This window comes from Pseudophryne corroboree, chromosome 1 (genome assembly GCF_028390025.1).
Source record: "Pseudophryne corroboree isolate aPseCor3 chromosome 1, aPseCor3.hap2, whole genome shotgun sequence".
NCBI lineage: Eukaryota > Metazoa > Chordata > Amphibia > Anura > Myobatrachidae > Pseudophryne > Pseudophryne corroboree.
Genome location: NC_086444.1, coordinates 1,146,982,134 through 1,147,098,640, shown reverse-complemented (window position 1 = coordinate 1,147,098,640; position 116,507 = coordinate 1,146,982,134). Strand labels below are relative to the sequence as shown.

At 47.9% G+C, this 116,507-nt stretch overlaps 1 protein-coding gene across 1 annotated transcript; it reads right to left on the bottom strand.

The window, feature by feature from the left end:
- Positions 1-2,148: 2,148 nt before the first annotated feature.
- Positions 2,149-44,219, bottom strand: NOP14 (NOP14 nucleolar protein). Its single transcript, XM_063924388.1, has 18 exons — positions 43,868-44,219; positions 40,595-40,729; positions 29,619-29,760; positions 28,493-28,635; positions 27,273-27,407; positions 24,605-24,727; positions 23,442-23,567; positions 22,668-22,977; positions 21,729-21,859; positions 21,436-21,521; positions 19,540-19,675; positions 19,126-19,227; positions 7,470-7,623; positions 4,561-4,720; positions 4,049-4,196; positions 3,671-3,792; positions 2,751-2,906; positions 2,149-2,635 (listed from the first exon to the last, which is right to left on the bottom strand). Exons 1-18 carry the CDS (start codon positions 44,042-44,044, stop codon positions 2,533-2,535), a joined length of 2,589 nt encoding a protein of 862 aa, XP_063780458.1. The 5' UTR covers positions 44,045-44,219; the 3' UTR covers positions 2,149-2,532.
- Between the last annotated feature and the right edge of the window lie 72,288 nt (positions 44,220-116,507).

Genomic DNA, 116,507 nt, shown 5'->3' with positions numbered 1-116,507 from the left:
TTGTGCCCACCAGTGCATAAATATGTAATGTGATTATAGTGGTTTTCTCAGTTTTATTGATATAGAAATAGGTTTGAATCGAAAACAGAAGGTTTCACCAAAAGCAGTGAGGATAGAGGGGACTATAGGGGGAATATGGACGTGGACCCAATTGCACCCACGTAATAAGCTGTAATATTGCAGATGCATGGGTGCTGCCACCAGAAGTGCATGCACCAGGCTTCGGTTAGGGCAGGAATTTACACCCATATTTCTAACCATTTGCTTTGCTGGGAAATACACCTTTTCCACCAAGCATCGAGGCTAAATATAGTATTAATGGCACTATACTGGAAACTACTGAGGAGGAAAGGGATCTAGGAGTCACTATTTCAGATGACTTAAAGGCAGGTAAGCAATGTAACAGAGCAATGAGGAAGGCTAGTCAGATGCTTGGCTGCATTGGGAGAGGAATCAGCAGCAGAAAGAAAGAAGTAATAATGTCACTGTATTGGTCATTGGTACGACCTCATCTAGAATACGGTGTTCAATTCTGGAGGCCATATCTTCAAAAGAATATTAATACATTAGAAACTGTACAAAGAAGGGGAACTAAAATAGTACATGGCCTACATCACAAAACATACCCAGAAAGACTAAGAAATCTCAATATGTATAGTTTGGAGCAGAGAAGGGAAAGGGGGGACATGATAGAAACTTTCACATATACCAAGGGTTTTAAAGTCCAGGAGGGAAACATTCTCCAAATGAAGAGAAGCAATGGGACACGAGGACATGCACTGAGACTGGAGGGGGGGAGGTTCAGGGGAAATTTGCGGAGAAATTACTTCACAGAAAGGGTAGTGGACAAGTGGAATAGCCTCCCATCAGAGGTGGTAGAGGCTAAGACAGTAGAGCAATCTAAACATGCATGGGAAAGGATATCCTTACAAAGAAATAAAGATCAAACAAGGTTAGAGACAAAAACTATAAAAAAAAAAAAAAGGGGGCAGACTAGATGGGCCAAGTGGTTCTTATCTGCCGTCAAATTCTATGTTTTTATGATGCAATGCTCAGCTGCATACATATCTGCCATATATGATAACTGCAACGTCACTAGTTTTCCTGTACACTTCTATGGGAAAAGCAAGCAATGCATTTGGCTGCAATGTGCCTTCTGGAATTACACACAGTGACCACCCCGTTTAATGGAATTGCCTCATCTCTCTTGGCATTATACATTATTAAAAATTGTTATTTATAAGAGAAAACTTCGTCTGATCACAAGCCCTTATACACCACACATGCTGCCAGTAATACTGTCAGAACTGTGTAATTACCTTTAATAATATTTGGCTTTTTCTTAGCAAATATCATGGACATATTTACATGTCAGCAAATTACCACAATTTATTTTAAAATTCTTTATTAACTCCTATTATATCATTTAAGTTGGATACATAATAGAGAGCTTAATCGTCCTGCATCAGCTGTACCTGAGCCTTGTAGTATTACTCTGTGCTGCTGGGGGACCCTGCTCATTCTGCTATGTAACTCATTCCGTGTCATCGAACAGCAATACAACCAGATTCTTCTAAGCCCCTCCGACGGTGCCAGCTCCTGCCGCCACCAATAAGAAACTGCCGGATCCCGGTGAGGGGGCGGGGTATAGGGGACAGGACACCCGAGGGCTGCTGGGTAATTAAAAGTAACCCATTGGTGCCCAGAAACCGCTTATCCAACCTATATCCAGAATGATTACTCCTGTGCCCCCTAGTGGACGATTAAGAAAGGCTTAATATACATCCCCCCCCCCCCCCCCAGAATGATTACTCCTGTGCCCCCTAGTGGATGATTATGAAAGGCTTAATATACACCCCCCCCCAAATGATTACTCCTGTGCCCCCTAGTGGACGATTAAGAAAGGCTTAATATAAATCCCCCCCATCCTTTTGACACATGTGGACAGTTCAATGCTATGGACAAGATCAGGGCACCAATCTTCTGAAATGTTCTGTTGCTGTGGACATTCCAATGGATATGGTTATTCATAATGGACAGGAACACCATCTAACCGTAGACCACAGGTTATAACGCACATAAAAATTGATAAATACTAACATTATATTCCAGCCAATACATTATTATAGATTATAAACTGTGCCACAATTCTTCACAAGAAAAGTCAGTCATTTTAATAAGTTCCGCAAAAAGTGGAAACCTCGTATTTTCTGCGTGTTACGCACCACATTACAAACCAGCTGTTATATGAAGCCCCTTCTCCGCAGGAAGAGCCCCTGGTGTATACAATGGGTATAAACGCCGTTTCCCAGGCTGCACTGTCCCATTATACAACACATTTCCAGGTATCTAATGACCCCACTAAAAATATTAAAAAGAGTTTGAAAAACCATTACAATAATTGTTCCCATAAAATGGAAAGAAAATCATAAACTGCCCACAGACCGGGGCAGACAGCAGATAAACCAGTCTGTCACAGGCTGGCATCATAGAGAAGGTCTTCTCCATAACCCTGGCCATGTACAGTCCTCGCTACTTCCACTTAATTTTGCTCCTCTTCATGGCCTTCCATTCACCCTCCTGCGCTGACAGACTATTGAACAGGTCCTTCACTTTCCTCTTCCTCTCCACGTCCCTGGGGATTAGAATGAAGAAGTCCATTTTAGAATGTGGAAAGGAGAGATGCCCAGTCATGGCATGGTTGGGCAGAACACAGACAAACATGAAGCCAACATCCAAGTAGCACTCACCTCTCCATGTTTTCGGAGAGTTTCACTCTAGCCAGGAACTGGTTGTCTTTGCGTATTTCCCGAACGGCCCCCTTAAACTCCCGCTTGTGTTTGTGAATCAGTTTCTTCCTCTCTCGCTCCACTCTGTTACATCCCTGCTTCTTGCCGAACTCCAGCCTGCCATGGGGGGGGGGGGGGGGGGGGAAGAGTGGTGAGAAACAGCACAGGCAGAGTGGCAAATACATGTCTCCACAGTGGCTCATTAGAAGGGCAAGTATAGAAATGAACAGTACTTGCATACTGGTAGAACATCTGGATTAAGGCCCAAATGTTATAGGCTTCCGGGTTTGCTGGGCCAGGCACGATTCCAACGATACTGGCGCCATGTTTAAAGCGGCATTTAGTTTTAAGGCAAACCTGGTTGTTTTGGTCTTAAAATTGTCACTTCAAATTTAGGGCCTATAACACTGGAATAGCGCCATGACCAACAAATCAGAGCCTATTACATTTGGGCCTATGGGGTCTACTTACTAAGCCTTGGAGACTGAAAGTGGCAAAAGGCGGGATAATTGCTGACCCAGCAAAATATATTGACTCACCTGTGCAGACCACATCACCTGCTGCGTGTATTTGAGGACTGGAGTTGGGAACCACTGTTCTAGAGCATGTTAGTATCTAACGAAATAATAGGCTGCAATCTAGAGGCCCCAGTGACATCACTGCTACCCAGGGAACCGATAGGCTGCAGTCTAGTGGCCCCAGTGACATCACTGCTACCCATGAAACTGATAGGATGTATTCATATGAACTTCAAGCACAAAGGGGCATAATCATGAATAGTCCTTACTGTTGGTAAAAAAAAAAAAACACGCAAATACTTTATTCTCTAGAATGACATTTAAAGACGCCTATTCTTAATTGACATACAGTAGCGTACTCACACGGGCATAACTTTGGGGGTGAACATTTTCATTGCGACTGGCATCTGTTTCTCAAACATAAGAGGTGTGTAGGGTTTCTTGCTGTATTTCTCAATTTCGTCCAGTATATTGTCACACAAATCCTGATATGACAGAAGAAAAAGGTCCGTTCAACACAAAGTATACATGGCACTATCAGTTCTAGGAAAAGCTAGACTGCGGCTAAGAGAGCTTATGCTAACCAGCTATAGAAGACAAGTGACAAATACCATTAGAATATAAACACCACAAAGGTGGGACGTTACAGAACTTTTAACCAGGCATGTTAGATTTACTAAAGTCCTACTGAACATTATTAAAGGTTCCGTGAGTTTCGGCTGAAGTAGAAAAACTCTTTACCTGGATTCCCTGAGGATAGGCGACTCGCGGTAGATGCTCACGGATAAGCTTTGCGATAGGATTAAATGTCTCTTGGAAAGCTGGCATAGATTTATACATGTCCACACATCTCCTTACCAGGTCCAAACTCACCGCCACACACGTCAGCCTATGGGTGACCAACAGCCCACAGATCAATACAATAAAAACATAATAAAAATAACAGCCAAAGCTAAAACCAGCCACACAAACTCTCAGAACATGGGAATCTTCTAAAGTACCGCATATTTGGACTAACTCTTGACAAAGCCCGGTAGAAGTAAGGAAGGGTTCACCGGAAAAATGGACTGGGGTGGAAGAGAATCATTGAACTGTTAATGAATGTTGGCTGGTGACTTAGGTGAGCATCTACATGAGAACATTACTGTGGCATTATATGAAGGACAAGTATCTGGGATTCTTCAAACTGGGAGAACACAGCAACAAGGGCCAGGATCGACTGTTCTTCCAGAATAACCAGGAGAGATACTCACTTAAAATGACTGATCTCCGTTTTGCTCTTGGTGCTCAGGCCACTTATTGCCGTCAGTGGCAGGCTGGTCTTCACCCAGGACTCTACACCAGCTGTACTCTCCAGCAACAGTAGTTCGGAAGATTTCCCATGGAGTTTAAATGGAGGAACAATAACGTAACCTGTCGAGATAAATAAGCATACTCAACTAGAAGCAATGTGTACGGGGGAAGATGTATGACAACTGGTGCACAGATAACAGGTGCTGTAACTAATGACAACAAGTTATCAGTCATTGCTAATAAAAGTGAATCTTACTGGCTGCTTTGGGTTACCATTTTTTTTGCCTGTACCAGATTCCACAGACTCACTACATAGTGTTCCCAACTGTATTCTCAGTCTGCCAGTACCGCCATTTATACGTTGTTTCAGAATACACGTTTCATAAACATACATGTAGATTCCTTGAAATGGATTATCCAAGTCATAAACAGCCCAATATATCCAATCAGTAACTTCATGTAAAGATTAAGGGGGAATCTAATTACAGGCGAAGTTCTCGCGTCTGCGAATTAGCAAGGCAACAGCCGCACTTTACGGCACACTGAACTCGCATAAAACCGCTCACACCCACAGAGGGCCGAGAGATGCACCCTTTGCCCGCATTTAGATTCCCCCTGAGCGATGTACAGAATAATTACTGTAGAGAGCATGGCAGAGGTAGGAGGGAATATAATGACACAAAATCTGAATGATTGGTTAGTACTTTCTATCTGTTCATGATTTGATAGTAAAGTATAAACCAGGGAAACTGGTCAATTATTGTGTAATTAAACCGTATATCAGGAACCGGAGTGGTCTGGTAACACTGCTAATGATCTATGTAAACAGGAACTGGAAACCAACATTTTGAAAGGAAAAGGAAAAATAACATATATATATATATATATATATATATATTAAAAAAAGAATTAGAGGTTAATACAATAGGTTTCCACAAAAGTCATTAAACATCCACATAACTGGTGAATCTCTACTGAACGCTGATAAAACATAGGATGAGAAACAAGGGGGAGATGTATCGAGCATTGGAGAGAGATAAAGTGAAGTAGCCCAAAGCAACAAATCAGCTACTAATGTCATTTATTTAACAGTTAAAAGCTTATTGGTTACATTGGCAACTTCTCTACTTTATCTCTCCCAGAGGCTTGATATATCTTCCCCAAAGTGAGTGGAAGACGGCATAATTGCAGTTCCATGAGAAATACCATGTACTTTTTATATAACCTTAACCAAAACCTAACCCCAATGTCGACATTATCAGTTGTGAATGTTGACATTCTATCCATGCATGTTAATGACATACCTTCCCATTATCTCTAAAAGATCATATATATGCTATATACAGGGGATGCGGTTATGTGATGGCCGGTAGGGATAACACCCGGTGGAAAGGCCGACAGTCGGCATGCCCCATAGAGTGGGAATAGAACCTGTCGCAAGTGCAACGAGTCCGCAAGGGGATTCGTTGTGCTCCCTCTGGCGGAAATCTAAACACCGGGATCCCGGCGTCGGAATGGTGACCGGCGGTATCCCAACCACCGGTCACCCATACCCAACCCGTATACAGTACTCTAGCACTTGAAATACACTATAATTGCAGGGCTGTCTTTATTAAATGGAAACAAATGTCACAACAAGCCAGGAAATTACTCGCATCACACTAATAAGCGGTTGCCCCCATGAGCTGGCAGTCTATCACAATGCAACATTTGGATCTAATCTGATTGGCTGATGCAGCAGGCTCCTAGGATAGCAGAGAGCCAGGGACCAAGGTGTAGGAGCCGGACTATTATTCATCATTTCACTTACATGTATTCCTTACTACAGCAGCTGGACAGGGTTGGATATGACAAACGAGCAGAGTTTATGTTGTTATATGTGAAGCATACAGAGAATATATTCATTAAAAAAAAAAAAGAATTTAATAACTGTAAAAAGCTTTCCCAGACGAGCCAGCCAGATGGGCGCAGTCCTGTTTATGACGAGCACGGAGTGAAAGAGAAAATGGTGTTTATTGTTCCAAGCAGTGACATGAACGCGTATAGCAGAATGTGAACACATAATAACATAATACAGCTAATGGCTATGAGAAATGAAAGCTTTATATAAACATGTAAAATGTCTATGAACATTGTGCAGCTGGTTGCTGGGTCCAGGGCGATCTAGAACAAGATAAGTGCCTGACAAATATAAATGTTTATAGGCCACAATACACTCACTCACACACACACACATGATCTGCGACCAACATTAATGTAAACAGAAAGGACCACAAATGCGGCACAGAATTATTATTGTTAAACTGCATGCGGTTATTCCAGCTAAGCAAGATTCTCCTGTGTGTTAGAAGGAAACTGGTCACATACACACAGCTGGGGGAAGTCCCGTGCCCTGGACTTGAACCTTAGTTTTAGGAACCAACCAGATGAGGACACCTGGACGTTGGTTGGTGGGCCCATATTTCATGGCCAAATATTATGCAAAGCCCCTTGATTTTGCTCTATTTAGATTGCAGAGTTTATTATAATTATTCTGATTAGCAGTGCTCGGTACTATACAGTGTGCACCTGCATTTTCTTTCTCTACAGCTGTAAAGAAGAGATCAAATTCATGATTCTTCCTATGACATGTGAAGTAACCTTCTGCAAATTGTTTATTATAAATTTGGTTAATACATTTTTATTGCCATTTTGCATTTATTCATAAACATTTTACCTAAATGCTTTGTCTTTGAAATTATACAGGTGGCTATAATATTTAATTCAATTATATTCAATTAGACGCCGCTAGTTTCATAGAGGTAAACATGTCGGTACACATTCACAATACACAATTAGCCTGCAAATGTGAATACAGGAGGGTACATACCCACGGAGGCTTGGCGTGGGGTTGCCAAGTTAAGGATTCCCAGGAGGAAGTTTATCAACTCTGGTATAAACCTCCGAGACAGAGACACGTACTCCAGGAACATGCAGCAGATAAACAGGCCAGCAGCAACATCTTCTAGCGACGACACAGGACACTGAAACAGAGAAGCCTTGTTACTGCATAGAAATGCAGGTGCCAGGCATGAGAATGTACTGACCACAGACAATAAAAGGGATTTTTGACTTACACTATATGTAAAATCGTTTTTTCCGAGTCCATGGGGAACACTGGAGACCATAGGTATTGTGGAGCTGCAGGAGTCCTGGGAACCAAAGAATTTGCTTCTTTTTGGAAGTAGCATAGGCTCCTCCTCCCCTATACCCCGTCCCCAACCCAGGGAAGATAGTTATACTTGACAAGCCCAGGGACCAGGAAACGGAGAAGAGCGGCACAAAAACTGCAGTGGAACTGGGTGCAGGAACTATGAAACCCCCATCCGGCTAGTGGCATGAGCGTGGGCATCCAGTGTCCCCTATGAACCCAGGAAAACAGGATTTTGGCACTTACCGATAAATCCCTTTCTCCGATTCCACAGGGGACACTGGAGCGCAGTTACAATGGGGAAATAGTAAGCAGTAACTGGGAGCTGGCACTTTAAAACTCAAACACTGTGGCTAGCTCCTCCCCTACTATGCCCCCCCTCCAAGCCAGTCTACGTAAAACTGTGCCCGAGGCGAGCTGGAATAAATTAACGTTAAAGTAGAGGAGGTTAACGCCGCCATGTAAACCAGGATAACACGAAACAAACCTGGAACCTAACCTAACCAAAGGTTAACCTGAACCAAACAAGCAGTCACAGAGTGATCTGCAAACAGTTAAGCGAAAAAAGGAGGAAACATCGCTGGGTGGGCGTCCAGTGGCCCCTGTGGAATCGGAGAAAGGGATTTATCGGTAAGTACCAAAATCCTGATTTCTCCTTCATCCACTAGGGGACACTGGAGCGCAGTTACAATGGGGACGTCCCAGAGCTCCCAAGACGGGTGGGAGAGCGATGAGAGTCCTGTAAAAACGCTCGGCCAAACTGCGTATGCAGAGGCCCCAAAAGTGTCAAATCTGTAGAATTTGACAAACGTATGCCAGCCCGACCAAGTAGCCGCCCGACATAAAGTAGTCATGGAGACCCCACGAGCAGCCGCCCACGTAGGCCCCACAGAGCGCGTAGAGTGCGCTGAAATTGACGACGGAGGTTCCAGAGAAGCTGCCAAATAAGCTTGTCTGATTGTCAGCCGGATCCATCGTGACAAAGTCTGCTTAGAAGCCGGCCAACCACGGCGGGCAGCATCGTAAAGAACAAATAAAGAGTCGGACTTCTGAATAACCGAAGTCCTATCCACATAGATCTTGAGCGCCCTGACAACGTCCAATGATCTCAAATCCGGAGAGTCCACGGAGAGGGCTGGAACCACAAGAGGCTGATTGATGTGAAAATCGGATACCACCTTAGGTAGAAAAGACATGCGAGTACGGTGCTCGGCCCTATCAGCATGAAACACCAGGTAAGGAGGTCGACAAGAAAGAGCCCCAAGTTCCGACACCCGTCTGGCTGAAGCGAGAGCCAGGAGAAGAACCACCTTCCAGGTGAGATATTTCATCTCCACTGACTCCAGAGGCTCAAACAACGAGGATTGCAGAAAAGAGAAGACCAGATTGAGGTCCCATGGTGCTGTCGGAGGGCGAAAGGGAGGCTGTATTCGTAGAACCCCCCTGAAAGAAAGTCTGAACTTCCGGCAGCAAGGCTAACTTTTTCTGGAAGAAAACCGAAAGAGCAGAGACCTCCACCTTTAGTGAACCTAGTCTTAAGCCTGCTGAGAAACCCGCCTGCAAAAAACTGAGAAGGCGGGCTAAGCGAAAAACCGAAGGAGAAACCACTCGACGTTCACACCAGGCCACATAGGCCTTCCAAATGTGGTAGTAGTGAGAAGAAGTGACTGACTTTCTATCCCGAAGCATAGTAGGTATAACCGTACGAGGAATCCCCTTCCTTTTCAAGATGGCCTTCTCAACAGCCACGCCGTCAAACGTAGCCTGCGTAAGTCTGGATAAAAAAAAGGACCCTGTTGCAGTAGATCGTCCCTTAGTGGCAGGGGCCAAGGCTCGGCTACCGACAACAGGTGTAGGGCGGAGTACCAAGCCTTGTGCGGCCAATCTGGAGCCACCAGGAGGACCAGAGCGTTTTCTCTTGATGCGCTGCAGAACCTGAGGCAACAGTGGGAAAGGAGGAAAGAGGTAAACGAACCAGAAATTCCAAGGAGCCGCGAGGGCATCCACGCCCGCCGCCGCCGGGTCCCTCGTTCGAGAGTAATAAAGAGGCAGCTGATGGTTCAGGCAGGACGCCATGAGGTCGATCTGTGGTTTTCCCCACCGGCGGACCAACTGCCAAAACACCTGGGGATGGAGTGACCACTCTCCCGGGTGCATGTCCTGTCGGCTGAGATAATCGGCTTACCGGAATGAATATCGCCGAGAAGGACAGAGCATACTCCTCCGCCCAGAGAAGTATGTTGGTGACCTCCCTCATCGCCGCACGGCTGCGAGTGCCGCCCTGACGGTTGATGTACGCTACCTGTCTGGCGTTGTCGGACTGAACTCTGACCGCGCAGCAGGTGATGCGCCTGAAGTAGGGTGTTGTATACTGCCCGTAGTTCGAGAATGTTTATGGGGAGAGTGGATTCGTGGGTCGACCAGCGCCCCTGAAACCGATGTTCGAGGGTCACTGCCCCCCCAAGCCTCGCAGACTTGCGTCCGTGGTGAGGAGAGTCCAATCCCACACTCCGAACCACCTTCCTTCCAACAGATGTGCCGACTGGAGCCACTAGAGAAGCGACGACCGTGCCTTTGGAGATAGCGTCACCCGCTGATGAAGGAACAGATGAGATCCTGACCACTGATGTAGAAGACACAGCTGAAACGGTCGAGAGTGGAAGCGACCGTACGGGAGAGCTTCGAACGCCGCTACCATCTTTCCCAGAAGGCGAATGCACAGATACACTGACACCCGGCGGTGTCGAAGTACCGATCTTACCAGCGTCTGCAGAGACAGGATCTTGTCCTGAGGAAGGAAAACCCTCTGACGGACCGTGTCGAGAATCATCCCCAAAAACAGCAACCATTGTGAGGGGCATAAGTGAGACTTCGGGAAGTTCAGGATCCACCCGTGCTGAAACAGAAGGTCCTGCGTCATCCGGATATTCTGAAGTAACAGGTCTGCCGAGCTTGCCTTTATTAGCAGATCGTCCAGATAGGGAACAATCGTCACACCCTGCTTCCGAAGTAGGGCCATCATGACCTTTGTGAACAATCTGGGAGCAGAAGAGACCGAACAGAAGGGCCTGGAACTGGAAATGAGCGGCCTGTATCGCGAACCGAAGAAAAGCCTGATGAGGAGGCCAAATGGGAACATGTAAGTATGCATCCTTGATGTCTAAGGACGCCAGAAACTCGTTTTGCTCCAGCCCCGCAATAACAGACTGGAGGGACTCCATCTTGAACTTGAATACCCTCAAATATGGTTTGAGATCCTTCAAGCTCAAGATTGGCCTGACCGAGCCGTCCGGCTTCGGTACGAGAAACAGGCTTGAGTAATAGCCCTGTTTCCGATGATGAGAGGGAACAGGGATCAGTACCTTTACGGTTAGAAGCTTCTGGACCGCTGCCTGTAAGGCAACTCCTCTGTTGTCGGAAACTGGTAAACCGGTGGTAAAAAAACGCTGGGGCGGTCGGGTCTGAAAATCGAGCTTGTAACCGCAAGTGATGAGATCCCTGACCCAAGCATCTGGACAGGACTGTACCCAGACTTTCCTGAAGTCCCACAGATGAGCGCCCACCCTGTGGTCTACCAGGTGGGAGTGAAGCCCGTCATGCGGTGGTAGTGGTGGAGGATTTAACCTCTGACTGGGTTGAGGCTGTGGAACCTCTGCCTCTGCGTCTACCCCTATGGCCACGGGAGGCGGAAGCTCCTCCCCTGGCCTGGCTTCGAAACCTGGAAGGGGCACGAAAGGATCGAAAGGAGGGACCCCTATATGGCCTGCGAGGGGCTGGATAAGCAGAAGGAAGATAAGTCGACTTACCTCCGGTGGCCTGAGAAATCCAGGCATCCAGACCCTTACTGAACATGACCTCTCCCATAAAGGGCAACGCTTCTGCTGCCCTTTTGGATTCCGTATCCGCCTGCCGCTGCCAGAGAGCTCTGCGGGCCGAAATTGCTAAAGCGGAAATCCTAGCTCCGAGAATACAGATGTCCTTGGAAGCCTCGCAAAGATAAAGGGCTGATTCACGGATGTGTTCCGCCAACTGTATCAGTTGATCCGCCGGCAAATCGTCCCGAATTCCAGAGGACAATTGCTTCGCCCAAGCTTCCATCGCCTTGTTGACCCAACAACCTACCTGCGCCGGGCGATGTAATACTCCCGCCGCCGAGTAAATAGTCTTCAAGGTGGATTCCAACTTCCTATCTGACGCCTCCTTAAGCGAAGTCGCTCCAGGAACCAGCAGAACCGTCTTTTTGGACAGATGAGACACCGAAGGATCCACAATCGGAGAGGTCTCATAACGCGTCCTGCTATCTGCGGGAAAAGGATAGGAAGACAACATTTTTCGTGGTACCTAAAATTTCGCGTCTGGATGCTTCCAGGCTGTCGTTATAAGCGCATCCAGCTCCTCCAAAACTGGAAAAGTCACCGGCAAGCATTGGTTGGTGCCAAACCTTGAAGGCCGTAAAGCGTCCTGCTCCATCTCCTCCACCTGAAATACTGAGCGAATTGCAGTAATAAGAGCCTCTATACCCTGAGCTACTGGTTCAGAGTCCTCGTACACCTGATCGTTATCAGTATCCTGTACATCTACCCCCGCCTCATCTAACTGAGGCATATCATCGTCAGAATCCTGCAACACGGAGGCTAGCAATCTCTTTTTAGAAGCCTGTGTGGGGGAGGGGGGGGGGGGGGCGACTAAAGCACGGGGCTTGGGAAGGGATTACTGCCCTGGAGAGCCTTTTGACTGATTTCTCAAGGGAAATAGCCCATGCTGGTTCTGGCTCCGGTACCGGGACACGCTGTCGGAAACGGGCCGCCTCTCTGTCTTCCCTAGAGGCCTTCAGTTCCCCAGTCAACAGGGACATAACCTCTGTGAGCTGTGATGTCAATGCAGGGGTGCTCTGGGGTTCTGATGAGGGCTGGGCAGATGGTTCTGACCCACCATCCTCACATAAATGAAGACTCTGTTTTTGTGTTGCCTTGCAGCCTTTGCCTGCCATAGCAGCACCAAGCTGTCACCCTCCCCCCCCCACACACACACACAGCAATAGGCAGAATGGGAGGGAGGGGTGAGAGCAGGGAGAAGCGCAGCCACAGCAGCCCTAGGTATCCTGCACGCTACTGTGCAGTGTCAGGCAGCTATAATAAGTGTAGGTGCCCCCAGTGCCCCCTGTCCCCACTGTAACGCTCTCACTGTGCCGAAGGACAACGATCTGCTTCCCCTTCCCGCGCTGCAGCCTTGGGAAATGGCCACCAGCGGGCGCTGAGCCCGGCAGAGCAGAGCGGGACTAAGCTCTGCCCCCCTCCCTAAAGGCGCCAGATATAAACCTGCTGTGCGCCTCCAGCGCGATCCCCGTGCCATCTCTGTGAGCCGCGCTGAGCGGGGATCCGTGCGAGGGGAGCGAGCCGCGGCCGCCGGGACCAGCGCTAAGCGCGGGGGGAGTGGGGAGTGTGAGCTGCGGCCGCCGGAACCAGCCCTAAGTGCGGGTGGAGCGGGAGAGCCGGGGCATTCAAATAAATCAAAGTACATAATAAAAGTACAGTTAATGTAAGATTGCAGTACATAGCCACTTGAAATCCACAACTCACCCCTTTATTCACCGCCTTGGTGGAGCGGACACGACACGCGCCGCACGCAGCGGTGTCCGGCCGCATATACTCACTGCTGCCCGCTGCCGGAATCTTCTGCCGACGGAGCGGCCCCGACACGCGCTGCACGCAACGGTGTCCGGCCAGCTCCGGAGAGCTCAGTGTCTCCTTCAGCCGGGGCCCATCCCAAGCCGCACGCAGCTGCGATGGGACCCCGCCGGCAGCTCCCGCGGTGCAGACTGGCAGTGGCAGAGCTGCCAGTCTGTGAGTGTAAGAATGAAAAAGAAAAGGAAAAAAAAAATTCTTCAGAGAAAACCCAAGAGTGATCAGCTCCCTCGGGCACAAAACAAAGACTGGCTTGGAGGGGGGACATAGTAGGGGAGGAGCTAGCCACAGTGTTTGAGTTTTAAAGTGCCAGCTCCCAGTTACTGCCTACTATTTCCCCCATTGTAACTGCGCTCCAGTGTCCCCTAGTGGATGAAGGAGAAAAAGGATTTTACAGGTAAGAAAAAAAATACCCTTTTTTTCCTTTCGTCAATGGGGACACTGGAGACCATGGGAGAGAACACTCCTGTGCTGTGTGGAGGACCAGATGCACAAAAGTTGCTTCGGCAGAGGTGAAGGCGTCAAAAGCTGTAGAATTTACGTAATCAACGTGTGGCCGCCTTATAGAGCTTCTCCGCAGAGGTCCCATGGCGAAGTGCCCAAGAGGTTCCCACAGACCTAGTGGAATGAGCCTTCACCGAGATCAGGACTGGTCGATTTGCCAAAAGAGAGGCATATAAATAGTAAGGCGCAACCAGCAGGCCAAAGTCTGTTTAGAAGCCATACAGAGACACTGACTGGAATCATAACAATGAATCAAACTTGCGAATGTCTCTGTTTTTACAAAAATAGAGAGCCCAGACCACGTCAAGAGTGAGCAGAGATGGACCAGAATCTGAAGCCAAAAGAGAAGGTACCACAATTTCTTGATTGATATGGAAACTTGACACTACTTTAGGCAAAAAGTCCAGATGGGTATGTTGGAAAGCACAGTCAAGGTGAAAAATGAGGAAACCCTGCGTGCTGACAAACAAAACAGCTAAGAAGAATTTTTTTTTTTCCATATTAGCCAACACAGATCTATGTAGGTCAACGGTTCAAAGGGGGATTCCTGAAGAGCCCTTAACACCAAGGTCAGGTCCCATGGGGCAACGGTGGGAATAAGAGGCGGCAGAATGTGTAGGACCCCCTGCAAAAAGGTTTGAACCGCCGGCAAATGGGCCACCTTGTGCTGGAATAGGATCAAAAGGGCAAACACCTGCACCTTAAGGAAGCAAGGCGAAGGCCTAGATCCAAGCTAGCCTGGAAGAAAGCCAAAATTCTGGAAAGGTGAAAAATCAAGAGATCCCTGCCATTAGCAGAATACCACTCAAAATAGATCCACTTAACACGGTAATATATCCCCTTGGAAGAAGGCTTCCCAGCAAAGAGCATGGTCCGGATAACCGAATCAGAGAACCCTCTGGCCAAAGAGAAAGGCAACACATGGGGGCGATGGACAGGCTGTACAGGGCCAGTCTGGCGCAACCACAATGGTCGTGACGCCCTCCAGCTTCAACCTGCGAAGGACCCGTCGATGGAAGTCGATGTTCGGACAACCCCAGCGGCGAATCTGTATCTGGACCTACTTGGGGTGAAGACACCATTTCCCTGAGAGTACAGTATGTCTTGCATGCTGAGAGAATCCGCCTCCCAATTCTGGACTGCGGAATGTACGAATGTACAACTACGACAGGGATGGAAGGAAGCGCTCTGCCCACCGGAGGACAATGCTGACTTTCAGCATGGGGGCTTGACTTTTGGTACCTTCCTGGTAGTTGATATAGGCGACTGTGGTCGTGTTGTCTACCTGCACCTTGTGCTGAAGGGCAGGGCTTGATAAAACATGTAGTAAACCACCCAAAGCTCAAGGAAGTTGATCGCTAGACTTGGTTCCCGATCTGACCACCACCCCTGGATGATGTGATTTACAGCTGCAGAGACTGGCATCCAGGTGAGAGGACTGGAGCCACCACAACAGAGAGTGACGCACATCCCAGGACAAAACCATCGTCTGAGATTTGAGATAGAGGGAAAACAGTTCCACCATGATGAAGGTGGAGACTCACTTGCTCAAAACCTGCATACATAAGTGAATCGAGGCTGTGCACTGGTGGTGGAACGATCGGATCAGGAACTGGAGGAAGTCATGACCATCGTGATCCCACAAGGTGCGTAGAAAGTCCAAAACATAAAGCCCGGAACAGGAAATGTTCCTTCTGTACTGCCCGAAGGAACCTCTAATGATCCTCCCAAGCAGGAATATGCAAGCAACCATCCTGGATATCCAAGGCGGTCATAAAATCACCTGGTTCAGTGGTCTGCACAATGGAGCATAACGATTCCTTCCTGAACCTGGGAACCCTGAGGAACAGATTGACAGTTTTCAGGCTCACGATGGGACAGAAGGAACAATCCAGTTTTTGAACGAGAAGCAGGTTGGAATAAAACCCTGTTGCACTCTGGGTACGGGGAATCGGGACTATCATGTTGGAGGATGGAAGGCTCGTGATGAAAACCCTGAGGTGGCTGCTTTGCCGATGCTGACTGGTAAACCAGTGGAAAAGAACTGGAGGGTGTTCCAGGAAAGTTAAGGAATACTCCAGGGACATGATGCCCCTTACCAAGCATCAGAAGTTGTTTCCAGCTACGCGTCAGCGAAGAGCAAGAGACGGCCGCCCACACTGGAGGTCCGAGGTGAGCCGTCCAGACATGCCACAGGCTGGCTGGCTGGTTTAGGAGCCTGGCAGAGACCTCATCAAGCCTGGTGTCCTTTGGACTTTTAGAGGAAGAGCCCTGAGATCTAGAGGAAGGCTGACCACTAGACAAAAAGAGCAAAAGGAGAACCCTTTGGTTTTGGGAACTGACAAAGGAACGAAGGCAGTCTTAGAAGCCGCTACGGTGGCAATGATTTTATCCATTTCCGGTTCAAAAAGAACCTCAGCAGAGAAGGGTAGGAGCCTCCAGTGCCTTATTGGACTCACTGTCCACCTGCATGATGCGAAGCCATAGTGCCCGTTTGGCTGCTACAGACGAAGCACAAACCTCAGAGGAGAGGATGCCATGGATAGGAAGTTGGACCTAAGACTACACAAGCAAAGCCCATCTTCCAGAGAATCAGTCCAGTGACCTAGAGCTTTGGGTACTCGGGCCGCCCCTGAATTAGCAAAAACTGACTTTAGGGAATTTTCCAACTCCTTGTCTGTGGGTTCCTTGAGGAAGGCCACATTTGGAATAGGAAGCGTGGTTAAGCTAACCAAGCATTAAATGGGCGCATCCACCAGGGGAGGAGAGTCCCACTTTTTCCTGTCCACTGGAAGGAGAGGATAACAGGTTGATATCAGTTTTGACCCTAGGAATTACTTGTTTGTATGAGACCAGGCCTCTGCCAGGAGAACCTCCAGCTGAGCAGAGGGAGGGAAACCCAGAGACTCTTTCTTTCTCTTTCGAAGAGGGGCTTTTCAGAAGCTGGCAAGACACTGGAAATCCTGTGTACTGGGCTTGACAACTTTTTCTAAAATCTAGGTGCCAGGATGAAAGTGTAGGAGCCAGACCACTGTTGTCATCCAACCCACCCCACACACGCAAAAAAACCCTGAGAAAACAGCTACATTACTGAGCAGCTCCCCCCCCCCCCCCCCCCAGGCCACACAACTAAGGGGGCCCCATAGGCAAACCAGGCCTCCCAAGCAATCCTCCCGGGCAAACACTCCCCCTCCCACCCACCCCCCAATCACACCCTGTGGCCAAATCAGTACCCCCTCCGAAGCCGCAATCCCCAGCCACGCATAGGCACGGATATCGTATAGCCATATGCAGCTGAAGTTTGGAGACGGCAGAGCGTGGGCCAGGACAGACAGGTACAGCAGTCAGCACAGGCAGGGATGGACATTCAGCACATGCATTACTGTGCATGAAATAGCCACTGCAATACAGGTACTCCCATGAATCTCCGCTTGGGTAGCTGGGGCTGAAGAGGATTTGCTTCCTCCCTCCCTTATCTGGAATCTAGGAAAGAAAATTTAGGGGCCATTACTACCTGGCCCCTGGGATTTGTCGAGCCCTGCCTTGGTCATTAATGCAGAGCAAACTACTTTTATCAGAGCATCAATGTTGACCTAGGCCAAGCAATCATCCTGAGCTGAGTAAGAGTTAACATCCGATGTCTGTGAGCACTCATCCTCTAGATCTGAGGAGTTGTCGATGACTATGACTGAGATTCATAGCCTGAATGGAGGCGTGAAATGATCCCACCTGGAGGGCTTGCTCTTAGCTGAAGGCTCTAGCATGTGTTGTAGAAAGCTAGACACTTCAACCAGACCCTGGATTGGGACAAACCCTGAACCCAGGCTTGTTCTGAGAGAAGTGGTTGTGGTTCCATGAGTGGGCTGAGCAGTGGCCAGCTGAAGTTACCCAGTAGCCGCTGCCAATGGCAGAGCAGGCCAGCAGGCTCCTAGCTGAGAAGCCAGCTCCTGCATGGCCAGTGACAGGGAGTTTGCCCACGCAGGCTCTTGTGAGGGAACTACCTCAGGGCGTGACTCCCACAAAGCATGGATCACAAAGACCAGTGTATTCCTGTGTAAAACAAAAAGTTTTCCTTACAGGTTTTGCAAGTGAATGTGCGCCGCACAGGAGCACCCCTCTCTTGTGAAGCCTTTGCAGAGGTTCTCTTGGTACACATAGTACCATTGTATAACAAATATGCACAGACCCACATGAAGTGGTTGTGTGGGGGCAAGAGCACTGAATACTGAGACCACAAATAAAAGAATAAGTGGCAGTGTGATAGCAAGTTACTGGAAGGCCACAAGCACAGTGCAGCAACTACTAATAACCAAATAAGTAGGCACATAACAAAAACAACACACTGCAAAGATGGACTTACATGTATATAACAATAGGCAGTGAGTATAAAAAAACAAAAACAAACAACTGCTTGCTATCTTCTGCTGTTTGGTAAAATGTGCAGTAAGTAACCCTTATTACAGTTAGGTAAGATCAGACAAAGCAGCAGTAGTGAAAGCAACAACTGGCACACAAACACACAATTGAAGTGCTCAGAAATAGAGAACAGGCACAACATCCAACACCTATAGGCGAGGAAAGGGATAGGCGGCAACCTGGCACCACACAAGTGAGGTGTAGGGGAGGCAGAAGTCTCTCCACCCCTCCCCCTCTCTCTCCCCTCCCCTCCCCTCCCCCCCCCCCCCCTCCAGTGCAGGGAGCTGCTTACCTTTCCCCGAGTCTGGACACAACTGCTACAGGAGGTGGCCGGTGACACTGACCTGCTCGCCAGAGTGCCGTAATAGGGTGACTGAGTAGTCAGCGACAGCCCAGAGCAGAGTGAAAATAAAATAATAAAGAGAAAAATTCATGCTGCTTTAGGCAGCCTCATAAAACATGCCCAGCTCCTTGGCACCAAAGAAAACAAAATGGCTTCCCTGAACTGCTGCTTCCAAACAGAAGTTAACTCTTGGTGCCCAGGACTCCTGCAGCTCCATTATATCCATGGTCTCCAGTGTCCCCTATTAACGAAAGAAAAACCTTTCTATTACACTCCTCCCCTGTGCAATTAGAATACGTTCACAATGCAACGATACAGGAAGCAGGACAGTGCAACAGCAAGCAAGCGCAAAACAAAAGAGAAATGAAAGCGGATGGTGGACTCTTACCTTCGTCAGTAACTGGCTCATCACAGTTACGGCTGGGGTGACGACTGGGTGCCAGAAATCAGAGGTGGGGAATAAAATGGCTGTAATCTTGAAGTACAGGAGCTAAAACAGGACAACTGGGAATCACCATTACTGCCATTCAAACCATGTGGAACTCTAGCTGTACAGATTCACAAGTTAAAAGTCGAACCTCATAAAGGAGCCTAGAGAAAAAGTGAAGGCAGCCATTTTGTGGTCTTGTCTCAGCCTATATCCTAGTGAGTCAATAGGCTGCACAATCATGAATATTGTTCCACAAAATGTCCGCTTCCATTGTGAGTAGGTCACTGGTGCACTTTAGTAACTAAACACTGTTCACTAACGTCAAGTAGATCTACCCAAAACTGTGACAGCAAGAGCGTCTCAGATACGCACCACATGTAATGCTGGATAGGCGGTACGGCCTTTGGATTCAACCATCTCATCCAAGGTACGAGCAATGTCCTGCAAAGCATCCCGCACACATTTAGCTGCAGCTTCCGGAAACATTTGACACAAGTTGTACAGGGGGCTGATGTAGGAAACGAAAAAAAAAAGGAGGGATAATATTAACAGAGAAACATAGCAAGTTCTATTAGAACACAAATGGCAACACTTATTCAGCCTTTTCTCTCAAACCTAAAAGCTTACTTGTCTGTATAAACATTTTGGACATTTATTAGAACTGAAGATAACTCAGTTTGTTTTTAGATTGTTCCTGAGGGACCGGTAACCATGCACGTCCTCCATATCTTCTCTACCTAACATCTCACATCTATCCACTATCCAACCTCCCCACAACTGGTTGTGTGTGCAATTTGCTGAACCAGTGTCCATTAATCTTATCCTACACAACTATCATGTCCCTGAGTTAGGCAGAATTCCTGCCTGACAGGGCATTTGGTTGAAATTGCATCCATTCATTTTTATTCTGCCTGCTTGTAATAGTCATTATGTGGTCTTATACAGCCCTGTCTCTCGCCTCCAGTGTGATGTTACTGTAATGCTTCGATTTCTGCTCCGCACCTATGCTATGGCTAGCTGTCACATATTACACTCACACTGTTATTCTGATATGTTTTCATGATCACCCGTCACGGCGCTGCAGAAACTTTGTGGCGCTTTATAAATGAGAGATAATAAAATATTTAGTGCAACAACCAGATTACAGATATCAATTTACAGTGAGAAATTCAGATATCTGTGTTTGTACCAAACCGCAAATCCGTTACAGACAGAGACTATACAGTACTCAGACGGGTTCGGTATGGCATTCTGGCGGTTACATGACTGCCATCAGCAACCAGACATTGAAGATCCTGGGTAGGGTATTTTTACCCTGCCCCGTCCCCTACCCTCTGGGGGTAGCTACTAGAGCTAACCCCCTCTAGTTCCTAAACCTAACCCCCCACCCCCAACTCTAACTGCATTCCACTCAAACAAGGTATCCAGTTTAATTTTTTTTTTTTAAATCCCCCCTAAAATCATGCACTTGTACCTTATATATCACTCTATTGTCTCCTATTCAATTGTAAGCATTTGGCGTTTATGCAGACAGGGAGTTTGTGTGTTTTCCCCACATGCTCGGGCTTCCTCTCACAGCCCAGAAACATCTGTAGGTTTATTGACTTCTCTGAACCGTGTCTTTGTGTGGTAGGGACTACAGACTGTAAGATACACTGCAGCAAGGCGGGGGAATACTCACGCAGTAAAGGGATGCGCAATATACTGGCGCAACGCGGAAGGTAGTAAAAATTAAATAAAAACCAACTACTTGGGCATTTTTTTAGATTTTTTAGAAAGGACACAACTGATGAATGACAGCCTGGGTCAGTGGTTCTCAAACTGTGCGCCGTGGCACCCTGGGATGCCGCGGGACACTTGCAGGGGTGCCTCAGGTTGGTGATCCAGGATCAATTCAAACTATTTATTGTCAATGTAATAAGCAAACCTAGTGATTGTGGCTACCAATCATAAAATATGTGGACAAACAGAAGCAAATCGTGTTCCTCGCCACATAATTGAACCTAAGGATGACATATAAACATAATTTACTTAAGTTAATATTTTTATTCTAAACTTCTCAACAAGAAACTTTTGGCCTAGGGGTGCCGTGAAAAAAAATTCTGATAATCTAGGGTGCTGTGATTCAAAAAAGTTTGGGAACCACTGGTCTGGGTGGATCACAGCAGATTCTGGAGAATCAATGCTATAAAGTTCTGGTGCTGGGAGGTGGAAATGATCCCTGCTGTAGGGCGTCACAGAGGATTAAACTTTAGACAGACTACTTACATGATCATCTTGTCAACAGTGCACAGATCAGGTGTTTCCTGGCCAGCCAAGTCCATGATATAATCCAGAAGAAAACCAAAGAGTTTCTGCAAAATGATCCAAGTCATAACAAGTTCTTTGTGATCACAACAGGATTACAATGCGTCAATAAAACACAAATATCTGGCAGTGCAAAAGGTGGGGGTAGAGTTTCTACACTCCGATAATTTAAAGACAGCCAGAGTACTGGCCTCACCACATACTTGATCATTCCCTGGAACACAACAGGTCACATGGATGAGCAAATCTCTCACCTGTAGTTTGGTCTTGTTCCCCTCAGCCAGACTCGGGTGGTTACACTTCTGAATCCTCTCCAGGATGACGAGCTGCTCCTCAGCAGACTTCCCACTCAGCAGAGACTGAAAACTCTCATACGACTCCGGGGCTGACAGCAAAACATATAAAACGTAAAGACTGAAAGATGGGACTATGGCTCCCAATAACTGCACACACAGACATGACGAGGAGGAGGACTGGACAGGCAGATTTCTCATAGAGTGATGGCCCTTGTTAGAAACATTATTGGTTTGGTCTTAAACTTGGCTAAGAAAATCTAGTTAAATAGCACAATGCATCTTTGTTTGGATGTCAATTGAGCTGTAAGGTCAGGTAGCGGAATTATACCATACAACAGGCAGAAAGTGATCACTGCAGGCAGGAACACACATTCCAAAAACTATAAAAACACTGAAAACTTTGGGAACACCTCCATCTTTTGGTTATAGCCGTCCAATCTATTAATTCAGCAGGGCCTTGTCACGTGGGACTCCCAACCAATACCTGATGATCATGGTTGGACTGGACGGGCAACGGATGGAAACAAGGAAGTGAAAGAAGCATTGGATAGGACAGTTACCATTTAATGCATATGGCCTACTTTAGAAGGCACTATCCCCTAAAACAGACTGACGACATTTGCCTAGATCCATCAGATCAGTCATCGTTTTACACAATTACTGTCGTGGTGCACCAAGCAATGTAACTAAAGATATCAATTTAAAGATCCTGAGCCTTAGCCACCATCATCTGCATGGATGGACTCTTATGTCAAGGATAAGTGGTGACATTCACCAAAAATAAGTCACAAAATGGTCACGGGAAAGCTACAGACAATATATTTTCCCTGTGGTACCGCTGTAGGCTGCCAAGCCAGTTTCTCTATTGCAGTTTTATATACCGTAATAGGGACTCACCATCAAATGTGAATGGAAGCTGGGAAGTAGATTCCTTGGCTTCCTTTTGTTTGCCCTGGTTTTTCTTCTTTTTAGTTTTTACTTGCACCTCTTCATCCTCTTCCTCGCTACCTGCATTAGACTCCAGGTCAGAGTAATTGTCCGATGCGTTACTTTCTTCTGAGCCTTCCTCCTCACTATCGCCATCTTCCTCTTCTGAGGCATCACTGTCACCATCCACTGCATCAGTACCCTCATCGCCATCTTCATCCTCACCGCCAACTTTCTCTTCCCCTTTGTCTTCTGACTCTGGAAGGTTCATCTTACCGTCCTATTGGTGTAAACAAGATTCACTACATCAATGGTTCCGTTACAGGAGATGTTCTGCCATACGGTGCTAAAACAGGATTTTTGTACATAAAAGTAAAATCCATGGGAGACACGGGAGGTACGCTGGGGTAGTCAGTGGGTTATGTGGAGCCTGGCCCTTTAAATCTGAACAGGCTCCTCCCCCGTTTATAAGTAGAATGTTAACATGGATGTCAAAATCAGAAAGATAAAGCCACCCAGTCTCTGGGACACTACCAGACAGTTGACTTAGAATAACTAGTAATACTGTATATTTCAAAAAGCACAGAGAATAAAATACTATATTATAAAAAGTTTTTAAATATCTAAAATCATTTATATTTAAGATGGGGTGGAATGATTATGTTCTCTGGAATTTCAATCAGTGGGGAAAGTCATGTAATCAATCTTATTACGTTTCTTTAGCACAATACACATATACGCTACCTTATAGGACAGCATCAGGCGATCGTCATTATCCAGTACGAATCCATCCATTAAATCATCGGCAGAGATGTGTTTGGGCTTCTTCTTCGTCTTGTTCTCCCCTCGCATGCGCCGGAGCCGCTCAGCCTGTAATAACATCACTGATATAGGCAGCTGGCACTAAACCTTCCTACTCATCGCTCGTACAGACTGGGTTCTAGCAGAACAGAGTATTTTACAGTTTATCAATATGGTGGACGGATGAACTTACCTTACAGCCAATTTCAGCCTTTCTATCTCAGTTTGCAGCACTCTGTGCTGTTGGGGGACCCTGCTCTTTCTGCTATATATACATTTAGTCTGTGGATGTCCGCTGCCTCTATTACACTACCAGTCACGCACACAGGGGGTCAATCCGAGTTGTTCGCTCGTTGTTTTTTTCTCGCAACGGAGCGATTAGTCGCTAATGCGCATGCGCAATGTCCGCAGTGCGACTGCACCAAGTAAATTTGCTATGCAGTTAGGTATTTTACTCACGGCATTACGAGGTTTTTTCTTCGTACTGGAGATCGGAGTGTGATTGACAGGAAGTGGGTGTTTCTGGGCGGAAACTGGCAGTTTTATGGGTGTGTGCGAAAAAACGCTACCGTTTCTGGGAAAAACGCGGGAGTGGCTGGCGAAACGGAGGAGTGTCTGGGCGAACGCTTGGTGTGTTTGTCACGTCAAACCAGGAACGACAAGCACTAAACTGATCGCACTGGAAGAGTAAGTCTCGAGCTACTCAGAAACTGCACAGAGAAGTCTTTTCGCAATATTGCAAATCTTTCGTTCGCAATTTTGAGAAGCTAAGATTCACTCCCAGTAGGCGGCGGCTTAGCGTGTGCAATGCTGCTAAAAGCAGCTTGCGAGCGAACAACTCGGAATGAGGGCCACAGAGCGGCCCGCACTAACATTACTACATAAGTGGACAGGTCACTGAACTCACTATGCATTTCCTGAAATACTCTGTTATACTGTGAACATTCCTATAATCTGAATGGCTATACGTTGATCTATACCTATCCACAAAAATCTAAGCATCTTGGATGATCAGGAAGTGAAGATGAAATGCAACAAGCGATACTAAATGCCCCCCACATGCATCACTCACACCTTAGTTGTCTCCTCGTAGCACAGTGTTGTACCTCTTGTTTCTGCAGTCGCTCCTGTTCTTCCTTCGCAATCTCCTCTTCAGATTTCATACGGTCCGAAGGCTGAGCCTTCATCTCAAAGCCAAGCTCACGGACTATCTTGTCGTAATCATTGGGCTAGTGAACAATGAAAAAAAAAAAAAAAAAAGCGATGAGAAAAGCAATATATAAAACACATACAGAAGGCACAGAGCTATAAAAGCAGACTGCTAAATGATTTCCACATTGTGTTATTGAGCCCAGTATAAAGCATTGCTGATTGGGCCATAATGGGGAGCCGATGTGTTTCATAAGAGACATTTAAGAGAAGCAATATCAGTTTCTTAGCATGTTCCCATCAGGATCCATTTACTTGTTTGTGTATTTATAAAGCTTTATTATGAAGTTACGCATTATCCTGGAGACACTACTAGTTTGTTTAGGCTGGAGTGCTGTGCTGGCTAAGGAGTCTGAATCCAACGATGCTATTCTTAGTACTACACATAATGCACCACTAGAGGGAGCTGGGCACCACTCCATAATCACTGTGCTGGAGAATAACGCATGCAATCTAGTTTATAAAACTAATCTAATAAAAAGAGTAACCGACAATAGCAATAATTGGTGCTCAGGGCCATATAGTAGAAACAAGAGGTTTAACTGCGAATATTCAAGAAGTTTATGTTCATGGGGGAGGTATATCAAAGCTTGGAGAGAAATAAAGTGGAGAAAGATTAAGTACCAATAAATCAGCTTCTGTCATTTTTTTCAAACAGTCTGTATAGTGACAGATGCGGATTGGCTAGATTTTCTCTCTCCAAGCTTTGATACATTCCCCCAAAAGTCCCAATATAAACAGCATATCAGTCACAGCAGAATGGGACACCCTATGCATATCCTCTGCTCTAAGAGGAAGACTGTAGCATAGAAGTCACATGGTATAGCGGGGTATAAAACCCTGCAGCTCCAAAATAGGAAACATATACACTGCTCAAAAAAATAAAGGGAACACTAAAATAACACATCCTAGATCTGAATGAATGAAATATTCTTATTAAATACTTTGTTCTTTACATAGTTGAATGTGCTGACAACAAAATCAAACAAAAATTATCAATGGAAATCAAATTTATTAACCCATGGAGGTCTGGATTTGGAGTCACACTCAAAATTAAAGTGGAAAAACACACTACAGGCTGATCCAACTTTGATGTAATGTCCTTAAAACAAGTCAAAATGAGGCTCAGTAGTGTGTGTGGCCTCCACGTGCCTGTATGACTTCCCTACAATGCCTGAGCATGCTCCTGATGAGCTGGCGGATGGTCTCCTTAGGGATCTCCTCCCAGACCTGGACTAAAGCATCCGCCAACTCCTGGACAGTCTGTGGTGCAACGTGGCATTGGTGGATGGAGCGAGACATGATGTCCCAGATGTGCTCAATTGGATTTAGGTCTGGGGAACGGGTGGGCCAGTCCATAGCATCAATGCCTTCGTCTTGCAGGAACTGCTGACACACTCCAGCCACATGAGGTCTAGCATCGTCTTGCATTAGGAGGAACCCAGGGCCAACCGCACCAGCATATGGTCTCACAAGGGGTCTGAGGATCTCATCTCGGAACCTAATGGCAGTCAGGCTTCCTCTGGCGAGCACATGGAGGGCTGTGCGGCCCCTCAAAGAAATGCGACCCCACACCATTACTGACCCACTGCCAAACCGGTCATGCTGGAGGATGTTGCAGGCCGCAGAACGTTCTCCTTGGCGTCTCCAGACTCTGTCACATGTGCTCAGTGAGAACCTGCTTTCATCTGTGAAGAGCACAGGGCGCCTTTGGCGAAATTTGCCAATCTTGGTGTTCTCTGGCAAATGCCAAACGTCCTGCACGGTGTTGGGCTGTAAGCACAACCCCCACCTGTGGACGTCGAGACCTCATACCACCCTCATGGAGTCTGTTTCTGATCGTTTGAGTAGACACATGCACATTTGTGGCTTGCTGGGGGTCATTTTGCAGGGCTCTGGCAGTGCTCCTCCTGTTCCTCCTTGCACAAAGGCAGAGGTAGCGGTCCTGCTGCTGGGTTGCTGCCCTCCTACGGCCTCCTCCATGTCTCCTGATGTACTGGCCTGTCTTCTGGTAGCGCCTCCATGCTCTGGACACTACGCTGACAGACACAGCAAACCTTCTTGCCACAGCTCGCATTGATGTGCCATCCTGGATGAGCTGCACTACCTGAGCCACTTGTGTGGGTTGTAGACTCCGTCTCATGCTACCACTAGAGTGAAAGCACCGCCAGCTTCCAAAAGTGACCAAAACATCAGCCAGAAAGCATAGGAGCTGAGAAGTGGTCTGTGGTCACCACCTGCAGAACAACTCCTTTATTGGGGGTGTCTTGCTAATTGCCTATAATTTCCACCTGTTGTCTATTCCATTTGCACAACAGCATGTGAAATTGATTGTCAATCAGTGTTGCTTCCTAAGTGGACAGTTTGATTTCACAGAAGTGTGATTGACTTGGAGTTACATTGTGTTGTTTAAGTGTTCCCTTTATTTTTTTGAGCAGTGTATAATATTAAGAAGAAAAGGTTGTCAGCAGGTCCTAAGTCTTAGAAAAACCATTGAGAAGGACTATTCCATTTATATTCTGTCAAAGAATAATTAATAAATCAAAATCCCAGGACACCTCTTACCTTTGGTAACTCAGCCTCCACCTTCCTCTCAGATTTAGGCCTCTTGTGAGAAAGTAGCTCCTGTATTGCCTTCCAGTCGCTGTCAAGCTTTTCCGTTAACTCCAGCGTCTTTTCTCTTTGACTCTGCCGTTCCCTCTTATTAGAAGGAGTAAAATAAATAATTAATTAGTATTCTACGGTCCCTTCTTCTCCCGTGAGCAAATAGCTAGCCTGGTCAACCTATTATACTACTCGTACAGCCCATCGTCACGCTCTGAACTAGAAAGCTTGTGACATCCTTCTACAGGTGGGTACACACTAGGCGACGTGCTCTATGAGCGACGTCGCCTAGTGTTTCCCTAACCTGGCAGGGGCGGTCGGCGTTATGATGACCATATCGCTTAGTGACGTTATGCAGCCTCCAGGCCGTGCAGGCAGCTCTTGGATGACAGTGCATATTGAGCTGCCTCCACGGCCAACAGCGAGGGCCATTAACGACCCGCGGGGCCGCGCATCGCTGGTCGGTGGCGTCATACCCATTAGCCGAGAAAATGAGCGACGTTGCTCATGAAGGGAGAAAGAGTGACGTCATTCATTTTCTCGGCAAGTGTGTATGCACCTTATGTCCCCACTGCTTTTCCGGCTACTGCTTCTGATGGTCAACCGGGTTTTCAAGGATGACTCTTGTATTTGCTCCCTTCTCTACTCTTACTGAACAATTTTTATACCCCCCATGGGTTTATGGATAAGAGTCTTAAGGGCATGTGCATACTCGTAGATTGGTTGAATATTTTAGAGCTTATATTTATCATCACTTATTTTTCTTTCTTTTTCTCCCCTCTACTGTTTACTTAAATGATATTTCAGATCAGATGTTAATATGCCATTGTCTTTTTGTATGTTTGCACTGCTTGTAAGATCTGTAATGGAAAACTCTTTTTTTCCCATCTCTTCAATAAAAAAAACTTCAGTTAATAAAAATACAATAATAAATAATAACAATAATTATTATTATTATTAGATGATGGGAGAGGTGGACTGACCCCTGTTCTCCTCCAGCCGCACCAGTATGTGTTATACTGGAAATGGGAAGACTAGACAGTCACCAGTCTTGCATGGAGTTCATGGATTGACTTCTCTAAAGCTGCCCCTTAACATCTATAACCGTTCTCCAACCAAGTGCAACTATTTACCTTTCACTGGACCATAAAATAAGAAATCTAACCATTAACATTACGAACCTTCTCCAGCTTGGATTTTGCAATCAGCTCATCTATCAGCTCTTTTCGTGTTTTTGGCTTCTCGGATTCCTCGTCTTTTTGGTCAGATGGAGCCTTCTTCCTGAGGAGCCCGCCACCCCCGAAATGTGCAGACGTTAACTCGGCTGCAAGAAAAAGAAAAGAAAACTAAAAAACTGCCTAAGATGCTCAGCGCAATGTTTTAAGGACTTGATGCTATTTTTGGCAGAGAATAAAAACCAAAAAACAATCCCGAAACAATAAATAATAAAAGATGTGTGGGATGGCAGAAAATCAGCAAGATTAACATTTGCTTATTTGTACTATTTGTTCATTTTCTGGTCAGTAGAGAAAACAACACAATCCATACAAAAAGCACATGAGATGCGCAATCAGCGATACAACACCATCACATCTGTAAAACACATTCACAGACAGAATGAGAGCGAGCAATAACAAACAGCAGCCAAATAATTGCTATCAGCCTGTACCTGCATTGGATCAATAAAAAGCTGAAGGGTGATTGGCTGACAACAAATGAGCAGTTTGTAAAATAACCACAAACACTGAACTTCACCTAGTATGATGTTAAACATACTTTAGGGGAAAGTCACAACCTTCTTATATCCCACAACCTCCTGCCCTACAGGGGCGTGATTCACTGGAGCTATTCAATTACAGTCCGCTGTAAATCAGTGACTAGCGCTGAAAGCACACTTAGAACAGATTTGCACTCACACAGCCTCCTGAGGTGTATACACGTTAATTAGTACTTCCGGGGCAAGTGGAAATGTTACTTCGGACAGTATTTGCAGAGCTACGGGTACCCAGGAGCTATGGCTTTACATGAAAAATCACTGAATAGCTCAGAGCATGGAGGCCAGGAGCTAAAACCATGCATTAAGTCCGGCTGCTAATTGGATCGCCCCCACAAAATTACTCTTTTTGGAGTACATTTTCCTTCTTTGTAACAGACCATTTTAACCACTTTCTCAAAGGTTCCCCAAAATACATATAGATCAAATCTCACAAAAAGTAACCCAATAACTGTATTTCCTAACTTTTAATGAGCCCACAGCGAATATCCAACATACAGACCTTGCATAGCTGCGCTAATATCACCACTCACCTGACAAAGCACCACGTTCCTCCGTATCACTATCACTGTCCACGGCATCATTCAGCCTCTCCAGTGCAGCCAGGGACTGTCCGTAATGAGTCAATTCCTCCTCTTCATTCAAGTTGTATACGGCTTTCTTACCAACATTTCTCTAGAAAATCACATGAATGATTAAAGTGGAACAAAGTGCTTTCATTAAACGGTCCAAAGCGCCATGCAAGAGAATTTTTATTCGGGTCAAGAGGATCAGTCATTTGAATTAATATAGATAGTGCTAAAAATAAAATACCTCTTCTCTAGGCGACTAACCAATCAGAGCTCCCCATAAGAAAATGTAGGTTCTAGGGTGACTGTCGACTTGCATATCGCTCTAGCATCAGTCCTGGGTGACTGTCTTATTATGTAACAGTCTTACCGCCTTTTTAATGCATACGACTTAAAAAAAAAAAAAAAAAACAAAACATACTGTAATTTCTAACGCTGGTACCAGTAGTGGATTTCATGAACAAGATAAGAAACTACGGATGTGGGATGGGCTCTCAGAGAAATGTGTTAGCTGGCAGTGAGCAACTTTTGAAAAAAGGCCAGAGTATTCGCTCTTTTTTACTCAGAAAAAAATAGGAATTTAATACCTACCGTTAATTCCCTTTCTCCTAGTCCGTAATGGATACTGGGGAAATGTACTTTAGTACCATGGGGTATAGATCGGGTCCACTGGAGCCTGGCACTTTAAAACCTTTAGTGTGTGTATATGTGTGTGCTGGCTCCTCCCCTCTATACCCAAATATAACAAGAGAGATGTAACTTGCTCCCAGCAGCAGCTTTGTACTAGGCTCTTTAGGACCACCACTCATAGAAACACATATAACACAATAAATAGAGTAGTCCACAAGCGCTACTGTTTGTAAACTTGTCACAAATTCACACAAACTTTCTCCGTGTTCAATAGGTAATTTCCTCCCTAAGGTTTGCACCTCTGGACTGACCTCCTCTCAGTGGGGAAGACGCGTATAAAGGTTTCTTTTTACACCCTCCTCAATTGGTCTACTGCCCGTGGACACTCTTTCCCTCAGTGGGGGCGCTCACCTTGAAACAACTCCCTATATGCCTTGAAAGGTTTCTTTTCCTTTAACCTTAATCGTCATACAGCATATTCTATTGACATCATTGGAGACCACCCTCTCCCTTAAAGAAGACACTCACCTTATATCAAGGCCCTATATGCCTTGAAAGGTTTCTTTCATCAACGTTTTTCTCAGCCACCTGCTATATGGATCTCACGTTTCCTCTCATTGTGGTTAATTTCCATAAAGAGGTCGGCAGATAACAGAAGTCCATCCAAAAACAGTTATCAAGCAGATTTATTCCAAAACGGATATAGAACAATCCATTAAAAAACGAATTTTAAAATTCCACATTACAAAACAAAAACATGACCCCTATTAGGCAGCCTCGGGTAGTCCTCTTATATCCCCCTAGGAAACGATGGGGGGGGAAAAAATTCCTCCCAATAAAAAGGAAAAAATAAAAAAATTCATCCCAATTATAATCCCTAATATAGGGCAATACCAATGAGAACTACCTTATCCCCTCTATGCCCCTCCTACCAGACTCCGTCTAGGAAAACTGTGCCCGATGAGACAACATACCATGAGAGAAGGAATGAGGCAACAAGCCAACACACAACCATAACCAAAAGGAGGGCGCAAACCAGAACAGAGGATAGCAACACCAACCTAACCAGGATAGCACAGCTATCCCAACTGCATAACGGGACCGCAACGGCGGACCAACCAAATACTTACTCAAGTAAGCAGGAATCGAAGCACTGAGGCGGGCGCCCAGTATCCACTACGGACTACAAGAAAAGCAATTACCGGTACGTATTAAATTCCTATTTTCTCTAACGTCCTGGTGGATACTGGGGAATTGTACTTTAGTACCATGAGGAAGTCCCAAAGCTCCCAAATGGGTGGGAGAGTGCTGAGACCCCTGTAAAACCACCTGACCAAACAAACACCTGGCTAAGGTGTCGAATCGATAGAATTTCACAAAAAAGTGTTCAAACCAGACCAAGTAGCAGCTCGGCACAACTGCAAAGCAGACACACCCCGGGCAGCAGCCCAGGAAGAGCCCACAGTCCTCGTCGAGTGGGCCTCAATAGACGTCGGTAAAGGCAGAGCCACCGAAGTATAGGCCTGTTGAATGGTCAACCTGAGCCAATGAGCAATGGATTGCTTGGAAGCTGGACGACCAATCTTGGTGGCATCATAAAGGACAAACAGCTAATCAAATTTCCCATGAGGAGCCGTCCTCTTGATATAAATCTTCAGAGCCCTCACTACAACAAAGGACTCTGGCCCAATGGAAGCGTCAGACAACACCGGAACCACAATGGGTTGATAAACATGAAAAGCTGAAACCACTTTTGGCAAAAACTGAGGACGGGTCCTGAGTTCCGCCCTGTCTTCATGAAAAACCAAATAAGGGCTCTTACAGGATAACGCCCCCAATTCAGAGACACATCTTGCAGATGCCAATGCTAATAACATTACCGTTTTCCAGGTGAGAAATTTTAACTCCACCCTATGTAAGGGTTCAACTTCAAACCAGTCCGACTGAAGAAAAGTCAGCACTACATTGAGATCCCACGGAGAACTGGGAGGTACGAAGGGCGGTTGCATATGAAGAACTCCTTTTAGGAAAGTTTGTACTTCCGGCAACATGGCAAGCTGTTTCTGCAAGAAAAGAGAGAGTGCCGAAATTTGGACTTTGATGGAGCCTAAACGTAGGCCCATAGCCACTCTCGCTTGCAGGAAAAGTAGAAAATTCCACAGGAGGCACCCTTATACTTTCACACCAGGAAACATACTTTTTCTAGATACGATGATAATGTTTTGACGTCACTATCTACCTGGCTTAGACCATGGTGGAAATAACCCGTGAGGGAAGACTTTTTCTTGCTAGAATCTCCCTCTCAACTTCCAAGCCATCAAACGTAGCCGCTGTAAGTCTGGATAGACGAACGGACCTTGTTGAAGAAGATCCTTTTGGAGCGGTAGAGGCCAGGGATCCTCCAGTTAGGAGGTCCAAGTACCACGCCACTCGAGGCCAATTAGAATTGCTTTAACGCTTTCCCTTCTTAGTCTTTTCAGAACCCTTGGGATTAGCGGTAGAGGAGGGAACTGGTACGTCCATGGCGTCGTCATCGCGTTCACTGCTACAGCCTGCGGATCCCTCGCTCTGGAACAGTAACGGCATAGCTTCTTGTTGAGATGAGAAGCCATGAGATCTATCTGCGGACAGCCACACCGGTGAATTAACTGTTGAAACAGCTGGGATGTAGGCCCCATTCCCCCGGATGGAAGTCGTGTCTGCTGAGGAAGTCTGCTTCCCAGTTGTCCACTCCTGGAATGAATATGGCTGATATGGCCCTTGCGTTGGCCTCCAACCAGAGGAGGATTTTTTACACTTTTTTGCATCGCTGCTCTGCTTCGTTCCCCATTGCCAGTTTATGTACGCCACCGCCATGGCGTTGTCCGATTGAACCTGGATTGCCCGATCCCTCAGGAGATGGAAAGCTTGCAGAAGGGCATTCTAAATTGCCCTGAGTTCCAGGACGTTTATCGGCAGAGTAGATTCCTGACGACAATATCCCCTGGAACTGGGCCCCTTGGGTCACAGCCCCCAAACCCTGGAAGCTGGCATCCGTTGTCAGTAGAATCCATGATTGGATATTGAAATTCCTGCCTTCTACCAGACCAGGAACTTGTAGCCACCATAATAGAGAAATCTGTGCTTTAGGAGATAAGGTCACTTTCTGATGCATGTGAAGGTGAGACCCCGACCATTTGTCCAGCAGATCCAGCTGAAATGGCCGGGCATTAAATCTGCCGTATTGGATTTCCTCGTAAGCAGCAACCATCTTTCCCAGCAAATGTATGCAAAGATGTATGGACACCTTGCGAGGACGGAGCACTGAACGGATAGACAAGGCCTTGTCCATCGGAAGAAACACCTTTTGAGACAATGTATCCAGTATCATTCCAAGGAATTGGAAACGTTGGGTCGGTTCTAGGTGAGATTTCTGGAAGTTTAGGATCCACCCATGATCCATAAGCAGGCAAGTCATCAGATCGATGCTGTGCAATAGACGCTCCCTGGACAAAGCCTTTATCAGGAGATCGTCCAAGTAGGGGGCTACGTTGACTCCCATCCTACGCAGTTGGGCATCATCTCATCTATTGCAATAGTCCGACACAAACAGCAGAATATCATCCGCGTATAGAGCAATTTTGTCCGTGGTGGGGCCCACCCGGAACCCCCCCACCCGCAAGTCAGAACGCACCAGGCACGCTAAGGGCTCCACTGCCAGAGCAAAAAGGATAGGGGATAGTGGGCAGCCCTGCCTAGTACCCCTGGCTAGAGGAAATGCAGAGGAAATTAATCCATTTATCGAGACCCTGGCTGATGGGGTGTAGTATAGCAGCTTAACCCACTGTATAAAGCGTGGTCCAATACCGAAGCGGGCCATAGACTCCCACAAGAACGCCCACTCCACTGAATCAAAAGCTTTAGCAGCGTCAAGAGACACTACAACAGAAGTGTCGGCGTCCCCGCGAGGGCCCTGTAAGTGCGTGAACAATCGCCTAAGGTTAGTTAGAGTGGACCGCCCCGGCACGAAAGCGGTCTGATCTGGGTGGATAATTTGGGTAATTACAGAGTTTAGTCTAAGTGCCAAGATCTTAACATCAGTTGAAAGTAGCGAGATAGGTCTATATGAATCTACCCGCTCTGGATCCTTATCTGATTTTAAAAGCACTATTATCAAAGCCTCAGTCATAGAATCCGGCAGTGAACCCAATTCCAACAAGTCATTGAACAGAGCAAGCAATTTGGGGCCATAAAAGTCAATATGCTTCTTATATAGCTCAATAGGAATTCCATCTATCCCTGGTGCCTTGCCAGCAGGAAACGATTTGATGGCTGTTTCAATCTCCGTCAATGACAAAGGGGAGTCCAGGAATTCAACCGCCACATTAGAGAACGAGGGCAATGGTATACCAGCAAGATAATTATTTATTTCTGTTAAATCAGCCGATAATCTCGTACTATACAGACTTTTATAATAAGCAACAAATTGGTCCACTATTTCCGGGGTTTTTACATATGTTACACCATCATCCCCGCATATCGCAAGGACAGTATTAGAAGATTTATCTGTCGCCGCTAAATGCGCTAAGTACCAGGTCTGTCGCCTGTAACATAGTATGAGTGTTGGGCATACAGTAAACGGTATTTGGCTTTATCAGACAGACAGTTCCTCCATTTGGACTACGCAAGCAACCATACATCCTTGGAGGAAACCAAGCCATCATGCAAATATTGGATTTCTAGGGACCTACAGGACACTTCAAGTTCCATTTCTTGGCGTTTATAGCCATTTTTTAAATTAGCAACCCGTCTAATTAAGGAGCCACGTATAAAGGCTTTAAACGCGTCTCAGAGGATTGTCGGACCAGCAGTGCCCTCATTTAGCTCCAGGAACTCCCGCCATGCAAGCTCAAGCTCCGCGCCAGTGCCCATCTGTAAGAGCCAGAATGAGTTAAATTTTCAAAACAATTGCCCCCGGGCACCCCCAGTATCCAAATTCAACAGTATTGGTGAGTGGTCCGAGATGCCTCTAGATGCATACTGGACATCAACAATTTAAGGAAGTAAACAAGGGGAAACCAGGGCCATATCAATCCTAGAAAAGGAGGAGTAAGTAGGGGAGAAACAGGAGAACTGGTGAGCAGCTGGATGCCGCGCCCTCCAGGCGTCCACCAAACTCATACCCTCCACCAACAGTGCAAAGGTACCCGGACGTGGACGAGGCACAGTAGTATTGGTGCTGAATCTATAGACACTGAGATCCATAACATTATTAAAGTCCCCAATGCAGACAGTGGGAATGTTGGGGTAAAGGGACATAAAATCAGTAGCCTTACGTAGAATCTCCGTGGAGTACGGTGGAGTAATGTAGATAGCTAACAATAATAAAGACATGGAATTTATCGGACATTTAAAAAAATATATATCTTCCCCACTGATCTATCTGGACCTGACCCAAAACAAATGGGACAGATCTGCGAATCAGGATGGAGACGCCTCTGGAATGGGAGGTGCGGAGTGGTATAACCACCCAATCCATGGCTTTTTAAGAGATAAAACTTTGACTCCCTCCAGGTGCATCTCCATAAGACACATAACATCTGCGGAGCACTTCTTAATTTGCCTAATCACTAAAGCCCTTTTAATTTTATCATTAAGGCCCCGCACATTCCAGGACAAAGTGATGCCATAATAGATAGTAGCACTAAGTGCTAAATGTGTCCAAAACAGTGAAGCTATTTGAAAGAAATAGAAAAGTAACCGATTGAAAAAGATTACTCTAAACATGTCGCAACAGCAATGCTTAAAAAACATAAATACAAAGCTTAAAAACAATACAGGTTGTATCGTCCCCCCTAGAAGGAAAGAATCAATAAACATCAATGCAACAGCTGTATACATATATGCTTGACAACATAAATTGTAGCCAGGTTATCGGGCAGCAGTAACAATCAGTCGTTTGCCAGAGCGCGCCCTGCCGGGAACTGCCGGTCAAGCCACGTCGCTGCCTCCCGCGGGGTTAAGAAGAATTTTGTCTCTCCTCCCGCAACTTTGAAGGAAAAAAGCATACCATAAGGAAGATTGAGTTCCCGGAGACGTCTCTTAATTGGAAGAAATTGGGCTCTCTCCTTCTGAATATCAACAGCAAAATCAGGGAAAACCGAGATCCGGGTACCATTCCATTTAAGTGGGCCTTTGGTGCGTGCCAGGTTAAGAACCATGACCCGATCTTTGAAGTGAAGGAACTTAGCTATAAATGTACGGGGGGGGGAACCCCTGGCGGTAGTGGCTGATCCTGATGGATTAAAGAAAGAACGGATTGCACTTGGGTGATTTTGCCGGCTAACCTGCCTTCGCTGGCATTAACTGCGTCCAGTACCCTTTGGATAGCATCCTCTGAGGCCTCAGGGGGATTGAAACCAGCACTCGTAGCCGGAGAGGGAGGAGAGGAGCCATCCTGCGACCCCCCCCCCCCCCCCCGCCCTCTTATTTTGTGCAGGAGGATTTCTAGCGTATTTTTCAAGCTTGGCCGCAGCTTGGTAAGTCTTCCCCATAGTATTCTTTATAGTCACCCCTAGAGGGAGTTGCCACACTGTATGAGAGAGTTATGGTGAAACAAGCAGGCAAGCCTCCAGTCTGTGGTATATCAACAAATCAGGAACCACACAATGATGGGCAAGCAGTCTCCAAGTGGATATGTATATATATAATGAAAAGAGAAAAGTCACAATAATATATTTCAGGCAGTGAATATGCAGCAGGGGGAGCTGTGATCTGGGAAAACTGAGCAGTTATAGTGACAAGGGGTGGAAGCTTAATCCCGCACCTCTCAAGCCCTGCACGTAGCACTGGAAGGGGAGAAGAAAAGGGGGGCCTCCATGCAGCCCGACCTGCCGCCCAATATGAAGGAAAGGAATCCCTTTTAAACCTCATATACTGCAGCTGGAGGCACCAAGGGAGCTTGGTGGTGTGACTTTTTCTCCACACTATATCCTAACATGTGGAGCAGGAGATCTGAGGTAACACCAGCGTGGCCCCTCCGGCGCCAGCCACAGGTAGGAAGTAGCAGACACAAGGGGGGCGGGGGGCACACTCAGCCCAGCGGGCTGGAGTCAGGCGTATAGCATGCCCGCTCTGGGCGTGTCTACCCGCCGCTGACCGGATGTAGTTCGGCTGGCAGCAGCCGGAGCAGGGTGGACCGTACACACAGCAGCGGGCTCAGGCGGGATGCCAAAGAGCACTCACCGCGCAGATCTCTCCCCGGGAGCCCGACAGAGGGACCAGATGCAGCGCCCAGGATCCCGCCTCCACGGACTCAGCGTCCCACGTGGCGCGGCAGCAGCCAGACCGGAACCGTCCCGCGGGCCAGGCATACGAGCAGGAGAGCAGAACGGCACAGAAACACCCTGGGGGGTGCACCCAAGGGTAAGGCAGGTCTAGGGCACCTTATAGCCCTGTGGGGAGACGTCAGGATGAATATCAGGAGATTCAGGCAGGAGAGCTCAGCACAGTACGTGCTGCTCCATGCCCATCGTAGCCACACCCTGTAGGTAAGCATCCTTGACATCTGGGGATACCAAGAATTCCCCCTCCTCCAGACCAGACACCACTGCCCGCAGGGATTCCATCTTGAATTTGGACACCTGCAGATACGGGTTTAGAGACTTCAGGTTTAAGATGGGTCGCACCGAACCGTCTGGTTTTGAAACGACAAAAAGACTGGAGTAAAACCTCCTTTTGTGTAATGGAGGTGGTACTGGAACCACCACCCCTGTCCGCTGAAGTTTTTGAATTGCCTCTTGCAAGGTAACTTTTGCAGCGGGCAAAACTGGCAAGCCCGATTTGAAAAATCTGAGGAGGAAGTGCTTGAAATTCCAGCCGGTATCCCTGGGAAATCAGATTCCTCACCAAAGGATCCTGGCAGGACTTTGCCCACACATGGGCGAAGTGTTGAAGGTGAGCACCCAACTGAAAGTCGCCTTGCTGCTGGGGCCGTAACACAGAAAGCTTAGTGGCAGGGGATCCGGTCGTCTGGTCTAGGGTTGCAGCAGTTGCAGGTTTACGGGACTTACCACGATATCCTCTCGGAGTGGTGGAGACCCCCCGACCCCTGCCTCTGAACCTTACCACATGAAAGGAATGCAAGGAGGGTCCTGTGTAAGAACGTCTAGCAGGTGGCGCAGCCGACGGCAGATAGGTAGACTTGCCCGCCGTTGCCTGGGAAATTCATTTATTTAATTTGTCCCCAAACAAGGCATCACCTGTAAAGGGAAGATTTTCTACACCCTTTTTGGAATCCGCATCCGCTGACCATTGACGCAACCACAGAGCTCTGCACGCTGAGACCACCATAGCAGTAGTGCGGCCATTTATCTTACACAATTCCTTTATAGTTGCAGCAGAGTTATGATCTCATCCTGGGGCAGATTGTCTAATCCATTAATAACATTATAGGACCACTTGACCACTGCCCTGGAAACTCACCCACAAACTATCGTGGGGCGCTGTGCTATGCCTGCTGCCGTATAAATTGCCTTGAGAGTGGTCTCAATTTTACGGTCAGCCGCCTCTTTCAGGGATATAGCCCCTGGCACTGGCAGTACCAATTTCTTAGACAGTCTGGACACAGACGTATCCACTGACGGGGATTTTCCCATACCTTCCTGTCCTCAGCTGGGAGGGGAAAGGTAGCTAAAAACCTCTGAGGAATTTTAAATTTCTTATCAGGGTTTAAACATGCCTCCCTGGCCAGGGAGTTTAACTCTTTAGACACAGGAAAAGTTGCTGAGGTCTTTGGTCTAACATCAAAGTCTAACTCCTCATTTGGTTCTGACTCCTGATCTGGTATGTGGAGGACCTCTCTTACAGCAAAAATGAGGGTCTCCATCCCTGTGGACAGAGAGCTGTCCTCATCCATATTATCATCATCCACATCGGGCTGATCAGAATCAGACTGGAGCACCTGTGGCAGTGAGCGTTTATGTGAAACTAACAGAGGGGGCTGAGAAGTCTTTCTGGTATCTGTTGCTTTTGCCATACAATCAATACGCTGTTTTAACACCTGTCTCTCCTTTATAGCTGCAGCTAATTCTAAATTAACATTGTGAATCATGTTTTTAAAGGTATCTAGCCAGTCAGGTGCCTGTGAACTGTGTCCCTGAGGAGATAAGCAACATTGCTCACACATGAGGGACCCCGCTGATAAAGGGGTAGAGTAACAAGCAGCACACATAACCATGTCAACAGACATCTTGACACAACTGTAATATAGCGCAGCTCACTGGAAAACACCCCCACACAGACCCTAGAGAGTCTCTGGAGTGACACTGAGGAGCAGGGACAGCACACAGAATACAGCAGTACAATCTGCTATGACACCCTGGTACCAGTACAGAGTCTGTAACAGCGTGGGTCCGTGGAGGAGCAGCGTGCATGCAGCCTTGATTATCCACAGCAGCAGAAATGGCACCTTCCCGCCTCTGGTCCCGCTCCGGGAAGCTCCGCCCCTTGCAATGGCACACGGTCCCTTATATTATTATACTGGCCATGAGTATATCCCATATAGATAACATCACATAAAAGCCCTAAGGAGCAGTGAGCACTGTGGGACATGAGCCCTGAGACAGTTTTGTCCGCGGCGGGCACTGCAGCTCGAGACCCGTGACCGCAGCGCAACCTGCCGCCAAACTGCACCGGGGACCTGCTAACCGGGACTGCGGTGTAACATAACCGGGACTGCGGTGTAACACTCACCGCACCTCGATCTTCGGCATCTGTTAGAGGGTGGCGGCTAGCTGCTGGCGCGGGCACACATACTAACGATGTGTGATCAGCACCTCAGGTGCTCAGTGTCCTGTCAGCTGGGATTACGGACCCTTAACCCTCAGGAAGTTGGTTCAGTCCCCCCTCTGAGTCCCATGAAGCAGGTAGCCTGGTTGCCAACCAGGACTACCTGAAACCAATAAACTAAAACAAAAATTAAAGTAAACTCTCTGGAGCTCCAGAGAAATGCATAAGGCTCCTTGGGCACATTTTTCTAAACTGAGTCTGGTAGGAGGGGCATAGAGGTGAGGAGCCAGCACACACATACACACACTAAAGGTTTTAAAGTACCAGGCTCCAGTGGACCCGATCTATACCCCATGGTACTAAAGTACAGTTCACCAGTATCTACTAGGACATTAGAGAAAAAGTATTAGGGTTCAGTTGCATACAATTTGACGGCAGATAAGAACCACGTGGCACATTGACTCTGCCCTAATACGGTCCATCAACAAGCTAAGTAGAAAAACGGCATAGTATCCGAGAATAAACTCTGTACCGAGCTGTACCTGTCGTTCTAGAGCAAATCTCTTCATCATCTTCTCTTCTGGAGTTAATTTCGTGTCATATTCTCCAAATCTCTTATCGTGGAATACACTGGTCTTTCCCCTTTGCTGGTACTCTTTAAGAAGAGTATCCTTGCGCTGATAAACACAGGAAAATCAAACCAACATTAAGTCCATGTACAACATAGCATTTGATGGGAAATAACAGACTAGCGGGCACTTTGCATGCAATTACAACATTCGTATCACACAGTTACATTGCAGAAATGCAATAACATCACACAACACAATGTGCCATTATTTATAAAGTCTTCAATATGAAGAGTTATTTATCTTTTAACAAATGTCACGTATCGCTAAGTGAGGTGCATGACTCTTTACTTATATATCTGGATGTCTGTCTCAGTTGTGACCAGATTGTGTGTGTATATAAAACATATATAAATTCTCAGACCCCGCACAAATATTTAAGATTATAAATCCTGCTGGTGCCCATGCCACAATATTTATTCCACGTATTGCTAAACACTCTACATATTGGGAAAAGGTAAAACATTGTTTCTGTGCCATTGGTACAGACCTACACAGATAAAAGTCAGACTGACATTGCTTGTGGAATGCTATAGAAAGAGAAGTGTGATCCCGCACAGGAATTAAGCTACATGAGCAAGTATAGTAAGAAAATCTAGTTGTGAAATGTGCTAAACCAACCATAAAACATATACTGTTGTCTTAACAGGGTTCACTACGATCTGCCGGCGGCCGGCCTCCCGGCGACCAGCATACCGCCGCCGGGAGGCCGGTCGACGGCTTACCGACAGTGTGGCGAGCGCAAATTAGCCCCTTGCGGGCACGGTGGCGCGCCACACTATTTTATTCTCCCTCCAGGGGGGTCGTGGACCCCCACGAGGGAGAATAAGTGTCGGTATGCCGGCTGTCGGGCTCCCGGCGCCTGTATGCTGGTCGCCGGGAACCCGACCGCCGGCATACTGAAGACCACCCGTCTTAACAGTATCACTCGTGTTGGTGGTGCTCCCCTGAGTCCAAGGTTTACAGTTTTGTATGTGGTAGATTTCTTTAGCTGAAACAGTAAAGAAACCCAGAGAGTAAGAATCTTTTGGGGGGGGGGGCACGCTTTGTGTAAATGTATGTTTTAAAATGTAACATCATTAATGAACGAGATACCGTTCATATCTTTCAGTGTGTAGGCACCAGCGATGACCGATGCGCGGCCCCGCACTCGTTCATCGCTGGTGCCGGCTCGTTTAAACATGCATGCCAATATGGACAATCTCGTCCATATTAGCATGCAGTGCTATGGAGTCGGGTAACGGGGGGAGTTAAGAAACTTTACTCGCCCGTCACCAGGTCGCCCGTCTGCCGTATCGGCCGGCGGGCAGCTCGGCGGCGGGTCGCTAAGTGTGTAGGGCCCTTAAAGTGCAACGACTTATCTCATGTGCTACCCAATATCTAACCAGCTAGGACTAGGCTTACCATACTAACCATCAAACCGGGACACTCATGAATTACACAGGTTCTTTAGCTGCTTAAAACCAGGTGAGCCAACCACAGAACCTGTGTAATTTATGAGTGTCCTGGTTTAAAGGGATAATGACAAGCCTAGCTAGTACCCATCTCAAGTGCTGCTCCCTGGGATCTGACCAGTTAGGACCCCCTGGGATCTCACCAGCTAGTAACCATCCCATATGCTGCTCCATGGGATCTGCCCCACTGTGACTGATCTCATGTGCTGCCCCCTGGGATCTGACCAGCTTGGACCCATCTCATGCACTGCCTCCTGGGATCTAACCAGCTAAGACCCATCTCATGCGCTACCTCCTGGGATCTGACCAGCTAGGACCCATCTCATGTGCTGCCCCCTGGGATCTGACCAGCTAGCACCCATCTCATGCGCTGCCCCCTGGGATCTGCCCCACTGTGACTGATCTCATGTGCTGCCCCCTGGGATCTGAACAGCTAGGACCCATCTCATGCTCTGCCCAATGGGATCTGACCATCTAGGACCCATCTCATGAGCTGCCCCTGGGATCTGACCAGCTAGGACCCATCTCCTGCGCTGCCCCTCCCCTCTGTGACTGATCTCATGTGCTGCCCCATGGGATCTGACCAGCTAGGACCCATCTCATGCGCTGCCCCTGGGATCTGACCAGCTAGGACCCATCTCATGAGCTGCCCCTGGGATCTGACCAGCTAGGACCCATCTCATGAGCTGCCCCTGGGATCTGACCAGCTAGGACCCATCTCATGCGCTGCCCCCTGGGATCTGACTAGCTAGGACCCATCTCATGCGCTGCCCCCTGGGCACTGACAACTAGAACCCATCTCATGCGCTGCCCCCTGGGATATGACCACTAGGATCCATCTCATGAGCTGCCCCTGGGATCTGACCAGCTAGGACCCATCTCATGAGCTGCCCCTGGGATCTGACCAGCTAGGACCCATCTCCTGCGCTGCCCCTCTGCGACTGATCTCATGTGCTGCCCCATGGGATCTGACCAGCTAGGACCCATCTCATGCGCTGCCCCTGGGATCTGACCAGCTAGGACCCATCTCATGAGCTGCCCCTGGGATCTGACCAGCTAGGACCCATCTCATGCGCTGTCCCCTGGGATCTGACCAGCTAGGACCCATCTCATGAGCTGCCCCTGGGATCTGACCAGCTAGGACCCATCTCATGAGCTGCCCCTGGGATCTGACCAGCTAGGACCCATCTCATGAGCTGCCCCTGGGATCTGACCAGCTAGGACCCATCTCATGCACTGTCCCCTGGGATCTGACCAGCTAGGACCCATCTCATGCGCTGTCCCCTGGGATCTGACCAGCTAGGACCCATCTCATGAGCTGCCCCTGGGATCTGACCAGCTAGGACCCATCTCCTGCGCTGCCCCCTGGGATCTGACCAGCTAGGACCCAATCTCATGCGCTGTCCCCTGGGATCTGACCAGCTAGGACCCATCTCATGAGCTGCCCCTGGGATCTGACCAGCTAGGACCCATCTCCTGCACTGCCCCTCTGCGACTGATCTCATGTGCTGCCCCATGGGATCTGACCAGCTAGGACCCATCTCATGCGCTGCCCCCTGGGATCTGACCAGTTAGTATAAAGCAGGGGCCACTTGGCAGCTCTTGAGGTCCTTACAGGGCCATTGCCAGCCAGACAGCTGTCAGGACTTGCGGACACTTGTAGTCCCACAGCAGTAGGAGCCACAGGCTGCAGAGAATATAACACACATGAATAATATAACCATTAATTCACCTTCTTCAGCGACTTGGAGCGGGACACCCCCGGCAGCCCCACGTTGTGCTTCACCTTCCTGCCCAGCACTGTGAACTTCTGCTTGTTCACCTTCACCTCGAACGGGTTGCCACGAACCTCGCTACGGGCTTTGCTGAGCCGCACGGCGGCCGCTGCCGAAGGCTTCTTCTTCCCCATGTTACCGCGGATCACTAGCAGACGCACAAGCAGCACAGTAACCCACGTGTGTCCTCCAGCACCCCAGAACTTCAGCAGCTCCTGCCGCTCTACCCACCGCGCTCTCCGCTTCCGGACTCGATGGTCGGCCGGCTAGCTGCCTTGTTACCATGGAGACACTGATTGTTGTAAACCATAGACATGCAGATAGTATGCTAGCCACAGCCTGTGCTGTAGCTGTCATTGGCATGTTAAGAATTGTAGGTACACAGCAGCTGGAGGGCCACAGGTGCTTCAGGACTTGGAGTAACCACATGTCCCAGCAGGCCCTAATTATTGCTCTGGGACTTGTAGTGCCTCTTGCTGTAAGTGCTCCGTCACAGGTTTTCAGAAAGTGACATGTTTGCTATATGTCCCTAATTTCCAGGGACAGTCCCAGATTTTCAGTAGAAATCCTGATATCCTCTATATTACATAGGATTCTCACTATCCATCCTTATTTGCTGTGCTTTATATAGAAATCAAGGATGACCTGTCCTGTCTCCATCAACAGATCCCACGATCGAGATGGGCAGACACGGATTCCCAGGCCTATGACGGGTCCAAAACTACAAGTAACAATATTAATCAAAAAGAGGTGCATTAAAATGCAAATAAATGCCATTATCAGTGCAGAAGAGAAAGCATACTACAAAGGGGTTTTAAAGGCCGCTGTAAACGGTATGTTGCGATGTATCGGCCTTGTATCGGTATGTCTTGCAATTATTTTACCAGTAGGGGAGAGTGGGGTAAGTTGAGCCAGTGGGGAAGTTACCCACCCCCTGTATTTAAGCAACTCTGCAATTCTGTTGTCATGTGATCATAAATTTAAAAAGCACCCGTCATTTCTACCTGTCCATGGTGGTAATTCAGACTGGATTGCTGCAGCGGCAGCAATTGCAGTCTGAATTCCTTTGTGGGGTGCCCACGAACTGGGCTGCGATAGCCTCTATATGATTGACAGGTAGAGGCAGTCGCGGGGCGGGAGGGGGCGTGCCAACAGCGTTAGAACTCAGTTGGCGGGGCACGGTCCGGACAACGTAGGGGTGTCCAGACTGTTTCCCTTGCGGGCCGCTGCGGCTGCGTGACGTCACACGCAGACGCTGCAACCCGGGACACAGCGGGTAGCTCCCTGCCAGCGTGTAAGAGCTGCGCAGGCAGGGAGCTACTCACTAGGTGCAAAAGCATAGCCGCCGTGCCAGACATGCGGGGCGGACTAGCTCTGTGCTGGGCGTCCCCCCGCATGCCTGAGTAAATGATCGTAGATGTGCTAAATGTAGCACATCTACTATCAGATATGAATTAGCGCCCTATGGCTGTGATGGAGAGAAACACTTGGTGAAGTGGCAACTGCATACTTACCTACTCTCCCGGAAGCTGCGGGAGGCTCCCGTTTTTTGGGGTAGCCCCCCGCACCCCCGGAAGAGTGGGCAGGTCTCCGGCATCCTGCTCGCACCCTAGTGATGCGAGCAGGATGGAGAGATAACCTCCCACATTCGCGTGTCCGTCGGGTGGAGAAGGGGTTAAAATGACGCAAAGCGCGTCATTTTAGCCCCACCCCCTTCCCGCGGACCCGCGAATTGCGGCATTTCCCGGTGCGGGGGCGGGGCTTAGTGAGGTCACAGTCCGGCCCCGCCCCCCGAAGACACCTGCAGGTTCTCCTCTCCGAGCTTCTCCCGGAGAGGAGAAATACAATGTCGGTAAGTATGGGCAACTGCAAGTATGTTTTCTTTCACACAAAAAAGCAAAACTATTTTTTTACTTGTAAAGTGACAGAAGCTGATTAGTTGGTACCTTGGGGACTACGTACTAAGCCTTAGAAAAAGGATAAAGTGAACAGAGATAAAGTACCAACCAGTCACTAAATGTCATGTTACAGATTGCGTTTGAAAAATAACAGTTAGGAGCTGATGTCCTGGTACTTTGTCTCCATCCACTTTATCTCTCTCCAAGGCTTAGAACATAGAGCCCTGCATCTCTCGTCAATTTATCTCTTTCCAAGTTTTGATAAATCTCCCCAAAAGTGATTTGCTGAAGAAGCTACCTCAACCTCATACAGCTGGAGGAATGTCAAGGAGGGAGCAACACTTCATATTTCCTTGTAACATTGATGGGTGGATTGTGGCATAGTCGTTAATATGCCACATAGCTGATGTATGAAATTCTTTCATTGTTAAATGATAAACTTTATGTGGTTGGTTTTATATAGAGATGAGCGGGTTCGGTTCTCCGAGAACCAAACCCCCCGAACTCCACGTGGTTTACACGGGTCCGAGGCAGCCTCGGTTCTTCCCGCCTGACTCGAAAAACCCGAACGAGGCAGAACGTCATCATCCCGCTGTCGGATTCTCACGAGATTTGGATTCCATATAAAGAGCCGCGCGTCGCCGCCATTTTCACTCGTGCATTGTAGAGAGAGCGGAGAGGACGTGGCTATGTTCTCTGAGTGGAAAGCTCAATATCAGCTCAATATCTGTGCTCAGTATCAGTGCTGCATTGTGGTGACCAGTATACTACAGTACAATAGTCCAGTGCTGCATTTTGCTGCTCAGTGTCAGTTCTAGTATCCTCATCAGTGCTCAGGATCACTGCTCATTGTCTTGTGCTGCATTGTGGTGACCAGTATACTACAGTACAATAGTCCAGTGCTGCATCTCGCTGCTCAGTGTCAGTTCTAGTATCCTCATCAGTGTTCAGGATCACTGCTCATTGTCTTGTGCTGCATTGTGGTGACCAGTATACACAGCAGCACAGTACAATAGTCCAGTGCTGCGTCTTGCTGCTCAGTGTCAGTTTTAGTATCCTCATCAGTGCTCAATATCAGTGCTCAGTAACAGTGCTGCATTGTGGTGACCAGTATACTACAGTACAATAGTCCAGTGCTGCATCTTGCTGCTCAGTGTCAGTTTTAGTATCCTCATCAGTGCTCAATATCAGTGCTCAGTATCAGTGCTGCATTGTGGTGACCAGTATACTACAGTACAATAGTCCAGTGCTGCATCTTGCTGCTCAGTGTCAGTTCTAGTATCCTCATCAGTATCAGTGCTCATTGTCTTGTGGTGACCAGTATACTACAGTACAATAGTCCAGTGCTGCATCTTGCTGCTCAGTGTCAGTTCTAGTATCCTCATCAGTGCTCAGTATCAGTGCTCATTGTCTTGTGGTGACCAGTATACTACAGTACAATAGTCCAGTGCTGCATCTTGCTGCTCAGTGTCAGTTCTAGTATCCTCATCAGTGCTCAATATCAGTGCTCAGTATCAGTGCTGCATTGTGGTGACCAGTATACTACAGTACAATAGTCCAGTGCTGCATGTTGCTACTCAGTGTCAGTTCTAGTATCCTCATCAGTGCTCAATAGCAGTGCTCAGTATCAGTGCTGCATTGTGGTGACCAGTATACTACAGTACAATAGTCCAGTGCTGCATCTTGCTGCTCAGTGTCAGTTCTAGTATCCTCATCAGTGCTCAGGATCACTGCTCATTGTCTTGTGCTGCATTGTGGTGACCAGTATACTACAGTACAATAGTCCAGTGCTGCATCTCGCTGCTCAGTGTCAGTTCTAGTATCCTCATCAGTGCTCATTGTCTTGTGCTGTATTGTGGTGACCAGTATACTACAGTACAATAGTCCATTGCTGCATCTTGCTGCTCAGTGTCAGTTCTAGTATCCTCATCAGTGCTCAATTTCAGTACTCAGTATCAGTGCTGCATTGTGGTGACCAGTATACTACAGTACAATAGTCCAGTGCTGCATCTTGCTGCTCGGTGTCAGTTCTTGTATCCTCATCAGTGCTCAGTATCAGTGCTGCATTGTGGTGACCAGTATACTACAGTACAATAGTCCAGTGCTGCATCTTGCTGCTCAGTAACAGTTCTAGTATCCTCATCAGTGCTCAATATCAGTGCTCAGTATCAGTGCTGCATTGTGGTGACCAGTATACTACAGTACAATAGTCCAGTGCTGCATCTTGCTGCTCAGTGTCAGTTCTAGTATCCTCATCAGTGCTCAATATCAGTGCTCAGTATCAGTGCTGCATTGTGGTGACCAGCAGAGGCGTAACTAGGGTAGGGTGAGTGGGGCACGTGCCCTGAACGCCTTGGCAGGCCCAGGAGAGGGGGCGCCGCCGGTGGCCAGGGCATCATGCCCCACTTGCCCCCATCACGCCGAAATGTGAGGGGAGGAGAGCGCAGCGTCTCTCCCTCCCCTCACTGCCGCTGCCAGCAGCGCTGCTGTGTCCGGTCTCCGGCGGCTTTAGCCAATCAGAGCTTGCGGACCGGTTCCTGATTGGCTGCCGGTCCGCGAGCTCTGATTGGCTAGCGAACCGGCGCCACACAGCTGCCGGAGACCTGGAGCGGTGAGGGGAAGGAGAGGCGCTGCGCTGTGCTCTCCTCCCCTCACATATCAGAGGCGACCCGGAGCCACAAGCGGTGAGTGGCCGGGGGGGGGGGGGGGGGGTGAGGGAGCACAGTGGGGCATGTATCAGGCAGAGTGGGACATGTATCTGGCACAGTGGAGCATGTAACTTGCACAGTGGGGCATGTATCAGGCACAGTGGGGCATGTATCTGGCACAGTGCGGCATGTAACTGGCACAGTGGGGCATGTATCTGGCACAGTGGGGCATGTATCTGGCACAGTGGGGCATGTAACTGGCACAGAGGGGCAGGTAACTGGCACAGTGGGGCATGTATCTGGCACAGTGGGACATGTATCCGGCACAGTGAGGCTTTGTGTCCGGCACTGTGAGGCAATGTAACTGGCACTGTGGGGCATGTAACTGGCACTGTGGTGCATGTATCTGGCACTGTAGGGCAATGTAACTGGCACTGTGGGGCATGTAACTGGCACTGTGGGGCATGTATCCGGCACTATGGGGCATTGTATCTGGCACTATGGGGCAATGTAACTGGCACTGTGGGGCATGTATCTGGCACTGTGGGGCATTGTATCCGGCACTGTGGGGCAATGTAACTGGCACTGTGGGGCATGTATCTGGCACTGTGGGGCATTGTATCCAGCACTGTGGGGCAATGTAACTGGCACTGTGGGGCATGTATCTGGCACTGTGGGGCAATGTAACTGGCACTGTGGGGCAATGTAACTGGCACTGTGGGGCATGTATCCGGCACTGTGGGGCATTGTATCTGGCACTGTGGGGCAATGTAACTGGCACTGTGGGGCAATGTAACTGGCACTGTGGGGCATGTAACTGGCACTGTGGGGCAATGTAACTGGCACTGTGGGGCATGTATCCGGCACTGTGGGGCATTTTATCCGGCACTGTGGGGCATGTAACTGGCACTGTGGGGCATGTATCTGCCACTGTGGGGCAATGTAACTGGCACTGTGGGGCATGTAACTGGCACTGTGGGGCATGTATCCGGCACTGTGGGGCATTGTATCTGGCACTGAGGGGCAATGTAACTGGCTCTGTGGGCCATTTTCAGTGGCCACACCCCTTCTGGAGCGTGACCACACCCCTTCTGGAGCGTGGCCACGCCCATTTTTCGGCGCGTACATACTTCTTTTGGTGTTTTTTTTTTGGGGGGGCGCCATTTTTCATCTTGCCCTGGGCTCCAAAAACCCTAGTTACGCCTCTGGTGACCAGTATACTACAGTACAATAGTCCAGTGCTGCATCTTGCTACTCAGTGTCAGTTCTAGTATCCTCATCAGTGCTCATTATCAGTGCTGCATTGTGGTGAACAGTATACTACAGTACAATAGTCCAGTACTGCATCTTGCTGCTCAGTGTCAGTTCTAGTATCCTCATCAGTGCTCCGGATCACTGCTAAATGTCTTGTGCTGCATTGTGGTGACCAGTATACTACAGTACAATAGTCCAGTGCTGCATCTCGCTGCTTTGTGTCAGTTCTAGTATCCTCATCAATGCTCAGTATCAGTGCTCATTGTCTTGTGCTGCATTGTGGTGACCAGTATACTACAGTACAATAGTCCAGTGCTGCATCTCGCTGCCCAGTGTCAGTTCTAGTATCCTCATCAGTGCTCAGTATCACTGCTCATTGTCTTGTGCTGCATTGTGGTGACCAGTATACTACAGTACAATAGTCCAGTGCTGCATCTTGCTGCTCAGTGTCAGTTCTAGTATCCTCATCAGTGCTCAATATCAGTGCTCTGTATCAGTGCTGCATTGTGGTGACCAGTATACTACAGTACAATAGTCCAGTGCTGCATCTCGCTGCCCAGTGTCAGTTCTAGTATCCTCATCAGTGCTCTGTATCAATGCTGCATTGTGGTGACCAGTATACTAGAGTACAATAGTCCAGTGCTGCATCTTGCTGCTCAGTGTCAGTTCTAGTATCCTCATCAGTGCTCAATATCAGTGCTCAGTATCAGTGCTCATTGTCTTCGGCTGCATTGTGGTGACCAGTATACTACAGTACATTACTAAAAGTCCAGTGTCTTGTGCTGTATCTTGCTGCTGTAGGGTGCTGTGGTAGTGTCCTGTCACTGTGCATAGGTCATCATCATTCCAGTCACAGTGGTATCTGGTATCTATCTAGTGGTATCTAATTCCAGACATTACTGCTGTATAATTCCAGATATATTACTGGCATATAATTCCACACATTACAAAATGGAGAACAAAAATTTGGAGGATAAAATAGGGAAAGATCAAGATCCACTTCCACCTAGTGCTGAAGCTGCTGCCACTAGTCATGGCAGAGACGATGAAATGCCATCAACGTCATCTGCCAAGGCCGATGCCCAATGTCATAGTAGAGAGCATGTAAAATCCAAAAAAACAAAAGTACATAAAATGACCCAAAAATCTAAATTAAAAGCATCTGAGGAGAAGCGTAAACTTGCCAATATGCCATTTACGAAACGGAGTGGCAAGGAACGGCTGAGGCCCTGGCCTATGTTCATGGCTAGTGGTTCAGCTTCACATGAGGATGGAAGCACTCATCCTCCCGCTAGAAAAATGAAAAGAGTTAAGCTGGCAAAAGCACAGCAAAGAACTGTGCGTTCTTCTAAAACACAAATCCCCAAGGAGAGTCCAATTGTGTTGGTTGTGATGCCTGACCTTCCCAACACTGGACGGGAAGAGGTGGCTCCTTCCACCATTTGCACGCCCCCTGCAAGTGCTGGAAGGAGCACCCACAGTCCAGTTCCTGATATTCAAATTGAAGATGTCACTGTTGAAGTTTACCAGGATGAGGATATGGGTGTTGCTGGCGCTGAGGAGGAAATTGATTCTGATGGTGAGGTGGTTTGTTTAAGTCAGGCACCCGGGGAGACACCTGTTGTCCGCGGGATGAATAAGGCCATTGACATGCCTGGTCAAAATACCCCAAAAAATCACCTCTTCGGTGTGGAATTATTTTAACAGAAATGCGGACAACAGGTGTCAAGCCATGTGTTGCCTTTGTCAAGCTGTAATAAGTAGGGGTAAGGACGTTAACCACCTAGGAACATCCTCCCTTATACGTCACCTGGAGCGCATTCATCAGAAGTCATTGACAAGTTCAAAAACTTTGGGTGACAGCAGAAGCAGTCCACTGACAACTAAATTCCTTCTTCCTCTTGTACCCAAGCTCCTGCAAACCACCCCACCAACTCCCTCAATGTCAATTTCCTCCTTAGACAGGAACGCCAATAGTCCTGCAGGCCATGTCACTGGCAAGTCTGACGAGTCCTCTCCTAACTGGGATTCCTCCGATGGATCCTTGAGTGTAACGCCTACTGCTGCTGTTGTTGCTGCTGGGAGTCGATCGTCATCCAAGAGGGGGAGTCGGTAGACCACTTGTACTACTTCCAGTAAGCAATTGACTGTCCAACAGTCCTTTGCGAGGAAGATGAAATATCACAGCAGTCATCCTGTTGCAAAGCGGATAACTCAGGCCTTGACAACTATGTTGGTGTTAGACGTGCATCCGGTATCCGCCGTTAATTCACAGGGACTTAGAGAATTGCTTGAGGCTGTGTGTCCCCGGTGCCAAATACCATCTAGGTTCCACTTCTCTAGGCAGGCGATACCGAGAATGTACACAGACGTCAGAAAAAGAGTCACCAATGTCCTAAAAAATGCAGTTGTACCCACTGTCCACTTAACCACGGACATGTGGACAAGTGGAGCAGGGCAGACTAAGGACTGTATGACTGTGACAGCCCACTGGGTAGATGTATTGCCTCCCGCAGCAACAACAGCAGCAGCGGCACCAGTAGCAGCATCTCGCAAATGCCAACTCGTTCCTAGGCAGGCCACGTTTTGTATCACCGCTTTCCATTAGAGGCGCACAGCTGACAACCTCTACCGAAAACTGAGGAACATCATCGCAGAATGGCTTACCCCAATTGGACTCTCCTGGGGAATTGTGACATCGGACAACGCCACCAATATTGTACGTGAATTACATGTGGGCAAATTCCAGCACGTCCCATGTTTTGCACATACAATGAATTTGGTGGTGCAGAATTAAAAAAAAAACGACAGGTGCGTGCAGGAGATGCTGTTGGTGGCCCGAAGAGTTGCGGGCCACTTTCGGCATTCAGCCACCGCGTGCCGAAGACTGGAGCACCAGCAAACACTCCTGAACACGCCCTGCCATCAGCTGAAGGAAGAGGTGGTAACGAGGAGGAATTCAACCCTCTATATCAGCGGTGGCCAACCCGCGGCTCTCAAGCTGCATGCGGCTCTTTCATCCTCCGCATGCGGCTCGATGCGCTCCTGGCCACCGCTGCCCGACACACCAGACTCGCAGCAGCAGATCTCCAGCGGCGGTGTGTATCTTCAATTCTGCGGCGGCCCGTGAGCCAATCAGAGCTCGCGGACCGGCAGCTAAGGCTCCTGATTGGCTGCCGGTCCGCGAGCTCTAATTGGCTCATGGGCCGCCGCCGGAGACGGAGGGGTAGGAGAGGCGCGCGCTGCGCTCTCCTTCCCCTTACAGCAGCGCGGTAAGCAGCACTTTTTTTTTGGGGGGGGGGGGGAGTGAGGCACTGTGGCGGCATATGTATCAGCACTGGGGGCATGCGTATCTGCACTGTGGGGGCATATATATCTGCACTGTGGGGCCATATGAGGCACTGTGGGGGCATGTGTATCTGCACTGGGGCATATGAGGCACTGTGGGGGCATGTGTATCTGCACTGGGGCATATCTGGCACTGTGTGGGCATATCTGGCACTATGGGCATGTGTATCTGCACTGGGGCATATCTGGCACTGTGTGGGCATATCTGGCACTGTGTGAACATATCTGGCACTGTATGGGCATGTGTATCTGCACTGGGGGCATATCTGGCACTGTATTGGCATGTGTATCTGCACTGGGGGCATATCTGGCACTGGGGGATATCTGGCACTGTGTGGGCATATCTGGCACTGGGGGCATATCTGGCACTGTGGGAGGCACTGTGGGGACATGTGTATCTGCATCGGGGGCATATCTGGCACTGGGGGTGTATATGTGTCTGGAACTGGGGGCATATATTTATCTGGCACTGTGGTGGCACCCATTTTTTGGCATTTTTATATGTATGTGGCACTGTACAACATGACTAAACAGGGTTATGACACAAGGTCACACTCCTACAAACATCATACCGAAAGATGTGTGCACAAAAATGGGGCGTGGCTTTGTGACAACTAGGCCACACCCTGATTTTGCGCACGCGCCTTCGCCGCGCGCATGATAGTGGCTCTTGGACTTGCCTATGGATCTTTTCTGGCTCTTTGCCTCCGACTGGTTGGCCACCCCTGCTCTATATGCTTCAGAGGATGGAGGAGCAGCAAAAGGCCATTCAAGCCTATACATCTGCCTACGATATAGGCAAAGGAGGGGGAATGCACCTGACTCAAGCGCAGCGGAGAATGATTTGTCTTGTGCAAGGTTCTCCAACCCATTGAACTTGCCACACGTGAAGTCAGTTCAGACACTGCCAGCCTGAGTCAGGTCATTCCCCTCATCAGGCTTTTGCAGAAGCAGCTAGAGAGATTGAAGGAGGAGCTAAAATGGAGCGATTCCGTTAGGCATGTGGGACTTGTGGATGGAGCCCTTCATTCGCTTAACCAGGATTCACGGGTGGTCAATCTGTTGAAATCAGAGCACTACATTTTGGCCACCGTGCTCGATCCTAGGTTTAAAGCCTACGTTGTATCTCTCTTTCCGGCAGACAAAAGTCTGCAGATGTTCAAAGACCTGCTGTTGAGACACTTGTCAAGTCAAGCGGAATGTGACCCGCCAACAGCTCCTCCTTCCTTTTCTACCGCCACTGGAGCTGCCAGGAAAAGGATAAAATTTCCAAAACCACCCGCTGGCGGTGATGCAGGGCAGTCAGGACCAAGTGCTGACATCTGGTCCGGACTGAAGGACCTGCCAACGATTACTGACATGTCGTCTACTGTCACTGCATATGATTCTGTCACCATTGAAAGAATGGTGGAGTATTATATGAGTGACAGCATCAAGTAGGCATGTCAGACAGTCCGTACGTATACTGGTAGGAAAAAAGAGGCAATTTGGAGGCCCTTGCACAAACTGGCTTTATTTTACCTAAGTTGCCCCCCCTCCAGTGTGTACTCCGAAAGAGTGTTTAGTGCAGCCAGTAACCTTGTCAGCGATCAGCGTAGGAGGTTACTTCCAGAAAATGTGGAGAAGATGATGTTCATCAAAATGAATTATAATAAATTCCTCCATGGAGACATTTACCAGCAATTGCCTCCAGAAAGTACACAGGGACCTGAGATGGTGGATTCCAGTGGGGACGAATTAATACTCTGTGAGGAGGGGGATGTACACAGTGAAAGGGGTGAGGAATTGGACGATGAGGAGGAGGTGGATATCTTGCTTCGGTAGAGCCAGTTTGTGCAAGGAGAGATTGATTGCTTCTTTTTTGGTGGGGGTACCAAACCAACCAATCATTTCAGCCACAGTCGTGTGGCAGACCCTGTCGCTGAAATGATTGGTTTGTTAAAGTGTGCATGTCCTGTTTATACAACATAAGGGTGGGTGGGAGGGCCCAAGGACAATTCAATCTTGCGCCTCTTTTTTTAATTTTATTTATCTTTGCATCATGTGCTGTTTGGGGACTATTTTTTTAAGTGCCATCCTGTCTGACACTGCAGTGCCACTCCTAGATGGGCCAGGTGTTTGTGCCGCCCACTTGGGTCGCTTAGCTTAGTCATCCAGCGACCTCGGTGCAAATTTTAGGACTAAAAATAATATTGTGAGGTGTTCAGAATAGACTGGAAATTAGTGGAAATTATGGTTATTGAGGTTAATAATACCAGAGGATCAAAATGACCCCCAAATTCTATGATTTAAGCTGTTTTTGAGGGTTTTTTGAAAAAAAAACACCCGAATCTAAAATGCACCCGAATCCGACAAAAATTCGAAAGGGAGGTTTTGCCAAAACGCGTCCGAATCCAAAACACGACCGCGGAACCGAATCCAAAACCAAAACACAAAACCCGAAAAATGCCCGCTGCACATCTCTAGTTATATTGTTTATGTCACGCTCGGACTCTCATACTGTACTTCAGAATCTGATGCTGATTCACTGGCTTACATGTGTCCGCTGGCCAGTTATCTTTGGATTTACCTGTTTATTTAACTTCAGAAATATGTTACTGCTGCATGGGGGCAGCCATCTTCCTGAGGGCATCTGACACCACTGTAGCCACTCACAGAGACTACTTATGACGTTACTCCTATATTCTGTCCCAGTGCAATGAGTCTTATATAAACCAATCCCAGGCACTAGCACAGTGCCATTTCAACTAATTTCATCACATGTTCATGGTCTCCGGTCAGCAAGCTCCATCGGCTGACTTTACCCGTGTGTTACTACATTATGAAAGTAAACTGTTTTGAGTTCTCAATCCACTTAAAGAGCAAAGGTCAGAGAGCAAAGGTCAACGCGTTTCGCTGTCAACTTTATCGATAAAGTGAAACGGTTTGACGTCTGCTCTTTAATTGGAATGCTAACTCAGAGCACTTTACTTTCAGAGCCCTATACCACTCTATGAAAGCTGTCGTCCAGGGCCGTCTTTTCATATGGGCTCAATGGGCTCTTGCCCAAGGGCCCCAGTAGTATAAGGGCCCTAGGCTGATAGCTGAGGGTCCCCATTTTTCATGGGTACTAGAAATTTTGAAAATCGTCCATAGGTAACTGGAGATATCCAACTTCAAAGCAGTGGTCCCCATCCAAGCCTGTTAATTGCTATTCCCAGTCAGTTATCTCAGGTTCTGTCTGATTTAGAGTTTTTCTGAGGGTATAATCCAAAAGCTGGGACTCTCCCCTATTCGGCGGACACTGGCAGCTTGTCTCTACTATGCCCAAAACCAGAGATATCTGCTTTCAAGCAGCTGGTCCCTGCTCCAGCTCCACATGCCTGGTATGCAGTTTTATATTTTTGTCTGTGGATTGCTCTGGCTCCTGAACTCTGTTCCCAGTACCTCCTGAAAGGTGGGACTCTCTAGTCTTTATCCAATTGAAAGCTCCAAAATTAATTTCCTGGAACTGGAGATATCTGCAGTCAAGCATGCTGGCTTCCCACAGGGAAATTATGAATATTACGCCTATCCACCCCTCCCCTGTTTATTAAACACACCCTACTACCCTGGTAGTCATGTATCGTGGTCCCTTCATTCAGCCAAATGCTTCTTCTACATTTTAGTGTTCTCCCTCCTGCAGAACTACCACCAGTGCAAGCAGAGCCTTGCACTGGGACCCACCGCTGTCAAGTGGCCCAAAGCCAGCGACATTTAACCTCTTCAGTGGCATGCCCGGAAAATTTCCGTGGTCAGCTGCGCTGTGCAGACAGGCAACCGCCGGAAATTTTCCGGGCACGCCAGTGCTCCCCCTCCCTCCCTCCTCCTTACTCCACTCGGCCGGCTCGGTGGATGACGCGATTGCGCCGTGATGTCATGATGCGATAGCGTCATTCTGGAAAACTCCGCCAGCCGAGCGGAGTACAGGGGGGGAGGGAGGAGGGAAGGGGAGAGGATTATAGTGCTGGCGGGCTAGTGCCCACCAGCAAATGCAAATGCTAGGGATGGCCATCGGTGGGTTATCCATTGATGGATAACATCGGTCAGTGGCCATCCCTAGGTACCCCTAGGCAACGAGCATTCCCTAGGCAACGAGCATGGATCCCAGAGCAAAACCCCTGGGAAAAAGCATGACACAACATGTAAAACCCCTGACAACGCGCATGAAACCCCTGGCAACGCGCAGGTAAAAAAATCGAAACTGGCACTGTGGGGGCATATCTAGCACTGTGGGGCCATATCTGGTACTATGAGGGTATATCTGGCACCGTGGGGGCATGTGTATCTGGCAATGTGGGGGCATATCTAGCAACGCGGGGGAATATGTGTATCTGGCACTGTGGGGGCATATCTAGCAACGCGGGGGAATATGTGTATCTGGCACTGTGGGGGCATGTGTATCTGGCAATGTGGGTGCTTTTTTCTACTTTCACCACTGTGTATGTATATATATATATATATATATATATATATATATAATACAGGAGCATGCAGAGGATCGCTAATTTGGAGTTAAGGGGTAGGTGGGTGGACTTTGGCGGGATGAGATGGGAGGGGGGCCCAAAGCGTTTTGTAGGACCTGGGCCCACCGCTCGGTAGTTCCGCCAATGCTCCTGCCCTATCTCCCATCATCCGTGCATTAAAAGTCCTACATGCTAAGTTGTAGAAAGAACACCCCCTATCACCCGCGGGATATCAAAGCAGCCGCTGATACTACTCCCCCCCATCCCTACCACTGGAGAATGGGTAGGGGCCCTAGTGCATTGCTTTGCCCAGGAGCCTTCACTTATGTTAAGATGGCCCTGCTGTCGCCACTGCAAATTAAGCGACTGTTGAGAGTCAGACAATACTAAGGGCCTAATTCAGACCTGATCCCTAGCAGGTAGTTTTTGTACTGCTGCGATCCGATAGTCGCCGCATACAGGGTGAGTGTATATTAGCTGTGCAAGTGTGCGTACGCAAGTCTAGCAGAGCTGTACAAACAGATCTTGTGCAGTGTCTTAGTAGCCCAGGACGTACTCAGCCGCTGCGATCACATCAGCCTGTCCAGGACCGGAATGGACGTCAGGAACCCTCCCTGCAAATGCTTGGACACGCCTGCCTTTTTCCAAACACTCCCAGAAAACGGTCAGTTGCCACCCACAAACGGCTTGCGATTGGCCGTGCAAATGGATTCTTCGCACAAACTCATCATTGAGCGGCGATCCGCTTTGTACCCATGCGACGCGCCTGCGCATTGAGGTGCATACACATGCACAGTTTAGACCTGATCGCAGGCTGTACGGAAACACAGCCAAGTGATCAGGTCTGAATTACCCCCAAAGAGCGGTGCTCCTACAGCTAAGCATTCTCTGCAGGGGCCCGACACCGGTATTTGCATGACGGAGACTTGGGGGTCTATTTACTAAGCCTTGGATGGAGATAAAATGGACGAAGATAAAGTACCAGCCAATCAGCTCCTAACTGTCATTTTTTCAATGGGTTTGAAAAATGACAGTTAGGAGCTGATTGGCTGGTACTTTATCTTCGCCTGTAACATGGCAGTTAGAAGCTGACTGGCTGGTACTTTATCTCCATCCACTTTATCTCCATTTAAGGCTTAGTAAATAGACCCTTTGGTTATGATGCCAACCTTAAGCAGCGGAACACCGCTCTTCTTACAAATTATACAGCCTGGCTCCCCACAATGGACAAATACAGAGGATTCATCTGTCCATAGGAGAGCACAAACGTTCAGCGCTCCATTCAAGGAGCCAAGGCTACGCACAGACTGCACAGACTGGAAAAATCGTTAGTTGGTGAGTGAGTTGTGAACAGATTTGCAGACTTGCGCTGTCTAGTGAAGTTTTCGCACGGCATACGCATGCATTCTCACACTTGCACGGGGGAGGTTTTCACTCTCCCTGGGCAGCGACTATCTGATCGCAGACCTCTGCAAATTTGCAGAGGAGCGATCAGGTCTGAATTAGGCCCTTCCTTTACTGCATAATTGGTTTAAATGAATATCGGGGGTCATTCCGAGTTGTTCGCTCAGTAAAAATCTTCGCATCGCAGCGATTTTCCGCTTAATGCGCATGCGCAATGTCCGCACTGCGACTGCGCCAAGTAAATTTGCTATGCACTTAGGAATATTACTCACGGCATTTTCATCGTTCTGGCGATCGTAATGTGATTGACAGGAAATGGGTGTTACTGGGCGGAAACAGGACGTTTTATGGGCGTGTGGGAAAAAACGCTACCATTTCCGGAAAAAACGCAGCAGTGGCTGGAGAAACGGGGGAGTGTCTGGGTGAACGCTGGGAGTGTTTGTGACGTCAAACCAGGAACGACAAGCACTGAACTGATCGCACAGGCAGAGTAAGTCTGGAGCTACTCAGAAACTGCTACGAGGTGTGTAATCGCAATATTGCGAATACATCGTTCACAATTTTAAGATGCTAAGATTCACTCCCAGTAGGCGGCGGCTTAGCATGAGCAAATCTGCTAAAATCCACTTGCGAGCGAACAACTCGGAATGACCCCCATCAAACACTATAATTCACACTGATTATACTGGGCAGTAGCTCCGGGTGAGAAGTAATCAGGCGTTACACACTGAGAGGCTTTATATTATATGTTCAGGTCAATTTACCCTAATCTGGGGCAAATAAAGCTATAAAACCACTTTGTTATGAGAAATCATTTTCACAGCCCTTTGTCATAGATACATTCTTATCATTTCGATTGACCGGAGACATTCTGAAATAAAGGTAGATGTTTTCATGTTACTTCTGTCTCATTTTTCTTGCCTAGGGGACAACATAAGTAAAAATTGGCTCATTTTACCCCTACTCTCCCCTATGAAATCAACGATGGGTGATGATCTGAATTTAAGGCACATAAAGTTTGTGTTTTGGTGCATAATGCATAGTTATTATTTAATGTTTTCTTTTAAAATAATGCATACTTCCTAACTGTCCCAATTTTGGCCGTGACAGTCCCGTTTTTCACGGTCTGTCCCGCTGTCCCACCCGCAGGTTGCAGTGTCCCGTGGGGTAGGGGGGGGAGCAGTTGGGAGATCCTGTGCGCTTTCCCCGACAGACAGGGACAAGGGGCATGGCCAGTAGTTCACTGAGTGCTGTTCATACCCCCATACTGATGGAAATGGGGCGTGGCCTGCGATCACGGCTCTTGATGCGAGGCCACGCCCACTACAGCTAGGCCATGCCGCCACCCACAAAGCCACACCCCCTAATTTCGGGCAGGCGCCTTCAACGCTCGAGGATGTCCCTATTTAGCACAATGACAAGTTGGGAGGTATGATAATGCCCCAACCCTTTCATCTTGTTACTGTGTTGGTGAACCCCTCAAAGCATCAGGTGAAACTGTTGGTATAATCTGCATACATGTTACTTACTCGGTAATTATGATACAGCTGAAGTGAACATTGGGGCCGATTCAGACCTGATCGCTGCTGTGCGTTTTCTCACAGGCTGCGATCCGGTCTGAACTGCGCATGCATATGCACCGCAATGCGCAGGTGCGACGGACCGCAGCAACGGGGATCACCGGTCAGCGACGGGATGGTGCGAAAATTCCGAATGCACCAGCGATCGCAAGGAGATTGACAGGAAGAGGGCGTTTGTGGGTGGCAGCTGACCGTTTCTAGGGAGTGTCCGTAAAAACGCAGGAGGGACCGGGCGTTTTGTGGGAGGATTTCTGACGTCAGCTCCGGCCCCGATCATCGCAGTGGCTGAGCAAATCCTGGACTGAGCAGGAATTGATATTTGTGTTTTGCTACACGTGCGATCGCACACCTGCACACACACAATACACCCCCCCTGTAGGCGGTGACTAACCTGATCGCAGGGATGCAAAAAACGCACCCTACCGATCAGGTCTGAATTAACCCCATAGAAACACTGTAGTCACTGTGGAATTAGAGGGTCATTCCGAGTTGATCGCTCGCTAGCTACTTTTAGCAGCCGTGCAAACGCATAGTCGCCGCCCACGGGGGAGTGTATTTTTGCTTTGCAAGTGTGCGAACGCGTGTGCAGCCGAGCGGGACGAAAACGTTTTTTGCAGTTTCTGAGTAGCTCTGGACTTACTCAGCCCTTGCGATCACTTCAGCCTGTCTGGTCCAGGAATTGACGTCAGACACCTCCCCTGCAAACGCCTGGACACGCCTGCGTTTTTCCAAACACTCCCTGAAAACGGTCAGTTGACACCCATAAACGCCCTCTCCCTGTCAATCTCCTTGCGATCGGCTGTGTGAATGGATTCTTCATTAAATCCATCACCCAGCAACGATCCGCTTTGTATCCGTACGACACGCGTGCGCATTGCGGTGCATACGCATGCGCAGTAGTAACCAGTTCTCTGCGCTGCGAAAAACGTCAATGAGCGATTAATTCGGAATGACTCCCTTAGTTCCTTATTTGATGTTTGATGCTACAGTATATTGGGGAGAGATGTTTTTCCACTGCTTGCAGCTATGGGAAACCCTAAATTTGTGTCCAAACTGTCCATTTTTGTCGGAAGCTTACTGCATTTTATTGTAATTTGGATATTAATTATAAGGGTCCCTCTTCTGTCATTCACAAAAGCAAAAAGTTTAGCTTTTCATATCTTGGCCCTGGTATTTACGGTTTTGCAAAAATATTCAGAAAAGGATCCTTCAGATCCATTCCCATCAGCACATACTGGCATCACTCATTCATAGTAACCTCAGAAGTAAAGTGATAGCATAAGCCATCACTTCATACTATTGGCCAAGAGGTATAAGAGAGACAGTGGGTAAATATACTAGAGATGTGCGTGTCCCCCAGTGTTTTGGTTTTGCAAAACCAAGCTCAAGTGCTTTGGTTCAGATTCAGATTTTGGTACGGTTAAAAAATCAATGAAAAAAAATGAATAACAATTGATAAATATCGATAAAGACAGTGAAAATCAAGTAATTTTTGCAATTCAAAAACCAAAATTCTAATTTGAAATCCAAATTACAAACCACAGGAAGATCCGGACCGGGTTTTGGTTAGAGATGAGCGGGTTCGGTTCCTCGGAATCCGAACCCGCCCGAACTTCAGCTTTTTTTACACGGATCCGAGCGACTCGGATCTTCCCGCCTTGCTCGGTTAACCCAAGCGCGCCCGAACGTCATCATGACGCTGTCGGATTCTCGCGAGGCTCGGATTCTATCGCGAGACTCGGATTCTATATAAGGAGCCGCGCGTCGCCGCCATTTTCACACGTGCATTGAGATTGATAGGGAGAGGACGTGGCTGGCGTCCTCTCCATTTAGATTAGAAGAGAGAGAGTGAGATTGAGACAGAGACACTTGATTTACTGGAGCTTAGGAGTACTAGAGAGAGAGTGCAGAGTTTACTAGTGACTGACCACTGACCAGTGACCACCAGTGCAGTTTTATTTAATATAATCCGTTCTCTGCCTGAAAAAAACGATACACAGTGACTCAGTCACATACCATATCTGTGCTCAGCCCAGTGTGCTGCATCATTTATGTATAATATCTGACTGTGCTCACACAGCTTAATTGTGGGGGAGACTGGGGAGCAGTTATAGGTTATAGCAGGAGCCAGGAGTACATACATATTATTAAAATTAAACAGTGCACACTTTTGCTGCAGGAGTGCCACTGCCAGTGTGACTGACCAGTGACCTGACCACACTGACCACCAGTATAGTATACTATATTGTGATTGCCTGAAAAAGTTAAACACTCGTCGTGTGACTTGTGTGGTGTTTTTTTATTCTATAAAAAACTCATTCTGCTGACAGACAGTGTCCAGCAGGTCCGTCATTATATAATATATACCTGTCCGGCTGCAGTAGTGATATATATATATTTTTATATCATTATTTATCATCCAGTCGCAGCAGACACAGTACGGTAGTTCACGGCTGTAGCTACCTCTGTGTCGGCACTCGGCAGTCCATCCATAATTGTATACCACCTACCCGTGGTTTTTTTTTTCTTTCTTCTTTATACATACTACATCTCATTATCATCCAGTCTATATTAGCAGCAGACACAGTACAGTACGGTAGTCCACGGCTGTAGCTACCTCTGTGTCGGCACTCGGCAGTCCATCCATAATTGTATACCACCTACCCGTGGTTTTTTTTTCTTCTTTATACATACTACATCTCATTATCATCCAGTCTATATTAGCAGCAGACACAGTACAGTACGGTAGTCCACGGCTGTAGCTACCTCTGTGTCGGCACTCGGCAGTCCATCCATAATTGTATACCACCTACCCGTGGTTTTTTTTTTCTTCTTTATACATACTACATCTCATTATCATCCAGTCTATATTAGCAGCAGACACAGTACAGTACGGTAGTCCACGGCTGTAGCTACCTCTGTGTCGGCACTCGGCAGTCCATCCATAATTGTATACCACCTACCCGTGGTTTTTTTTTCTTTCTTCTTTACACATACTACATCTCATTATCAACCAGTCTATATTAGCAGCAGACACAGTACAGTACGGTAGTCCACGGCTGTAGCTACCTCTGTGTCGGCACTCGGCAGTCCGTCCATAATTGTATACCACCTACCCGTGGTTTTTTTTTCTTTCTTCTTTATACATACTACATCTCATTATCATCCAGTCTATATTAGCAGCAGACACAGTACAGTACGGTAGTCCACGGCTGTAGCTACCTCTGTGTCGGCACTCGGCAGTCCATCCATAATTGTATACCACCTACCCGTGGTTTTTTTTTCTTTCTTCTTTATACATACTACATCTCATTATCAACCAGTCTATATTAGCAGCAGACACAGTACAGTACGGTAGTCCACGGCTGTAGCTACCTCTGTGTCGGCACTCGGCAGTCCATCCATAATTGTATACTAGTATCCATCCATCTCCATTGTTTACCTGAGGTGCCTTTTAGTTGTGCCTATTAAAATATGGAGAACAAAAATGTTGAGGTTCCAAAATTAGGGAAAGATCAAGATCCACTTCCACCTCGTGCTGAAGCTGCTGCCACTAGTCATGGCCGAGACGATGAAATGCCAGCAACGTCGTCTGCCAAGGCCGATGCCCAATGTCATAGTACAGAGCATGTCAAATCCAAAACACCAAATATCAGTAAAAAAAGGACTCCAAAACCTAAAATAAAATTGTCGGAGGAGAAGCGTAAACTTGCCAATATGCCATTTACCACACGGAGTGGCAAGGAACGGCTGAGGCCCTGGCCTATGTTCATGGCTAGTGGTTCAGCTTCACATGAGGATGGAAGCACTCAGCCTCTCGCTAGAAAAATGAAAAGACTCAAGCTGGCAAAAGCAGCACAGCAAAGAACTGTGCATTCTTCGAAATCCCAAATCCACAAGGAGAGTCCAATTGTGTCGGTTGCGATGCCTGACCTTCCCAACACTGGACGTGAAGAGCATGCGCCTTCCACCATTTGCACGCCCCCTGCAAGTGCTGGAAGGAGCACCCGCAGTCCAGTTCCTGATAGTCAGATTGAAGATGTCAGTGTTGAAGTACACCAGGATGAGGAGGATATGGGTGTTGCTGGCGCTGGGGAGGAAATTGACAAGGAGGATTCTGATGGTGAGGTGGTTTGTTTAAGTCAGGCACCCGGGGAGACACCTGTTGTCCGTGGGAGGAATATGGCCGTTGACATGCCTGGTGAAAATACCAAAAAAATCAGCTCTTCGGTGTGGAAGTATTTCACCAGAAATGCGGACAACATTTGTCAAGCCGTGTGTTCCCTTTGTCAAGCTGTAATAAGTAGGGGTAAGGACGTTAACCACCTCGGAACATCCTCCCTTATACGTCACCTGCAGCGCATTCATAATAAGTCAGTGACAAGTTCAAAAACTTTGGCCGACAGCGGAAGCAGTCCACTGACCAGTAAATCCCTTCCTCTTGTAACCAAGCTCACGCAAACCACCCCACCAACTCCCTCAGTGTCAATTTCCTCCTTCCCCAGGAATGCCAATAGTCCTGCAGGCCATGTCACTGGCAATTCTGACGAGTCCTCTCCTGCCTGGGATTCCTCCGATGCATCCTTGCGTGTAACGCCTACTGCTGCTGGCGCTGCTGTTGTTGCTGCTGGGAGTCGATGGTCATCCCAGAGGGGAAGTCGTAAGCCCACTTGTACTACTTCCAGTAAGCAATTGACTGTCCAACAGTCCTTTGCGAGGAAGATGAAATATCACAGCAGTCATCCTGCTGCAAAGCGGATAACTGAGGCCTTGACAACTATGTTGGTGTTAGACGTGCGTCCGGTATCCGCCGTTAGTTCACACGGAACTAGACAATTTATTGAGGCAGTGTGCCCCCGTTACCAAATACCATCTAGGTTCCACTTCTCTAGGCAGGCGATACCGAGAATGTACACGGACGTCAGAAAAAGACTCACCAGTGTCCTAAAAAATGCAGTTGTACCCAATGTCCACTTAACCACGGACATGTGGACAAGTGGAGCAGGGCAGGGTCAGGACTATATGACTGTGACAGCCCACTGGGTAGATGTATGGACTCCCGCCGCAAGAACAGCAGCGGCGGCACCAGTAGCAGCATCTCGCAAACGCCAACTCTTTCCTAGGCAGGCTACGCTTTGTATCACCGCTTTCCAGAATACGCACACAGCTGAAAACCTCTTACGGCAACTGAGGAAGATCATCGCGGAATGGCTTACCCCAATTGGACTCTCCTGTGGATTTGTGGCATCGGACAACGCCAGCAATATTGTGTGTGCATTAAATATGGGCAAATTCCAGCACGTCCCATGTTTTGCACATACCTTGAATTTGGTGGTGCAGAATTTTTAAAAAAACGACAGGGGCGTGCAAGAGATGCTGTCGGTGGCCAGAAGAATTGCGGGACACTTTCGGCGTACAGGCACCACGTACAGAAGACTGGAGCACCACCAAAAACTACTGAACCTGCCCTGCCATCATCTGAAGCAAGAAGTGGTAACGAGGTGGAATTCAACCCTCTATATGCTTCAGAGGTTGGAGGAGCAGCAAAAGGCCATTCAAGCCTATACAATTGAGCACGATATAGGAGGTGGAATGCACCTGTCTCAAGTGCAGTGGAGAATGATTTCAACGTTGTGCAAGGTTCTGATGCCCTTTGAACTTGCCACACGTGAAGTCAGTTCAGACACTGCCAGCCTGAGTCAGGTCATTCCCCTCATCAGGCTTTTGCAGAAGAAGCTGGAGACATTGAAGGAGGAGCTAACACGGAGCGATTCCGCTAGGCATGTGGGACTTGTGGATGGAGCCCTTAATTCGCTTAACAAGGATTCACGGGTGGTCAATCTGTTGAAATCAGAGCACTACATTTTGGCCACCGTGCTCGATCCTAGATTTAAAACCTACCTTGGATCTCTCTTTCCGGCAGACACAAGTCTGCTGGGGTTGAAAGACCTGCTGGTGAGAAAATTGTCAAGTCAAGCGGAACGCGACCTGTCAACATCTCCTCCTTCACATTCTCCCGCAACTGGGGGTGCGAGGAAAAGGCTCAGAATTCCGAGCCCACCCGCTGGCGGTGATGCAGGGCAGTCTGGAGCGACAGCTGATGCTGACATCTGGTCCGGACTGAAGGACCTGACAACGATTACGGACATGTCGTCTACTGTCACTGCATATGATTCTCTCAACATTGAAAGAATGGTGGAGGATTATATGAGTGACCGCATCCAAGTAGGCACGTCACACAGTCCGTACTTATACTGGCAGGAAAAAGAGGCAATTTGGAGGCCCTTGCACAAACTGGCTTTATTCTACCTAAGTTGCCCTCCCACAAGTGTGTACTCCGAAAGAGTGTTTAGTGCCGCCGCTCACCTTGTCAGCAATCGGCGTACGAGGTTACATCCAGAAAATGTGGAGAAGATGATGTTCATTAAAATGAATTATAATCAATTCCTCCGCGGAGACATTGACCAGCAGCAATTGCCTCCACAAAGTACACAGGGAGCTGAGATGGTGGATTCCAGTGGGGACGAATTGATAATCTGTGAGGAGGGGGATGTACACGGTGATATATCGGAGGGTGATGATGAGGTGGACATCTTGCCTCTGTAGAGCCAGTTTGTGCAAGGAGAGATTAATTGCTTCTTTTTTGGGGGGGGTCCAAACCAACCCGTCATATCAGTCACAGTCGTGTGGCAGACCCTGTCACTGAAATGATGGGTTGGTTAAAGTGTGCATGTCCTGTTTTGTTTATACAACATAAGGGTGGGTGGGAGGGCCCAAGGACAATTCCATCTTGCACCTCTTTTTTCTTTTATTTTTCTTTGCGTCATGTGCTGTTTGGGGAGGGTTTTTTGGAAGGGACATCCTGCGTGACACTGCAGTGCCACTCCTAGATGGGCCCGGTGTTTGTGTCGGCCACTAGGGTCGCTTATCTTACTCACACAGTCAGCTACCTCATTGCGCCTCTTTTTTTCTTTGCGTCATGTGCTGTTTGGGGAGGGTTTTTTGGAAGGGACATCCTGCGTGACACTGCAGTGCCACTCCTAGATGGGCCCGGTGTTTGTGTCGGCCACTAGGGTCGCTTATCTTACTCACACAGTCAGCTACCTCATTGCGCCTCTTTTTTTCTTTGCGTCATGTGCTGTTTGGGGAGGGTTTTTTGGAAGGGACATCCTGCGTGACACTGCAGTGCCACTCCTAGATGGGCCCGGTGTTTGTGTCGGCCACTAGGGTCGCTTATCTTACTCACACAGCGACCTCGGTGCAAATTTTAGGACTAAAAATAATATTGTGAGGTGTGAGGTATTCAGAATAGACTGAAAATGAGTGGAAATTATGGTTTTTGAGGTTAATAATACTTTGGGATCAAAATGACCCCCAAATTCTATGATTTAAGCTGTTTTTTAGGGTTTTTTGAAAAAAACACCCGAATCCAAAACACACCCAAATCCGACAAAAAAAATTCCGTGAGGTTTTGCCAAAACGCGGTCGAACCCAAAACACGGCCGCGGAACCGAACCCAAAACCAAAACACAAAACCCGAAAAATTTCCGGCGCTCATCTCTAGTTTTGGTCTGGTTTGGAGCCACAAAATTCGGTGGGAATTTGGATGTCTGGAGAACTGAACCACATATCTGTAGTAAAAACCATATTGTTATAATTTCTTCTTGCTGTGCTATACGGTAATAAAGAATGATTTTTAACAGGAGGGATTTTGCATTATTGTTATATATACCCCAAAGAGTTATATGGGTGTGGTATTGAAAGTCGACAGTAACTAGGTCGACAATGTCTAGGTCGACCACTATTGGTCGACAGTAACTAGGTCGACAGGGTCTTTAGGTCGACATGTTCTAGGTCAACAGGTCAAAAGGTCGACATGAGTTTTTAATGTTATTTTGGTGTCGTTTTCTTCGTAGAGTGACCGGGAACCCCAATCAGTGGCGGATCTTGCCACGGGCAAGCAGGACTTTTGCCCGGGGCGCCGCCTTCCGGAGGGCGCCGGCGCCATCCGGAGGGCGCCGCACCATGGCAAGATCCTCCACTGTCAGTGTGCGCCCCAGCAGTGTCCCCCCGCTGTGCCCCCCCTCCCGCTGTGAGAAGGGAACCAGACGCTACGCGTCTGGTTTCCCTTCGTGGCGCTGGTCCTCCCCCGCTCTGAAGGGAATCAGACGCTAAGCGTCTAGTTTCCCTTCATGGAGACTACCTTTGGTGTGCAGTGCGCGATGACGTCATCGCGCACCGCACAGCATTGTGGCATAGACGCTAGGGGTCATAATTGACCTCTAGCGCTTATGCTGTGCTATGGGAGAGACGTCATGACTGACGTCTCTCCCATAGATCCGAGGAGAAGAGCGGCGCCGGTCTGCAGGGTCTGGAAACAGGAGCGGGGTACAGTAAGTATACTTTTTTTTCTTTTTTTTTTTTTTCAGCGGCGCTACAAATGGGGGCGTGACTGACCACGCCCCCATGTTAAGCCACGCCCCTAACTTTTGCCCGGGGCGCCGCAAGGGCAAGAACCGGCCCTGACCCCAATTAGTGCACCGCGTCCCCTCGCATGGCTCGCTTCACTCGCCATGCTTCGAGCATGGTGCCTTCGCTCCGCTACCGCTTCGCTCGGCACAGATTACCGTTCCAATCGTAGTCCACGTGGATCGTTAAGTATGAAAAGGTTCAAAAATAGAAAAAAATTTGAAAAACTCATGTCAACCTTTTGACCTGTCGACCTAAAACATGTCGACCTAAAGACCCTGTCGACCTAGACACCCTGTCGACCTAGTTACTGTTGACCAATAGTGGTCAACCTAGACATTGTCGACCTAGTTACTGTCGACTTTCAATCCGGATCCCGAGTTATATATTGGGTAAATTAATGATGTTCCTGATTTGTTTGATTTGCTATGCGAAATGTAATGAGTGATGGCTGTTGCGAGATGTGTGAAAGGCAATCTCTCAAAGTTCAAATTCCCCACTGCTGGTTCCACGTTGATTCTGCAAGCGTCCGTCAGGAGCCAGCTGAGCAAAATGGCGACTAGTGGAGAGCATAAGGCATTCTGTATTCTTGATGTTCATTCAATCAAGTTATTCAGTGATTAATGGCATCAAGAGACAGTGCTGACTGAATATTTTCACAGTATGGTGCTCCTCTTCGACAACATTCCGGGCCACCTCAGTGACCGGTTGCTACAAAGATGGGCTGGCCGGGCAGCTGCAGCCAAATAAGAAATGTTGTGTGGGCCATCACTCTCCCTAGATCTCACCTCATGTGATTTCTTCTTGTGCGGTTACATCAGGATGTAGTTACATTGCAGTCAGTCGGGGATCCCGGCGATCAGGATACCAACGCCGAAAACCCAACCACTGACAAAGCCGCCAGCCAGAATCCCTGCTAACAGGGGCTATTCCCACTCGTGGGTGTCCACGATACCCATAGTGTGGGAACAGAACCTGTGGCGAGTGCAGTGAGCCACCGAGCCCGCAGCGCAGGGAGTGCAGTGAGCCCGCAAGTGGGTTCATTGTTCTCGCTCCCCTGCCGGCATTCTAGCGGCCATGATCCTGGTGTCAGTAAGCTGACCACCAGGATTCCGGCCGCCAGTATCCCATACCAAACGCGTTTCATCAAAGATCATGTGTTTGTGCCACCACAACAACGTTGGTTGACCTGCATGTGCATCAGAACAGCCATCACATAAACTGACTCCCACGTGCTACAAGGGAGTTGCAATCAACTTGATTACCGTTTTGATGTTTGGAGCGCACATTAAGCATTTGTAATATGTCTGAAAGAAACTTGATCAGTTTTCCTTTACATCAATACTTATTGTGAATATCTGCATTACAATAAACTTGAGTAAGAAATCATTGAAATCGGGAAATGTGTTTTGACATCCGCTTACTAAACTCCGCTGAGTGGCTGTACATGAATCCGATAGAGTTCCACAAAACGACGCACATTAAATCCAACATAAGTGAAATGAATGACATTCTGGCACTAAATGTGATGGACCTAGCACGGAAAAGGGAGACTTTCTTTATCTGTTCTCTTATTAGGCATTTAAGAGTGTGATAATCACCCACCACCTCTAACTGAAACCTGTACAAGTCTCCAGAACACCTTCCGAGCAGCTAGAACTGCACATTATTATTACATCAGTTTGTTTCTCTAAACCATGGGGAAAAAATGGCTTAAAATAAAAGTACAAATAGACGAGAAAATGCTTATGCATACTTGGGTCGAGGGATAATGTATTAAACAGCCGACACGGGGGGAATATTAATATTCAATCACATACTAAAAATGGCATAAAGGAAAGTAATTACAGACACAGTATTTTGGCCAAAAGTTTAAAAAAAGTTTCAGAAAACATTTAGTTTCCAACAAACACGGATGATTCAGTTGAGCAGTTTTGAGAAATGCCGATGCCAGTGGCTAGTAAACTGACAAGGACATTGTGTCAGGTCCAGCAGATGAACGCAGCCTGACGCCAGTGTGCAGTAGCAAATATCCAAGAGCCGCCGCTGAGACTGTTTTCCCCGTCGCAGGTCTGTTTGTTTGTTCCCAGCACCTAACCATTCAACAAGTGGCAGCAGTGATTAGCTTTATATAAAGTTCCAGAATTATTTGGAGCTAGCTGCTGGGATTCCAAAAAGAGATTAGTAGCCTTGTTTGTTATTATGGGCGTGCTACTTGGAAATTATTTTTATGTCAGGATTAGAACATGTGCTTCCTAACAGCTTCTACATAACGTTACTGATGGGTCTGAAGTAGACATTGCTGGGTGGAACCTCTAGTGCAGAATGGTTCCCTGGGTGGGAGCTGTGGCGCTAATCTATTTTCTATTTGCAGACTGGTATAGGGATTAGCAGCTACTTACAGCAACGCCAGGCATTGTTGTAAGATGGACTGTAGCGGTAAACTGGCCAATTTATCAGCTGTTACAAAGAACAAGCAAATGTGAAGGTAATTCAGCTAGTCCAAGAAAGCAGCGGTGGTAGCTCTGTACGGTAAAGCAGCAGGAGGCATGTATTACGGGATGCGGTTATGTGACCGCCATTCGGTAGACCACCGGTCACTATACGGATGCTGGGATCCCGAATGGCAAACAGCCTGACGGTCAGCATGCCGACCAACAGGGACTATTCCCACTCGTGAGTGTCCACGACACCCATAGAGTGGGAATAGAACCTGTGGCGAGCGCAGTGATCCACCAAGCCCGCTGTGTGGCGGGTGCGGCGAGCCCGCAAAGTGCTTAGTTGCGCTCGCCCCCCTGCCGAACATCAAAAAGCCAGGATCCCGCAATCGGTATGGTGTGAGAATCAGAAAGTGAGAGATTTTGGGAGAGTTCTCCTGTTGTTTTTTTGTTGTTTTTTTTATTAAGTGGCGATCATTTACCAGGTTGATTTCACCGGTTCCGGTATGAATGGTCGACAGTCATTAGGTCGACCACTATTGGTCGACATTGGCATGGTCGAAATGGACAAAAGGTCGACACATGAAAATGGTCGAAACATGAAAGGTCGACACATGAAAAGGTCGACATGAGGTTTTTTTACTTTTTTGGTGTCGTTTTTTGCGTAAAGTGACGGGGAACCCCAATTAGTGCACCGCGTCCCCTCGCATTACTCGCTTCGCTCGTCATGCTTCGGGCAAGGTGCCTCACTCCGCTACCGCTGCGCTCGGCACAGGTTACCGTTCCCAATCGAAGTCCACGTGGATCGTTTAGTATGGAAAAGTTCCACAAAAATATATCTTTTTTAAAAACTCATGTCGACCTGTCCATGTGTCGACCATGTGCCCATGTTGACCATATCAATGTCGACCAATAGTGGTCGACCTAATGATTGTCAACCATAACATGGTCGACCATCCAAACTGATACCGATTTCACCATGTAAATGATTGCCGCTAAACAAAAAAATACCAGGAGAACGCTCACAAGATCTCTCACTTTCTGATTCTTGCACCCTATTACATCCCCCCCCCCCCCCCCATCTCTAGACGGTAATGTCAGTGTATACTAAAACTTAATGAATTCTGTCTTCTGCCTCTCCCCCACAGATGCGGTCAATTTACCTACACTCAAAATCCAGACGACCATTGACCAACGGTCAAAATCCCGACTAGGTGAAAATACTGACATGGTAAAAATACCGACATTTAAAATACCGACAAGGTGAAAATACTGACATTTGAAATGTCGACAGGTCAAAAAGTCGACATTCATTTTTCATGATTTTTTTTTTATTGAAACCGACTTGTTCATACTTTACCATCCCAGTGGAACTGGAGGGGGAATATAATAGTGTGCCGAGCGCAGCGAGCCATGCGAGGGGACGCGGTACACTTATACGGTGTCCATGTCATCCTATGTCGACATACACACCAAAAAACAATGAAAAAAATTGTGTCGACTTTTCGACCAGTCGACATTTTAAACGTCGGTATTTTGACCTTGTCAGGATTTTGACTGTCAGTTAATTATTGTCGGCATTTTGACCATCGGGATTTTGATTGTAGCTATTTCATACTGATCCCTTCATGTGAACCAGGGGTATTACCCCATGTAGAATTACAGTGTCATAGATATTATCTGTAGTGCTTTTTCTAAGCAGAATTACAGTCAGGAGCATTTTAAGAGGGGAGAGGGCCCCCTCCTCTCCGGCAGTGAGTAGTGTCTGGCATTATGGCATGCACATGGCACCTGCACTTTGTTCCCGCGGACGTCTCCAGTGCGCATGCGCAGATCACTCGTAAAAGGCCGTAGTGGCCATTTTGCAAGTGATTTGTGTCTGCAGCGCAGGGCCGCCTCTGCGGAACTCTGGAGGGGTAAGTATAATATATGGGTGCAGGTGTGCGGTGTGGGCCACCCTGGACCCAGGGGCCCATTTGCACAGCACACACTGCACCCATTATAGAGACGCCTATGATTGCAGTGTAATAGACACTATTTCTAGTGGATTTTTAAATGTGTGTTACTATCAGTACCAGGGAGTACTTTTCCTTTTCCAGACTAACAGGATCTAACACCATGGGGTAAATGTAATAACCTGCGACTTGGAGGCATCGAGGAGATTCCAGCGAGTCTGTCCGATGATTTAAGGTATGGTAGTGGTGGATGGTAGTACACAGTGTCGGACTGGGGCATGTAGGGCCCCCCGGGGGGATGCAGTGGTAGGGGCCCCTGTTTAGGGGTGTGGCCAGTCCACAGAGGGGGTGTGGCCGGCCACCTCATTGGTTTGACTAACCATTAGAGAGTGCAACGTCTGGGCCCCTTCATAAATATATACAGTAAATTCAGCTGCTGCATGCATGATAATGTACCAGATTAATAACAGATTAATAACAGCAATGCACTGTAGAAAATACACCATAGTCCAGTATATAAGGTAACATATGTATAATGTATAATTCAAGTGCACAGTCTGGAACCTGATCCTTAGAGCAGGAGGTGGGGCCCCAAGCAGTGGGGCCCACCGGTGGTTTCCCCTGTACCACTGTGGGCCAGTCTAAGCCTGGTAGTGCAGTTCATCTCAGGGTCATGTAACAAAGATCCTACTGATCATCATTACCCAGAGCCCAACTAGCAAGACTGAAAAAAATACAGCAATACAGTATGTAGCAGACAATAGTCCCAGGGCATCCCTAATACCATTGGCCATTCCCAGAGGAAGTGGCACAAGGACATCTCCGGAATTAACATCAGACTCCGTGGGCTGGATGTAATGCCGCACGGGATCCTGGACAAACTTATACGTTTTTTTAAAGGGGCAATTACTTACAAGGCATGGTTTTGCCTCGTAAGGGATTACCCATTTAAAAAAAGTCTGAGTTTGTCCGGCATCCCGCACGGCCGCCAAACTCGGGTGGCATAAGGAGGGGATGGTGTCACACACACACACACACACACACACACACACACACACACACACACACACACACACACACACACACACACACACACACACACACACACCTCACATACTCACCACTGCTGTAGGAGTCCAATCCCTAAACTGGAGGAGAAGACACTGCTTCTGAAGGTGAGTAATTTACTGACTAAGCTAATTGGAAACTTCCAATTGCTCAATTAAAGGGGGGGGGGGGGGGGGGGGGTTGCCAGGGCACGTCCCGTTGATATTTACTAAAAGTAATGATTTTAGGAAGCAGACTTGCTCTGGAGGTGCGTGAAAAAATATGAGGTCTAGGGACACCACTTACCGGGGGCAGCACAGTGGCAAACGCAGGATTTGCATGGGGGGGTTTCCAGAACTGGGCGGAGCCAATCACGGGGGTGCGGACTGAGGTGACCCAGTATATGCTGGGTCCGTAAAACTAGTGTGTCTGTGTGTGTGTGTGTGTGTGTGTGTATATATATATATATATATATACATATATCTACACATATATATATATATATATACATACACAAACATATACACATGTACATAGCATATTAAACATGCATACATATATATATATATATGTATATGTACACACACATACAGTACACATATATATACACATGTATATATATATATATATATATATATCATGTGTGTGTGTGTTTATATGTATGTATGTATATACTAGAGATGTGCACTTGAAATTTTTCTGGTTTTGTGTTTTGGTTTTGGGTTCGGTTCCGCGGCCGTGTTTTGGGTTCGACCGCGTTTTGGCAAAACCTCACCGAATTTTTTTTGTCGGATTCGGGTGTGTTTTGGATTCGGGTGTTTTTTTCAAAAAACAATAAAAAAACAGCTTAAATCATAGAATTTGGGGGTCATTTTGATCCCAAAGTATTATTAACCTCAAAAACCATAATTTCCACTCATTTTCAGTCTATTCTGAACACCTCACACCTCACAATATTATTTTTAGTCCTAAAATTTGCACCGAGGTCGCTGGATGACTAAGCTAAGCGACCCTAGTGGCCGACACAAACACCTGGCCCATCTAGGAGTGGCACTGCAGTGTCACGCAGGATGGCCCTTCCAAAAAACACTCCCCAAACAGCACATGACGCAAAGAAAAAAAGAGGCGCAATGAGGTAGCTGTGTGAGTAAGATAAGCGACCCTAGTGGCCGACACAAACACCTGGCCCATCTAGGAGTGGCACTGCAGTGTCACGCAGGATGGCCCTTCCAAAAAACACTCCCCAAACAGCACATGACGCAAAGAAAAAAAGAGGCGCAATGAGGTAGCTGTGTGAGTAAGGTAAGCGACCCTAGTGGCCGACACAAACACCTGGCCCATCTAGGAGTGGCACTGCAGTGTCACGCAGGATGGCCCTTCCAAAAAACACTCCCCAAACAGCACATGACGCAAAGAAAAAAAGAGGCGCAATGAGGTAGCTGTGTGAGTAAGATAAGCGACCCTAGTGGCCGACACAAACACCTGGCCCATCTAGGAGTGGCACTGCAGTGTCACGCAGGATGGCCCTTCCAAAAAACACTCCCCAAACAGCACATGACGCAAAGAAAAAAAGAGGCGCAATGAGGTAGCTGTGTGAGTAAGGTAAGCGACCCTAGTGGCCGACACAAACACCTGGCCCATCTAGGAGTGGCACTGCAGTGTCACGCAGGATGGCCCATCCAAAAAACACTCCCCAAACAGCACATGACGCAAAGAAAAAAAGAGGCGCAATGAGGTAGCTGTGTGAGTAAGGTAAGCGACCCTAGTGGCCGACACAAACACCTGGCCCATCTAGGAGTGGCACTGCAGTGTCACGCAGGATGGCCCTTCCAAAAAACACTCCCCAAACAGCACATGATGCAAAGAAAAAAAGAGGCGCAATGAGGTAGCTGTGTGAGTAAGGTAAGCGACCCTAGTGGCCGACACAAACACCTGGCCCATCTAGGAGTGGCACTGCAGTGTCACGCAGGATGGCCCTTCCAAAAAACACTCCCCAAACAGCACATGACGCAAAGAAAAAAAGAGGCGCAATGAGGTAGCTGTGTGAGTAAGATAAGCGACCCTAGTGGCCGACACAAACACCTGGCCCATCTAGGAGTGGCACTGCAGTGTCACGCAGGATGGCCCTTCAAAAAAATACTCCCCAAACAGCACATGACGCAAAGAAAAATTAAAGAAAAAAGAGGTGCAAGATGGAATTGTCCTTGGGCCCTCCCACCCACCCTTATGTTGTATAAACAGGACATGCACACTTTAACCAACCCATCATTTCAGTGACAGGGTCTGCCACACGACTGTGACTGAAATGACGGGTTGGTTTGGACCCCCACCAAAAAAGAAGCAATTAATCTCTCCTTGCACAAACTGGCTCTACAGAGGCAAGATGTCCACCTCATCATCATCCTCCGATATATCACCGTGTACATCCCCCTCCTCACAGATTATCAATTCGTCCCCACTGGAATCCACCATCTCAGCTCCCTGTGTACTTTGTGGAGGCAATTGCTGCTGGTCAATGTCTCCACAGTGGAATTGATTATAATTCATTTTAATGAACATCATCTTCTCCACATTTTCTGGAAGTAACCTCGTACGCCGATTGCTGACAAGGTGAGCGGCGGCACTAAACACTCTTTCGGAGTACACACTTGTGGGAGGGCAACTTAGGTAGAATAAAGCCAGTTTGTGCAAGGGCCTCCAAATTGCCTCTTTTTCCTGCCAGTATAAGTACGGACTGTCTGACGTGCCTACTTGGATGCGGTCACTCATATAATCCTCCACCATTCTTTCAATGGGGAGAGAATCATATGCAGTGCCAGTAGACGACATGTCCGTATCCGTAATCGTTGGCAGGTCCTTCAGTCCGGACCAGATGTCAGCATCAGCAGTCGCTCCAGACTGCCCTGCATCACCGCCAGCGGGTGGGCTCGGAATTCTGAGCCTTTTCCTCGCACCCCCAGTTGCGGGAGAATGTGAAGGAGGAGATGTTGACAGGTCGCGTTCCGCTTGACTTGACAATTTTCTCACCAGCAGGTCTTTGAACCCCAGCAGACTTGTGTGTGCCGGAAAGAGAGATCCAAGGTAGGTTTTAAATCTAGGATCGAGCACGGTGGCCAAAATGTAGTGCTCTGATTTCAACAGATTGACCACCCGTGAATCCTTGTTAAGCGAATTAAGGGCTCCATCCACAAGTCCCACATGCCTAGCGGAATCGCTCCGTGTTAGCTCCTCCTTCAATGTCTCCAGCTTCTTCTGCAAAAGCCTGATGAGGGGAATGAACTGACTCAGGCTGGCAGTGTCTGAACTGACTTCACGTGTGGCAAGTTCAAAGGGCAGCAGAACCTTGCACAACGTTGAAATCATTCTCCACTGCGCTTGAGACAGGTGCATTCCACCTCCTATATCGTGCTCAATTGTATAGGCTTGAATGGCCTTTTGCTGCTCCTCCAACCTCTGAAGCATATATAGGGTTGAATTCCACCTCGTTACCACTTCTTGCTTCAGATGATGGCAGGGCAGGTTCAGGCGTTTTTGGTGGTGCTCCAGTCTTCTGTACGTGGTGCCTGTACACCGAAAGTGTCCCGCAATTCTTCTGGCCACCGACAGCATCTCTTGCACGCCCCTCTCGTTTTTTAAATAATTCTGCACCACCAAATTCAAGGTATGTGCAAAACATGGGACGTGCTGGAATTTGCCCATATTTAATGCACACACAATATTGCTGGCGTTGTCCGATGCCACAAATCCACAGGAGAGTCCAATTGGGGTAAGCCATTCCGCGATGATCTTCCTCAGTTGCCGTAAGAGGTTTTCAGCTGTGTGCGTATTCTGGAAACCGGTGATACAAAGCGTAGCCTGCCTAGGAAAGAGTTGGCGTTTGCGAGATGCTGCTACTGGTGCCGCCGCTGCTGTTCTTGCGGCGGGAGTCCATACATCTACCCAGTGGGCTGTCACAGTCATATAGTCCTGACCCTGCCCTGCTCCACTTGTCCACATGTCCGTGGTTAAGTGGACATTGGGTACAACTGCATTTTTTAGGACACTGGTGAGTCTTTTTCTGACGTCCGTGTACATTCTCGGTATCGCCTGCCTAGAGAAGTGGAACCTAGATGGTATTTGGTAACGGGGGCACACTACCTCATGAAATTGTCTAGTTCCCTGTGAACTAACGGCGGATACCGGACGCACGTCTAACACCAACATAGTTGTCAAGGCCTCAGTTATCCGCTTTGCAACAGGATGACTGCTGTGATATTTCATCTTCCTCGCAAAGGACTGTTGGACAGTCAATTGCTTACTGGAAGTAGTACAAGTGGTCTTCCGACTTCCCCTCTGGGATGACCATCGACTCCCAGCAGCAACAACAGCAGCGCCAGCAGCAGTAGGCGTTACACGCAAGGATGCATCGGAGGAATCCCAGGCAGGAGAGGACTCGTCAGAATTGCCAGTGACATGGCCTGCAGGACTATTGGCATTCCTGGGGAAGGAGGAAATTGACACTGAGGGAGTTGGTGGGGTGGTTTGCGTGAGCTTGGTTACAAGAGGAAGGGATTTACTGGTCAGTGGACTGCTTCCGCTGTCGCCCAAAGTTTTTGAACTTGTCACTGACTTATTATGAATGCGCTGCAGGTGACGTATAAGGGAGGATGTTCCGAGGTGGTTAACGTCCTTACCCCTACTTATTACAGCTTGACAAAGGCAACACACGGCTTGACAAATGTTGTCTGCATTTCTGTTGAAATACTTCCACACCGAAGAGCTGATTTTTTTGGTATTTTCACCAGGCATGTCAATGGCCATATTCCTCCCACGGACAACAGGTGTCTCCCCGGGTGCCTGACTTAAACAAACCACCTCACCATCAGAATCCTCCTTGTCAATTTCCTCCCCAGCGCCAGCAACACCCATATCCTCCTCATCCTGGTGTACTTCAACACTGACATCTTCAATATGACTATCAGGAACTGGACTGCGGGTGCTCCTTCCAGCACTTGCAGGGGGCGTGCAAATGGTGGAAGGCGCATGCTCTTCACGTCCAGTGTTGGGAAGGTCAGGCATCGCAACCGACACAATTGGACTCTCCTTGTGGATTTGGGATTTCGAAGAATGCACAGTTCTTTGCTGTGCTTTTGCCAGCTTGAGTCTTTTCATTTTTCTAGCGAGAGGCTGAGTGCTTCCATCCTCATGTGAAGCTGAACCACTAGCCATGAACATAGGCCAGGGCCTCAGCCGTTCCTTGCCACTCCGTGTGGTAAATGGCATATTGGCAAGTTTACGCTTCTCCTCCGACAATTTTATTTTAGATTTTTGAGTCCTTTTTTTACTGATATTTGGTGTTTTGGATTTTACATGCTCTGTACTATGACATTGGGCATCGGCCTTGGCAGACGACGTTGCTGGCATTTCATCGTCTCGGCCATGACTAGTGGCAGCAGCTTCAGCGCGAGGTGGAAGTGGATCTTGATCTTTCCCTATTTTTGGAACCTCAACATTTTTGTTCTCCATATTTTAATAGGCACAACTAAAAGGCACCTCAGGTAAACAATGGAGATGGATGGATACTAGTATACTTATGGATGGACGAGCGACTGCCGACATAGAGGTAGCTACAGCCGTGGACTACCGTACTGTGTCTGCTGCTAATATAGACTGGATGATAATGAGATAAAATTAAAATATATATATATATCACACTAGTACTGCAGCCGGACAGGTATATATTATGTAATGACGGACCTGCTGGACACTGTCTGTCAGCACTGCAGACTCCTAAAGTAAGCTACTAGTATCAAGAAGATAGAAAAAAAAAAACCACGGGTAGGTGGTATACAATTATGGATGGACGAGCGACTGCCGACACAGAGGTAGCTACAGCCGTGGACTACCGTACTGTGTCTGCTGCTAATATAGACTGGATGATAATGAGATAAAATTAAAATATATATATATATCACACTAGTACTGCAGCCGGACAGGTATATATTATGTAATGACGGACCTGCTGGACACTGTCTGTCAGCACTGCAGACTCCTAAAGTAAGCTACTAGTATCAAGAAGATAGAAAAAAAAAAAAAAACACGGGTAGGTGGTATACAATTATGGATGGACGAGCGACTGCCGACACAGAGGTAGCTACAGCCGTGGACTACCGTACTGTGTCTGCTGCTAATATAGACTGGATGATAATGAGATAAAATTAAAATATATATATATTATATATCACACTAGTACTGCAGCCGGACAGGTTGTAATGACGGACCTGCTGGACACTGTCTGTCAGCACTGCAGACTCCTAAAGTAAGCTACTAGTATCAAGAAGATAGAAAAAAAAAAACCACGGGTAGGTGGTATACAATTATGGATGGACGAGCGACTGCCGACACAGAGGTAGCTACAGCCGTGGACTACCGTACTGTGTCTGCTGCTAATATAGACTGGATGATAATGAGATAAAATTAAAATATATATATATTATATATCACACTAGTACTGCAGCCGGACAGGTTGTAATGACGGACCTGCTGGACACTGTCTGTCAGCACTGCAGACTCCTAAAGTAAGCTACTAGTATCAAGAAGATAGAAAAAAAAAAACCACGGGTAGGTGGTATACAATTATGGATGGACGAGCGACTGCCGACACAGAGGTAGCTACAGCCGTGGACTACCGTACTGTGTCTGCTGCTAATATAGACTGGATGATAATGAGATAAAATTAAAATATATATATATATCACACTAGTACTGCAGCCGGACAGGTATATATTATGTAATGACGGACCTGCTGGACACTGTCTGTCAGCACTCCAGACTCCTAAAGTAAGCTACTAGTATCAAGAAGATAGAAAAAAAATACCACGGGTAGGTGGTATACAATTATGGATGGACGAGCGACTGCCGACACAGAGGTAGCTACAGCTGTGGACTACCGTACTGTGTCTGCTGCTAATATAGACTGGATGATAATGAGATAAAATTAAAATATATATATATATCACACTAGTACTGCAGCCGGACAGGTATATATTATGTAATGACGGACCTGCTGGACACTGTCTGCAGAATGCGTTTATAAAAACACCACACGACGAGTGTTTAACTTTTTCAGGCAGACAATCACAATATACTGGTGGTCAGCAGACAATCACAATACTGGTGGTCAGTGGTCACTGGTCAGTCACACTGGCAGTGGCACTCTGGCAGCAAAAGTGTGCACTGTACTTAAATGTACTCCTGCTATAACTGCTCCCCAGTCTCACCCACAATTAAGCTGTGTGAGCAGTGAGCACTCAGCAGTCAGATAATGATATACAGTATATGATGCAGCACACTGGGCTGAGCACAGATATGGTATGTGTGACTGTGTCACACTGTGCAGTGTGTATCGTTTTTTTTCAGGCAGAGAACGGATTAATTAAACTGGTGGCACTGGTCACTGGTCACACTATCAGCAGCAAGTAGTACTCCTCCTATATGCTCCCCAAAATTTGTGTCTCTCTCTAGTACTCTAGTCACTCTAAACGGAGAGGACGCCAGCCACGTCCTCTCCCTATCAATCTCAATGCACGTGTGAAAATGGCGGCGACGCGCGGCTCCTTATATAGAATCCGAGTCTCGCGATAGAATCCGAGCCTCGCGAGAATCCGACAGCGGGATGATGACGTTCGGGCGCGCTCGGGTTAACCGAGCAAGGCGGGAAGATCCGAGTCGCTCGGACCCGTGTAAAAAAACCTGAAGTTCGGGCGGGTTCGGATTCCGAGGAACCGAACCCGCTCATCTCTAGTATATACATGTGTATATATGTATGCACATGGATATATATGTACTATAATTAAAATAAAGTAAACTTTTATTGCACTTACAAGTGCCACCAGGAAGACAGCAGGCTGCAGAGGACGCTAGACAGCCATTAATAATACTCATGCAGCTAAAAAAAAAAAAAAAATTTTTTTTTTTTTTTTTTTAGTGGAGGGGGGTTTCTGGGTGCTCGGAACCCCCCCCCCTGGGTGCGCCACTGCAGCACAGCAGGCTCAATCCTCCCCCCCCCCGCGCGCTGCCTACCGCCACATCTGACCAGCAGGCACTTTTTATTCAGAGAAGAGAGGGAGAGTGATGGGAACAAAGTGAGCAGTAGGGGGGGGGCAGTGATGGGGGGGAGCAGTTATGTGGGCAGTGAGGTGTGATGCAGTAGTGAGTTGGGAGGGGGTGGACCAGTTAGGTGTGAGGGGGAAGTGTGAGCTGTGCGGGGCAGTGAGGAGAGCAGTATGAGCTGTGGAAGGGGGAGGGCAGTGAGATATTGAGGAAACTGTAGAGCGTTATGGAAGTGGTAACAAGGCTATGGGGGGGGGGGGGGGTGACCTACAATCCCCAAAAAGCTATGCACATATAATAATGGCAGGTGCAGTTTCTCCAATTGTCCTTGAACGGAGCCCCTCTCTGCAACGTGCCCGTGTTGGCTTTGCCATCCCCCGGTTACCTCCCCGGAAGGCCCACATGTGCGTCTGAGTCTGTGCTGTGTCTCTGTGCATATACAATCAGTGATGCCTGCGCGACTGGGATGCATGCACAGACTCACAATGTCAGCCATTTGCGTGCTCCATCGCCACTGCGTCCACCTCTGACTCAGGCCCAATGTACATAACGTATAATCCATGGGGAAATGTTTGAGGAATAAGAAACATCAGTGTAGATAGTAAAGGAGACACAGACAAAGCCCTGCTTATGAGCGAGGTCAGCTAGTCATTTGGAAGGGAGTTGGATAATAAATAAGAGGGAACAGAAAGGAAGGAAACAATTATAAAACAAATAGTGCAGCGTGTCCGTTATAATTTTAGTACTAAAATGACTCAAGCTTGTTTTATTTCTCTAACGTCCTAGTGGATGCTGGGGACTCCGTAAGGACCATGGGGAATAGCGGGCTCCGCAGGAGACTGGGCACTCTAAAGAAAGATTTAGTACTATCTGGTGTGCACTGGCTCCTCCCTCTATGCCCCTCCTCCAGACCTCAGTTAGAATCTGTGCCCGGCTGAGCTGGGTGCTCCTAGTGGGCTCTCCTGAGCTTGCTAGAAAAGAAAGTAGTTTGTTAGGTTTTTTATTTTCAGAGAGCTTCTGCTGGTAACAGACTCACTGCTACGAGGGACTGAGGGGAGAGAAGCAAACCTACTCACGGCAGCTAGGTAGCGCTTCTTAGGCTACTGGACACCATTAGCTCCAGAGGGATCGAACACAGGTACCTAACCTTGATCGTCCGTTCCCGGAGCCGCGCCGCCGTCCTCCTCGCAGAGCCAGAAGCAGCAGAAGCAAGAAGACATCGAAATCGGCGGCTGAAGACTCCTGTCTTCACTTAAGGTAGCGCACAGCACTGCAGCTGTGCGCCATTGCTCCCACAGCACACCGCACACTCCGGTCACTGTAGGGTGCAGGGCGCAGGGGGGGGGCGCCCTGGGCAGCAATTAAGTACCTTTTTGGCAAAAAGAGGCATATATACAGTCTGGGACTGTATATATGCCCGAGCCCCCGCCATTTTTTACACATTAAAGCGGGACAGAAGCCCGCCGCTGAGGGGGCGGGGCCTTCTTCCTCAGCACACCAGCGCCATTTTCTCTTCACAGCTCCGCTGGAAGGACGCTCCCCAGGCTCTCCCCTGCAGTATACAGGTGCATTAAAGGGTAAAAAAGAGAGGGGGGGCACATAAATTTAGGCGCAGTATATATATATTAACAGCAGCTACAGGGTAAACACTAAGGTACAGTGTAATCCCTGGGTAATATAGCGCTGGGGTGTGTGCTGGCATACTCTCTCTTTGTCTCCCCAAAAGCCTTTGAGGGGTCCTGTCCTCAGTCAGAGCATTCCCTGTGTGTGCGGTGTGTCGGTACGAAACCTGTGTCGACATGTTTGATGAGGAAGGATACGTGCAGGCAGAACAAGTGCAGCTGAGTGTGGTGTCGCCGCCGACGGTGCCGACACCTGATTGGATAGATATGTGGAAGGTGTTAAATGATAATGTAAACTCCTTGCATAACAGATTGGATAAAACTGTAACCGGGGGACAGTCAGGGTCTCAACCCATGCCTGATCCTACACCGCAGAGGCCGTCAGGGTCTCAAAAGCGCACACTATCCCAGATAGTTGACACAGATGTCGACACGGAATCTGACTCCAGTGTCGATGACGATGAGGCAAAGTTGCAGCCTAAAATGACTAAAGCCATAGTGATGAGCGGGTTCGGTTTCTCGGAATCCGAACCCGCCGAACTTCAGCTTTTTTTACACGGGGCCGAGCAGGCTCGGATCCTCCCGCCTTGCTCGGTTAACCCGAGCGCGCCAGAACGTCATCATCCCGCTGTCGGATTCTCGCGAGGCTCGGATTCTATCGCGAGACTCGGATTCTATATAAGGAGCCGCGCGTCGCCGCCATTTTCACACGTGCATTGAGATTGATAGGGAGAGGACGTGGCTGGCATCCTCTCCGTTTATAGAGAAGAGAGTAGAGAGTTAGAGACACTATTTACTAATTTTGGGGAGCATATTAGGACTGGAGTACTACTACTTGCTGATAGTGTGACCAGTGACCATTGACCACCAGTTTAATTAATCCGTTCTCTGCCTGAAAAAAAACAATACACAGTGTGACACAGTCACATACCATATCTGTGCTAAGCCTCAGTGTGCTGCATCATCATATGTAATACTGTATATCTGACTGTGCTGAGTGCTCACTGCTCACACAGCTTAATTGTGGGGGAGACTGGGGAGCAGTTAGAGCAGGAGTACATAAATAATATATTTTAAGTACAGTGCACACTTTTGCTGCCAGAGTGCCACACTGCCAGTGTGACTGACCAGTGACCACACTGACCACCAGTATATTGTGATTGTCTGCTTAGGACGGAGTACTACTTGCTGATAGTGTGACCAGTGACCAGTGACCACCACCAGTTTAATTAATCCGTTCTCTGCCTGAAAAAAAAACGATACACAGTGTGACACAGTCACATACCATATCTGTGCTCAGCCCAGTGTGCTGCATCATATGTAATACTGTATATCATTATCTGACTGTGCTGAGTGCTCACTGCTCACACAGCTTAATTGTGGGGGAGACTGGGGAGTAGTTATAGCAGGAGTACATATTTTAAGTACAGTGCACACTTTTGCTGCCAGAGTGCCACTGCCAGTGTGACTGACCAGTGACCACTGACCACCAGTATATTGTGATTGTCTGCTGACCACCAGTATATTGTGATTGTCTGCCTGAAAAAGTTAAACACTCGTCGTGTGGTGTTTTTATAAACGCATTCTGCAGACAGTGTCCAGCAGGTCCGTCATTACATAATATATACCTGTCCGGCTGCAGTACTAGTGTGATATATATATATTTTAATTTTATCTCATTATCATCCAGTCTATATTAGCAGCAGACACAGTACGGTAGTCCACGGCTGTAGCTGCCTCTGTGTCGGCAGTCGCTCGTCCATCCATAATTGTATACCACCTACCCGTGGTTTTTTTTTTTTCTATCTACTTGATACTAGTAGCTTACTTTAGGAGTCTGCAGTGCTGACAGACAGTGTCCAGCAGGTCCGTCATTACATAATATATACCTGTCCGGCTGCAGTACTAGTGTGATATATATATATATTTTAATTTTATCTCATTATCATCCAGTCTATATTAGCAGCAGACACAGTACGGTAGTCCACGGCTGTAGCTACCTCTGTGTCGGCAGTCGCTCGTCCATCCATAATTGTATACCACCTACCCGTGTTTTTTTTTTTTTTCTATCTTCTTGATACTAGTAGCTTACTTTAGGAGTCTGCAGTGCTGACAGACAGTGTCCAGCAGGTCCGTCATTACATAATATATACCTGTCCGGCTGCAGTACTAGTGTGATATATATATATATTTTAATTTTATCTCATTATCATCCAGTCTATATTAGCAGCAGACACAGTACGGTAGTCCACGGCTGTAGCTACCTCTGTGTCGGCAGTCGCTCGTCCATCCATAATTGTATACCACCTACCCGTGGTTTTTTTTTTTTTCTATCTTCTTGATACTAGTAGCTTACTTTAGGAGTCTGCAGTGCTGACAGACAGTGTCCAGCAGGTCCGTCATTACATAATATATACCTGTCCGGCTGCAGTACTAGTGTGATATATATATATTTTAATTTTATCTCATTATCATCCAGTCTATATTAGCAGCAGACACAGTACGGTAGTCCACGGCTGTAGCTACCTCTGTGTCGGCAGTCGCTCGTCCATCCATAATTGTATACCACCTACCCGTGGTTTTTTTTTTTTTCTATCTTCTTGATACTAGTAGCTTACTTTAGGAGTCTGCAGTGCTGACAGACAGTGTCCAGCAGGTCCGTCATTACATAATATATACCTGTCCGGCTGCAGTACTAGTGTGATATATATATTTTTTTATTTTATCTCATTATCATCCAGTCTATATTAGCAGCAGACACAGTACGGTAGTCCACGGCTGTAGCTACCTCTGTGTCGGCAGTCGCTCGTCATCCATAAGTATACTAGTATCCATCCATCTCCATTGTTTACCTGAGGTGCCTTTTAGTTGTGCCTATTAAAATATGGAGAACAAAAATGTTGAGGTTCCAAAAATAGGGAAAGATCAAGATCCACTTCCACCTCGTGCTGAAGCTGCTGCCACTAGTCATGGCCGAGACGATGAAATTCCATCAACGTCGTCTGCCAAGGCCGATGCCCAATGTCATAGTACAGAGCATGTAAAATCCAAAACACCAAATATCAGTAAAAAAAGGACTCAAAAATCTAAAATAAAATTGTCGGAGGAGAAGCGTAAACTTGCCAATATGCCATTTACCACACGGAGTGGCAAGGAACGGCTGAGGCCCTGGCCTATGTTCATGGCTAGTGGTTCAGCTTCACATGAGGATGGAAGCACTCAGCCTCTCGCTAGAAAAATGAAAAGACTCAAGCTGGCAAAAGCACAGCAAAGAACTGTGCGTTCTTCGAAATCCCAAATCCACAAGGAGAGTCCAATTGTGTCGGTTGCGATGCCTGACCTTCCCAACACTGGACGTGAAGAGCATGCGCCTTCCACCATTTGCACGCCCCCTGCAAGTGCTGGAAGGAGCACCCGCAGTCCAGTTCCTGATAGTCATATTGAAGATGTCAGTGTTGAAGTACACCAGGATGAGGAGGATATGGGTGTTGCTGGCGCTGGGGAGGAAATTGACAAGGAGGATTCTGATGGTGAGGTGGTTTGTTTAAGTCAGGCACCCGGGGAGACACCTGTTGTCCGTGGGAGGAATATGGCCATTGACATGCCTGGTGAAAATACCAAAAAAATCAGCTCTTCGGTGTGGAAGTATTTCAACAGAAATGCGGACAACATTTGTCAAGCCATGTGTTGCCTTTGTCAAGCTGTAATAAGTAGGGGTAAGGACGTTAACCACCTCGGAACATCCTCCCTTATACGTCACCTGCAGCGCATTCATCATAAGTCAGTGACAAGTTCAAAAACTTTGGGCGACAGCGGAAGCAGTCCACTGACCAGTAAATCCCTTCCTCTTGTAACCAAGCTCACGCAAACCACCCCACCAACTCCCTCAGTGTCAATTTCCTCCTTCCCCAGGAATGCCAATAGTCCTGCAGGCCATGTCACTGGCAATTAAGACGAGTCCTCTCCTGCCTGGGATTCCTCCGATGCATCCTTGCGTGTAACGCCTACTGCTGCTGGCGCTGCTGTTGTTGCTGCTGGGAGTCGATGGTCATCCCAGAGGGGAAGTCGTAAGACCACTTTTACTACTTCCACCAAGCAATTGACTGTCCAACAGTCCTTTGCGAGGAAGAAGAAATATCACAGCAGTCATCCTGCTGCAAAGCGGATAACTGAGGCCTTGACATCCTGGGCGGTGAGAAACGTGGTTCCGGTATCCATCATTACTGCAGAGGCAACTAGAGACTTGTTGGAGGTACTGTGTCCCCGGTACCAAATACCATCTAGGTTCCATTTCTCTAGGCAGGCGATACCGAAAATGTACACAGACCTCAGAAAAAGACTCACCAGTGTCCTAAAAAATGCAGTTGTACCCAATGTCCACTTAACCACGGACATGTGGACAAGTGGAGCAGGGAAGGCTCAGGACTATATGACTGTGACAGCCCACTGGGTAGATGTATGGACTCCCGCCGCAAGAACAGCAGCGGCGGCACCAGTAGCAGCATCTCGCAAACGCCAACTCTTTCCTAGGCAGGCTACGCTTTGTATCACCGCTTTCCAGAATACGCACACAGCTAAAAACCTCTTACGGCAACTGAGGAAGATCATCGCAGAATGGCTTACCCCAATTGGACTCTCCTGTGGATTTGTGGCATCGGACAACGCCAGCAATATTGTGTGTGCATTAAATATGGGCAAATTCCAGCACGTCCCATGTTTTGCACATACCTTGAATTTGGTGGTGCAGAATTATTTAAAAAACGAGAGGGGCGTGCAAGAGATGCTGTCGGTGGCCAGAAGAATTGCGGGACACTTTCGGCGTACAGGCACCACGTACAGAAGACTGGAGCACCACCAAAAACGCCTGAACCTGCCCTGCCATCATCTGAAGCAAGAAGTGGTAACGAGGTGGAATTCAACCCTCTATATGCTTCAGAGGTTGGAGGAGCAGCAAAAGGCCATTCAAGCCTATACAACTGAGCACGATATAGGAGGTGGAATGCACCTGTCTCAAGCGCAGTGGAGAATGATTTCAACGTTGTGCAAGGTTCTGCAACCTTTTGAACTTGCCACACGTGAAGTCAGTTCAGACACTGCCAGCCTGGGTCAGGTCATTCCCCTCATCAGGCTTTTGCAGAAGAAGCTGGAGACATTGAAGGAGGAGCTAACACAGAGCGATTCCGCTAGGCATGTGGGACTTGTGGATGGAGTCCTTAATTCGCTTAACAAGGATTCACGGGTGGTCAATCTGTTGAAATCAGAGCACTACATTTTGGCCACCGTGCTCGATCCTAGATTTAAAACCTACCTTGGATCTCTCTTTCCGGCAGACACAAGTCTGCTGGGGTTCAAAGAGCTGCTGGTGACAAAATTGTCAAGTCAAGCGGAACGCGACCTGTCAACATCTCCTCCTTCACATTCTCCCGCAACTGGGGGTGCGAGGAAAAGGCTCAGAATTCCGAGCCCACCCGCTGGCGGTGATGCAGGGCAGTCTGGAGCGACTGCTGATGCTGACATCTGGTCCGGACTGAAGGACCTGACAACGATTACGGACATGTCGTCTACTGTCACTGCATATGATTCTCTCCCCATTGAAAGAATGGTGGAGGATTATATGAGTGACCGCATCCAAGTAGGCACGTCAGACAGTCCGTACTTATACTGGCAGGAAAAAGAGGCAATTTGGAGGCCCTTGCACAAACTGGCTTTATTCTACCTAAGTTGCCCTCCCACAAGTGTGTACTCCGAAAGAGTGTTTAGTGCCGCCGCTCACCTTGTCAGCAATGGGCGTACGAGGTTACATCCAGAAAATGTGAAGAAGATGATGTTCATTAAAATGAATTATAATCAATTCCTCCGTGGAGACATTGACCAGCAGCAATTGCCTCCACAAAGTAGTACACAGGGAGCTGAGATGGTGGATTCCAGTGGGGACGAATTGATAATCTGTGAGGAGGAGGATGTACACGGTGATATATCGGAGGATGATGATGAGGTGGACATCTTGCCTCTGTAGAGCCAGTTTGTGCAAGGAGAGATTAATTGCTTCTTTTTTGGTGGGGGTCCAAACCAACCCGTCATTTCAGTCACAGTCGTGTGGCAGACCCTGTCACTGAAATGATGGGTTGGTTAAAGTGTGCATGTCCTGTTTATACAACATAAGGGTGGGTGGGAGGGCCCAAGGACAATTCCATCTTGCACCTCTTTTTTCTTTAATTTTTCTTTGCGTCATGTGCTGTTTGGGAGTATTTTTTTGAAGGGCCATCCTGCGTGACACTGCAGTGCCACTCCTAGATGGGCCAGGTGTTTGTGTCGGCCACTAGGGTCGCTTATCTTACTCACACAGCTACCTCATTGCGCCTCTTTTTTTCTTTGCGTCATGTGCTGTTTGGGGAGTGTTTTTTGGAAGGGCCATCCTGCGTGACACTGCAGTGCCACTCCTAGATGGGCCAGGTGTTTGTGTCGGCCACTAGGGTCGCTTACCTTACTCACACAGCTACCTCATTGCGCCTCTTTTTTTCTTTGCGTCATGTGCTGTTTGGGGAGTGTTTTTTGGAAGGGCCATCCTGCGTGACACTGCAGTGCCACTCCTAGATGGGCCAGGTGTTTGTGTCGGCCACTAGGGTCGCTTACCTTACTCACACAGCTACCTCATTGCGCCTCTTTTTTTCTTTGCGTCATGTGCTGTTTGGGGAGTGTTTTTTGGATGGGCCATCCTGCGTGACACTGCAGTGCCACTCCTAGATGGGCCAGGTGTTTGTGTCGGCCACTAGGGTCGCTTACCTTACTCACACAGCTACCTCATTGCGCCTCTTTTTTTCTTTGCGTCATGTGCTGTTTGGGGAGTGTTTTTTGGAAGGGCCATCCTGCGTGACACTGCAGTGCCACTCCTAGATGGGCCAGGTGTTTGTGTCGGCCACTAGGGTCGTTGAGCTTAGTCACGCAGTGGGGACGAATTGATAATCTGTGAGGAGGGGGATGTACACGGTGATATATCGGAGGATGATGATGAGGTGGACATCTTGCCTCTGTAGAGCCAGTTTGTGCAAGGAGAGATTAATTGCTTCTTTTTTGGTGGGGGTCCAAACCAACCCGTCATTTCAGTCACAGTCGTGTGGCAGACCCTGTCACTGAAATGATGGGTTGCTTAAAGTGTGCATGTCCTGTTTATACAACATAAGGGTGGGTGGGAGGGCCCTAGGACAATTCCATCTTGCACCTCTTTTTTCTTTAATTTTTCTTTGCGTCATGTGCTGTTTGGGGAGTATTTTTTTGAAGGGCCATCCTGCGTGACACTGCAGTGCCACTCCTAGATGTGCCAGGTGTTTGTGTCGGCCACTAGGGTCGCTTAGCTTACTCACACAGCTACCTCATTGCGCCTCTTTTTTTTCTTCTTTGCGTCATGTGCTGTTTGGGGAGTGTTTTTTGAAGGGCCATCCTGCGTGACACTGCAGTGCCACTCCTAGATGGGCCAGGTGTTTGTGTCGGCCACTAGGGTCGCTTAGCTTACTCACACAGCTACCTCATTGCGCCTCTTTTTTTCTTTGCGTCATGTGCTGTTTGGGGAGTAGTTTTTTGAAGGGCCAGCCTGCGTGACACTGCAGTGCCACTCCTAGATGGGCCAGGTGTTTGTGTCGGCCACTTGGGTCGTTGAGCTTAGTCACGCAGCTACCTCATTGCGCCTCTTTTTTTCTTTGCATCATGTGCTGTTTGGGGAGTGTTTTTTGGAAGGGCCATCCTGCGTGACACTGCAGTGCCACTCCTAGATGGGCCAGGTGTTTGTGTCAGCCACTTGGGTCGCTGAGCTTAGTCACACAGCTACCTCATTGCGCCTCTTTTTTTCTTTGCGTCATGTGCTGTTTGGGGAGTGTCTTTTGGAAGGGCCATCCTGCGTGACACTGCAGTGCCACTCCTAGATGGGCCAGGTGTTTGTGTCGGCCACTTGGGTCGTTGAGCTTAGTCACACAGCTACCTCATTGCGCCTCTTTTTTTCTTTGCGTCATGTGCTGTTTGGGGAGTGTTTTTTGGAAGGGCCATCCTGCGTGACACTGCAGTGCCACTCCTAGATGGGCCAGGTGTTTGTGTCGGCCACTTGGGTCGTTGAGCTTAGTCACACAGCTACCTCATTGCGCCTCTTTTTTTCTTTGCGTCATGTGCTGTTTGGGGAGTGTTTTTTGGAAGGGCCATCCTGCGTGACACTGCAGTGCCACTCCTAGATGGGCCAGGTGTTTGTGTCGGCCACTTGGGTCGTTGAGCTTAGTCACACAGCTACCTCATTGCGCCTCTTTTTTTCTTTGCGTCATGTGCTGTTTGGGGAGTGTTTTTTGGAAGGGCCATCCTGCGTGACACTGCAGTGCCACTCCTAGATGGGCCAGGTGTTTGTGTCGGCCACTTGGGTCGCTTAGCTTAGTCATCCAGCGACCTCGGTGCAAATTTTAGGACTAAAAATAATATTGTGAGGTGTGAGGTGTTCAGAATAGACTGAAAATGAGTGGAAATTATGGTTTTTGAGGTTAATAATACTTTGGGATCAAAATGACCCCCAAATTCTATGATTTAAGCTGTTTTTTAGGGTTTTTTGAAAAAAACACCCGAATCAAAAACACACCTGAATCCGACAAAAAAAATTCGGTGAGGTTTTGCCAAAACGCGTTCGAACCCAAAACACGGCCGCGGAACCGAACCCAAAACCAAAACACAAAACCCGAAAAATTTCCGGTGCACATCTCTATAAAGCCATCCGCTACATGATTGTAGCAATGAAGGATGTATTACACATTTCTGAGGAAAATCCTGTCCCTGACAAGAGGATTTATATTTATGGGGAGAAAAAGCATGAAGTGACTTTTCCCCCTTCACATGAATTAAATGAATTATGTGAAAAAGCGTGGGATTCCCCTGACAGGAAGGTAATAGTTTTCAAGAGATTACTTATGGCGTATCCTTTCCCGCCAACGGACAGGTTAGGCTGGGAATCCTCCCCTAGGGTAGACAAGGCGTTGACACGCTTGTCCAAGAAAGTGGCCCTGCCGTCTCCGGATACGGCCGCCCTAAAGGATCCTGCGGATAGAAAGCAGGAAGCTATCCTGAAGTCGGTTTATACACATTCTGGCACACGGCTGAGGCCAGCAATTGCTTCGGCCTGGATGTGTAGTGCGGTAGCTGCATGGACGGATTCTCTGTCTGAGGAGTTAGATACCCTGGACAGGGACACTGTTCTACTGACCCTGGCACATATCAAGGACGCGGTCCTATATATGCGTGATGCCCAGAGGGACATTTACCTGCTGGGCTCTAGAGTTAACGCAATGTCCATTTCTGCCAGAAGGGTCTTATGGACTCGGCAATGGACAGGGGATACCGACTCTAAAAAACACATGGAGGTTTTACCTTATAAGGGTGAGGAATTGTTTGGGGACGGTCTCTCGGACCTAGTTTCCACAGCTACTGCTGGGAAGTCAAATTTCTTGCCTTATGTCCCTCCACAACCTAAGAAAGCACCGTATTACCAAATGCAGTCCTTTCGTTCTCAGAGGAGCAAGAAGGTCAGAGGTGCGTCCTTTCTTGCCAGAGGCAGGGGTAGAGGAAAAAAGCTGCACCATGCAGTTAGTTCCCAGGAACAAAAGTCTTCCCCGGCTTCCACTAAATCCACCGCATGACGCTGGGGCCCCACAGGCGGAGCCAGGAGCCGTGGGGGCGCGGCTCCGACTTTTCAGCCACCAGTGGGTTCGCTCACAGGTGGATCGTTGGGCTATACAAGAGGTCCCCCCCCTTCAAAGGGGAAGGGGCTACTATTCCACTATGTTTGTGGTACCGAAACCGGACGGTTCGGTCAGACCTATTTTAAATTTAAAATCCCTGAACATTTATCTGAAGAAATTCAAGTTCAAAATGGAATCTCTCAGAGCGGTCATTGCAAGCCTGGAGGAAGGGGATTTTATGGTGTCTCTGGACATCAAGGATGCTTACTTGCACGTCCCCATTTATCCGCCTCATCAGGAGTACCTCAGGTTTGTGGTACGGGACTGTCATTACCAATTCCAGACGTTGCCGTTTGGCCTGTCCACGGCACCGAGAGTTTTTACCAAAGTGATGGCGGAAATGATGGTGCTCCTTCGGAAGCAAGGGGTTACAATTATCCCATACTTGGACGATCTCCTCATAAATGCGAGGTCCAGGGAGCAGTTGCTGATCAGCGTAGCACACTCTCAGGTAGTGCTGCGTCAGCACGGCTGGATTCTGAACATTCCAAAGTCGCAGCTGATTCCTGCGACACGTCTGCCCTTCCTGGGCATGATTCTGGACACAGACCAGAAGAAGGTGTTTCTCCCGGAGGAGAAGGCTCAGGAGCTCGTGACTCTGGTCAGAGACCTCCTAAAGCAAAAACAGGTGTCGGTGCATCGCTGCACGCGAGTCCTGGGAAAGATGGTGGCGTCATACGAAGCCATTCCCTTCGGCAGGTTCCATGCGAGGATCTTTCAGTGGGATCTGCTGGACAAGTGGTCCGGATCGCATCTTCAGATGTGGTGGCTACAAGGTGCTCACCTCCTCGAGGGCCGCAGATTCGGCATACAGGACTGGGTCCTGGTGACCACGGATGCAAGCCTCCGAGGGTGGGGGGCAGTCACTCCAGGAAGAAACTTCCAAGGGTTGTGGTCAAGTCAGGAGACTTGTCTGCACATCAATATCCTGGAACTAAGGGCCATATACAACGCCCTGAGTCAAGCGGAGCCTCTGCTTCGAAACCAACCAGTGCTGATTCAGTCAGACAACATCACGGCAGTGGCCCATGTAAACCGCCAGGGCGGCACAAGAAGCAGGGTGGCAATGGCAGAAGCCACCAGGATTCTTCGGTGGGCGGAGAATCACGTACTAGCACTGTCAGCAGTGTTCATTCCGGGAGTGGACAACTGGGAAGCAGACTTCCTCAGCAGACACGACCTCCACTCGGGAGAGTGGGGACTTCATCAAGAAGTCTTCACGCAGATTGCAAATCGATGGGAACTGCCACAGGTGGACATGATGGCGTCCTGTCTCAACAAAAAGCTAAAAAGATATTGCGCCAGGTCAAGGGACCCTCAGGCGATAGCTGTGGACGCACTAGTAACACCGTGGGTGTTCCAGTCGGTCTACGTGTTTCCTCCTCTTCCTCTCATACCAAAGGTGCTGAGAATTGTAAGAAAAAGAGGAGTGAGAAAAATACTCATTGTTCTGGATTGGCCAAGAAGGACTTGGTACCCGGAATTGCAAGAAATGCTCACAGAGGACCCATGGCCTCTGCCTCTCAGACAGGACCTGTTACAACAAGGGCCCTGTCTGTTCCAAGACTTACCGCGGCTGCGTTTGACGGCATGGCGGTTGAACACCGGATCCTAGCAGAAAAGGGCATTCCGGAAGCAGTTATTCCTACACTGATAAAGGCTAGGAAGGACGTGACAGCAAAACATTATCACCGTATATGGCGAAAATATGTTGCTTGGTGTGAGGCCAGAAAGGCCCCTACAGAGGAATTCCAGCTGGGTCGATTCCTGCACTTCCTACAGTCAGGTGTGACTATGGGCCTAAAATTAGGGTCCATAAAGGTCCAGATTTCGGCCCTATCCATTTTCTTTCAAAAAGAACTGGCTTCACTGCCTGAGGTTCAGACGTTTGTTAAGGGAGTGCTGCATATTCAGCCTCCTTTTGTGCCACCAGTGGCACCTTGGGATATTAACGTGATCTTGGCTTTCCTGAAATCCCACTGGTTTGAGCCACGTAAGACGGTGGAGCTAAAGTATCTCACGTGGAAAGTGGTCATGCTGTTGGCCCTAGCCTCAGCTAGGCGTGTGTCAGATTTGGCGGCTTTGTCATGTAAAAGCCCCTATCTGTTTTTCCATATGGACAGGGCAGAATTGCGAACTCGTCCGCAGTTTCTGCCAAAGGTGGTGTCATCTTTTCATCTGAACCAACCCATTGTGGTGCCTGCGGCTACTCGTGACTTGCAGGATTCCAAGTTGCTTGATGTAGTCAGGGCTTTGAAGATCTATGTTGCCAGGACGGCTGGAGTCAGGAAGACTGACTCGCTGTTTATCCTGTATGCATCCAACAAGCTGGGTGCTCCTGCTTCAAAGCAAACCATTGCTCGCTGGATCTGTAACACGATTCAGCAGGCTCATTCTGCGGCGGGATTGCCGCATCCAAAATCGGTAAAAGCCCATTCCACAAGGAAGGTGGGCTCTTCTTGGGCGGCTGCCCGAGGGGTCTCGGCATTACAGCTTTGCCGAGCTGCTACTTGGTCGGGTACAAACACATTTGCAAAGTTCTACAAGTTTGATACCCTGGCTGAGGAGGGCTTGGTGTTTGCCCATTCGGTGCTGCAGAGTCATCCGCACTCTCCCGCCCGTTTGGGAGCTTTGGTATAATCCCCATGGTCCTTACGGAGTCCCCAGCATCCACTAGGACGTTAGAGAAAATAAGAATTTACTTACCGGTAATTCTATTTGTCGTAGTCCGTAGTGGATGCTGGGCGCCCGTCCCAAGTGCGGACTTTCTGCAATACGTGTATATAGTTATTGCTTAATAAAGGGTTATGTTATGTTGGCATCCATTGGTTGATGCTCTGTTGGTTATTCATACTGTTAACTGGGTAAAGTTATCACAAGTTATACGGTGTGATTGGTGTGGCTGGTATGAGTCTTACCCGGGATTCCAAAATCCTTTCCTTGTAATGTCAGCTCTTCCGGGCACAGTTTCCTTAACTGAGGTCTGGAGGAGGGGCATAGAGGGAGGAGCCAGTGCACACCAGATAGTACTAAATCTTTCTTTAGAGTGCCCAGTCTCCTGCGGAGCCCGCCATTCCCCATGGTCCTTACGGAGTCCCCAGCATCCACTACGGACTACGAGAAATAGAATTACCGGTAAGTAAATTCTTATTTTCTTCACATTACGGGGGCTTGGAATCATCCATGTACAGTTGAATAACCAGGCTCCCTAATACCCCTGACACAGTATATGCTACCATCCCTGATTTCCAGCAGTAGCACATGAACTTGCAGGTAATGGGTGTGTATTGTATTGATCGGGATGGCCTCAGAGGGCTAGAATAGACAAGGATGAAATAATGTAGAATTCTGGAGCCAGCAGGATGTGTAAAAGAGACTGGGAATATAAACATACACTGACAGTGATAGTTATGCCCCCAGAAATGTAAGCACCATCAGTAATTGTTTTAGTCAGTATTACCTACCTGGCACTATGTTTTATTCAGGTCTAATGAGATGCACAAATAGTTACACTCTATGATTATTATTATTATTATTATTATTATTATTATTATTATTATTATTAAATTTTATTCATAAGACGACACAAGTGTTTCGCAGTGCCGTACTACTACAAAGGACAGTACAGGGAGACAAAACTTAGCATTACAGTAAATAAATATAAAAAACGGAGTACAGGTAACAAAGAGCACCACAATTCTCAAAACATAATACAGCTAAGATGTAAATAGTGAGGGAGTAATCATCATACTACTAGGAGCTGGCGGCCATAGATGGAGATGAGCCTTTACCAGCAGGAGAAAAAGCGGGTAAAGATGGTCGCTGAGTAGGAGAAAGCTGCGAGTGAAATGTGTCGAGAAGAGGGCTTTGACAACAAGAGGAAAGAGGGCCCTGCTCTGAAGAGCTAACAATCTAGTGATGTTTGGAGTGTTGGTAATAATGGCATATTTAAGAAAAATACACAAAACAGGTTTTCCCCAGCACACCAAGGGGTATTAGCGGTGCCATTTCTAGTGGCACTTGCTGGCTCCTATCCTGCTCCCCATCCTCCCTTCCATATTACTCCACTCGGGGGCAGAGATTCATGAAATGACGCAGTTGTGTTGTGATGTCACAACGCAACTGCATCATTTTGCAAAACTCCACCCCCTGAATGGAATACTATGGGCGGGAGGCGGGGGAGCAGGATAGCAGTGCTGGCAGTGCTATACACCCCTGGGAACGAGCATGACACACCAGAGCATGAAGCTCATGGGAATGAGCATGGAACCCTAGGCTAGCAATGAGCATTACACAACCCTGTGGAATGAGCTTGACACCCAGAGGCAGAGCATAAAACCCCTGGCAATGAGCCTGAAACCCCTGGCAACGAGCATGGAACCTAGAGTATGAAACCCCTGGCAATGAGTAGGGCATTGCAGTGTGTGGCATAATAGGGTGCTGGGGGCAGAATATGGTGCAAGGGGCATTAGAATGTCTATCGGGGTGGGGGGACGCATTTCTTTCGTTTTCGCACTGGGAGCCAAATTGTCTAAAAGCAGGCCAGGGTATTAGCAATAAGATTTGAACTAGAGATAAGCGGGTTCGGCTCTCAGGGAACCGTACCGTACTGAACTTCACCATTCGAGTCCGGTTCCGAGTCCGGTTCCGAGCCCGGCTCGGGTTTTCCCGCCTGACTCGGAATCCCGAACGAGGCAAAACGTCATCATCACGCTGTCGGATTCTTGCGGGATTTGGATTCCATATAAGAAGCTGCGCTTCGCGCCCATTTTCACTCCAGTCTCGTAGAGTGTAGTGAGAGGACGTGTCTGTCTAGGTCCTCAGTGTCTGTGTGGGGGCGGGAAAATGGGGTGGCGAGTCTTGTGCCGTGTTGTGCTGCTCAGTCCAGTCCAGTGTAGTCAGTGTATTGTTCTGCATCAGTCCACCCAGTCACAGTGTTGGTGTCCTCTGCTGCTGTATGTCCCCAGTGGTGCTGGCTGCTGTATAAGTCCCTTGCATTTTTGCTGTGTTTTCTTGCATCAGACCAGGGGTAGTGTCTTGTGCAGCATCAGTCCAGTGACCAGTCACAGTGGTGGTGTCCTCTGCTGCCATATATCCAGTGTAGCTGTAGAAGTCCCTTTCAGTGTCACTGTGTTGTCCTGCATCAGACCAGTGGTGGTGTCCTGTGCATCAGTTAGTCCAGTGACCATTCACAGTGGTGCTGTCCTCTGCTGCCATATGTCTAGTGCTGCTGTATAATAAGTCCTTTGCAGTGTCGCTGAGTTGTCCTGCATCAGGCCAGTGGTAGTGTCCTGTGCATCAGTCAGTCCAGTGACCAGTCACAGTGGTGGTGTCCTCTGCTGCCATATGTCCAGTGCTGCTGTATAAGTCCCTTTCAGTGGTGCTGTGTTGTCCTGCATGAGACCAGTGGTAGTGCTCCTGGCCGTCAGTCATTCCAGTGACCAGGCAGTCACAGTAGTATATGCTGCTACTGTCCACTGCTACAGTATTATAATAATAATAATAATAATAATAATAATAATAGTAACAACCACAAGTCCCTCACAGTGTTGCTGTGTTGTGCTGCATCAGACCAGTGGTAGTGTCCTGGCCATCAGCCATCAGTCATTCCTGTGCCGCATATTGGGGGTCATTCAGAGTTGTTCGCTCGCAAGCTGCTTTTAGCAGCTTTGCACACGCTAAGCCGCCGCCTACTGGGAGTGAATCTTAGTTTATCAAAATTGCGAACGAAAGATTAGCAGAATTGCGAACAGACACTTCTTAGCAGTTTCTGAGTAGCTCCAGACTTACTCGGCATCTGCGATCAGTTCAGTCAGTTTCGTTCCTGGTTTGACGTCACAAACACACCCAGCGTTCGCCCAGACACTCCTCCGTTTCTCCAGCCACTCCCGCGTTTTTCCCAGAAACGGTAGCGTTTTTTCACACACTCCCATAAAACGGCCAGTTTCCGCCCAGAAACACCCACTTCCTGTCAATCACATTACGATCACCAGAACAAAGAAAAAACCTCGTAATGCCGTGAGTAAAATACCTAACTGCATAGCAAATTTACTTGGCGCAGTCGCACTGCGGACATTGCGCATGCGCATTAGCGACTAATCGCTCCGTTGCGAGAAAAAAATAACGAGCGAACAACTCGGAATGACCCCCATTGTGTTATATAACTCCAGAAACGTAATGGAGAACAAAAATTTGGAGGATAAAATAGGGAAAGATCAAGAACCACTTCCTCCTAGTGCTGAAGCTGCTGCCACTAGCCATGACATAGACGATGAAATGCCATCAACGTCGTCTGCCAAGGCCGATACCCAATGTGATAGTAGAGGGCATGTAAAATCCAAAAATCCAAAGTTCAGTAAAAAGACACAAAAAAAGAAATTTAAATGGTCTGAGGAGAAACGTAAACTTGTCAATATGCAATTTATGACACGGAGTGGCAAGGAACGGCTGAGGCCCTGGCCTATGTTCATGACTAGTGGTTCAGCTTCACATGACGATGGAAGCCCTCATCCTCCCGCTAGAAAAATTAAAAGAGTTAAGCTGGAAAAAGCACAGAAAAGAACTGTGCGTTCTGAGATGGTATCACAAATCCCCATGGAGAGTACAAGTGTGTCGGCGGTTGCGATGCCTGATCTTCCCAACACTGGACGGGAAGAGGTGGCTCCATCCACCATTTGCACGCCCCCTGCAAGTGCTGGAAGGAGCACCCACAGTCTAGTTCCTGATATTGAAATTGAAGATGTCACTGTTGAAGTGGGATCCGGTCTCTAGGTCGACAGTAACTAGGTCGACAGTGTCTAGGTCGAACATTATTGGTCGACAGTAACTAGGTCGACATGTTCTAGGTCAACAGGTCAAAAGGTCAACATGAGTTTTCCACAATTTTTTTCTTTTTTTAACCTTTTCATACTTAATGATCCACGTGGACTATGATCGGAACGGTAATCTGTGCCGAGCGAAGCGAGGCACCTTGCCAGAATCATGGCGAGCGAAGCGAGCCGTGCGTGGGGACACGGTGCACTAATTGGGGTTCCCGGTCACTCTACGAAGAAAACGACACCAAAAATACATAAAAACTAATGTCGACCTTTTGACCTGTTAACCTAGACCCTGTCGACCTAAAGACCCTGTCGACCTACAGACCCTGTCGACCTAGTTACTATCTACCTTCCATACCACACCCGTTGAAGTACACCAGGATGAGGATATGGGTGTTGCTTTCGCTGAGGAGAAAGTTGACGATGAGGATTCTGATGGTGAGGTGGTTTGTTTAAGTCAGGCACCGGGGGAAACACCTGTTGTCCGTGGGATGAAGAAGCCCATTGTGATGCCTGGGCAAAATACCAAAAAAGCCACCTCTTCGGTGTGGAATTATTTCTCCACCGATCCGGACAACAGGTGTCAAGCCATCTGTTGCCTTTGTCAATCTGTAGGGGTAAGGATGTTAACCATCTAGGAACATCCTCCCTTATACGTCACCTGCTGCGCATTCATCATAAGTCTGTGTCAGTGTCAAGTTGTGAAACTCTGGGTAAGAGCGTAAGCAGTCCACTGACATCTAAATCCCTTCTTCCTCTTGTACCCAAGCTCCTGCAAGCCACATCACCAACTCCCTCAACGTCAACTTTTTCCTCAGTCAGGAATGTCTGTAGTACTGCAGGCCATGTCACTGTCAAGACTGAGGAATCCTCTCCTAACCGGGATTCCTCCGGAGGATCCTTGAGTGTACCCCAGAGGGGAAGTCGGGAGACCAATTATGCTACTTCCAGTAAGCAACTGACTGTCCAACAGTCCTTTGTGAGGAAGATGAAATATGACAGCAGTCATCCTGTTGCAAAACGGATAACTGAGGCCTTGACACTTACGTTGGTGTTAGACGTGTGTCCGGTATCCGCCATTAGTTCAGTGGTACTTAGAGAATTGATGGAGATAGTGTGTCCCTGGTATCAAATCCCATCTAGGTTCCACTTCTCTAGGCAGGCGATACAGAGAATGTACAAAGACGTCAGAAAAAGAGTCACCAGTGTCCTACAAAATGCGGTTGTATCCAGTGTCCACTTAACCACGGACATGTGGACAAGTGGAACAGGGCAGACTAAGGACTATATGACTGTAACAGCCCACTTGGTAGATGTATGGCCTCCTGCAGCAACAACAGCAGCGGCAACAGTAGCAGCATCTCGCAAACGGCAACTCGTTCCTAGGCAGGCTGTGCTATGTATCACAGCTTTCCGTAAGAGGCACACAGCTGACAACCTCTTACGGAAACTGAGGGACATCATCGCAGAATGGCTTACCCAAATTGAACTCTCCTGGGGATTTGTGATATCAGACAACACCACCAATATTGTGCGTACATTACATCTGGGCAAATTCCAGCACGCCCCATGTTTTGCACATACAATTAATTTGGTGGTGCAGAATTTTTTGAAAAATGACAGGGGTGTACAGGAGATGCTGTCGGTGGCCCAAAAAATTTGGGCAACTTTCGACATTCTGCCACCGCGTGCCGAAGACTGGAGCGACAGCAAACACTCCTGAACCTGCCCTGCCATCAACTGAAGCAAGAGGTGGTAACAAGGTGGAATTCAACACTCTATATGCTTCAGAGGATGGAGGAGCAGCAAAAGGCCATTCAAGCCTATACATCCACCTACGATATAGGTAAAGGAGGGGTAATGCACCTGACTCAAGTGCAGCGGAGAATGATTTCTGTCTTGTGCAAGGTTCTCCAACCCTTTGAACTTGCCACACGTGATGTCAGTTCAGACACTGCCAGCTTGAGTCAGGGTCATTCCCCTCATCAGGCTTTTCAGAAGCAGCTAGATAAAATGAAGGAGGAGCTAAGACGGAGCGATTCCGCAAAGTATGTGGGACTTGTGGATGGAGCCCTTCATTCACTTTGCCAGGATTCACGGGTGGTCAATCTGTTGAAATTAGAGCACTACATTTTGGCCACCGTGCTCAATCCTAGGTTTAAAGCCTATGTTGTATCTCTCTTTCCAGCAGACACAAGTCTGCTGAGGTGCAAAGACCTGCTGGTGAGTAAATTGTCAACCCGTCAATAGCTCCTCCTTCAATTTCTCCCGCCACTGGGGCTGCAAGGAAAAGGATAAGATTTCCTAGCCCACCCGCTGGCGGTGATGCAGGGCAGTCAGGAGCGAAATCTGACATCTGGTCCGGACTGAAGGACCTGCCAACGATTACTGACATGTCTACTGTCACTGCATATGATTCTGTCACCATTGAAAGAATGGTGGAGGATTATATGAGTGACAGCATCCAAGTAGGCACGTCAGACAGTCCGTACGTATACTGGCAGGAAAAAGAGGCAATTTGGATGCCCTTGCACAAAGTCAAACTGGCTTTATTTTACCTAAGTTGCCCCCCCTCCAGTGTGTACTCCGAAAGAGTGTTTAGTGCAGCCAGTAACATTGTCAGCGATCGGCGTAGGAGGTTACTTCCTCAATATGTGGAGAAGATGATGTTCATCAAAATGAATTATAAATTCCTCTGGGAAGACCTTTACCAGCAATTGCCTCCAGAAAGTACACAGGGACCTGTGATAGTGGATTCCAGTGGGGACGAATTAATACACTTTGAGGAGGAGGAGGAGGATGTACACAGTGAAAGGGGTGAGGAATCGGAGGATGAGGTCGACATCTTGCCTCTGTAGAGCCAGTTTGTGCAAGGAGAGATTGATAGCTTCTTTTTTTGGTGGGGGCCCAAACAAACCAGTCATTTCAGCCACAGTCATGTGGCAGACCCTGTCGCTGAAATGATTGGTTTGTTAAAGTGTGCATGTCCTGTTTATACAACATAAGGGTCGGTGGGAGGGCCCAAGGACAATTCCATCTTGCACCTTTTTTTCTTCTTATGAACATGTGCTGTTTGGGGACTATTTTTTTAAAGTGCCATCCTGTCTGACACTTCAGTATATGTCCAGTGGCAGACAGCAGAGGGTGATCAGGGTGGGCGCCCTGTATTCCCTACAGGCGCACTCACAGCTAGAGGGGGCGGCTGATGTAGACTCCCCACTCCCGCTCGCCAGCGCCTCGGCTGGCTGCAGCGGGCGGCGGTCAATAGCGGGAGCCGAACTTCCGGTTTCCCGGGCAGCGCGAGTCCGCGGTAGTGCAGGACGATCCGGGCAGCCGCACTGTGGACACCCCAGGCGCTCCTGCAGGCAGACGGGGTGGCAGACGTGAGCTCTCCACTCCCGCTCACCAGTGGCACGGCTGGCTGTAACGGGCGGCGGTAGGCAGCATGAGCCGGACTTCCAGTTGGAGGAAAGCTCGAGACCGCGGCTTCACACGCTGGCCCAGCTCAGATCAGGGCACACACAAGCAGGGCTCCAGGAACACGGGAGACAGCAGCAGCCGGGCCAGACCCGCTCCATGGGGGCCAGTAAACGTTTAGAAAGCTATGGCCCCAGTATTAGACCCAGGGGGGGAGTACGGGATAGTGTATCAGGATATAGTAGCTGGAGAGCTGCACAGTGCAAGTGCTACTCCATGCCCGTCCAGACCACGCCCCCCAGAGTCCCCCTTTTTTTACACATTACAGTAGCAGAGTCCACGCATTCCCCCCTGTTTTGCACGAGAGAGAGAGTGAATGAGCGAGTGAGTGAGTAAGTGTGTGTGTCTGCTCTGGAGTGAGTAAGTGTGTGTGTGTGTTCTGTCAGTCACCTGGAGGTGGTTGCAGCAGCCAGTCGCAGAGCCTCTCCTGGGGTCCGGGACACATGCTGCGGCGACGCTGCAAGCAGCATGAGAGCGGGTCCGGGAGCAACCACCGACAGCGCTCCACACCCCGCCAGCAGCAGCCAGCCAGCAGGAGTCCCATTCTCTTGCACTCACAGCGGGACTACTGGCGGCAGCAGGACACGGGGCAGCTATTTGCTGATAGATGCGGCTACAGCCGCACTCCTGCTCCCCTCACATGCAGAGGCAGGAGGCAAGCGGCGGCACCGGCGCGGGACTGTCACTACTGACTGGCCGTAGGGGTAGGTGTGCTGCCAGATGGTGCGCCTTGCCCACATTTGCGCTGTGGGCAAGGCCCCCTCGGCACACACCTAGTTACGGCACTGTTTGTGCCGCACACTTGTGTCGCTTAGCTTAGCCATCCAGATACCTCTTTGCACCTCTTTTTCTTCTTTGCATCATGTGCTGTTTGGGGACTAGTTTTTGAATAGTGCCATCTTGTCTGCAACTGCAGTGCCACTCCTAGATGGGCCAGGTGTTTGTGCCGCACACTTGTGTCGCTTAGCTTAGTCATACAGCCACCTCGGTGCAACTTTTAGGCCTAAAAACAATATTGTGAGGTGTGAGGTGTTCTGTATAGACTGGAAATTAGTGGAAATGAATGTTATTGAGGTTAATAATACCGTAGGAGCAAAATGACCCCCAAATTCTGTGATTTTAGCTGTTTTTATGTTTTTTCAAAAATCATCCAGATCCAAAACCAAAACCAAAGCACGAAAGGGTGGTTTTGGCAAAACCAAGCCAAAACCAAAACACGAAAGTGGAATTAGAACCAAAACACAAAACACGAAAAGTGCTAGCCGCACATCTCTAATTTGAACACTACATGGTGGTAGATAATTCATAGATCTTAGGGGCAGATGTCTTAAGCTTGGAGAAGTGATAAAGTGGAAGGTGATAACGCACCAACCAGTCAGCACTTAACTGTCAAGTTACAGGCTGGGTTTCAGAAATGACAGGAGCTGACTGGCTGGTGCGCAGCGTTATATCACCTTCACTTTATTACTTCACCAGGCTTAATACATCCGCCCCTTATTAGTTACCTATATCTGCAAAGGTATGGTTAACTCCTCCAGGTCAACATCAAGTCTTCTCTAATACTGGAGGTCCATAATAACGCCGCAAGCCCAGTTGTCATTAGGGAGGGGTTGGACCCCCCCCCCTTTACCCCCCACCCACACACACACACACACACACACACACACACACACACACACACACACACACACAAACACATTTCAAGGAATTCCAGCCCTGGGCTAACCAGATTTGGGGCTGGTTAATGTGATGGCAGGGGAACCCCACACTGAGTGTCCTCCTATTATGGCATGGTTTTCCTGTCTTGTTCAGCAAGGTGCTGGTTATTGGTAAATAGGGGGATCCCACACCATTTTCCCCCTGCTATTTTCCATTACTAGTACTCATTAATAAATCCCCCTTCCCCCACAGCCGATTAATTATTTTCAGCAGATTGTTTCAGCAGACGCAGATTGTGTGTAGCGTGGATTGGATGTAGAATCTGCGAGCAGGTCTGCAGTAGGATTGTATAAACAGACTGATCTAGAGTCTGATCTGACAAGGATTGGACAAGTGTGTACCCAGGTTTACTGCCTCACAGAGTCATTATTGGCATGGGTTCAATTCCAGAACAAGGTCTAATATGTATGGAGTTTGTATGTTCTCATACATACCCTTCAGCTTCCCCTAGGTGCTCCGGTTTCCTCCCACTCTCCAAAACATACAGATAGGTTAATTGTCTTCTGTCAAAAATGAATCCTTCTGTAGAGTATAGGGGGTATATTTGCTAAAGGTCGATTTAAATCAATTTCCAATTGATGGAAATCTATCTAAATTAATGTTGTGTTTCAGGGGCTAAAAGACACATTTACTAACAAATTATTTTTTATATTAATTCTTAAATGTTAGTAAATGTGTATTGAAGCATATCGATTTAAATCAATATTCAACAATTTGAAATTGTTGAAAACATAAATAAAAAGATAGCTGAAAATTGACCTCTGCCAAAACGCGCATTGGCTCCCATTCTCTAACAGAAACCTCTCAAACTCCTGACCCTCACATACAAGGCCCTCTCTCTAAGCCCATTGTTCCCTACATCTCCAGCCTCATCTCCTTACCCTTTCCCGCCCTCTCCGGTCAGCAAATGACCGTTGCCTCTAATCTCCCTTTACTGCATCTCACGCTGAAATCCAAGATTTTGCCTGTGTGGCCCCCCTTCTCTAGAACGAGCTCCCTCACTCCATCAGACTTTCCCCGTTCCTGCATATCTTCACACATGCGCTGAAAACTCACCTGTTCATCAAAGCGTACCCTTCAACCACATAACCAAGTCTCCAGGTCCTCGGTTCAGCCTCCTTCCTCAGTCATCTCTACCTCACCTACCTCCTGCCCTCAGGTTCCCATCCACATGCTCACCCCTCATGTCATTTGTCAGTCTCACATCTCTATACTGTAAGCTCCTAGGAGCAGAGTTCTGCTCCCTCTTGTTCTCACCACGGTATGCAGTTAAGTTGCCGGCAGTTGGGATCCCGGCGGTCAGGATACCGATGCCGGGATCCCGACCGCTGACAATGTCGACAGCCGGAATCCCAGCTAACAGGGGCTATTCCCACTCATGAGTGTCCATGACCCCCATAGAGTGGGAATAAAACATGTGGCGAGCTTAGCGAGCCACCGAGCCCACAAGGGGACGCGTAGCACTCACCCCGCTGCTGGCATACTGAAAATCGGGATGCCATTGTCGGTATACTGACACCCGGCATCCCGATCGTCTGTAAATCCTACTGATCCCATCACCGCCCTCTACTCTAGCACTTCAATGGCAGCCTTCACCTACTCAGTGGCCATTTAGCCCGGAATTCCTCTCACACATAACCGTTTGTCTCTTCCAGCGGCTCTAATCCTGCTATTTGTGCCGTCACTAATGGAGACAGGTTCCACCCTTTGCTGATTATGTTCCTGCTTAGCTTGCTTCCCAGCAGCATTTTGTACTGAGAATTGTGGCTCTAAGTGTTACCTGTGCTCTGTTTATGTTTTGCTTATTGTAATGTAATGTTCTGTGTAACATGTATCCTACTGTTGCCGTATGTATGGCGTTGAGGACCACTTGTGGCTCCTTATAAATAAAATGTTATAATAATAATAATAATAATAATAATAATAAAAGTAGACAAGTGGAGATGTTGCCCATAGCAGTCAATCATCTTCCACCTATCATTTTATAGGATGTACTTGACAAACTCTACCTCAAACTGATTGGTTCCTAAAGATGTGCGGTGGGCACTTTTAGTATTTTGGTTTTGGTTCTGGTTCCATGCTCGTGTTTTGGATCTGGATTGGTTTTGCCAAAACCACCCTTTCGTGTTTTGGTTTTGGATCTGGATGATTTTTAAAAAAACAACAACATAAAAACAGCTAAAATCCCAGAATTTGGGGATAATTTTGATCCTACGGTATTATTAACCTCAATAACATTCATTTCCACTCATTTCCAGTCTATTCTGAGACTTCATCAAGGGGTCAGATTGACGAAACGCATTGGGTAGCCTTGCCTTGGTCCTCCATAATGAGATAAGACTCTATTCTTTTAAATTGCTCTTACTATTTTTACAAATTTTATGATATAGGATTACATATATACTGCCTGTATGTTTTACCTTTTATCAAACCATTTTTTCTTATTATCCGCATGCACTTTACTATTTTTTATGATACAACCTTTTTTAGCAAAATTCCCCCTTTTTTTGTGAAAACTGTCTATATACAGGGACAGAACAATTTGTTACCTTATATATTTTTTATTGCTACTGTTAAAATATATGTTAAATAAACATGTCAATTACCTCTTAATCCGCACAAAAGTATCACTCTAGTTTATGTATATATATTTTATGAAAAATAGCCAGGTTGTCTTCTAAGTATATTCTACAAGATACACCATTGGTCGCCGAATCCCTAGCATATATCTACACAAACACATATTAGAAATTCCTACAGGGTGGTAACTGTATGAAGTCGATTTGTATTACCTGAAAAGGACCGTCTGTCGGCGGGATATGGGATGGCTCTGTTGGTATTGACTTTCCAATATTCTTCCTCAAGCAAGTAAAACATGTCATTGCTCTCTTACCTGCATGAGAAGAGAATCCCGGCGCACACCAGTAGGCTCTCACCAGCTTACACATACCCTCTTTACCCAGATGAGTCAGACCGTGTGCCGCCTCAGCTAAGCTTGGAAGATATGCTCTGGGGGCTACTGGCTTACCTTGTCCACCTGTCCACAGTCCCGAGGGTTCCTGGCCATATCCCTTTGACCTCCAGACTGCCCTTTCCTGTGAAGAACACAAATCTTGCATTTCAATTAATTGTTGTGTATTGATCGTGTTAAATGTCATCAGTGATGTGATGTTCGTTTGTATGGGGTGCTGGCTGCTGATTTAGCAGCTTCGTCTGCCCGGCTGTTACCAAGTGAAATTGGGTCTTGGTTGTAAGTATGTGCTTTGCACTTGATAACAGCCACTCTGTCTGGTTCCTGTATCGCTGTTAGGAGCCTTTTTATGTGGGACGCATGCTCTACAGGTGTGCCAGCTGCCGTCATGAAATTTCTGAGGCGCCATAGGGCCCCGAAATCATGCACCACTCCAAAGGCATACCTAGAATCTGTGTATATATTAGCTGACTTACCCTTGGCCAATTCACACGCTCTGGTTAGGGCGACCAACTCAGCAACTTGTGCTGAGTGCGGTGGGCCCAGGGGTTCAGCTTCTATGAATCCTCTGTCGTCTACAACTGCGTATCCAGTACACAGGTCTCCCGAGTCCGTCTGTCTGTGGCAACTACCGTCAGTGTAAAAGGTAAAATCTACGCCTTCCAGTGGGTTGTCACTAATGTCAGGTCTCGCAGTGAAAGTCTGATTCAGGTATTCCATACAGTCATGCGTATCAGTGTCTGCACTAAATCCTCCTTCACCATCATTCTCATCCTCCACCCTTTGTATCTGTCCAGGCACACTTGGCAAGTAAGTTGCAGGATTTAGTGCACTGCATCTCTTAATGTTGATGTTTACAGGGGCCATCAGTGATAATTCCCACCTTGTAAATCGCACGGATGAGACATGTCTGGTTGGGCGGAGTTCAGTAAGGCTGATACAGCATGAGGTGTATGGATGGTCAGGTTGTGTCCTAACACTACGTCTTCGCTTTTACTTACTAGCAAAGCTATAGCTGCAACACTTCGCAAGCATGTGGGGAGAGACCGTGCTACGGTGTCCAACTGTGCACTGTAGTAAGCTACCGGCCTGCTGGCATCACCATGTCTCTGGGTTCAAACTCCTGCTGCGCACCCTGCACTTTCTGTACCGTATAATTCGAAGGGTTTCCCATAATCTGGCATACCTAATGCAGGTGCCTGTGATAGGCACTGTTTGAGTCTCTCAAATGCCAGCTCGGACTCATCTGTGTGCGAGATCCGATCTGGTTTGTTCGAAGAGACCATCTCATGCAAAGGTAAAGCCAGTATGGAGAACCCTGGGATCCAGTTTCAGCAGTACCCACACATTCCAAGGAAAGTGCGGATCTGTTGCTGCGTTTGTGGCAGAGTCATGTCGCGAATCGCATGTATTCTATCAGCGGTGAGGTGTCTAAGTCCTTGAGTCAAGCAATGTCCCAAATATTTTACCCTGGTCCGGCACAACTGCAACTTATCCTTTGAAACCTTGTGTCCCGTTTGTGAAAGATGAAACAGAAGCTGTTTCGTGTCTTTCAAGGACGATTCGAGTGAATCAGAACACAACAATAAGTCATCGACATACTGTATTAGCACTGATCCACTCTCAGGTTGAAAGGATTGTAAACAGTCATGCAAAGCCTGGGAGAAAATACTTGGGCTGTCAATGAAACCTTGGGGAAGACGAGTCCAGGTGTACTGTACTCCCCTGTATGTAAATGCAAAGAGGTATTGGCTGTCAGGGTGCAGAGGGACAGAAAAGAAAGCAGAACAGAGGTCAATAACAGTGAAAAATTTCGCAGTAGGGGGAATTTGTATGAGGATGACAGCTGGATTGGGCACTACGGGGAATTGGCTCTCAACTATCTTGTTTATACCCCTTAAATCCTGCACTAGCCTGTAACCCCTCCCCCCACTCTTTTTCACAAGGAAGATGGGACTATTGGCAGTGCTGGACGTCCTGACTAGGATGCCCTGTTGTAGCAACCGCTCTATGACGGGGTACACTCCTAATTCTACCTCTGGCTTCAGAGGATACTGAGGGATTTTTGGAGCTATCCTACCATCTTTTACTTGCACTACTACTGGAGCTACATTCGCCATCAATCCAGTGTCTTGTCCATCTTTGGTACAAAGGGAACCCGGTATTTGTGAGATCATTTCCTCTACCTTTGATGGACACTTGTCTATAACAGCAGAGTGCAACATTAGCCTTTGAGGGGTGTCTAATATATCTTGCACTTCTTGAACGTGATTCTCGGGTATATCCAAGAAGACACCCTCAGGAGTACAATATATGACACACCGCATTTTACACAATAAATCTCTGCCGAGCAGATTAGTCGGAGCCGATGCAGCCAGCAGAAAAGAGTGTTTGGTCTGCAGGGGCCCTATCGTAATCTCTGCCAGTCTACTAAAAGGGTAGTGTTGCACCGTTCCTGTTACTCCCATTGCCGAAATTGTTTTACCCGTGGTTTTTATACCTACAGTCGAATTTAGCACTGACCTGGCCACCCCTGTATCTACAAGAAAAGGTAATGGTACACCAGCTACATCAACCGTGACCTCAGGTTCACTATCAAGGCTAGCAATCAACTTCACTGGCTGCAGACTACAGGTGTGGCCCAACCCCTATTGTGTGGTGAGACCCTGCCGCAGCACATTGGCAGCTACGATATGTGGGGGAGGTAGCTGAGAATTTTCGGAGGTCTGCCCATCTCTCCTTGGTGGGTACCTCCTTATTTCCCCTGCATGTGGCTCGTAACTTCTCCTATGGGGTCCCTGATCCCAATTAAGTGAGTAGTAGTGTGGTTCGTATTTTCTGTCTAGGGGTCTATCTTGGCTATGCGCTCTACTACTCTTACAGTCTTTGGCAAAATGCCCTTCCTTCCTACAAGTGTTACATGTTCTAGGTCTGTCCAAAACAACAGGGGTCCGGGTTTTTGGCTGATGGGGTTTTGCCGTAAGGGCCTGTATACTTACCGTCATCAGTTTTTCCCCCTGTGACTCCCTGTGTTTAATGATGTTCCTATCATGCTCGATAGCGGACTCTCTCAATGCAGCCACCGAGATACCTCTCCAGTTTGGTAGAGAAGTCTGTACCCTTGTTCTGAGTGCCTCCTTCAACCCGTCCATTAATACTGAAACAGCTACCTCCCTGTGATGTACATTGTCTCTAATGTCCTCGATCCCAGTGTATCTAGCCATTTCCTGCAGTGCTCAATGGAAATATTCGGATGCCCTTTCACCTTCCTTTTGTCTTATGGAAAAGATTTTATTCCATTTGACAACAGTAGGGAAATATATTCCTAATTGCAGATTGATTTGTCGTACATTCTCCTTAATGTACTCATCAGTGAGAGGTACTTCTGCGTCTAAGTTGCAATCAGTTATAAATTTCACGGGGTCAATATTTGAGGGTAAACATACCCGTAGCACTGTTCGCCAATCTTTGTTTGTGGGTTCGGTGGCATTACCTAACTCTTTAATGAACCTCTGGCATGCGACTAGATCTTTTCTGGGATCGGGAAATTCTGACATAATTGACTTTAATTCTGTCCGGGACCAGGGACAATGCATGGCAATGTTCCTGACGGGAGTTACTCCCTGAGCGTCAGTCTTCCCATTGGGGACTGCGATCACCCTGACAGGATTTAATTCAATTACATCATTTTGATTTGACTCTACAATGTGAGGTGCTATGGTTTCTGCATAATGTACGGTACCGTACTTACCTGTGGACACGACCTCACTTATCCCTCCACTAGGGGGCCTGACTACTGCTCTTGCTGGTTGGGCCGTGCCCACCTGAGTGTCTTGTATGGTGGCTGCTAGAGAGAGTGCCGATATCGTGCTGGACTCATCCTCTTGTTCGCAGTCCTGGGGAAAATTTAAAACAGGGTACAACTGGCAAGGGTTAGCGTTAGTACATTTTGCAATTACACTTCTATTCTGTACCAATGTATCATTGCCTGTAGCCATTTTCTCCCCAACAATATATGGTGGTGGTGGTGCGGTCGCCATTGTTTTCCCGCTAGGTTTGGAACCTGCTGCGCGAGCTAATTCCCTTTGCATATCCCCCTCCTGTTGCCACAAATTTAAACAATCTGTATGTTTAATCCTTCGTTTCTTGGATTTTATCAGACTAATCCTTAACCTTAAGTTCTGTAATACCTCTGGTTCAAAGCTGCCCACCCTAGGGAATGGTTCCCTATCCTTGTAAGTCATACATATCCACTCATTGCATAAAACTTCTGTGTGTGAACCATATTTTTCACACATGATAAACCTTGATGAGCCTTTTGGCCACAATTCTACCTGAATCCTGTCTAAACGTCTCTTACTTGAGCAACTGGCTCCCATATTTGTGGGTCTCTTCTAATATCTTTAAAAAAATTCCCACAAACACCAAAATCCTCAATATAAGTAGACGGTGGAAGTATACCTAAGCGCCTTCCACTCGCTCTCACCCACGCTTGCCAATACAACGATACACTGTTGGTAGCGGATCGCAATGTACCCAACTTAGGGCTCCTATCAGACCTTAATTTTAGAGATGAGCGCCGGAAATTTTTCGGGTTTTGTGTTTTGGTTTTGGGTTCGGTTCCGCGGCCGTGTTTTGGGTTCGACCGCGTTTTGGCAAAACCTCACCGAATTTTTTTTGTCGGATTCGGGTGTGTTTTGGATTCGGGTGTTTTTTTCAAAAAACCCTAAAAAACAGCTTAAATCATAGAATTTGGGGGTCATTTTGATCCCAAAGTATTATTAACCTCAAAAACCATAATTTACACTCATTTTCAGTCTATTCTGAATACCTCACACCTCACAATATTATTTTTAGTCCTAAAATTTGCACCGAGGTCGCTGTGTGAGTAAGAAAAGCGACCCTAGTGGCCGACACAAACACCGGGCCCATCTAGGAGTGGCACTGCAGTGTCACGCAGGATGGCCCTTCCAAAAAACCCTCCCCAAACAGCACATGACGCAAAGAAAAAAAGAGGCGCAATGAGGTAGCTGACTGTGTGAGTAAGATAAGCGACCCTAGTGGCCGACACAAACACCGGGCCCATCTAGGAGTGGCACTGCAGTGTCACGCAGGATGTCCCTTCCAAAAAACCCTCCCCAAACAGCACATGACGCAAAGAAAAAAAGAGGCGCAATGAGGTAGCTGACTGTGTGAGTAAGATAAGCGACCCTAGTGGCCGACACAAACACCGGGCCCATCTAGGAGTGGCACTGCAGTGTCACGCAGGATGTCCCTTCCAAAAAACCCTCCCCAAACAGCACATGACGCAAAGAAAAAAAGAGGCGCAATGAGGTAGCTGACTGTGTGAGTAAGATAAGCGACCCTAGTGGGCAAACACCGGGCCCATCTAGGAGTGGCACTGCAGTGTCACGCAGGATGTCCCTTCCAAAAAACCCTCCCCAAACAGCACATGACGCAAAGAAAAAAAGAGGCGCAATGAGGTAGCTGACTGTGTGAGTAAGATAAGCGACCCTAGTGGCCGACACAAACACCGGGCCCATCTAGGAGTGGCACTGCAGTGTCACGCAGGATGTCCCTTCCAAAAAACCCTCCCCAAACAGCACATGACGCAAAGAAAAAAAGAGGCGCAATGAGGTAGCTGACTGTGTGAGTAAGATAAGCGACCCTAGTGGCCGACACAAACACCGGGCCCATCTAGGAGTGGCACTGCAGTGTCACGCAGGATGGCCCTTCCAAAAAACCCTCCCCAAACAGCACATGACGCAAAGAAAAAAAGAGGCGCAATGAGGTAGCTGACTGTGTGAGTAAGATAAGCGACCCTAGTGGCCGACACAAACACCGGGCCCATCTAGGAGTGGCACTGCAGTGTCACGCAGGATGTCCCTTCCAAAAAACCCTCCCCAAACAGCACATGACGCAAAGAAAAAAAGAGGCGCAATGAGGTAGCTGACTGTGTGAGTAAGATAAGCGACCCTAGTGGCCGACACAAACACCGGGCCCATCTAGGAGTGGCACTGCAGTGTCACGCAGGATGGCCCTTCCAAAAAACCCTCCCCAAACAGCACATGACGCAAAGAAAAATAAAAGAAAAAAGAGGTGCAAGATGGAATTGTCCTTGGGCCCTCCCACCCACCCTTATGTTGTATAAACAGGACATGCACACTTTAAGCAACCCATCATTTCAGTGACAGGGTCTGCCACACGACTGTGACTGATATGACGGGTTGGTTTGGACCCCCCCCAAAAAAGAAGCAATTAATCTCTCCTTGCACAAACTGGCTCTACAGAGGCAAGATGTCCACCTCATCATCATCCTCCGATATATCACCGTGTACATCCCCCTCCTCACAGATTATCAATTCGTCCCCACTGGAATCCACCATCTCAGCTCCCTGTGTACTTTGTGGAGGCAATTGCTGCTGGTCAATGTCTCCGCGGAGGAATTGATTATAATTCATTTTAATGAACATCATCTTCTCCACATTTTCTGGATGTAACCTCGTACGCCGATTGCTGACAAGGTGAGCGGCGGCACTAAACACTCTTTCGGAGTACACACTTGTGGGAGGGCAACTTAGGTAGAATAAAGCCAGTTTGTGCAAGTGCCTCCAAATTGCCTCTTTTTCCTGCCAGTATAAGTACGGACTGTGTGACGTGCCTACTTGGATGCGGTCACTCATATAATCCTCCACCATTCTTTCAATGGTGAGAGAATCATATGCAGTGACAGTAGACGACATGTCCGTAATCGTTGTCAGGTCCTTCAGTCCGGACCAGATGTCAGCATCAGCAGTCGCTCCAGACTGCCCTGCATCACCGCCAGCGGGTGGGCTCGGAATTCTGAGCCTTTTCCTCGCACCCCCAGTTGCGGGAGAATGTGAAGGAGGAGATGTTGACAGGTCGCGTTCCGCTTGACTTGACAATTTTCTCACCAGCAGGTCTTTCAACCCCAGCAGACTTGTGTCTGCCGGAAAGAGAGATCCAAGGTAGGCTTTAAATCTAGGATCGAGCATGGTGGCCAAAATGTAGTGCTCTGATTTCAACAGATTGACCACCCGTGAATCCTTGTTAAGCGAATTAAGGGCTCCATCCACAAGTCCCACATGCCTAGCGGAATCGCTCCGTGTTAGCTCCTCCTTCAATGTCTCCAGCTTCTTCTGCAAAAGCCTGATGAGGGGAATGACCTGACTCAGGCTGGCAGTGTCTGAACTGACTTCACGTGTGGCAAGTTCAAAGGGCATCAGAACCTTGCACAACGTTGAAATCATTCTCCACTGCGCTTGAGACAGGTGCATTCCACCTCCTATATCGTGCTCAATTGTATAGGCTTGAATGGCCTTTTGCTGCTCCTCCAACCTCTGAAGCATATAGAGGGTTGAATTCCACCTCGTTACCACTTCTTGCTTCAGATGATGGCAGGGCAGGTTCAGTAGTTTTTGGTGGTGCTCCAGTCTTCTGTACGTGGTGCCTGTACGCCGAAAGTGTCCCGCAATTCTTCTGGCCACCGACAGCATCTCTTGCACGCCCCTGTCGTTTTTTTAAAAATTCTGCACCACCAAATTCAAGGTATGTGCAAAACATGGGACGTGCTGGAATTTGCCCATATTTAA

Coding starts and splice junctions, on each gene's coding strand:
- NOP14 (XM_063924388.1), bottom strand. CDS start 44,044: ATGGGGAAGAAGAAGCCTTCGGCAGCGGCCGCCGTGCGGCTCAGCAAA. Junction 7,624..19,125: donor TGAGCCAGTTACTGACGAAG/GTAAGAGTCCAC, acceptor TCTCTGTTTCAG/TGTCCTGTGTCGTCGCTAGA. Junction 2,636..2,750: donor CTCTCCGAAAACATGGAGAG/GTGAGTGCTACT, acceptor TCTAATCCCCAG/GGACGTGGAGAGGAAGAGGA.